Here is a 144,179-nt window from a genome sequence, read left to right as displayed (position 1 = left end):
GATTCTGCAAAAGCCTATGAAATTTTGGTGTCCCATAAATACTTTTGATACCATATGGTAGACACTTGCTGAGCAAAGGACCCCACTGGGATGTTTATCCTCTTGGGCAGCCTCACCCCATCGTTCATATGTCCTCCATATGAGCCTTCATGCTTGGCTACTTATAGGACAGGGTCACTGTATAGCTTCTGAAGAGGATGGCAAGAATTGGACAGGTGTTTAGAACTTCTAGCAAAAATGTTCAAGGCACATGATCCCAGAAAACCAAGTGAGGCACCAACCATTTTCATATAAAAAGAGGCATACTGAGGACAGAACAAGGATTAGAAACCATCCAATCTCACCATCCCTGAGACCAGGAGAGGCAAAAGGTAGATGGGAACACATCTCTTCTAGCTCAGGAGGGAAGGCACCACTTCTTCCAGCATGGGTGTGTTGGCCGAGCTGGGAACTGAGGTAATCCCAGGAGAGCTCTCTGGAGCCTCACACCAGCACCGTTGAAGGTGCCATAAAGGCCAGCTGAGCCCAGGCCGGAGGCTCAGAGGCGGAGCTGAGAGACTTTTCCTTCTAGGCAAGGGCAGATGGTATCCTGTGGCTAGATGTGGAGTAAGGTGCCCATAGACAGCAAGATGTACCCTGCTCTATATCTGCAGCTGTATGTGGTCCTCTTGCAGGCACAAGCCTTGCAGGTTGCCTGACTCCATGGCCTGCAGTACCACCACTGACCCTCTGGCTAATCTGCAGCTGGGCCCACGTGCCTATACCTTCTTGGGTCCCCAGCAATGTTGCCGATGAGCTCAGGCTCTGCGACCAGGAAGATGGGGTGTGTCTCACTTTGGATACATCAGCTCACTTCCCTCTGTTTGAGTTGCTTTCTATCTAAATCACAGGAAAAATTATGTCATTTTCAGAAGATTACATGGCATGATCTATGGAGAACACTTTGACAGAATACCTGACATTTTTTACTCAAAAACATTAATTTGTCATTCAATGTACAGTATATGTATAAATAACTACAGAAAGCAAAAAGATCTCCTCAGAATAGGAAGAGCATCAGTATGCATTCACGCCCCAGGAGCTGCTGGCAGCTTCCCTGGGCTCATTCAGGGGTCCATGCTCTGAGCACTGGAGAGTCAGGTGGGTTCACACCATCTAAAGCAGAGCGCCAGACAAAATATAAACACTGGCCGAGGAGGAGGCACAGGCAGGCTGGAGGTGCTGCGTCTGCTGCATCGTGGGCTTCCTCTTCCAGCCACAAATGAATCTCAGGATGGTGACCTGCAGTCAGGTGAGGGGGCATGCAGCAGGGTGAGGGTCACTCTCTATCAGGAATCTCTCTGCAAGAGGAGGTTGGCAGCACCTGGCTAGATGGGTACACCCACAGGAGCCTGTGCACTCCAAGGGCCCCAAGGCTACTTGCGAGGGAGCGTGGTGCTGTGCAAGCTCACACTCCCATCTGCAGAGTCTTTCCCTCCGCCGTGAGTGTCCCAGGTCCTTGCTGAGTCAGATGAGGATGCATTGCTACTGCCTATGAGTCTGATGTTCAGAACCAGATCACATTTACAGAAAGACACAATGTCACATGGGGCTGTTGAGCAATAAAAACAAGTCATGAATCATAGCTTTTATCTCCACAGTGCCCAGCACTGGGGGAGGTGGATGCAGGGTGAGGTGCAGCATGCTGGGGATGCCCTCCCAACTCTCTCTCTTCTCTCTGTATGGGCACCTAAGACCTAGGTGTGCTGGGATGGAGAAAGGTGGCGTTGCTCCCCTGGCCCCAGGATGACCCCACCTGGGATTCTTCCCTGGTACCGTGGGACAGGCTGGGGTTATTGAGGATGGCTGGGAGGCAGGATTAGTAGGTGGCGTTTCAACCCCCACCCACTCCCCCACCCCATTGGACATGTCTTCATGGAGCACGATGGTCCACAAGGTCTAGGGCACGTGGATATGCAGCCCAGACGTCCACGGACATCTGCTCCAGGAACAAGCAGCATCTTCCTCTTTCCCTCCTTGCTGCCTCATCTGTGCTCCTCGTGTGCTGTCATACGAGTGTACAGTCATGAGGAGAGCAGAGAGGACTTCTTGGTATTTCACAAAATCCTTGACTTCCTTTGCTGTCCTGTGAGAAACTTGGAGCGAGAGGATTGAGAGGTACCAAAGGCTGCCTGTGCTGGGGTTGGTGCAGCCTGCAGTGTGGCCTCCCTGTTCTTCCAGGGTGAGAGCACTCAGAGGGTCCATCACAGAACTCAGACCACCAAGCATCCCCCAGGGCACGTCCCCACGTCCCACCACCCTTCTTCTGAAGTCTGCAGATGGGCGAAGGAGTGACTTTGGTTTGGACGCATGTTTTCAGAGCATGGGCAGCTTGCACACTAATTGCTGAGGTTTCTCTTTTCAGGGCCACACTGTTCCTGGAATGCAGGACAGAGAGTTCAAATGCTTTCTCCACGGTTATGATTAAACAAGAAGGAGAGGAACACAGGAAACGAAAAGGGGTGGGGACCCATTCCGAGTCTGTCCCAGTGAGCAGCCCTGGGCGATCCTTCTCTTTGGAGCTAATGCTTCTCCTCCTTTGAAGAGTGATGGTATCACCTTAGCTTTTGCAAACGTCTGAGAGTTAAAAGCTGCCTCTTGAACCTGCAGTTCTTTAAAATTTACGGAGGAACATGCTACATCAGGCTCCGTGGGGCCAGGCTTGCAAAAGTCAACACTTGTTTAAAGCAAACATGGTCTTCGAATACAAGGTCAAAGTGAAAGAATGCCTCTCCCTCTCTGCTTCCCCAAACACTCATCGTCGCCCTTCAAAGACCTGGGCAGGGAGCTGGCTCCCCATGCAGGTCAAATGCGAGTCACAGCAGACACAGGGGTTAATATTAAACTAAAAATTAATAGATTAGATAACAGTTACATGCTTTTAGTGCCAATTAATTTAATAGCTGTTTTTTATTCCTCCTTTTACAAGGCAGGAAAATAGGGTGCCTGGTTTCCTGCAGAGAGTTCCCAGAGGGACCTTTTGTGGTGGGATTGTGCAGGTTGAGTGGGTGACACACGTGTAATCTCCCCGACTCAGCTCCAGCACAGTGGCGGGCGGGGGTCCATCGAGCAGGGCTATTAAAAAGCACATTAAACATGCTCCTTGTTGGAAGATTTATGCGAGCTTATGCTACAATAACAATGATGCGGTGGTATTTGTTTGAAAATGAAAGGATTATATGGTCTTTGTAAAATGAGGAATTTGGTTCTGGGGAGAGGCAGTGCAATGGTGATTTATTTTTTGTTTATGTTCCTATGAATCCTTTGATATGTCAGCTTCTGTCACTAAGTATTAGGACACTTGTAATTTCTTGAATCAACCAAGATGAAATACATACAGCCTCAAATAATTTGAATCAAAAATCTCAACAGTGTAACCCGAATGCCAGGCTTACTCTGAGACTGGAAAGGGACGGGCTATTCGGGCTGTAAAAATCTGCACTTTACGAAGTGCGGTGGTTGGGAAGATCAGAGGCCGCCACTGTCCTTGTCAAAGTGAAGCGTGTCTCTTCAGTCTGAGGTTTGGACTAGGGAGAAACCATGAGGAGAGCTCTGCCAGAGCTGGGGAAAGCTGGTCTCTCCTTCTCGTCTTCCTCTCTCTGTCTCTTTCTCGCTCCCAACCCCGTAGTGTTGGTATTTAACAATTTGTCTTCAAAGAGCACCTTCACTGCAAGGTTAGAAATGAATGTGCTATGCCACCAGCTAGAGGAGTGAATCCAGTCGAGGATCTTGGGAAGTCCTGGTCCTTCCTAGTGCTTGGAATGACAGAATTACTACAGTGTGCAAGGAAGTGCAGTGTTATTTCCTCACAAGAGGCTCACAAGGTGCCTGGTCTTGGTTTGTGATGATGCTCATGGCAACCACTAAGAGCTGAGCACGCCCAGCTCCTGCAAGGTGGGCTCCACCAGGCCCCTCACCCCGGAGTCTGTTCTGCACAGTGATGAGGCCCAGCATCATTTTTCAGGAGGCATGTCTGGAGGGCATGGCTGGGTGTTTGGGATAGCATTCATCTCTGAGATGGCTATTTTCTCTGGAAAAGAAAATTCATTATTGAGTCATCTGGGAATCAGAAATACCAGAAAATGGATTTCACATTTCCTATTATTAATTATGCATCAGGAGCGTATGGCTTGGGAAGCGGAGACAAGATGATGGGCGAGAAAGCACAGATCTCCTTTCCCAGCCCTGGGAAGGATGACCATGCAACACTACCCATTCCCTGCCTCAGTTTACAGATCTCTAAAATGGAGGATGCAGGGGTGCTAGAGGAAGAGTTAGAGAAGTAGTAAGAAGAGCAAATAAACTCTTCCAAATCTGGAGCTGGGAACCTCATGGGTTTTTTCTCTTTCATTCCATGGACTGCGCTTGCTCTCCTGGCTCCTCCTGTTCCTGTGTCTGTGAGGTGCTGCTCACCGACTGCGTTTTCACCAACCCCTATTCACCCCGCTTGTTTGCAGAGTGGTGCGTTAACACCCAGTCCTGTGGGTCAGCACGGAGGCCAGGTGTCATCCAGAGATGGCCAGACTATAAACAGAGCAAAGTGGTTTCCTCCATCTTCCTCTCCAGTGCACGTACTGTCCCCTACACACACACACACACACACACACACACACACACACACACACACACACAAAACACACAACTGCATGACACAAGTGCATCTGCAGGCAAAGCACACCTTCGCATTTTTGGTGCTGATTCTGAAACCTGCTTTCCCCTGCTGTTTAACTTTCTAGCTGGCCTGACCGTAGACAAAACAAAAGGTTTTTTCTTTGGGGTCCAGGTTACTTTGAGAATGTGAAGTTATAATTTATTTCAAAAAGGAGTTCCTCTGAAAAGCAAAAACAACAAGAGGTGAAGGAAAATCCAAAATGCGGAAGGTGGCTCTCATGGTGCCTGTGGACGCTGGGTCTAAGGGTGGAATCCTGTGTCCCGCGGAAGCCCCTGTAGAAGCTTGCCGCGGTGTCTGGCCTCTTGTCCTTGTGAAAAGAGGGTTCTTTGCTTCTTTGGAATGAGATCATCACAGCACATTTTCAAACCCCTGAGAGGCTGCACTTGATCTTCACAAAGCCTCTGGGCTGGCTGCTCCTCCCCAAACCCTGCTCCCGGGGGAGAGGGCCATCTCCCAAATGCACCCATCTGGCCCACTGCCCACAGAGGCCAGCTTCCTGAGAGCATCCGGCTTCAGACTTCTGCCTGGCTGCTTGTTATCCCAAGTCTGATTGCAGTTCAGATTTTATTCAGAATTTATTGAGAGATTTTATTCAGAATTTATTGAGAGATTCCATTTTAGAATTAGCTATGTAAAGATGGCATTTTCCATTTCTTCCAGTTGAAAAATTGCCCCAAATTGGCAAGAAGAATTGGAATAAAAAATGCAAATCCTGTCTTTACAACAAAATCAGGGGACATCTGTAAGACTGAAACACAATCCAGGAAGGCTGGGTGCCAAGGAGAGAGAAGGTCAGAGAGGCTCAGGAGGTCCAGGAGGATGCCCACAGCTGCAGGTCTGGAAAATGCAGGCGGAACTGCCCTCCCCAGAGTAAGCGACCTGCCCCTGGAGAGAATCAGCAGGCATTTGTCTGGAAAGAGGAAAGATGATTGGGCTGAGCGCAGGTGCTCCCTGGTTGCAGTTTGCCATACCATCTCAAGATAAAGAGAAGCCAGAGATAACTTGAGGAATTCTTCAGAAAGCCTCATTTCTAAAGCCCCAGTGTGTGAGTGAGGCAGGGTGGGGAAATCTCAAATCTCTGCATCAGAACTGCTCCGGTGCCTTCCTGTCTGGCCAGAGCCACACTAATCTAAATGTGTTTGTTTCCATGTACAATGCTGCTTGCTAGAATTTAGCTTTAATTTTATACCATGTGTAGTTTCATCGAATGGCATATAGGAAGAAATTGTCTCATTCAGTGATACATTATAATTTAAAACATTTTTAAGAAAAAATATTAAAGTAACAAGATAAACTGATGACAAATGAAAGACATTATGTGAAAAATAGTGTCAAGAAGCAAACACCAATTATGACCAAACATTTCATCATGAAATTTTAAAATCAAGAAAGCAATTTACCTACATAAAACAAGAGTACAAATGCAAGATAAAAGAGCTCACATAAAAAATGTCTAGTGGCAGATAAAATCAACTATAGGCTGGAAAGATCTGAGTAAGGAAAGATCTGAGTAAAAGCGTAAAACTATTGCAGGAGGGAAGGTCAAGGCAGAAGCCTCAAAAAGATTTTCTCATGAAAATACTTTAAGGAACACAGAGAAGGAGATGAATCAAAAAAATACTAATGGACATTTAAGAGGTAGAAGATCCACATACATATCACAGCATTTCTGAAGCAAAAGCCCACACAATTATTATTGAATTTTTAAAAATATAATTTAAGAAAATTCTAAAATGGAAAGAGTTGAAAAATTAAAAAACAAAAAGGATATTCTGCCACATGGCCTGTAGCGTCACTGCATTGCAGTATAAAGGCAGGCCTCCTGAAGGCCTGAAAACTGCTGTCATCAGCAGAGGGCACAGGGTCTGGGTGGGCTGGGCCTTCTGACTGGGGCAGTGGTCAGTGCTGAGAGTGAGGGGACACTCACAGTCTACTCCAGAAGTGAGCATAGAGCAAAGACTTCCCCAAGCCTGCGCTTTTTTTCATGCATCACTGTAGAAAAATGGCAAATTCTTTGATGTTCTGCCAGCTAAGAGGTCAGGCCTTTTTCTTCTACATTTTTCTTGCCACGGAATCTGGATGGTTGTGGCTGTATCTATGACGGAGTCTGGCAGAGGTGACATTGTCACTCTGGCCATAACACTCACTGCCAGAGCTACGTTCAGCTGCCCTGGCCTGTGGTTTTGGCTGAGCCTGGCCATCAGTTTCCCCAGCCTAGGAGCCAGATTTGCCCCTGGAGGAGCCAGATGTTCCAGCTTGACCACCAGAACAAGCCCAGTGGCCATCCTGGACTGTGTGCCATCTATACTAAGCCTGTCCCAAATTCCTCATATACAGCACTTGTGAGTGTGATCAAGTCGCCTTGAGTTGGTATGGTGAGTGGTTTTGATACAGAGAAGGAGAAAACAGCTAATCTCATGTTAAGGTGCAAAAGGTCATGAGGAAACACTTTGGTGACAGTCACTATCTCAGATTGTATAAGCCGTATTGGTTTTCCTTGAACAAACTCATAGATAACAAATTTTAATCAGAGATGAAGGACACCAAGAAGATGAATGTTAGCAGAGTATACTGAATTCATTTACCTCTAGTAATAAATGATGTGAAACAAAACTGGTCATTATGATCACACAACTAAAAGTAAGTTTGGTAAAACAAACTTTTAGAAACAGGATCCCTACAATACGTGAGGGAAGGCTAGGGATAGAAAGTATTCAAAGTTTTGTGATTTTTAAAAAATGCTTGTATGCAAGGGTCAAAATAAATCATTAAAAGGAAATCAATCAGCTGTTGTGTGCATAGTATCGGTAAAGGTTTAATGATAACATTTACAAGGAACTGTGTGATATACTAACACGGGGTGGAAGGCATTGTCTTAGTTACTTTCTTGTTGCTGAGACACATCTCTCAACACCTGCAACTTGAAGGGGGAGAGGTTTATTTTGGCTTAGTTTGCTAGCTGCAGGGCAGGGCTGCACAGCAGAAAGCGTGGAGGAGGAGAAACAACCATGGCATTATGGCAGGAACCAGAAAGGTCCAGGGAGGAGGGAGAGAGAGAAACCCTTCTGGTCATAGCCAGTAACCACCTCCTCACACCAGGCTCCACCTCCCAACAACACATTTAGTTATAAGCTCATTAGTGGGATAATCCAGTGATAATTACACCTCCCAAAAGCCACCTATGAGCACATAGGCTTCTGGAGGACATCTAGATAGAAACCATAACAGGCAGGCAGGGATGGGGCTAAGGAGAAAGCTACTAGCTTATTCAGGTAGTGCACTATGTCTTGCTGATGTATCAATGCTGAATCTTTACTCTTCAAAGCAATAGTGGACACTGCATCTCACAGATGAGGAAAACAGCTGCCAAGGAATTAGCAAAGCCCCCTGGGGACTCAACTTGCAAGGGTAAGGATGAGGCTTGGAACATTATTACCCTGTGGGGTTCCCATGCGTGGCTTATGGTTGCCGTGTTACCTGAGGCTGAGGTGCAAAAGACAAGATACCACACACGTAGCAGAATTCAAACAAGTGCGATCAACTGAAATCAGTTCCCTGGTTGCAGAAGTCCCAGCTTGAGTGGCAGGTCATCACAGGCCACCTGAGCTACCCCAACATTGGACACTTCCACCAGAACAGAGGCTTGACACGTATACAGTCATGAAAGCCATCACTAGAATGGAATTAAAGACACTTAACATTATAAGAAATCACACTAACATAGAGAGGACAAAGACCAAGAGACCAAAGAAAATAAGGGTTGAAAAAATTACAAACAAAGAATATAACAAAAAACACAGGAGTAGGATAAGTATTAATGGGCTAGATTCATCTATGAAAAAGATTTTCAGATTGTAGCAGAGAACAAAATCCATTTGTAAATGATATGTAAAAGATGAGCCTAAAACAGCATATCTCAATAGTGATTTTTTTTTTTTAACAACGGTGCAAAAGCGTAATAGGTAAAGTTGAATTTAGGGTTAAAGAAAGATGTCAGTGCACCAGTAAGAGACAGTACAGTGCCATGATGGAGTCCTGTTAGGCTTGGTAGGAGGAGCTCTGCCATGGGAGACATTTCCAAGTGTCAAGTGGCTAAAAACAGAGAGACAGTCTGATGGATACACACTGGGCTCTGCACTCTAAAAAGAGGGCATGTCTTCAGGTACTCCAGGGCTATTTTCCCCAAATAGTAAAGTACCAGGCTGCAAGGGATTTCCTGAAATCAGGAATAGCACATTTTTTTTTTTTTTGTGACTGCGATGGAGTGAAACTAAGTAGAAGTGTAGAAAGGGGAAAAAGAATACTACTGCCCCAGTTAAAGATGTCTTTGTTTTGTATCCAAGATGAAATTAAAGAGGATGGTGACCTGGGCAATACATATCATGTGCTAATAAGACAGAGAGGTATTTCCGCATGTGCCGCTGGGCCTGAATTGTGCTCCCTAAGTTTTTTACATGGAAACCCCAGTCCCTATTGTGACCATGCCTGTTCCAGAGACAGGGCCTGGAGGAGGCAGGGATTACAGTTCAGTCAGTTTGCCCATGGGATTAGTGGCCAGGGGAGAGGAAGAGGAGCTCTCCTCTCTGATGGCACAAAGAGAGGTCACATGGGCATGGGGGCTACCTGCGAGCCTCATGAAGAGGCCGCAGGATGATACCTGCCTGTCTGGCAGCTTGATACCGGGCTTTCCAACCTCTAGGGCCATGAGAAAGAGAGTTTTTTTTTAAGAGTTCAGATATCTACTTACATATGATCACTTTGACTTTAAAGGAATAAAGATGCAGAAATGTGAATGTGCTTTGCTATCATTGTGCAAAAGTGAACATATATGCATCTAATTGTATATACACATATTCAGGACAACTTGTCAAGGGATGTATTCCTGTCTGTCCATCTACCTACCCATCTCATAACCTACCTACCTGCCTATCTAATTTATCTGGCTACATTCCTGCAAGGTACCAGCCATGGAACACTCTCTTTCTTGATTGCATTTATTTATTTCACAACTGTTAGATTGCCTATATAGAATGTTTCCTGAATTATTCTCATATAGTTACATAAATTTAAGATAAAGAAAAGTATACTTAAATAAAAATTTTAAAATTATTACAGTAAAAGGTATATTCCCATTAACCTCCTTCAAAAATGCTCCCCTTTGCTTCAAACACATTTATCATATGGTTCTTGTCACCTTCTGCAGCAGCTCTGGAAATCTGCATTCTTAACTGTCTTTTCATGGCTGCCTCCATGTCCCAAATCAATTCAAAATACGCCTGGCAGCATCTGTCCACTTAAAACAGGACCCTGCATCCTCATCTACCTTATTCACTGGACCTGGAACCAAGCAATTTCTGTCTCTTCCCCAAAATTAAAATGACCATGAAACATAAATGCTTTGAAATGATCCAAGACACTGAAGCAGCCACAATGGCACAACTATAGATACCCATGAGAGAGGGCTTCCAGAACTGCTTCAGAAAGTGGTAAGAGCAATGAGACATGTGTGTTCAAAACAAAGGCAGGATTTTGAAGGGGATTCAAGGAAATGTGTCCTATATTGTGATTTAAGAAAAGTAAATATTCCTTGTATTTTCTGTCACATCTAGTGTCTAGTTTACCAGGCTGACTTGGGGATATGCAAGATAAAGCATTGGTGGTGTCGGTCATTTAAGCAAGATGGAAACAGGAGTGGTAGATCTGTAATTGCTGCAGAAGGGAAAGCAGAGCTGAAGTCTAAGTCAGGGGTGGCAAACCTCTGGAGCATGTGCCACAGCAGGCTGTTAGTGTCACTGAAAGCTCTAGAAGGTTCCTGTCACTGCTCCTAGCTACAGGCAAGACAAGGCAGTGCTAGAAGCCCCACCTTCCCACAGCACAGCTCTTGCTCTGCCCCATCAGTGTAGTGCCTTTCATCCCTGTGTGCCCCGGTCTCCTTACCTGCAATGCAGGAAATGCCCAGCATGCGGGTCCCTTGTGGTTGAACTTGCCCAACATAGAGACCAAGGCCTGAGGACTCAGGTAGAACTTGGGGGGACACTCAAGGGGACCAGTGACAGTCAGGACTACTGGCCTGGGTTCAGTACATCTTTCTGTTTGCTCAGGACCTCATGAGTCTGGGGCAGGTGGAAGCTGCAGGGTCACAGGGGAGGGACCCCTGCACATAAAACCAACCCCAAATCCTCAGTGCACCAGCAATGCCCAGGGATGGCTCTGCTGGCAGGGCTGGGTGGTGAACAACTGCATGGGTGTTGTCAAGACACGGGTCTTGTGTTGTGAAGACATGGGAGCAGGGAAACTGGTGGGTCCAGTAGGAAGTGGAATGTTTCAGACAGGGTGGGTCTATTCAGAAAGGGTTTAAAACATGAGGGCAAAAATTCATGCATCACATTAAACTGACTGCTGGGAATCAGGCTTGATGGGACATAACTGTAATCTCAGCCATTTGGGAAGCTGAGGAAGGAGGATCCTGCCCAGTCCAGCTGGAACAACTTAGTGACACTCTGTGTTAAGGTAAAAACCAAAAGATGTGGGGACACAACTTAGTTTGGGTGCTGTGTGTTTGATCCCCATTATCATGCAAGAAAGAAAGAAGGAAGGAAAGGAAGAAAGAAAGAAGGAAGGAGAAAACCTACTTGCAGGGTTTCTGCCAGGAGCCTTGCTGACTGCAGTGGCTGCTGCTGGGAGCCCTCTTTCTTCCTGGGCCTCGGCTCCTTCTGGCTCAGTTGCCTGTAAAGTCACAGAATGATGGTGAAAACAAGTGAGAACAACCAAGCAGGAGTGGCAGCAGTGGTGACTGTATTCCCACACAGCACCCTGTCCTGCCAGGCTTATCACAGGGGTGACCTGTTGAGGGACGTGGGCCTGTGGTTGGTCTCACTGGAGGCATGGGAGTTGCCAGCATGGGAAGGCCCACTCCTGTGTGTGTGCCTCTCACATGCACATGGCTCACAGATGCCCCTTGGGGTGACCTGCTGCTGAACCGTCCAAGCATGTGGCCATAGCTATCGTCGCAGTGCAACAAGCACACATTCATTTTGCAACTACTGCTGAGGAGATGGATATTTTTAATCTGCCTGATAAGGATTCCACATCTGACCCAAGTCTGTGCCCTTTCCCTATCTCCAAGTAATCAAGTGACCTTCAAAGCTCTGAGTGTGGACTCTACCACTTTATGTGGCTTGAATCCCACTCTCGGTGATGACCCTCAATCTCCATCCCTTTCTGGGGTCATTCTACGAACCCTCTTCTTTCCTGCCCACCACACTCCCTGGTTGTTATGGTTTGGATCTAGTGTCCTCCAAGCCTCCTCTGTTCAGAGGTGGCACTTCTGGAAGCTGACTGGATCACAGGGACAATTAACTCATGATGAATCCACAGCCAATTAGCTGTCAGGGGCCTGTTGAAGGTGGTCACTAGGGCATAACTTGGCAGGGTGTAGTCCCCGTGGGTTCTTCCCTCTCTGCTTCCTGACCACTATGATGCAAGCAGCTCTCCTCCACTGTACCCCTCTGCCATGCTCTTCTGCCTTGGAGTTTGTTAAATTTTGAACCAACCTAAGCCCTCTTCCTTAGTATGTATATGTTGGGTGTTTTGTCCCAGGAACAAGCAGGTGACACTGGTTTACTAGGAACCTAAGTACAGGGTCCAAACTGGGTCACTTCCAAATATCCTGCTGTGAGCTCCAGCCACCAAACTTGCTTCTATGATGACATGAACACCTTGCCTGGGTGTGGTGCATTTTGGTTCATAAAAGCACGACGACAATCCAGTTTGTCTCCCAATAATCCCGCTGTGCACATTTTTATCCTCATTTCTAGGCAGAATTGAGAAGCAGGGGTATAGAGCAGAGGGGAGGGCACCTGTTTCTTAGCCTTGGCCCCTTTCCCTGGGCTCTTCAGGGGGACTGTGGGGTGAAACCCTGGTGCAGACCAGCTTTCCCAGGGGTTCCACCCCAAATACAAGAAGCAGGATACATATCTCTCAGATTCCAAAGGGTTCCCTGAGAACCAGGCACCACCCTGGTGGTGAGGCCAACTGGCCTCAGAGCTCTGCAGTACAGGCCCAACTCAAGAAAGACGTGAGGTGGGTCCTTTTCACCCCAGTTTGTGATGCTCAGTTCACTGAAGAGTCCAGAACCCAACACCTTTTGGAGGGATGGTGTAGAGACCAACACACCAGGGGGAGCTGACCTGTGTCTCCCATCCCCCACAGCTCACAGGGCCCCAAGGGCAACCTGCCAATAGAAATGGTTTCTCCACTAGAAATCTTTTCTTTTTCCTTCATGGTCTTCGGGGCAAATTGCATAGAAGACAGTAGGCATCTGATTAAAGATTTGAGGAGTGCTTGCCTCATTAGTAATATAGTCATAAATTCTTTAAAACGTTGACACTGCTTATATGATAGATGCAGGAGACTTGGGTTTCATTTATGAGCTCCTTTCTGGGGTAGCAGTTTGGAGCAGGAGAAATAGGTCAAGGGACAATATGTTGGGACCACCATTGGGAATATTTTTGCCTGTATACTTTCCTTACTTTGGCAGTGGATGCCCATGGGCTTGATGTTTGAAAACCTCTTCATGATTCCTGAACTGACTCAGAAGTGAGACCATGCAGAACAGGTCACACATTCTCTATCTGGCCCCCTCTGAGCAGCCATTCAATGGGTGAAGCCCTGATGCAGTAAGTACCCCCTGAACCAATCACTTTCCAAAAGCCTCAGCTCTGAACACTTGTGCCTGTGGGAGGACAAAATGTGGTTCAAGCTGTAACAAGTGCCCCCTAAAATTGTTTCTGAGAATAACTAATGTCAATATAGCTAGTTTGGGTGCCAGCAGAGGTCCCAGTCTTGCACGGGGTGTGTGTTCTGTATTTCTGACCAAGCAGTCCATCTCAGCAAGGTTAGACTCTTTGAAGATGATCAGAGGATAGTCTCTGCTCACAGGCCAGCTGGGGCACCAAGAGACAACTAGGGATGGAACAGGTCTGAAAGTAGGAGTCTTGGTCAGTGACTACAGAATCAGGGGCTCCAACCCTATGCAGCACCAGGGAGGCCTCATACTCTAGGAATACACAGCTTCCTTTGTGAGTGGTCTTGGGGCATATTTTCAAGGGAGACATCTGAAGTTTTAGGTGTGTCCCCGCCTGCTGACCCTGTGGGACCATGTGACCTGTCCAAGCTTCATGGGAGTGGGGGTTGCAACTTCCCCCCAGGGGAGAGTTGGCCTCCTTTATCCCTGGTCCTCTGTCATCCCTCCGTGTGGGAACTCTGTCTCCCATGGGAGGAAGCCTAGCTAACCTGGCCCTGGCTGGGGAGGAGGGAAAGGGATGGCCAGCCTCGTGACACTTCCCATGGCAGTCATGACCTCAGAGTCCTTTCTGTCTGCTGGGGCTCCTGTGTCCACTGTGCCCTGAGTGTGGCCCCTGAGCAGACAGAGGCCTGCATAGGCTGAACAGCTCATGGGGATAATCTTAGTTTAAATACTGCTTTTTGTCTTAAATGTTGACTTCGTGGAAATGATGTCACCCCAAAGTTTTCCAGAATGAACCCTTCAAAGTCTGTTTCCCCTTGGCCTCTATACTCATCTCAGGCAAGTAACACTTACCCTGGTTTCTGATTGATTTCTACCAGTGTTGGCTACTAAGACATTAAAAGTCTCTGCCTGGCTCCTTTTGAGGAGTCATTAACAAGCTATTCATTCTTGGAAAACTGTGTTTATTTATTTACATATAGTGTTGACGATCAAACTCAGGGCCCTACAGGCCAGGCAAGGGTTCTTCTACCAAGATAAGCCCAGCTCCAGAAAGCCGTTCAGAGAAGCAAATTTGTCCCACATTCCCCGGAGTGGTTGTGAAAAGGGCCCAACACAGGCAGCTTTTCAAATTCTGTTCATTAATAGTGATCAGGTTTTCGCTATGGTCCTCAGCTTAGCTCTGGAGCTGCGGTCAGTAACTTCATGGTGCAGCAGGGCGACTCCTTCATCACAGCTGTCAGCATCCCCAGGTGGTCACCAAGTCCCCATCTGGTAGGCCTGACTCACAGAGTCCCCAGGTCCCCACCTCAGGCTGAGGCATAGCTGAGCATCCCTGCCCTGTGTGTCCTTCCTGGCACATGTGGCCATCTCCTGCCTGCTCCTGAGCCCACCCCCAGGACATAGGGCCCACAGTGCCTGTCCATCTGCCCCTGGAGCTGGTTCCTTCCTAGCACTTCACAGCAGCACCCTGACCCCCAGAGTCTGCTGCCAGGAGGATGTTCTTGGGGAGCCCTCTTCGTAGGGCTCCTGTCTCATCACCACAGCTCAAGCTAAACCTGCTCGCAGCTTCTCCTTGCTGCTCAGTCCTTGGTCCCTGAGGGCCAGTGAGTGGTGCTCCTGTCGCCTCCCACTCCTACAAGTACCATGCCCACCCGCTCCCCTCCTTCCTCCTCCTCCCTCTCTCCTTCTCCTCCTCTTTTTTCTCCCTCCTTCCTCTTTCTCCTAACTTCTCCTTTCCCTTCTCTACCTCCTTTCTCCTTTCTTCTTCTTAATCCTTCTTCTTCTCCCTCCTCTTCCTCCTTGTCTTTCTTTTTTCCTTTCCTCCTTCTTTCTCCCTCCTCTTTCTCCTATGCTCTGGGGGCCCTCTAGACACCCTAAGGTGGGCTCGGTGGGGTGAGACGAAGACCCCACCCTGTTTCCTTCTCAGGAGACTTCTTGCAACAGATGTTGCTGGCCTTGCTTTACTCTCCCAATTCCAATTTTTAAATGAGAGCCCTTGGAGATGGGGTTCGTCTCCCTGAGGTGCTATTTCCTGTGATGTGAACTGGGATGGTGCTATCTAGCTGAAGCCACTACGATCTGTCTTGAGCTGCCCTGTCCAAGTGGTGGGGGTCTCAGCTGTGGGCTTGTGCAAGTCACCTCACTGCTCTGGGCCGTCCATTCTTCCAACTCTTCCCACCTTCGCGATCTGCAGTGTAACCTTCGTGTTAAGTGATAGGCACATCCATTATGATGGCCACCCAGAGCCGCAGACAGCGTGAAACCTCCATTTTCAGATCCTGGAATTGCTTCCCTGCTGGTTATTAAACATGCCTCATCTCAGTGTTGTGACGTGATTAGAGATGCTGAGCCACCTCCTCCAGGACCTCCAGAGAGGAGCCCCAGGCCCAGCAAGCATCACAGGCTGTGGTTTCACCTCCACCTTCTCCCCATCATCCTTGATGGCCTCTGTGCTCCAGCACTGTCCAGGGAGTCGGAAACTCACAAGCAGCACAAGCAGGAAGTCACCTCCTATCCACCAACATGGGGAGGAGAAGAAAAGAGGAAAGGAAGTAGGCTGGAGAGAAACTAGAGGTGCCCTGGAGGACTCCCTGTAAGGACTGCCAAGGCTGGGTCAAGACACTCATCTGTCACAGGACCCCAGGTACACATACACCTCGTAGTTCCTTGGCATGGCCCTGGGAAGCCAGATTTGTGACCCCTGAAAGCTCACTGTAAAAACTGTAAGTGCTGGTGAAGTACTAGGTTGCTGAAACAGTCATGCTTTGACCTCTATTGTTATATTGTTATGTCCTGTTTTATCTCAATCTCCCCCTTATTCTTTTAAAAAAATTAGTCATTTCTTATGTTTGTCTTAATTAAGGGAAAAAATTTAAAAAATTTAGGATATATAAATAGTAACTCTTTTTGATTTCCTGTTAACTTGTTTTGAAGTCCTGTAATACTCCCACGATCTTATTTTGACTGATTAGACTCTGTTCCATTCTGTATGATAGTATCAAGTTTGAGGATATAGGCAACTACTTTGAAGGCAATAAGATTCACTAAGATGCCCATTCTGGTTTGACTATTGTCTTCTTTGGAAGTCCTGTAATGTTTACAATGCCTAAGTTTTATTGGTCTTGTTCTCTACTGTTTTGTCCAACTTTATAATATCTAATGAGATAGACAATTCTTTTTAAGGAAACAAAAGACAACGTTGATAACCATTGTTGATAACCTTGTACTCTGTTCTACACCATGTGCTATGTCTATCCTTGGTTTTGACTGACAGCTTTGTTTTGCCATATTTGACTGTATTCTCTCCCCCCCTCAAAAAAGTAATAAGCACTAAGGAGTAATAAAATCCAAAATGTGTAAAAAAAAAACTGTAAGTGCACATATTTTAATAACAAGTCAGCTCATAGGAAGAGTTCTGCTGTAGAGGTTCAGGCACAAGAGCAGGCTGGCTTGGTTAGGCTGCATTTCCTTTTATCACGGCAACTTTTATCTTCTTTTATTTTCACTTAGTAGTTCTAGCTACTTCTCTTTGGAGGCACTGGGGACATAAGTGTCCCCTCTCTGCTTCTATTCAGCCTTCTTGTTGCTATGGCCACTTTAAAAAGTGGATAGGATTTGCAGTTTGAGGTTAGACTTGGCATGGAGCCACTTTCTGGGTACATGTGATAGGCAATTGACATTTTTGAGGTTCATTGTGAGTCTCTCATTTCTCAACTATAGAACAGGGAAAAAACCCCACCCTGTAGGACTGTTCTGTAGTAAGTAAGGGAAACCCATATGAATACAGCTGCGATACTGCGTTTGGCAACTCTGCATATCTGTTCTCAGATGAATGGACGAATGGACAGAGGGGCTTTGTCTGCCTGTCCTGCTTTATTTCATGGGTTTATATAAAGCCTGACTCTGTGTGTTTTCAGCAGGCTTCTGCGAGGCAGTATACACACGGGCACCTTGAGTTTGTCATTCAACAGAAACCTTAGATCTTTCTTTGAGAAGTTGGAATGAACTAAATTTCTTGAACACAGAACTTGGCAACTCCATGATGAATCCCAGGGCAGGATCCATGTGTTCCTCCAGTGGGGCTCAGGCATGCTCTCAGCACAGCCTTGGCTCTATGTATTTTATTTCTGCCTCTCCTAACTCTGTACGTGTCAACTACAGTTTGATTGAACATATTTTATTTTTAAAAAGTAAGGGCTGGTCCAGCTGAAGTCTTTTCTTCATTAGTGCCAGGGTAGCTCAGCACTTAAGGATTGCAAAGCAAGCATGCCTTCCCTCTAAATGTGCTTTCCATGGGACAATGTGACCTTCCTGCTTAGAGTTTTCTGCAGTCAAGGAGAAGTCTTCTATTTTTTCAACCAGCCAAGTCATAAAAGTATTGACATGGACCATGGGTTAATACAACCTCTGGCCCTGTTTCACCCTCCTTCAGAATACACCAAGTCTTCAGACTTGTTTCTTGTTTAACCACCGGAGACTCCATCGTATCTTGACTGCCCATCCTACATCATCGGTGCAAAAGAGCCCCACTCATGTGGATGCCAGACATCAGCAGTCACGCTGGTTGCCAGTGTTCACTGAAAGGACCATGCTGAGAACTGTCACTAAATTACCAGAAAGAACCTCTATGATTTCCTTTTTACAGATGGGGAAACTGAGACTTAGAGAGGAACTCAGGTGTCCCCTCCAGTTCCAGTCCAGGAAGAGATAGCTGGGTTTCAGCCCAGCCGGCCCAGTTTGAGTGCTCCTGGTATGGACCCCACTTACTTCTGGACTGCTCTGGAATAGCAATAGTTGTCTAATAGCTTTAAATAGTTTCTAATTTTATCATGACAGTGATCAGTTTTCTGCTGGAGACGTTGGAGGAGTAAGAGAGAGAGGCTCTTTTCGTAGGATGGTTTGAGAACATTTTTCCTAAGGATGAGGAAGAGATGAATGTTTCTTTTTTTATTCTAGTCTAAATTTTCACTTTTGTTTCCCTTCCATCCAGCTGAAGTTTACACTTTTAGGTACAGTATTGTCACTAATTATGACTTAGTTTCTTTCTTGTTGCTGGGACAAAATACCTGACACTCGCAACTTAAAGAACTGGAGGTTTATTTTGGCTCACAGTTTACAGGGGATTCAGTCCACACGTGGCTGGCTCCAGGCACTGCAGAGGGACATCACAGAGGAGAAGCAGTCCATGGCAGGGCAGATAGGAGGCTGCAAGCCATCAACGGAGGAGGGCTACGCGCAGTGAAAGGCTTCACCCCCCAACATCACACCCAGCTGTAAACCCATCACTCAACTAATTTGGTACCACACACGCATGATCCTGTGTCACACACTCATGATCCAGTCACCTGCCCAAAGTCTCACGTATGAGTACATGAAACTTTGGGAAGACGTGGAAATATAAGCCATGACAATGACATATTCTCTAAGAAATAGGCAAAAAGAAAAGACAGACAGTGCTGACTGCTTTCCTGGAGTGGTCCTGATCCTAGCCTTGTCCCTGTACTTTACAATTGTCCCCTACAGAGATTCCTATATCCAGGACACAGTGATAGGAAGTGACCACAGAACTTTGACTCTGTATCACGAGTCACACGATAGCATCTTCACCTAGAAAAGTCATTCAGATTCTGTTTGCAAAGCTCTGCTCACTGAGTAGTGGAATGGAACGATAAGGGGGCTTTTCCTGGCAGCTTCTGGTAAACATCATGTTTGGCTGCTTAGAATAATCTCTTCCTCATATTCTCCTTCAGCAGAGGATTTACTGCCCTACTTTAGAGTCCCAGCAATCCAGTTGTCACTTGAACATCTTTGAAAATAAATAAGAAAACGAGCACCTTAGGAAAACCCAATTCATTGGAAAGTATCATTTTGCTATGGCACCATCTCCATTACTATCTTGATTACCCAAATCTTGAGTATTTCAAATTGGATCCTGTTTTGGACCACACATCACATATATTTCAAACCCATCAACAAACTAGTTTTTATCAGAGAGAAGCTCAAGTACTTTCAGTCACTAAGGAGCTGGCATTTTCTTGAAATTCTTCAAATAGTTATAATTGCCCTAGACACAGTCAAACAGCTGGCATATGGAAGCTAGTCCTCCAAACAGGCCAGGCAGAAGGCCAGCAAGGCAGAACAAGGAAGTGGACAGCAGCCTTTGGGCTGGCTGGAGCATGCTGGGGGCTTCCAAGGACACTCTGGTTCCTGCGTCCATCCCTCTGTACCCTTGTCATTCATCAGCAAAGATGCAATTGCTGCTGCTGACACTGTCCTTTCCTGAGCCAAGATGTCCATTTAGTGTGTACTTACAGTGCGTCTCTGTTGCACCTGTGAGCATGTGGGGCTGAGACAGGGAGAGAGAGAGAGACAGAGAGAGAGAGAGAGAGAGAGAGAGAGAGAGAGAGAGAGAGAGCACTTATATTGCAAGCCATGCTACCCAGTCCTCAGCTCATGCTGGGATGGCATCCTGCAAAACAAACCATATTAGTACCCCCCAATGTCAAACACATTAAATAAGGATATGACAATATTTGTTTTTCTTTCAAAGATCTCAGAATACTTGTCCTTGTCCTTGAGTTTATCAAAGCAAGCATGCTTTGACTCACAGCTTTTAAATCTACCGAAATATCTTTAGCCGGTTGAGAACCAAGTAGTAAGGGAAGGCTTTTAATCTATTTTGCATTATAAATGTGGCCCCAGGAAGTGCAGAGGGATCTAGTAAAGCCGATGTGTGGCTCCAAGACCAGCCCTGCTTACCCCAGAGATAGATGCAGTCCTGTCTCTGCCACAGGCCACTAAAGACTGTCCTGACAGAAGAGGAGTATCCAGGTGTGCTGGCTGAAAGGGGAGCTCTTCCAAAAATGTAAGAACAGATAAAAATGCACATGCAGGCATGGCAGGGGAGTTGTGGGACTTCTCCACTCAAAATTGTTAGAAGAAGCTGTTGAATATATACTAACTTGTCACAGAGCAGCCCAGGTTGACACGTTTAGTGAGAGAAAGGTCCCTGAAGTGACTGATTAGCACAAGAGGTCTCAAAGCCTCAGAACTGAAATGGGACAGCACATGAAGAGTGTACCAAGGTTAGTGTACCAAGGTGGAGACCTCTGAATGCAGAAATGCTGGTAGTGTTCGCTTGGGAAAAAGAGACCTTAAAGCACATAATGTCAAGGACTTCATGACTCCAAGCCTACCTCCTCAGGAGTCCACACCTTGCAGTATCATACCCAGCCTGATTGTGTCTTAGCCTAACAAATTATGGGTTATTTCAATTTTCTATGAGCAAGACGATTGATTTGCAGGAGGAAATACAAAGCAATCAGACTAAACACTATCAATAGTAAATCCTAGTTGCGCCTGTCTAGGTTCTAGGCATCGCATAAAGCAGCTGTCACTGCCCCAGCCCTTCTCTCCAACTTTAGTGGAGCTTCCAGCCTGGAGCTGCCTGGCCTGTATCCAGCATTGAACAGAGGCTTTGAGCAGTCAAAGATGGGGCTCAGTGTCACCCCCAGAGCTGGCCCCCTGAACACCAAACACACATAGCTCAAGCATGTGCAGTTACAATCTTTTAAAAAGATTGAATTTAAATACATTGTTGGACACTTTTGGCAAATACAGACGGAAACCACTGCCTAGCTACTCCTAAAGCAGTGGTGGGGAACCTATGGCACATGTGTCCCCACCACTGTTCGTGTCGATGAAATTTCTAAAAGGCTGGCCGTGACCGCCTTAGAGTAAAAGTAGTAATGAGAGTTCTAATTTAATAATAATGACAGTTTAAAAGAGCCAAGTTAAAAAAGAAACTGCCTAGATTTCAAGACTAATCAAGGAAACATTACTGGCGATTCCAACACAGCATCCCTGGTGGTAAGGAAAGGGAGGTCACAGTTCCAGCCACGTCACCGCACAGCGTCTCATGGAACAAATGTGGGGACAGAGAACATGAGGGCGGCTCCCTCGCAGCTGTGATAATGCCAGGAGCAGGTGTGGCCTTGAGCGCCAAGCTCCTGGAAGTGTCACTGAAATTGGTTTCTAGACACCTGTGGGCTCACTCTTGTTGCCTAAGGACGATACGGAATCAAACTGTTAAACCATGGGGAGGGGGAGAGATCTAATTGTTTAAATCTGTGCATCGCTCCACATTTGCTACAGGTCTTACATCTCACAGGTCCTGCCTGATTGTGACACTGGGAGATCTTGAGGAAACCAACTAAAATCAGAGCTGGAGCACTGTGACCTTCAGCCAAGCAGAGGACCCTCCATAGGCAAATCTTCATTACATCTCTCGAGTGCATCTGCAGAAGCTTATTTGCTCAGTTCCTTGAAATAGTTCCTGGGGAAATGTTCCATGAGCTATTTTTTACTTTAGTTCAGATTAGGACAACGTGTGCCATGTGTCAAGCTGCAATATGGTGGGGGTGATGGGGCCACAAGGGACTGATGTCCTGCTGCGGTAGGGGAGGGGAGCTGTGGACATCCAGGAGCACACAAGCCCCACGTAAGCAGTGGATGGCAATGGACAGAAGTGCACACAGCTCTGTGAGGACAGAGGGTGCACTGAGCTTCTCTGGAGACCCAGGAAAGGGTCCCAAGCAAGGTTGTCATGTGATTTCTAAGGGTGCAGGGGCAGAGTGCAGCTGGTGCATTTGTGAGCATGTGTGCACGCGTGTCAGTGTGGTGTGGATAAGACCTGGGGGGACATAAGTGCAGGTGCGCGGACAGCTGAGACAGGTGCCGAGTGCTGAGAATGGAAGCCAGCGAGGGACGAGTGGTCAGGCCGGGGCCTGGGTGACAGGGGTCTTTGGAAGGTGGTTTCCACAGGGAGGGGAGAGACGAGGGCACTGGCTGCAGGTGGGTTGGTAGGGAGGGGCTGAAGATAGAGAGAAGGGAGCAGGAGCTTGTGCATCTGGGAGCAGCCCAGAACAGTGGGGAGGGGATGAAAGAGGAGGAGGAGGGAAAAAGGAAGAAAAGGAGAAAGGGAGGAGGACTTAGAGGGGGGAGGGGAGAGGGCCCCTGTGCAGGGTGAGGTGAGCAGAAGGGCTGGGTGCACAAAACTGCCAGAAGATCAGATGAGGAGAAGGTGGGTTAGGTTGGCTAGATGAGAAAGAAGACTTCACAGAGAATCAGAGTGTTTATTTTCTAGGGGTTGGGTGGCTTTGAATATAGACCCAGTCCTAAAGGCACTTTCTGAAACCCTTAGGTTGGATTTTAACCCTCTCTGAATATCAGCCGTCATTTCTTTGTTCCTGTACCTGTAAAACAAATAACATCTGAGATGCAAACAAGGCTGCTTCCAGGTGGAGAAAAGGGCAGCACCCTGATCCAGTTTCTTAGCCGGACTTCAGCGAGGCTGCCTTTTGTTTCCAAAGATGCACACCACAACTTCTTCACCTTTTTCAAATGGAGAGTGGACAGCTTTAGTGTTGGACTGACCGCAAAGCCTTTGCCCTTTCTCATTATTTTGTCTTGAGGTGGGGTTGCACTAACTCACTAAATTTCCTGGGCGGGTCATGAATTTGCAGTCCTCTTGCCTCAACCTCCCTGAGAGCTGTTGCTAAGGTATCATTTTGGATTTAAGAGCATGCAGCATACAACAAGACGAATGCGGTCAAAGGAGTAGGCGATTGCGGACAGAAGTCGTATTTTAGCTTACTTTTAAAGCAGTGGTTGAAAGGGGTTTGTGCTACATAGAGTAGGTTTCTCCTCGCCTGTTGACATGGCTCTTATCATTACTAAAATGTGTCTTAGACCTGTTTGGTGAAGTCCTCCTTTCTATGCAAGAGGCAGGACTCCAGCTTGCAGGCTTCTCCAGCACAGCTGCCCCTGCCCACTCCGCATACACAAGCCTTGTTTCTGCTGATCACACTCTCTTTGTCTGTGGCTCCTCTTCCTGCTGAAGCTGTTCCTATCTGTCCATTTCACAAAGCTAGCCATTGCTCCAAAGAGCTGAAATGGGCTTCCATTGTAGGAGAGCGATTAGGGGCTGAGGCTGACAGCTCAGGCCTGTGCACTGGACCTGAAGCCAGGCTCCTTCCTTAGACATTGCTCTTGGGGCCCTCCTTGCAAACAGTCCTATGAATGTCCCATTCTGAACTTCTAAATCTGTGCATTAGGTGTTTGCAAAGGGCTGTGCCTCTGCTCTGCCATCACTTCCATTACCACCACCTTCATGACTGTCTTGATGGTGCCATGCAATGCTTACCCCTATCTAGGAAAGTTCCACCCAAGAAATAGGGCTTTTATCGCAAAACTTCTATTTCTGGCACGTTCAGGAGCAGCACATCTGTGAAATGAAGCCTTGTGGTACTCACGACGTGGCCTTGCCTTGGGTGGTGAGACTCGGCCATTGGTTTCGAAAGCCTCACTGTCAGAAAGCTCGCGAGAACAGATGGTGGAACAGAGTCTGGGTCTCAAGGGTCTTTGGCTCCATTTCCTTTGCCAGATTTCTTGGGATGCTGTAATTCAGGAGACACGGAATGCTGCCTTCTTGGTAAAATAACAGAGACACACTGGTCATTCCGTGTCAGTGGCCACTACCTGAGGCTCACTGTTCCCAGGACTGTGGCTTGGCTCCCTGCTGTGAACTTCTAAGTCTCGGACCAGCTTCTGCTTCTGATCGTAGGCCCGGGCCAACTCTGTCCTGTGGAGGAGTGGCTGACAGGGGAACTTGCTGGAGCTCTCCTGCAGTCACACGTATTTACTCATCAATTTCACTTCCATTTATGTTTCCCCAAGCTCTGTTTCATTGCCACTTCAGAGGGTTGTAACCCTCAGTACAAACCCCAGGCCTCTCTTGCCTTTCTACGTAGATGTACAAGCAGATAGGAAAACCCACGCAGAGCTAGTTAAATACAAAGCGATAAATGCCCATGTGTTGGTTTTGCTAATAACCCTGGAAAATACAGAGACCATAAATCCCATCCTTGCTGCAGAATATCTTGCATGTGGGAGGAGAAGGGCAACCATGGGAATCAACCAGGGAGCCCCATGTGGCCCGAGAAAGAATGGAAGGCAAAGTCACCCCAGCCCTGTAAGCCCTGCTCTGCCCTCTGGTAAATCACGTGCAGCTCAGAGCTCGATGTCCTGGGCAGAGGCCTGTGGAGGAAGGCTGGACACCATTCCGTGGCCAGTGCCGCAGACCCTCGGGATCCACACAGCCACACCTGATGTGGGCTAGGTGGGCCTGTCTGGAGAGGGCTCTTATTTGGCAACTAAAGAGCAGAGGAGGCCGCTAGGGTTGTGTGTGTTCCCCAAAGTCCCATCCTCAGAGATGGGAGGTGAGCGGCTTCTGGCCTTGGGAATGGAGTTAAGCTGTTATCACAGGAGCTGGCTCTGATCCACCCCCATCTGTCTCTCTCTGTCTCTCTGTCTCTCTCTCCTCCTCTCTGTCTGTCTCCGTCTATCTCTCTCTCACCGCTCATCTCATGCTCTTTCTGCTTTCTGTCACAGCGATGAACCATGCAAGTCCTCTCCAGGTACAGCCCTTTGACTTTGCCCTTCCCAGGCCCTCAACCCTCTGCTCTCTACCAATTTCCCAATCTATGGAATTCTGGTTACAGAAGCAGAAAAAAGATGAAGCCTGAGGCCATCCTTAAATTCCGTCCCCTGCCAGTGCTTCCTGCCCGCCCCGAGCAGCCCTGGGCCTGGTGAGAGGCTGCCTGTTACCTCATCCTCCATGGAGAAACCTCCACGAGGCCCAGTGGAGCAAGATGTGCCTTGCCTCATGTAATCTCCGGCCAGGACTTTAAAAATTACTTTGTGTCAGCTGTGGCACGTTTAAACACCCTGACTATTTCAGGAGACAGTTAACTGGTGTGTTGTAAAGAAAGATTTAATAAAGACGAGCATGTCAGGGCTTGCTGGGCGGCACCTCTGTCTGCGGCTGGCAGCGTGGGGCGCGGGCCTTTGACTGCGAGCGCGGGGATTTTCTCTGCTTAACTCTCTGCAAGCACAGGTTTAACTCTTCATGAGTCCCTTCCTTTCTCAGACCGCCTTCAAACACTGGCTGTCACATGCAATGTGCATGTGTGTGACTCTGTCTACTTGTCCCCAATGCCACGCTATTTGATCCGGGTTCCTGCCTCACAGAGAGAGTGGCTAGGCTCAGAGACACTGGTTCCACACTGACAAGGTGGGGCACGAAGGCAGGGCATTGCTGCCCTGCACCATCTCAGGGTCCTCGAGCCTCACTAAGGAAATACCCTTTGGTTGTGCAGCAGTTAAGATCTTATCACTGCTTGAAATCATCATTATGGGCGGGAGAGAGAAACAATTTCAGGGAGACTGTTAGCAGGGCCCGACGCAGAATTGCAGCCCATCTTTTACGGGGCCTATCTGCCCTCAGCATCGGGCCCAGCTGCCAATGCTAAATATCATTTTAATAATAATAACACGTTGCTTTCTCCCAACTCCCTTTCATCCGAGGAGCCCAGAGCACTTTACAAACGTTAATTAATTAAGCTCCGTACAGCACCCTTTGAGGTAATGCACCCGGGTGCAGCACAAGATGGTTCAAGTGGTTCTCTCTGGCTCGCCCACTCTCCGGCTTCTGCAGAATGCCCAACAAAGGCCCCCTGCTGCAGGGTTCAAGTGAGTCCAAGATGAAAGGCGAGCATCCCGTGGAGAGCTGGCTGGCCTGAGTGTCACCTGCTTCTCACTCAGGTCTTTTGTGTGAAGTCCTGAGTGCTGAGGAACCAGGCCAGTCCTCTTCCTATCTGCTGGCCAGCACCTCGGGGCAGAGAGACCCATCCAAGGCTAAGAAGGGACGAGGACAGAGCCGAGCATTGCACTCATCAGCCCTGCTGCTGTGAGTTCACAGCAGAGACAAGTCCATTTTCAGTGTCCGGTGGCAGCAGCAGCAGCAACAGCAGCGGCACTAGCCGAGCACCCTGGGCCCCAGGGTTAGAACAAGGCACACCCCACACCCTGGCTGTGACCCTTCCAGCAATGCTCACCACCCGTCTGCCTGGTGCCAGCCCCTAGGAGGCCGGGTGGGAGCCACAGAGAGAGTGGGCTTCTGGCCTCGCATTCCTCTGTCTGATTGGGCAGGGCACCTTATGGGGGTGGTGGTTGTTTCTCACTTGTGCATTTGTCCCACTATGGCACTGTCATGTTGGTCATGTGAAGGAGAAGACGGGAAGGACCCCTCTGAGATCGTAAAGGGAACTGCACCAGGAGCACAGCAAGGCTGCAGGCCAGGTCCTGATGGGGGAAGCCTTGCCCAGGATCCCGGCACCCGTACTCATCTGGGGCTTGAAGAGGGCTGGTGACCCCTCTTCAGGGCCTACAGTATCAGTCAAGTGTTGCAGGGTTGAAATAACCTGGCATTATGGACAGGGAGGGCTTTGATGGGTCTTCCACAGGGAGGGTGTCCACTTTCCAGAAGGACCTAGGGAGCCCAGGGCTGTGATCTGAGGGGTGGTTGTCGAGGGTGCAGGGGCTCCTGTTTGACTGTTCTGGCTCCTTTTGGACTTCTGCCCTCTTTCTCCCGGCTGTGCTAACTGAAATGTAACTTAAATGCAGTCAAATTCACCCCTGAAAGAGTGTGCTCACAAGACTCTTGACAAACGCCCACTACCCTGTAATTACAGTGACCACAGCCCATATAGAAAATACCCCTTGGCACCCCAAATTTATCCATGCCTTTTGCAATAAATTCCCTCTCCCTTCCTGAGGTCCTGGAAACCAAAGAACTCGTGTCCACCCTAACAGTCCCCGTCCTCCGCGTTGTGCAGTTGATGGAGCCCTGTGACACACAGGCCTTCGTGTCTGTCTTCCTCCACTTCCTCACTGCTGTGAGTGCAGCAGTTCTCACATGGGGGCCACTGTGTCTCCCCAGGCACGGAGCTGCGTGTCCATGTGGGATCCAGCGTGTGACGGGACCACAGAGCTGCGGGCTTACACGGACTCTCGCGTCTGTCCCTGCAGCTTCGTGGCCAGGCACAGGTTAGGGGCTCAGTCTGGAACCTTGCTCCCAGGTGACCTGCCCCGCATCTTCACTCAGTCAGCCTTCTGGGCTCTTCTGCAACCGGCGAGTCATTTGTGTGACTGCACATTGCAGCTCCCTCACCCACACTTAGAAGGCTGCTTATCACCACTGCTATCAAATACCAGCACGGAAATACCATGGAAATGTGTGTGATCTCAGTGCCTACCTCATTTTATTTTTATTTATATTCTTCCTACATTTCAAGCTTTCTTACAATGTTCACCTCTTACTCCTGTAAGAAATATTTTTTAAAACATTTGCCAGCTGCAGTGGTACATGATGCAGTCCTAGCACTCAGAAGGCTGAGGCAGGAGGATTGCCACAGAGCTACAGAGCAATACTCTGTCTCAAAGCCGCACAAAACAGACTTTAACGAATATTTATAACAGTGACAAGCTCACAATATAATTCAAAGTGAAAACACACAGGAAGCAAACTTGCACACAGACGCTGAGCCTCTCTTTATTTATATGTGAAAGCACAAATGGAAGGGTGAGTGAACATGGAGCGTGGTTTCTCGGGGCTGAGAGTAGATCTGCGTTTGCCTTTGGATGCATTCAGTGATGGAAACCTCTCCTTGGTGAGCTGTGTTTACAAGGAGAGAGATGCCCTAAGGAAAGCTGTCCTTGCATTTCATAGCTGTGACTGGCTAATACGAGGCAGAAGCTCTGGTGAAGCCCTAAATTTCTGGTCACTCAGGGACACACCTGGAACAGTGAAGAGATTTTCTTTTAAATTAAAAAAAAATGTATCATTCTTATTAGTTGTGCAGAATAATAGGCTTTAGTTTTGGATTTTCACACCTGCAAGTAGCACACTGGTACCATCTCCCAATCTCTGCCCTCCCTCCCTTGCCCCATTTCCCTCCTTGCCTGTGGCCTCCTTGATCCCGTCCTGGGTGCTTTCCACCCACTGTGCTCTTGGCTCCTTCGTCCCCCTCTCTTACCTCAGCTTCTGCAGAGCCCAAGGCCTGTGTGTCCCACTCTTGGCGTGTGCCCTTTCCCCTCCCCATGGTGGGCTTCATCAACCCCCTCCTTGCTACGCTTCCTTCCCAGACCCTGCAGCCCTCTTGTGGCCAACTTCCACGGGCTCTGGTGTGTGTCTGAAGTTTTTCTTCTCTCTCATCTTCTGAGAGTCCAGTGCATGCCCCACTGTCTGGACGAGCATGCTGGAGACTATGCCTGGACACATGCTTTTGCCAGCTCTTAAGTGGCGGAGGCTGCAGCCCTGAGCCGACTCGGAGTCCGGCTGCCTCCCAGGAGATGTGGGTTTTCTGCTGAGAGGAAGCCCCTTCATTTCCTGCATGGCGGAGAGGTTTCCTTGAGCTGAAGAGCAGGAGAACAGCATCGTGCTCCAAGACTGATAGGGTTTAGGGTCCACCTCGGCCATGGGATATCTATGCCAGGCCCCAGAGGGAGGGACAGTGTAACAAATAAATCAACTCACTGACTTGTCTCAGCAGGGACACTGTGCGTTTGGCCTAGGTTGCTCTATCCTGGGTTCAGAAGTGACTCCTAAGACAGGAGGGTGACCTCTTCAGAGGCCCAGCACAGCAAAGGGAGAGGGGACAGGGGACTACCGGTCAAGGAGGGAGCAGAAGGATGTATAGACCAATCTAGACTGAAAGACTGAGCAGTGTTTTGGATACATCACAGAGACACTGGGCAGCATTGCGAGGTTTCATCCAGCTTTGAGAGTGTGGAACACGGAGGACCAAGGTCTTGCTGTCGCACCGTCATGTCCTCTTCACCCTTCTCTGAGTGGGAGATGCCCCCTGCCCAGTTGGATCTAGAAGCCATGTCTCATGGGCATTCTGGGCCCACCTTTCACGGCCTCCTTCCCTGGAAAACACCCCACCTTTGGTGCGGACATTTGGAAACACGGGTATTTGTTTATTCTGCTGCCATTGTAATTCCGCCTTATTTAAAAGCATGCAAAGTGTAAGAGGTGAGTCACGGGGGAAACGATCATATGAAATCCCCAGTTTTACCAACAATAGAATTACTTGTTCTCTTCTTCTTCAGCCAAGAAGAAGCAAGGAGCCACTCAGATTCCTGCTAATTGTTGTGGACGTTTAATAATGGGCCAGCTTGGGAAGCCCACAAATTCTTCCCATAGGGTTTCAATATTCCCCAAATTTGTGCAGCAAACTCAAGCTTTTCGGTTTTGAGAAACCACCAGACTACAAAAGGCTTTTTCTTTGCATCTCAAGCTGGACCTCGAAAGGCCCCATGCAGCCCCCACACCCATCAAAGTGTCTCCGACGATTTCTTCCATTTGCTTTCTGCTTTCCAGACATTAAAGAGCACTTTCAAGTCAAACCTACAGTGAGAGGATGTGAAAAGGAGTCGCCAACGTGCCATCTCGGCGACGTTGACCAAAGGGATTGTGTGGAGAAGCTGCTGTTTTCCTTTTCAGTCTGAAAGGAGCTGGGGGGATCTCTAGCGAGGCACTGGGGTCCCTCCTCAAACCTGCTTTCATTCACGCCCAGCCCCCACTCCTCCCTGTTTGTGTTCTCCCCCAGCCAGGGAGGCCTCTGAATTTTTCTTTAGCTTTTGTTTGCTAAAGGGAGGTTCAGGGCTTATGTAAAAACTGGCACCTAAGTCTGACATAGTTTCTGCAGCCAGGAGCGCCTCTGAGAGTGGAGGTCAGCTTTCAGACTCGGCTTTAACTGCCGTTCTTGTAATCCCAAGATGTTGAATGCTTTTTTAATTGCAGACATAGACCGGGAGAGGAGCCTTTTTACAAACTAAGTGGCGCTAAGCTGCTGTCGAGTGTTTTCATAAGACACCTCCGGGAATGCAGGGCAGAGCTGCGGTGGCCAGAGAGCGCCTTGTGTGGAAGCTCTCGCTTTGTGAAGCCTGCTCTGGGTTGGGGGTAGGGGCTCACAGCCTGGTGGCTGAGGATTAACCTCCCAATAGGGCACTAGCAATTTGGGTGACTCCCAATTTGGGTGACCCCTAGAATGGGGCCTTGCTGCTGATTGTGGTGCAGCAGGCAGGAAGGACAGGGGGTCCCAGTGGGAGGCTTCTGGGGAGTGAGAGCCAGGGCTGAACTCTCACTCGCCAGACAGCAGCCTGGTCAGGGTAGGCACTGATGACTCACATGGGGCTTCTCCTGAGAATCTATGGGCTGTCACAGATCCTGATCAAGACCCCAGCCTCCGGGGAGAAGGTGTCTAGGGTGCCAGTTTTTCAAGGACATTTTTAATTTTTGGATGAGGGAACAGTATGGCCTTGAGCACAAATATGATGGTGAGGGCGTTGGTTCCTGATTGGGTCTGTTGGTGTCCCATGGTGTATGAGTGCCTGATGGTGTCTGAGAGTGCCTGATGGCGTACAAAATGGTGTGTGAGGGTTTCTGAAGGGTCTGTGGAGTCTGTTGCTTGGTATCTGATGCATCTGTTGGAATGCAGAATCTACTAGCATTTACTGGCATTGGTATCTGATGCATCCGTTGGAATGCAGAATCTACTAGCATTTACTGGCATTGGTGGCATCTGTTAGCAATTCCTGATGCCTGCTGGGGCCCATGGAGTTGACTGGCACTGGGATGCAGGACATGGTGCATGGGAAGGAAGCTGTGACTGCAGACATCTCTGAGGAAGGTTCTGGAAGCCCTGTACCCCTATGTAGGCCAACCCCAGTGTCTGATGTGATTGGAGCTGTGGATGGAATTATGTACAGCTACTGAATAGGGAGTGAAGGGATCTTGAGTACAGAAAGCATCAGGAAGTTTCAAGCTCCACAACCAGGTCCGGGGTCAAATGCTGGCTTTGGCATGTTCCTAGTTATTTGATCATGAAAAAAAATCCTTTGGTGCAATTTTAAAAAAGTTTTTGCAACTTGTACTTTTTAAACTCCTTGGTACTTGCTGGGAGAAACAAAAATTGAGAAGATATCTTTCTGCAGAAACTCCAGGACTAATGGGAACCCAAACTGTAAACTGCTACTTGGCAGTAAAGTAGAGTAACGGACGTGCGGTGATGAAACCACACAGTTACTGGCAATGATGGCTCGCACCATCCAGGCTGGTAAGCGTGTGGGGCTTTCAGAATAAGAGTGACGGATTCTTACCACAAGGATTGCCGAAGGCTCACAAGGGAGCCCCGTCTGACCTGGGCCTTGAGTGAATTGCTCAAAAGAGGGGCCCAGGGCTAAAGAAAGGGCATAGGGGCTGCACTTTGTTTCTCAGAGTGAGCATCCATCCCCTACCTAGTGCCAAGCACCAAGTGCCAACCACTAAGCTCCAAGCACCAAGCTCCAAGCTCCAAGCTCCAAGCTCTAAGCTCCAAGCTCTAAGCTCTAAGCTCCAAGCTCCAAGTTCCAAGCTCCAAGCACCAAGCTCCAAGCTCCAAGCTCCAAACTCTAAGCACCAAGCTCCAAGCTCCAAGCTCTGTGCTCCAACTCTAAGCTCCAAGCTCCAAGCGCCAAGCTGGACAGCAGCTCCTCTTCCCATATGGAGGAATGCACAGGTAGTACAGATCTCAGGGAAGCTGTGAGGCTAAGTCAAATACTGCTTTGCATGGGGAATGGTGACCACCCACTGCTACAGCAGTGTTCTGGGTCTAGCTCATCAAACCTGAAGGTCCACAGAAGTCTCTGGGATGTGGCCTTTTTATCTGCTTGTGGATCCACCCTGGAATAACATACCACTCTGGATAATTTATTTTAAAATAAAAATATAATAAATTTATAATCTGTTGTAAAATAAAAATACTTTTCAAGTATATAATAGGCACTTGAAAATGCAGCAGTTTGCTTTGTACTTCACTGAGGCTCTAGTTTTCACAAAGTCACAAAAACAGTCACACAATCCTGGAGACCAAGACAGACCTCCTTCAGGTCCCAGTACATTTTCCTAGATTTACTGCAAGGTCCTGAATTTGGAAACCTGAGTCCCCATCTCAAGCTCTTTTGTTAAATTGCAGTGGATGCTCATCAGCACAGGAATTTGAGATTTTTGGATGTGTTCTTTGAAATTTCTTTTTACTTGATATCAGTTATTGGGAGCTTTTGACAACAAAGCCTCCAAACACTGTAATCAGGTTAGAGAAGTTCTCAAATACTACACTGGAACATTTGGTCAAGTGGATTCCTATTGTTTCCTTGCGTTACTTCAGTTCAAACACACAAAAGATAGGATCTCAGGCTCCAGAGGAAGCTTGTCATATTCTATGAGAGATGTTAATGAATCCTCATGGAGAGAGTGGAGGACCTACCTGTTGCAGGAGTGGAAAGTCATGTAAGGTCCTGTGACTCAGGAAAAATGGGAGCAAGGTGGAGAAATGTGCTGGTCCAGTGCCATGCTGACCATGGGTAAGGTTTGGACCTCACCATTCACAACACACTGCAGAATAAACCCTCAGAACACTGCTTGGGACTCAGTGACATCTGCTTCTCAGAAGAGCACAGTGTGGGTGACTTTCTCAGAGGAGCATGGTCAGCACAGGGTGAGGAGGAGGTTAGCCTACCCCCACCTCTACCTGCAGCATCTTCTTGCCCCCATCACCTGGTGCTCCCAGCAGGATGCTCCTCCTCCAGGAGAGTCTGAAGGCCCTGTATATCCCTCCACTGTTGACCTCAGCAGTGCTGGGAGCCCAGCTGAAGGTCTTGCATATTCCAGGAATCTTCCCACCTGGTCTATGAGAGGAAAACTATTTTCATGAAAATACTGAAGCTGGCCTGGTGACCCACACTTACAGCCCAGCACTCTGGGAAGCTGAAACAGGAGGATCACAAGTTTGAGGCCAGTCTGGGCAACCTAGTGACTTATTGAGAGGCCATGTCAAAAAAATAAAAAAGAGACAGGGATAGTAACATAGCTCAGTGCGAAGGCATTGGGGTTGATCCCCAGGACTACAGGCAAAGCAAAGCAAAACAAAACACAGCACAACAAAACCCATGCTGAGAGAGTATTTGTGTTTCTCACCATGTAAAAGCTTGCATGGATGCTAAAGAAGCCACGCTAGGTAGAAATACTGGTGCCTGCACCGCTCAACAGCAGGGCATAGAGCTGTATCGACAGTGATTGTGACCATCACCACCACACACATCTGGCCAGACACCAGTAAAAACACCAGCTCCTCTTAAGACCACTTCTGACTAGTGCCCCGCTCCATCCCAGGGCGACAGTCACTGTGGAAAGTGCTTGCGGCAGTGCTGTGGGCTGGGGTCGCCTTTAGCCTGGGGCTTCCCGTGCTTTATAGGAACTGCTAACAATGACACACAACCTCTGGTCATTCTGGCCTCACACTCAGTGTGTCTGGCAATTGGTTTTTAAAGGACAGAGTCATCTGGTCGCTGCAGGAAATCAGTGTTGCCAATAATAAAATGCAAGCTTCCAAATGAAAGCTAGAATTTTGGGAAATAGTGGCAAATCACTGCCACTACGAACCTGACCAACTGCCCATTGCTAAACCTAAAAACTTTCTTTCTTTCTCTTTTAAATAAAGACTAATTTTTTTTTGGTACCAGGGATTGAACTCACAACATTGTGCTTGCCAGTCAGGTGCTTATGTCACTGAGCTAAATCCCCAGCCTCTTTTTTTCTTTCTTTTTTGCTTTCTTGCCTTTCTCTCCTCTTTCTTTAACTCATTTCTAACGTGATCAGGGAAGATACTAAGTACTGTGATTTCTTGGTGTTATCTAATAAGGTGAGTCACTGCTGCATGATAATTTCTTGGTATTGTATAATATCTGTCAACTCAGCAAATAGACACAAAAGCACCAGGCCACAAAGTTCTGGGTATATCAGTGACCACGTGGGAGACCGTAGGCCAACAGGGACAGAGTCATCCTTGCCACTGTCTTGGAGAGATAACTGCTTGTTAGGCTCTGGTGGCAGGCGGGAGAGGAGAACATACGATGGTCTAACACTCCTGCCTCCCCAGCTCCGGAGCTCCACAACTCAGAGGGCTGTGCCCTGAGAAACATCTGTGAGTTGAAAACATCCTAAGAAAGCAGGCAGTGCTTACAACAATGTTGATGACACCTTGTCTACCTGACACCGAAGGCAAGCAGTGTGCGCCCAGCAGGGCATCCTTGTGGAAGAGCTGGCACTTGTGGCTGTGGCCCTGTGTGGCAGATAATGTCACCAGCCCACGAAAAGGTCAAAGCGCAAATCTCTGCATACAGTTTCCACTGAACAGAATTCTTTTCTCAGCATCGTAAGATGCAGCAAGGCAACCTTCAGTGGAGCCATGGTTAAGCTGGGGCCTGTGTGCCCACGGCTGTTAAAGCTGGACTGCCCTATTTCACTCACAGGTCCCCAGCACTGCGGCAGGGATGCCAGTGTCACGAAGAGGAACCTTTTGTTTTCCATCTGCTCAGACATAAGATTTGTGAGAACACAAAACAAGGCTACACTCCTCAGACACTGAAATTTTATTTGGGGAGACGTTAACTGTTATCCAAAAGAATATGCTATTTCAAAATATGTGCAAATATTTTCTGGCTGGGGTTATAGCTCAGTGAGATGGTGCCTACCCGGCAAGCTCGAGGTCCTGAGTTCGATTCCCAGTTCCAAAACAAACAAACAAACAAACAAACAAAACCTTCCCATGCCATTCTTATGAGAATCAATCAACTCTCTTTTATTCTTAGTGTGCAAACAGAGGGACAGCAACCATTTCAGCCCTGTGAGTGAACACTTGGAAAGTCACAAAATTATTACTTTGAATGAAGAGGATTTCTGAAAAATAGAGTGGGAGCCCAGTTACGACTGTTGTCATGGGCTCTTACCAGGGACTTCTTTCTCTGCATTTTCTAAATCTCTTCAGCTTTCCCATGTAAAATGTATTCAGGGAAGTAAATGTATGTGTAAATAAAATATTGATAAAAGGAAACAGGGGCCACTGTGTGGAGAGGGCACCTGGCCGTAGGTGTTGGTGGGGGGCGCGGGTCTGTGTTGTCCATATCCTGCGACCCTTTCTCCTTTTCTTTAAGTTTTTTATCAGTCCACGTCTGGAGCACATGATGTTCCCATTCGTGGTGGGTAGCTGGTGCACTGACATAACGCATCTCAATTCTTCTCTCCCCTCCTCCCTCCCTCAGCCCCTGGGTCACCTTCCCATTGCCAAGGGCTACCTTCCTGTTTCCTGTGCGCATCTGTCACTTTTTAAAAAATTACTTATGCCTTGGGTTCCCTCCTGTAAGGGAAGTTACGCCGTATTGAGTTCATGCCTGATCTATTTCCAATATTAAGGTCTCCACATTCACTTCCCACAGATGATCCAAGTTTATCCTGTCTTCTCTCTTAGTGGAAATAGTTCAAGGTGTCAGAGTGAAGCTGGGACAAACGATGTGGACAGCCTAGTATAATGCTGTCCCTCGCCGAAGCAATTCTAGAGAAGGCTGTGCCCTCTCCACTGCTCCTTCGCCGACCTAGCTCACTGTTGCGGTGCCGTGGGACAGCCTTGGGTGTGGCCGTGGCACCGGGGCAGATGTGCATTTGTATTTCAGCTCAAGCTTCCAAATTTCTGTGACCTCTGCCTGTTTGTCACAGCTCCTTCCTGGAGTGTGAGAACAGAACCGGTCCTGTGCAGCACAAGTCTAATTCCCTGGGCTTTTGCCCTTTCAGGGGTATTCTGTGGACTATCAGGAGCTCGATGAGGTCTGCGTTACACAGAAACCTCCCTTACTTTCAGAACAATGCTGGGGGGGGGGGAGGCTCTCTGTGACACAGACGTGTACTTTGTCTCTGACACTTTTAAAAGGGTCTGTGAGATCAAAGATCCTCACACCACACCTGTTCCAACACCATTGTCCCTGGCCATGGACCCATTGTTGGAGACTTTTATTTAGTACAGGTGCCTTTTCTCCTGTGAGATTATGGCATTAGGTTGAACAAAACCCAGGGCGTGTGTGTCCGTGTGGAGCTCTGTGTGCGCGCACACACAGGCACATAGCTTTTGTGGTAAATTTCCAGAAATCTCAGAGTTAAATCCCGGCTGCTACCATGCTGGGTTATAAATGCTCTTTTGATAATCTTTTATTAACAGTAAACGGAATAACTGAGGGATTAATGCAGAAAAGGAAACAAATATATGAAGAAACGTCTGCCTGGTGTGAACGTGCACCTGGGCGGTGACCGCGGGCCCTGCTTCAGGTTTCTTTTCTTGTTTGGTCAAAGAAAAAGCAAGGTGTTCGTCTTTTTTTAAACTTTTAAATCTATTTTTACTTTTAAGTGATGTACAAAAACATAAAATTATTCATGTTAATGAGGCATGTGTGGTTTTCCCGTCTATCTTAAGCCAGTTTAAACGCATCTCCCTCCCCAAACAGCAACGATTTCTCTGCGGTGCAGACGCGAAGACCATTCTTTTAATGTCTGCGGATTTGAACGTGTTATTGTGACTTGCAGCCACGCCGGGGCTGCCTGCTCCCGCTAACTGGACCTTGGTGCCCTTTCCCCACCCTGCCTCTGGCTCCTCTCCCCACTCAGTCACTCTGGGTACCACCGTTCTCCCCCTAGCTTCCATGTGAGCAGCTGGTGGATTGATTCCCCACGTGAATGTGATCATGCAGTGTTTGTCTTTCTGGGCCTGGTTTGTTTCCCATAGCACAGTGGCCTCTGCTCCATCATACTGAAACGATAGTGTTTTACTCTTTCTCGTGGCTGGATGGCACTCTGTGGTGTATGTGTGCATCAGTTTCTTTATCCCTGCAGCAGTTGATGAACACTTTGGGCTGTTTGTTTCTTAGCAATTGTGAGCAGTGCTGCCCCGAATGAGGGGGACAGGTATGTCTTTGACATGCCAGCTTCATTTTCCTTAGATATATGCACAGGAGTAGCATTGCTGGTCTTATGATAGTTCTGGTTTTAACTTGTTTACTAATCCTCTGGGAGATGCAAATTCAAACTAGAAAGAGATAACATTCTTCCCCATAAGAATAGCTGCTACCAAAACACAAAAGATAATAAGTCCTGGTAAAGATATGGAGAAAAGGAGACCTTTGAACACTGTTGCTGGAAATGTACAGGTATCGTGGACTACAGAGCAGAGAGAGAGAGAGAGAGAGAGAGAGAGAGAGAGAGAGAGAGAGAGAGAGAGAGAGAGAGAGAGAGAGAAAGATACAGAGAGAGAGACAGAGAGAACCAAATAGAAATCCTGGAGCTGAAGAACAAACTAAAATGAATGAAAAATGCAGTATGGAGATTCAAAAGCAGACTTCAAAAAGAAATAATCTGTAAATTTTAAGGTAGGTTATTTAAAATTATCCAGAAGAGAAAAAAAAATCAAGAGTGAAAAAAGCTGTGGACTTTATAGGATTCCATCAAGCAAATCAATACATGCGCTGTAGGGGTTACAGAAGGAAGAGAGAGAGAAGAGGACAGCATGGAGGTTACTAAAAGAAATAATGACCTAAAGCTTCCCCCAAGTATCAGGAACAATGTAAATATCTACGTATATAAAGCTCAAAGGTTCTGCAAGAGGGTTAACTCAGAGAGGAAGACACCTAGACACATTGTAATCAAATCACTAAAATTCAAAAGCAAAGAGAGAATTAGGAACGCAGGAAGAGAAAAGAGAATTTTCACATACAGGGAAACTTCCGTGAGATGACTGGCAGATTTCAACAGAAATCTTTTTAACTTTGCTTGGTAAAGGTGTTCTTCAGAAATGAAGGAAAGATAAGGACTTTTCCAGACAAACAGACCAATAAACAATAAGTATATTAATAAGTAATCAAAGCAGACCAATAACCAATAAGGAGACTAAATAAGTAATTAAACTCCTCCTCAACAACAAGAAGAAGAAGTTCAGAATTATGTAGCTCATAGGCCAAGTATGCCAAGCATTTAAAGAAGAGTTAAGCTAATGATCCTCAAACTGTACTGGACATCCACATACAGAAGGATGAAATTATCTTTCCATTATATGCAAAAATCATCTCCAAGGGACCAAAGATGTAAACGTAAGACCTAAATTGTAAAACAGCTGGAAGAAAACAAAGGAAAACGTCTACTTCACCTCTATCCTGGGCTGGGGCTTTTCTTTATGTGACTCCAAGAGCACAGAAAACAAAAGCAAAAATTGATAAGCAGGATTTTATAGAACTAAAAGTCTCAGGCAAAGGAGACAAAGAACAGAGTGAAGACATAGCCCATGAAACGGGAGAAAATTTTGCAAGCCATCTATCTGGCAAGGAGTTAGTATCCAAAATGCGTAAGGAATTCAGGCAGATCAGTAGCAAACATCAGACAAATAATTAAAGTATGGGCAAAGGACTTGAGCAGAGATTTCTCCAAAGAATATGCATGGAGGCTTAACAGGTCCAAGGAAAGGTCCTCTGATCCTAAGGGAGATGGAAATCAAAGGCACAGAGAGAGAGAGAGAGAGAGAGAGAGAGAGAGAGAGAGAGAGAGAGAGAGACAGAGACAGAGACAGACAGAGAGAGACAGAGGAAGAACATAGGCTGATATTTCTCTCTCTTGGAATGACTGTGATAAAAAAAAAGACAAAAGACATCAGCTGTGGGACAGGTGGGACAGGACGGGAATGGAGCATCCATATACTGTTGTGGGCGTGTGTTTGCTACAGCATTATGGAAAGTGGTGCAAAGTCTCTTAAAAGAAGTGAGCAGATTGTATGTCTGTATAGATATTCATATACATGTGTGTATATAACAGCAGTATCGTTATGTACTATATACATGCACACACAAGAGAGGCAACTACATTACTAATCTCTGTGAGTTCATCGAAAAAAGTTTGCTTTCATTGTTTGATTTTTTCATGCCTCTGTCTTGTAATCTGACAACTACTTTGAAGATAACAATACGTAATTAACACTAGTTAATCTATTATTTTGTTTTGAAATTCTATCTCACTGTTTTTATTCCTTTTTTGTTTTAGTAAAAAACTCTACACAAGCAAATCTATAAAAAGAAAAATAGAGTTCGTGCAGGCTTCACAATCTCACTTCCTAGTGTAAATCTAGAGGACACGAAGTTTGTATTTATTTCAAAGAGAAATTTCACAAAGCCTGTCTGGCAAGGGCAGGGTCATGAGTTTTAATTCTTGATGCCAAAAAAAAAAAAAAAAAAAAAATCCCAAAAACAAAAAAGCAAAGAGACATCTATATTTTCATGTCCTTTGCAACTTCCACAATAGCCTGGATGCTGAAGCAGAATGAAAGGACTGATGAAGAAAATGTGCCATGTGCATACAGTGGAGTACTATGCAGCCTTTCGAATGAAGGTGGTCTTCTACCGTGAAATCAAGGATGCACTTGGAGGACAGAGAGCCAGACACAGAGACAGCTGCTGCCTGATCTCACACATGCATGGAATTCAGCACAAGGAGCAGAGCAGAGCAGAGCTGTGGCTTCCCGGATCAAGGTGAGAAGAGAGGGGGAGATGCAGCTCAGAGAACCCAAGCCCCAGTTACCATGCCACGGATATATTTTGAAATATATTTTTATCAGCGTCTATTGACACTACAAAACACTGGGTTTCAGCATGGTGTTTGCGTGCAGGCATCTTATCCGTCCCCACAGTACCCTCTTTCAGGCCTCCCTTCCTCTGCTCCCCGCCTCTTAAACACTCACAATGTTTAGCTGTGAATTACACCTCCGTCAGGCTGGGGGATGCGCTGTTTTGGAATGCAGTCTCATCCTGGTGCCTGAAAGAAGTGATGGAACACTAGCAGCCAGGATGGCCTGGCGAGATCCTGGTCACTGTCACCTGCCTGCACAATGCTGCCAGCACAGCAGCACGGGGGACAGGCGCTTTTATCTCTGTGGGACACAGGACTTCTGTCCCTCCTTGAACCATACAGTGCGGGCACTGCCAGGGCCAGTGACGGGCTGACACTGCAGTAGGCACTGCGGGGTCCTGCCTGCTTAGCGTCTGTGCTGAGAGGGCAATGAGCAGGAGACTCTGGTGTCCACTGCGACTATGGGCAGCTGGCATTGATGACAGGGCTCCAACAGGTTGCTGGGCCCTATGGTTCCTTTGCAGCCCATAGACTTCTTATCCAGCCCACCCCAGACAGCAAAGGCCTTGCCCGGAGAGGACAGCGTGTCCACTCTTTCTCTTCCCTTTCCCCTCATACGTGGGAGAATGCTGGGAAGGGTCGGCCGCGCCCCATCAGGCTGGGCTGGGTGCTGCCTCTCTGGGACTGGCCCCAGCGGGAGGGACCGAGGCCGGAAGCAGAGGTGTCCTCATCCTGCAGTAGTAGAGGAAAGGGCAGGAAAACGTGAAGAACAAAGAGTGATTCTACTCTCACAACAAAATGAGGCAGCTTTGGGAAGGGGCTGGGCCACGGACCCTCGATCAGGACTCCTGATTTCACAGGCCTGACAGATAATCAAGGCCTCATTATGCTGGGTGTCGGGAAGAGGGTAATATTTTCAGAGGGCAACTGCTTAAAAAACAATTTCTGTCACACGGCCTGCCCACGCGTCAGGCGTGCCTGCCCCGCGCCTCTCCACTGATTGGGAGATAAATTATGTTGATTGCTTCTGATATGAGGGGATCCATCACCAGCCCCATGAATGCACCGGCCACCCTGTAATTGTCCTGGGCCCTTCTCCAGGGAGCTGCTGTTCCTCGGGGTGTTAATGAGACACAGCCCCCACCCTCTCCTGGACCTGCACTGGACCCCATGGGGGTGCAGGAACCCCTGGAGTCCCAGGACCAAATCCTCAGCTACTGACATATTCTCCTGCTTGTTGTGTGATTACTGGAGACTGGCTTCTTTCCTGAAGTTCCTAATCTGCCTGAAGATTATGGACTGACTGTCTCTGCTCTAGCTGGCCGGGAGAAGGCAAGGCAGCTTTCAGTTAGCACATTTATTGTTCCAAAAACTTTCTATCATCAGCAGCGCTGAGATGAAGATTCTAAATTAATTCCCACATCTTTTTCCTTCAAGCCTGATGTGTGGATTATAAACATGCAGCTCGCCATTTTGACAATCCAAGAGTCTCTGTGTGTCCAAATCTCGGGGCAGTCAGTACCCTCCTTTACATTTTTGAGACCTTGAATTTGGGTGAAATTTGAGGCCTCAACTTGATAAGTATGTTTATTCTACTTGAAGACAAGAGCTAGATAAAAATAATAGAAGTGAATGCATGTTGAAAAACGGGAAGTTCTAAATGAATGTATTTTAGAGATTCTCCAGGAGAGTGGATGCAGCATTGTGTGCAGGCGTGCACAGGGGAGGCCCCTGGGGAGAAGGCTCACAGCACTCATCAGACCCTCAAGTGGCCCGTGACCACTGAATGGTTAACGAGGGCCTGAGCGGTGGTAAATAAAAACAAATCGCTGAGAATCACAGATGCGTGGTGTCACTACTGGGCTGCTGGCGGAAAGTGCCGCCAATCTGGTGCAAATTCAAATGTGTTCTGATGATTTTTTCCTGAGTTTCCTGATGAGATGGAGGTAAGCTGGGGATCAGATCTAGTCCACCTCTCTGTCCTGGTGTCTTCCTGTGATCTTGTGGAGACCAAACCTTAACATCCTGCCTCTTCCTCCCAGTCCTGTGCTTTCCAACCCCAGGCTGCTTCTGCACAGAGGCTCAGAGCACTGTGTAGTGTTAGAAAGCAGACCAGGCTTGAGCTCTGTGCATTCAGAGCGAGAGGGCAGCCTGGCTCTGGCCCTGGGCCCACAGCCCCTCTGGCTAATGTCCTTGGCCTTGTTGGCTCCCATCACCCTCTGGACTTGCTCTTTTATTGGACAGTGTGGCACCAGGGTTGAGAAATTTCTTTTAAAATTTGTATATAATCCTTGTACTGGAGCCAGCATTAATAGTAAGGACTGTTTGAAATAGCCTTAGTTGGGAACCATCTGGCTAGTTAGGCGTATGCATGTAGTTAGGTGAGAGTTTTCTGCCATAAATGCCCTAACTTTGTCTGCTGTAGGGACAGGCCAGGGATACAATGGCCACCAAGACCTCTTGGGGCCAAAGAGTCAAGATGTACCTTCAAAATGATGATGGGACATGCTGGCAAGACACCAGCACCACTGTGCATGGCCAATGAACACAATTTGTGACCTTTGATATCTAGGCAGGAATAATTGGGAGATGCTCTCAGAATTTTTAGCAGAATCACCAAGTGACCAAAATGATACACAACTCCGTGTGCTCTGAATGTGAAATGTGATGAATTTGCACGCATCTGTGAAACCATCATGCAAGCAAGAGAAGCACAGAACCTGTGCTCTGGATGTGTCCCAGCTTCCCAGGGAGCCCCTCTACCTCCTAGCTGGTGAAGTCACTGGTCTGTGTTCTCTCACTGGAGATTCATTCGCGGGCTCTGGAAACACGTAAATGGAAATATAAGATGTGTTTTCCTCTTTCTGATTTCTTTCTGTGCATAATTATTCTGAGACCTGCTTGTTCTGTAGTCACTTCAAATAGGGCTCTGCTGTATCTGCATACTGTACTGTACAGACTCAGTCACCTGTTCCTGGAAACTTGAGTGTTTACAATTTATGACTATTGCAATGAGATGCCACCAACTGCTCCCAAGGAGAGCTCTGTCTGGTGCATGGTTGCAGTTTTCTTGGGGAATCCATCGGAATGCAATGACTGAGTCACAACGCAGGGACATGTTTAACATTTTACAAGATATTCTCCAGAAGTACTTGTACCATTTTATACACTAAACAAAAGGGATGCGACTTCTTGGGGCCCCAGGCTGGACACCAAAGGGTGGAGTCAACCTTCCATCTTCATTTGAGCACTTCCTGAAGGTACCAGGGCTCCTGCCATCTAACTTTGTGTTTCCATGGTGACTGATGGCACTGTGTGTCCTTCCAGGTGCCCGTTTGTCAGCAAGCTTCCTCTTTGCTCAAACGTCCATCATAACCTCTGGCCATTTTGGTTGGATTTTTATTATTGAGTTGTGAGGGTTAGCACACACTGTAATTCCTTTATCAGAAGTTATTTCCCATGCTTTTTCTAGTCTGCAGCTTGTATTTCATTCTTTTAACTATCTTCTGAAGAGCTGAATTTTAAGTTTGGATGGAGCCCAATCGATCGGTATATATCTTTATGGATTAGCTTTCTCAGAGAACTTTGGGTTCGTTCTGTTTCAGTTGTTTGGCTGTTCTAGGTCTTTTGCATTCCATATGAGTTTTAGTATCAGCTTTTTACATTCTACAAAAAAGAAAACAAGAAAGCCTGTGGGGTTTTTGATGGGCTCACATCCAACGTGTAGATCAACTTGTAGAGCGCTGATTTTTTAGCGATACCAAGTCTTGTGAAATCTAGTCTCATTTGTTTAATTCTTCTATATTTTTTCTCAGCATATTTTATAGTTTTTCCCCACCTGTCATATGCATCCCTCTGCATCTCATCCCACAGTTTGATTTTTGTAACTGTTCTTGCCTTCTTGGGTAACTTCACTTTCTGATTTTTCAGTGGAAGGGTAGAGAAAGTCTGCTGCTTTGTGTAAATTTTGATTAGCTTGCTAGCACTTGTAACAAACACCACACAGAAGGTTACTTAGGCACCAGAGACAGAGTCTGTCATCCCCTGATTCTGGGGAACCCCAGAAGTTGCAACAGGGCTGATTCCTCCCAGGCTTGAGGACACTCTGCCTGTACCTTTCTTTCTTCACTGCACACCAGCACCCAAGCTGCAACTGGGTCAAAGTAGATTCAGTCCCATTCTGCAGGCTTTATTTTAACTTAGTCGTTGGTTGAAAGTCTTTATTTCCACATGTGGTGTATTTGGAGGTAGTGGAGGTTGGGATGTCAGTGTAGAAATTTTGAGGTGATATAATCATCCCCTGACAATATCAATCTCATATTCTGAGATCATACCAACTCACTTCTAGCAGTATTCTTAGATTCTAGAGGGTTTTCTGGATAGGGGAGCATGCCCTCTGATAATAGGGGCAGCTTAACTCCCAATTCGCAAACCTGGAATTTATTTTTCCTTTTTCTTTTCCTTTCTTACTGCACTGGCTAGGACAGTAGGCAGTATAAATAGAGAGTAGCAACAGAAACTCTCACCCCGTTGATCAATTTAGGGCAGATACTTAATCTGTTGTCACTAGTAAATCTGATGTTACTTGCAGGTTCCTTAGAAATGTCTTCATTCAGGTTGAGGAGATGCCTTTTTTAAAATCTTAGTTTGATGAGCCTGTTTTTTAAAAATCGTGGTAATTGTTAGTTTTTTGTTTTTTTTTTTTTATCGGTACCGGGGATCGAACTCACGACCGACTGCTTGCAAGGCAGGAGCTTATGCCGCTGAGCTATATCCCCAGCCCCAAATTGTTAGCTTTTATTAAAAACATTCCTGTGAGCCATATAGCTTGGTATCTAGTGGATGGATTGATTACATGAACTGATTTTTTAATGCTAGGAAAACATTGCATTTGTGGGATAAACTGCATTTATTCATCATGTATTTGTCTTTTTGTAATGTTCAGTTTGCTAAGTTTTCGATAAAAACATTTGCACTTCCCAAAGAGGAGTTAACTGCAGCCGTGAGCTCTTTGATTTTGACTTGGGAGTAACAGTGAACCCACTGAGGGGATTAAGAAGTGCATCCTTGTCTTGGATTCTTTGGAAGGTTGAATGGAGTCCTTAATGGTTTTCCTTAGTTATCTAAAGAATTTACAAGTGAAACCTTCTGAGCTTGGAAGATTTCAAGAGCAGATTGTATTGCTTTGATCAATTTCAAGGCATTCAAATTATCTATTTTTTCTTTAGCAAAATCCGATACTATCTTTCAAGAAATGTATCCATTTCACCTAAATTGTCAAATGCATTCTGGCAAATAGTGATTCTCATTTGTTTCTTTTTGTGTTTGTAGGATCTTCAGTAATATCTGCTTGTCATGCTGATATTGGTGATTCACACCTACTCCTTCCTGCCCTTTTTAAAAAAATTAGTCTTTCATAGACTTGACAATTTTACTGATTTTATCACGGAACTGGTTTTGCCTTTGTTGTTTTTCTATATTACATTTCTGTTACCTACTTACATAGGTTTCCACTTTAATTTTTATTGTTTATTTTTGTTGCACACTTTGGTTTCTATTGTTCCTTTTTCTACTTTCATAAGCAGAAACTGAGCTTATTATTAAACAAAAACCTTGGTTTTTGAGTAGAGATAGTTTGTATCATGAATTTCCTTGTAAGTACTGGTTACACAGCATCTCACAAATTTTTAACAAGATGGATTTTTATTTTCGTTAAGTTCAAAAATATTTTTCTTTTGATTTTATCCCTGGATATGATTGTTTTTAGAGGTATATTATTTAGTTTCTAAAAATTTTGGAGTTTTCTGGATATTCTTCTGTTATTCATGTCAAATTAGACTTTGGGGTTAGAGAATGTGCTTTGTATGACTTGAATTTTTGTGTAGTTATTGAGACCTGTTTTATGGCACAACATCTGGCTTTGGTAAACGTTGTAGGTCCTCTTACCAAGAATGGATGCTTCTAAATATTGTGTATGTGGTTAATGGTCACAGAGACTGAGCGTATTATTATGTTTTGTGTCCACACTGACTTTCTGTTTACTTTCTCTGAGCTACTGAAAGGCATCAAAATATCAAACTATTGATGCAGGTATTTCTATAGCTTCTTGTAGTTCTATCAGGTGCTCCTTTTATGTTTTGAGGTTCTGCTCACTGTTCTGTGTCATGATCACTGTGCCTTCTTTATGGAAGTTTCATTTGTCATAGTGAAATGGCCATATGCTTCCTGATATGGTAGACTTTTTTGTCAAGGTCCCCCCGATTCCTGCCTGTGACCTTGTCACTTAACTACAGGGAGGACCTATGACTTGGTTTCACTAGTTGCATGTGGCAAAGGGGATGACATGGGTTTGGTTATATGATGATAACTATAACTTTGTTCCAAAAGATTAAAGCACTACTATTGCTTTAGTCTTTTCCTGCCATCCTGTCTGTGATGAACATTAGTGTGTAAATGTCTGAGTCCCTGCTTTGACTTTTTCTGGTATATAACCGGAAGCAGATTTGCAGGGTGCTAGGTAATTCTGAGTTAACTTTCTAAGGGACTGCTATGTTGTTCACAGTGGTGGCACCATTTTATGTTCCCACTCACAATTTCATCTGCATCTTTGTCAACAGTTATCATTGATCCATAGTGGTCATCCCGATGCCTGTGAAGTAGATCTCATGTGGTTTAGACTCGCATTTCCTTAATGACTAGTGATGTGTTTATTGGCCTTTTGTTATCTTTTAGAGAAATGTCTACTCAAGTCCCTCGTTCACTTTAAAAATTGGATTATTTGCTTTATATTTTTATTAAATTGTAAGAATTTTGTTTACTATGGATATTAGCCTCTTATGACATATATGACTTGCAAATATTTTCTCTGATTTGGGGGAGAGTACTTTGATATGGAAAAGTATTTCATTTTGATAAGTGTCAATTTATCTATTTGTTTATTTTCTGCATTTTTGGTGTCATAGTTAAAAAATTAGCAACAGATCCAATGTCATGTTTGCTCCTGTTTTCTTTTGTAGTTTTAGCTCTTACATCCAAGCACTTGTCTAATTTCAGGAATTTTTTGTATATTTACAAGGCAAGGCTTGAGTTTAATTTGTTTGCATGAGAGGACCCAGCTTTTCCAGCATTATTTGCTGAAGATTGTCTTTTTCTCATTGAATTGTCTCGGTACTTGTATCAAAAGTCAGTTCCTCTCCTAGGTGAGGGTTTATTTCCAGTCTCTAGTCCATCCTATTGTGGACCCTTTATATTTAATGTTATTATTATCATTGTGAGTTTGGAGGTTTCTGTTTGTCTTATTTCATCTCAGGTCACTGTTCATGCTTGCTTTCTTTTCTGTCTTCTTTGGATTAATTTGTTATATTTTATTTCCTTTGTTTTTTTTTTTTTTTTGCCGGCCTTTGTTGTATTGTTCTATTGGTGGCTCTAGAGTTTGCATATCACAGTCTGTTTCCAGTTGTGACATGGTGAATGGAGTATGAATTAGACCTTTCAGCCCAGTTCCTTTATTTGCCTGTTGGACTCTGTGCCCTTACTGCCATTCATTTCCCTTCTATGCATGTTGTGCCTTCTTTAATACATCGTCTTTTAATGGGATTCAAATAATAAGAAAAATACTTTTTAATGTTTACCCATGTGGTGATTGTTTCTGGTGCTAGTCATTCTTTTGTATAGAGCTAGGCTTTTATCTTCTTTCTTTTTCTACCTTCTCAAAGAACATCTGTTACTGTTCTTTGTAGTGTAGGTCTCTGGTGATGAATTGGGTGGCTTTCGTGTGTCTGAAGAACTGGCCTATATTTCACACAGTCGTGGTCACCCTTGTGAGGCTGCCACCTCCCTGATGTGTCATCTTCTCTCCCCCTACCTCCTCCCTCTCCTCCCTTTTATCATTGCACTGGGACCACCCCCAAATCCAGAACAATCTCCCTCCTTTCTGGTCCTCTGATCAGCAACCTTTGTTCCTTCTGCTACTTTTGCTCCCCTTAACACATACACAGACTTGAGAACCTACAATTCAAGCGTTGTGACACACATTTGTCTTTGCAGAGGGGAGCTTTTCCTGGATCTTACAATGGTGGACATGCAGCCCTGAGGTCAGGTAAGTTAAATACCAAGAACTTCCACTAAATCAAGGCAGAGAGCAATGGAGGAAGTCACAAAGAAATGGGTTGGAGGAATAGTGGAAGAAAAAGTGGAAAAATCAGTTCTAGAATGAATCTTTTGGGGCATGTACTGGTGTAGAAAGATAAAGAGTTCCCCCATAATACACTGCTCATGTTGGAGACATGGTAGAATGTGGTAGAAATGAAAGAAATTCAGATGCCAGGTTTAAGATGGTATATGCTTTGATTAAATGTCTGAAATTGGGCCAGTGATTTAGCTCAGTGACTTAAACACCTGCCTGGTAAGTGCAAAGTTGTGAATTCAATTACTGGCCAAAAAAAAAAGATGTCTGAAATCTTTAAAGTTCTAGGACTTCGGCATGGAAATGTCAGCCTTGTCTCTAGGACTGGCCTTCAAGAGCACACGAGTCAGGACCCTGGAAGCACTTTGTGGGATGTAATGTTTCAAACAGGCATGCGATATTATTTCTAGTGCTCCTGCCCAGCTTCCTGTTGCCCTGCACCAGAACACGAGGACTTTCTGATACTTTGGCTCACACTGAGTAAAAGCAAGAGTTGACTGACAGTATCTGCTCAGCACTTCTAACTCAGTGCTTTCAAGTACACTTCCCTGAGGAAGCAGCCATAGTACAAAGATGTAAATGCTTTTCCCTTCCTAATAGTCAAGAGTCCTGCCCTGTACTGCTTTCTCCTTAGGAAGTACCATGATCTCCATTATCAAAGAATTCAACTCTCAGCTTCTTCTGAACTTAACCCTGAGTCCGTTGCAAGGCTCATCCAGCCTGGAGTGTGGCAGCCCCGTGGTTCCTACTCAGCTGCTGCGAAGTCCCATCATTATGTGGCAGCTCTTTCTCTTCCTCCACAGCCCCCAGCTGTAGCTTCCCGTTCCTCACACCTGAGTGTTTGTGGGTTGACACAATTGGGAAATCTATTACCATTCTTTACACTGATGATGACTGGAGACCTTCCTTTGGCCTGTGCCCCTCTACCTCCAGCCCTGGGAGCAGGAGAGCATTGAAAGCCCGTCTCCCTCACATCTATGTCATCTGGGACACTGGGTGCCATGTTGTTCAGATCATGGCTCAGAAGTTTCTTTCCAAATAGGATGACTACTGACATGGAACTGATGTTGTTTTAAACATACAGCACAGAGTTTTGGTTGCACATGGTGAATGATTAGATGTTTAGATGAAAATGCGTTATTGGGAGCCAGGCCTAAAATAAGTTCACAAAGCATTAAAAAAAACCTGGTGATTTTGGTAAAAAAATTTTCTAGGATTAAGACTGTTGACTGGCTATGGGACTGAGGACAATGGAATAGGGTGAACAAAAGAATTACTGCTAGCAAACTTCTACTTGAAAGCATACTCACAGGGCATTTGCATTTTTTTGTGGTAATAGTAGAAAGAGTAGTGTTTCAGCCCTTTCTTGCAAGAAGCTTCTATTTCTGAGTATAGTTTTGAAGCTAAAAAGGTGACCTTTGAGTGACAGCATACTCAGCTGAGCTAATCATAATTCTGGATGCGTTCTTCATTTTTGAGCAGAATCACAGGATGTTATTAAACACACTGTAATGGGATGGGCACCTGATAAAGGGAAAATCATTTAGAGATATAAATAGGACCAGGAAGAGCAGGCTGCCAGGGAGGCTGGGGAGCACCAAAGCATTTGGCCACATTTCCTTTGCCCTTTTAATCAGACCTTGACCAATGTGACATAAATAAAAGTCAAGTTGCTCCTCTTATCTTCCAAACAGCCAATACTAAGTCCCTGACTTTCTGGGCTTCATGTTCTCATCTACAAACCTTCCAAGGGCAGAGACTGTGGCAAACTTCAGCCCAGAATTTGACATATGGAATGATTCCTTCCCTGGTAATTTCTTTGGCCTTAGGGAACAGAGAACACAAGAGGGGGGAAAATGTAGACAGAGAAGGAACTAAATGAGGGGGATATAATTGTCCCTCTCATTTTAAGAATTCCACCTAGTTTATACTTCCCAGGAGCATAGAATAAGTAGTTTTTATCTTTATTTAAAAAAAGAATTAATCTGATTTTTCTAATTGGAACACTTTTTGCCTGCTGATTGCCAGTTGGAGTTGGGATCATGAATAAAAATTTAGAATTACAATTTGAGGGAATCATGTCACAAGATAATTAAGTGATCTATAAAGGAGAAGAAGCAAGTCTGGGTCAGATGGAGGAAAAGTGGGAGTTGCTGAGCTTTTCACCAGAGTGATATGGGGTGTAACAAAGGGCATGTGACGGGAGGTCAGAGTGTCATCTGAGGTGGGTGATCAGGGGCACATGTGAGTAATCAGGCCTGAGAGAATCAGGACTGACCAACAGCAGGGTAGAATATGTGTCTTCATGGGCCCTAATTCTTCTCTACCTTGCTCCAAGTGGGTCATTTCCAGCCCTGGACTGTTTGCTAAGGACCACATGCTAAGAGTAATCAGTGCCCACCAGAGGACAGTGCTGGGAACTGATGGTGGACACGCATTGGACAGGGAAATGATCCGATGGTGGTTTGCCCTGTGGTCTCCCCAACTCCTCGCATATGCAAGGCAGGTGTAAAGACTGGGAAGAGGCATGTCTGGAGTGGATTAGAAGGATCAGGGAGTGATGGCACTAGGTGACCTTGGGCACCCTCCTCTGAGACTCTCTGTCCAGGAACCTGAGAAGCTCAGAGATATCTGCCATGGTTAGATGATGACAGTGTTCCAGAGAAGGAGACTGAGCTCACAGGGAAAAATGCCAGGCACAAGAGAAACTCGAGCACCACGGAAACACAGCAGTCAGAGTGATTCACATCAGAGGAAGCAGGAAGAGCGAGGAAAGTTATTTGGCACACATGGAATTGTCAGTGAGGCACCAGGGAAGCTAAAGAGAAGAAAACATTGGGTCTGTCAGTTTTCATTGCTGTAACAAACTACCTGGGAGAGATGATTTAAAAGGAGAAGAAGTTTGTTTTAGCTCCTGGTTTTATGAGTTTCAGTTTATGGCTCCTTGGTTCTGTTTTTTCTGGGTCTGGGTGAGGCAGAGAATCATACTGGGGAAGGAGCAGTGGAACAGAGATGCTCACTGCACGATGGCTAAGAGTAAGTAGAAAGAGGGTGCGGGATCTGGGACAAGGACATGTCCACCCCAAAAGTTCCACCACTTTTCACCCTAAGGCTCTGAATCTATCTGTGGATTAACCTATCAACCACGTCACAGTCCTTGATAGCCAATCACCTCAGCAATCCCTACTCTGAGCACCACTGAATTAGGGATCAAACTTTTGATGTAGATTTTGGAAGATATTTCAGGTGCATAACAAACTATGAGTAAAAATCCTGTGGATTATACTGTGGCCAAAATGAAATAACAGGGATGAGATGTAGTCTCCTTCCTGAAACTGCAGCGGGAAAAAAACAACAAGAAAGAAGAAAGATGAATAAAAACCAAAATTTTACTCGACAACAGATTATGACAGACAGTGATTCTTTTTTCTTTTCTTTTCTTTTTTTTTATTGGTACCAGAGATCGAACTCACGACTGCCTGCTTACAAAGCAGGCGCTTATGTCGCTGAGCTAAATCCCCAGCCCCCATAGACAGTAATTCTTGAGAGAGAGAAAAAAGAATGCAGACCCTGGGATCATCTGATGTTCGTGGACAAAGCTCTTCAGGAGTGGTTTGAGCAGAAGGGACCTGAACCAGAGTTCAGACAGCTGCCTGAGTTAAGAAAAAGTTAGGGTTAAGGAGTGTGGGGTTGGCAGAGTTCACAGGACAGAGTCAAAGCAGAAAGCTGAATAGAGAAGATTCCAGAGACTCTTCAGTAGCATATTGGTTAACCCTGCATGCTTAGAAAGCACTTGATCCCAGAGAGAGGCCCACAGGAAAGGGGTGGAGAAAGCAGTACTCGAGGCTCACACAGGTCCCAGGACAATACTGTTCTTGTAAGCCAAGCTGGAAAGGTCAATCATTCCAAGGAAATTGGGCAGAGTGTTCAGAAGGACTTCCACTCAGTAAATAAAAATAGTTACCCTACACTGAGATCTACCCCAGAATCACTCAAAGGTGTAAATTATTTAAGCCATATGACTCAAATAATTTACAAGTAACATAACTTCATTTCAGAATTAAGTTTAAGACAGAGAAATACAAAAATATATAGCACCCAACAAGGCAAGATTCAATATTTGGATTCGGTCAAAATTATCAGAAATGGGAAATAAAGATGTCTAGACACAAAATGGAGAGAATAATTATCAGCTCTAGTCTAGGGCAGACAAAGCATTTATAGAGTGGGGAAGATTTAAGCAATAATTATAATTATATTACACATACTCTAACAGTGAGGAAGTGGAGATAGAAAAATACTTAAGCAAGACTCCTGAAGATGGAAACTATAGTATCAGAAATGAAAAATACACAGATGGACTCAGCAGAGACTAGACATGGAAGAGGAAAGATTCATGTTCCCAACGGCACAATGGCATAAGCTGCACAGGAGGAAACAGAGATAAGAAGCTTTCAAAATTTGAAAAGCAGCAATGGCTGGGTACTGGACTCAAGCAGTTTAACACAGAGACCCCAACAGGAGGTAGAAAGGATATTCTAATAAATAAAAGCAAAAATCTAAATTTGAGGAACTAGAACCCCCCAGATTCAAGGAGCCAAAAAAGAGTTATCAATCATACAAAGGAGCAGGAAGATACAATCTACAACGTGAAGAAAAAGAAATCAAGCCAAGAATTTAGCTCAGAGATACAAGTCCTTGCCTGGTAAGTGTGAAGTTGTGAGTTCAATCCCTGGTACAAAAAAAGGAAAAAAAGAAAAGAAAAATCAATTGGAATGGACCAATAACTGACATAAATATTAGAAGTAATACATGAAGAACATTAAAATACTTATTAAAGCTGTATTCAACATGCTTAGAAAGTTAAGCAGAAGATATGAAAGAAAACCCAAATTAAATATATAGAACAAAAACTGCTCTGGAAAGGATTATGGCAGGTTAAAAAATCATGAAAAGAAAGAGTAGAGAACTTGAAGACATGGAAAGAGGAAATGAAGTGCAGAGAATAAAGGACCTTTAAAGACATGAACAGAGCATTTGGGAACTGACAGTCTTATTTTATTTATTTTTATTTAGAGAAAAAAGCAAAACAGAAAAAAGGGTAGAAATAATACAGATTTTCAAAAAACAGCAAGAAATCACTAGTTGATAAATTACATGTTGAGAGCTTAGAAGTTGTCCAAGTTACAAAATCAAAGCATAAAATGTGGACAATCAAACAATGACAGTACAAACCATTCTGTTTGATGAACTAACACAAACTCAGTAGTATGGTTATCTATCTTGCATACTTAAGCATACAGTTGTGTCCTTTAGAGTGCTTTCTTTCCTTTTCATTATTTCAGTATCTATTATACATTTGGATCTTATTACTCTTTCAATTTTTGTTATTATTTTTATACTAGAGAGACAATATTTACAAATGTGAGTCTGATTTTTTTTACTTATGAGGATAGTCTCAAGTTGCTTCAATTTACCTAAAAAAGCCTCAAAATCCTTTTTATAGCTGAGTAATATTATATTATATAAAATATCACATCTTTCTCATCCACTCTGCAGTTGATGGGCATTTTGGTTGTTTCCAAAATTTAGCTATTACAAATTGTGCTGCTATGAACATGGGTGCATATATATCACTGTGACATGACCTTTTCAATTTTTCTGGGCAAATACCCAGGAGGGGAATAGCTAGATTGAATGGAATTTTCAATCCTAGATTTTGAGGAATCTCCGTACTGATTTCCACAGTGGTTGTGCCACTCTGCTCTCCCACCAACAGTGGAGCAGTGTTTCTTTTTCCCCTGCAGCCTCACCAACATTTGTTATCAGTTGATTTCTTGATGGCAGCCATTCTTTCTGGAATGAGATAAAATCTCAATACTGTTTTAATTTACATTTCTTGAATGACCAGTGATGTTGAACATTTTTCATGTATTTATTTACCATTCATATATCTTCATCTGAGAAATGTGTGTTCATCTCAGATGCCCATTTTTGGAGATGGTCTTTGATTTTGGGGAGTTTGATGCTTTTCAATTATTTATATATCTGGATATAAGTCCTTTGTCTGAGGGACTGTTGGCTAAAATTCTTTCTGTGGGTTTTCTTTTCACTTTATTGATGAGTTATTTTGAAGTGCAAAAAACTTTTTAATAATATGAGATCCCAGTTGTTGATTCTTTGAAATATTTCCCATATGGTTTGTGTTTTCTTCATGAATTCTTTGCCTACCAGCAGATTTAGTGTTTTTGTTTTAATATTTAGATCTTGATCCATTTTGACTTTAGTTTAGTACATGGTGATAGACATGGATCTATTTTCAGTCTTTGGCATGTGGAAAGCCAATTTTACAACACCATTTATTAAAGAGGCTATCCTTCTTCTAGTGAACATGTATAGCCCCTTTGTCAAATATAGGGTGGTTAAGTGTCTGTAGTTTTGTTTGCATCTTCTAATCTATTCCATTGATCTTCAGATGTATTTCTTTGCCAGTACTATGCTGATTTTATCACTGTAGCTTTGCAATATAATTTCAAGTCAGGAATTGAGATATCTCCTGCCTTGCTTTTATTGCCCAGAACTGCCTTTGCTATTCTAGGTTTCTTCTGTTTCCAAATGAATTTTAGGAGTGTTTTCTCTAGATCTGTGCGATATGTTAATGGTATTTAGATTGGGATTGCATTAAATCTGTATAACAATTTTGGGAGTATGGCCATTTTCACAGCATTGGTTCTTCCTAACCAAAAGCAAAGAATATCCTTCCATTATCTTCAATACCCTTTCTAATTCATCTTCAATCTCCTTCAATCATCTTCTAATATCATCTTCAATCTCCTTTTTTAGAGCAGTATAATTTTCAGCATATAAGTCTTTTACATCCTTGATTAGATTGATTTCTAAGTATTTCATTTTTGAGATGCTATTGTAAAAGGTGTTATTTCCATAATTTCTCTCTCAGTGAGTTTGTCATTTGTGTATAAGAATACTATTGATTTTTGAATGCTGACTTTGTATCCAGCTACACTGCTGAATTTATTTATTATCTTTAGTGGTCTTTTAATAGAGTTTTTGGGGTCTTCTATATAAAGTATCATGTCATCTGCAAATAGTGATAATTTAACTTCTTTTTTTCCTATCTTTTTTCCTTTTATTTCTCTCTCTTGTCTGATTGCTGTGGCTAATATTTCCAGAACTATATTGAATAGTTATTGAATAGTAATGGTAATAGTGGACATCCTTGCCTGTTCCTGATTTTACAGTGAAAGCTTTCAGTTTTTGTCCATTTAGTATAATGTTGCCTGTTGATTTGTAATAAATGGCCTTTATCAGATTGAGGTAGATACCATCTAATCTGAGTTTCTGTAGCTTTTTTTTTATCATGAACAAGTGTTGGACTTTATCAAAAGCTTTTTCTGCATTTTGGAGATGATCATGTGGTTTTTGGTTTTGGCTCTGTTGATGTGGTATATTACATTTACTGATTTGCATATAGTAAACCATCCCTGCATTCCTGGGATAAACCCACTTGGTCATGGTACAATCTACTTGACTATTTGCTGCATTCTGTTTGGTGGTATTCTACTGAGAATCTTTACATCAATGTTCATTAGTGAGATTGACCTATAGTTCTCCTTTTTGGTTGGGTCTTTTTCTGGTTTGGTAATACTTGCCTCCCAGAATGAGTTAGGGAAGATTGCTTCCCTTTCAATTTCATTGAATAGTTTGAGGAGTGTTGGCATTTAATCTTCTCTAAATTTCTTATAGAATTCAGCTGTGAATCTATCAGGACCTGGGCTTTTTTTTAATTGGTAAATTTTAATCACATTTTCAATTTCAATAGCTGATATTGGGTTATTTAAAATTGTCATATCTTCTTGATTGAGCTTTGGTAGATCATGTGTTTCTAGAAATCTGTCCATTATCTCTGTGTTTTCTACTCTAGAGATTTTCAAAGTAGGTATTCATAATCTTTTGAATTTTCATGAGATCTGTAGTAATTTCTTTCCTTTCAGTCCTCATTGTGTGAATTTGAGTTTTTTTCTTTCTTTTTCTTTCTAAGGTTGGATAGGGGTTTATCAATTTTGTTTATTCTCTCAAAAAACTACTCTTTGATTCATTAATTCTTTGTATTGTTTTTTAGTCTCAACTGCATTAATTTTTGCTCTCATGTGTATAATTTCCTCTCTTCTATGAGATTTAGATTTTATTTGTTCTTTTTCTAGAAGCTTGAGATGTAGCAGTAGGTTGTTTATTTGTGCTTGTTCTGTTTTCTTGATATGACAATTTATTACTGTATATTTTCGTCTCAGGACTGCTTTCATTATGTCCCACAGATTTTGGTATGTTGTATCTGTATTTTCACTGAATTGTAGGTATTGCTTTATTCCTTCTTTAAGTTCACCTGTAACCCATTGATTGTTCAGGAAGTTGTTATTTAATTTCCATGTATTTATGCAGGTTTTGCAATTTCTTTTGCCATTAATTTCTAATTTAAATGCACTATGGTCTGGTAATATGCATGGGATAATTTCAATCTCTTTACATTTACTTAAGAATGTTTTATGGGCTAATATATCATCTGTTTTGGAGAATATACCATGCGCAGCTAAGAATAATGTGTATTCTGATGCTATTGGGTGGAAAACTCTGTAAACATCTACTAAGTCCATTTGCTCACAGGTTTGATTCAGTTCTGCTATTTCTTTGCAGACTTTTTGTCTAGTTGATCTATCTCTTTGTGACAATGGGGTATCAAGGTCCTGTCTTATAATTGTGTTGTTGCTTATTTGGTTTTTCATATTTATTAGTATTTGTCTTATATAGTTGAGTGTTCCTGTATTTGAGCATGTATGTTTACGACTGCTAGCACTTTTTCTTGAATTTTTCCCTTGACAAGTATGTGGTGAACTTTTTATCTCTTTTAATCGTTTTTGGTTTGAAGTTCAAATTATCTGCAAATAGAATAGCTACTCCTTCTTTTTTCTGGGTTCCTGTGCATGGAATATTGTTTTCCTTCCTTTGACTTTTAATCTATGAGTTTCCTTTTGAGGCAGATGTGTTTCTTGTATACAACGTATTGTGGGATCCTGTTTCTTGATCCATTCTGTAACCTATTTCTTTTAATAGGTGAGTTGAGGCCATTTACATTGATGGATATAAGTGATATGTACTGGCTCAACTTTGTCATGTTATTTTCATGCTGTTGGTTTTCTGCTTTCCCCCCTTATTTAACTGCTTGTCCTGTCTGGTGGTTTCTTTCTGTTGTTGTTCTGGAAATTGTTGTCATTTTTATCTCTATCTAGTATGTCTTTCAGTATTATTTCTAGGGTTAGTTTGGTGGGCATGAATTTCTTCAGTTCTTTTTCATGAAAGTATCTTATTTCTCCATTAAATTTCAGAGAAAGTTTTATAGAGTACATCAATCTGGGTTGAAAGTTGTTTTCTTTCAGGGCTTAAATACTTTACTCCAAGCTTGTCTTAACTTGAGGGATTGTGTTGGAAAGTCTGCCTTGATTCTAATGGGCTTTCTTTGATAGGTGAGTTGTGTCTTTTCTCTGACAGCTTTTACTATTCTGTTTTTATGTGGTATGTCGGTTGTGGTTGTTTGGCATTCTATATGCCTCACTTATCTGCATATCAGATTTTCCCCATGTTTGGGAAATTTTTTGCTATCACTTTTGTGAACAGTTTAGTTATTTAGTAACTAAACTATATTTAGTCATTTACATTGACTCCTGCATCTTCACTGATGCCTAGTCTTGTATTGTTTCTCTTGGCATCATCTCGAAGCTGTTGGGTTGTCATTTCATGCTGCTTTGTTATTTTTAAAAGTTCTATCTTTTCATGATCACTAGCTGTGATCCTGTCCTTAAGGTCCAAAATTTATTTTCAGCTTCATTTAAATGGTTTTTCCAGCTTTCAACAGAATTTTTTATTTCTTGGATATATCTTTGGATTTGTTTCATGTATTCTACTTATTTTCTATATTGTTCATTCAAGGTTTCAATCAGTTTTCCATGCTCCTGTACTTTTTAATCTAGGTCTTCTATGACCTTCTATGCTGAGCAGCTCAATTATTAAGGTTGTCATTTCTGTTTTTACATGAGAAACTATTTCTAATTTGATCTCCTCTATAGCTTCATGGATTTGTTTCTTTATTTCACTCACTATCTTTTCAGAGATCTCAGGTGTATGACTTTTGAAGTCCTCTATTTCAGTGTCTCCTGTACTTGCTCCTGATGGACTAGATGTTTGACATTGCTTTTTTGTTTTGTTATTTTTAACCTTTCAGGCTAATACTTAGTCTTTCAATCCTAATAGTCTCAACTGTCAGTAGTGCCTATCTTAGGGTCCTACTGTGTGGTTGATATTTGTCCCATTACTGGGTACCACAATGAAGAGAGGGCTTGCCACCTGAATTCCTCCTGCAGGGCCTGTTTGGTGAGTCCTACATTCTTCCTGGGCTGACTAGCTTAGGAATATTGATGTAAGTCAACCCTTAGTTCCTGCTATTACTATGTCTTCAGGTTGTTCCAGGCCACCAGATCTCCCTGTCTATAGTGTTTGTCTTGCCTGGGACTCTACTGTGTCATGGGGTGTCTCATAAGTCCTTTTAATTTTATTAAGATTGGGAGAGGCCTTATTGGAACTCCCCTCAACCTGCCTGGTATTCTTTGTGTGGAGGAAGGACTCACCTGCACTCTTGTCAAGCTTGCCAAGGTCTTACAGCTGGAAGGAGCTTTGCTACTGCTCCTGTTTACCCATTAAAGACCTCTGTTTTAGGGAAAAGCTCACCACACTGATGGAAGCCTGCTGAGGTCCTCTGTTTGGATGAGGTGTTACTGAGTCTTCCATTACCAAGCAAGGTTAATCCACTGTTGTCCAAGGTTCTGGGAGGAGGAGGGGTAGCTGAAGGTCAACAGCAATACTAGGACCATGAGGGGATCCCCTAGGGTGGGAGGGCAGGTGTGAAAGAGGCCATCCTTCAAGTTGGAGGTCTGGGGTCCAAGGGTGGGAGGGCCTGAACTGAGAATTTTAGATGTGCGTGCACACACACACACACACACACACACACACACACATTCACCAAAGGGATGGAGGAATGGAAGAGAAAATAGATTTTAAAAAATAATGGAAAAAACTTTCCAAATTTGATTAAAATTATAAGCCTACACATCCAAGGTGTGAATTCCAAGCACAAGGAAAATGAGGAAATTAGCACAGAACCACACAATAGTCCAACTACTCAAGTGCAAAGAGCAATCATAAATTTTTCCAGCAAACTGAACAATATTAAATCAGACAGAGAAAAATGACCAGGTGACATACAGAGAAGGAAAATGTAGGGATGTCAGCAGATTACTTTCAGGAAACCATGCAGCAGAGAAAACAGTGGAATCTCATCTTTAAAATACTGTAAGAAAAATCTGTTAACTTAGAAGTCTGTATCTTCTGAAAACATCTTTAAAGAACAATGATGAAGGAAAAATCTATTATATGCACACAAAATAATAGTTAAAAGTAAGTCTGATAACATAAAAAAGAAAGGCACAGAAAAAGGACAGCTTGAGGGTGGAGTGGAGAGATACAGAGGTGTGTGACAAAAGCTTCTCATTTTGTAGGTGACATGGTGTGTCACCTGAAACAGACTGTGGTAAGTTAAAGATGTGCCTAAAGTCACCCCAACACTTGGCCCTAAGATGAATAATTAAACTAATAAACCAGGAAGAAAATCTAAATGATTCATAGGTGTGCATGGAAAAGTTCACAGCAAATTTGAGGGTTTTAATTAAAGCAAGGACTATAGAAACCCACAAAACCTTCAGTTAGTGATTTAGTCTCCTTTGACTTCTACAGGTGTGCATCTTATTAGCAGCATAGGACAGGATATTAAGCCAACCTTCAAGAGTCTCTGAATTTAAGTAGAAATTCTAGCCTCATTTTTGACAGCTCCATACTGCTACATGTTCATTTAGTGAAATCAGAGGTCTTTCACTCAGAAGAACTAAATCAGGAAGAGGCTGTGCCTTATGAGGGTCCCAGCTGCTGTAGCTCTCCCCTCCTGGCTGATGTCTCTGAGGTCCTTCAGTGGAGCTCCTTGACTTTCCCAGTGCTGTGACATCTCTACCTCCCTGCTATGGCAGTGTGTTGGAGCCTGTGAACCAGACAGACCTACATGAGCACGAGTCACTTGTAGGCCATACACTGCAAAAACATTCACAACGCTCTCAGCAAAATCTGCTTCTGCTTCTCTGTGACCTCACATCCCTCAGATGTGAGACCCAGACAGGCTGCTATTGGAGTCCATTGGCATGAGGACATGTTGGTGGGGTTCTAACATTCCTCTTATTAGGCCAATAGGGTGAAAAGGAATGCAAAATATGAGCCTTGTCTTTTGAGTGTGAACACCTTCTTCATAGTTATAATTCAACAGGATTTATGGACACGTGATAAGTGGACCCTGAAGACCAACATGACATTCAGGTGGGCAAGTGAGTTTTGTTCAGATGCTAGGCATATCAGGAAGACAGACATGTTTTTCATTGATATTTGGAATTTGGTGATGTTTCTTTTAAACTTAAGCCACCCAGAGACATTTTCACAGAGGATCCTCCAATTGCTAAGTAGTCTCATAGAGGATTTTGCCAAGAATCCTGCATTTCATACCATGGGTATTCTTGAAAGGTGCACCCTGCCTGCTGCAGTGGACTGGGTGATGAAATAATTAGAGATTTGGTGCTGAGCATCTATGGAATGGCAGGCCCCATCAAGTTACGTGTCTGAAGATGTTTAGGTCAGGGTCTGTTGGGATTTCTTAGGACCAGTCATTTATATTCCAGAAGACGCACACCGTTTATTTTCATTATACACTTGATCTTAGCCAAAAGGCTGAGAAGCGATATTTTATTTTCATTATAGAACCTACTTAGAGACAGCAACTGGGACATGTGATTGGACCCCAAGGTTTTTCTGTGGGGAAACCATGCCCTGCTGGCTGGTAATGGTAAATGAACATCACATGCCATTGCTAACCTCACGGTCTGCCGAAGCCCAGGGCAGGGCTGGTACAGTGCTCATACTGCTGCAGGAAAACACTTGTGGGGAGTCTCAGGTCAGCACTAGTTCATGCTAGGTGGGAACACTGACTAGAAATGTAGCTCAGTGCAGAAATCCTAGATTCAACCCTAAGTATCACAAAGAAAGCATCATGTGGAGCAAATGTGTTGACCCTAATCCATTGAATAAACTTAAAATCAGTGATAATAGAATAACTAAGGGAACTAAGGCAAAATCATACATCTGAGAATTAAGAAGTAAGTTCTCTAAATAACTTACCGTTCAAAGGGAAAGTCATGGTGGAAATCAGAAAACATTTTGAAGCGAGTGTTTAAAAATGTGTCAGTGTCTCAGGATTCAGCTTTGTAAACTGCAGATATGATAAGAATGCAACGCTTCTGTCCACACAAAATCAGACACCAGTCTTAGCATGAATACCAACAAATTCCCACTTGGCCTCTTGTCTTTACCTGTTTCCTAACAAGGAGGCAGTGATGAGCCAAACATTAGAACTGTTTCCAATCTATATATGTGACTCCAATCCTCGTCGTAGTTGCAAAGGCAACCTCTTATTTGCCTGAAAATGTTGGCCTGTGACAGCTGTAGAAAGAACCCAGGTATTCCTGTACGCAGAGAAAGCATTGCCATCAACCTTAGCACTGGTCCAAAATGTGACACAATAAAGACAGCAAATAAGAAAAATTTACAGGTAGGCACTGGATTCGCTTTGTGGGCCTCAATGTTATAACCAGCAGATCATAAAGACTTCACTTTCAGACCTGTGCCCAGGACTTGAAATTGATTCCCAGGTCAGCTTCAAGCGGGGCCTTGTGAGTCCTATATTTTTTCTTTCATTGAGTGAAAAATATCTTTTCTGTTATATATCTTTAGGTGTGGGCTCTGGCTCCTGGTCTTCTGAGTAGTTAAGTTATTGAGCATGGTCATTATTCTTGGGGAGAGAGCGTCTGGTATCCGAATTGATATTCTGTTTCCTTACATGCTGTATATCCTAGAGGTGTGGGTGACAGGCTTGAATGAAAATAGGTCCACATTACTTAAGATAAGTAATACTTTAATCAATTTAAGATAATTTCTGGTGGCTGGTGCATAATGGTAATATACTACTTTTAAATTTTCCTTTTAAAGTGGTGTAGACATTTAAAAAATTCCATTGTATAAGTTGCTTTTCAAAGATACAATCACCCATTTTATCCCTCGTCCACAGATGTCTACTAAAATAGCCTAAAGAATAGTTTTTATATTTATCATAATTTTTGTTGTGCTAGGAGCACCTTGTGAGTTGTGTGCCCTGGATATTAAGAAGGACCTGCTGTTCCCATGGACCTTGTATTCCTGAAGCAGGAGCTGGCAGGGTGGCCGATCATTTTCACGCCCATAAATTCCCTGTTTAAACTTGTACCATTTTTCTCCATGACTCTATGATGCAAAGGGGGACTTTTCCTGAGGAGAAAAGAGAAAAACCCAAGACTTAAAATATAACTGAAATGTCACACAATTCTGCATAATGTGACTCCTAAGACGATCATTTGAATTAAATGTGTCAGGTAGTGTGAGGCAAGGGGCAGAAAGGGTTGGCCTGGGAAGAGGTTAGAGTAGGTCAGGGTTTAATGGCTTATCTTTTCCAGCACAGTGGCTACCGGGGCCCAATGTCCCAGATACACCGTGGTCAGGACCCAAGGAAATTTCAGCAGAAGAGACCTGACTATATGCTGTCCTGGATGAGGTTCCCTCTCACCGTCCCTGAAAGACTGACTTGAATGCAGTGCTGACAACTTTAGGACAACAGAGGACTCATCTGACAGGCCAGCACTGTCTGTCCCGGCTCAGGGATAAGGTGTGGGCCTCGGGCACCTCACAGGTTCCTCCTTCCAGGGTTGATGAGGACACACTGGGCACATCCCAAGATGGATGCCTAAGATTCTCAGTGGGTACCAGCTCTCTTGTCCCTGCTTCTTAGTCCTGCTGAGCACCCGTGCTATGTCCTTCATCCAGAGCCCAGGTATCTTGGTTTAAACGTGGTTGTAAATTTTCAGCTGTACTAATTTTAGTGGAGGGCAAGTTCACGTTTTATTTTTCATCTTTCCGTCATTCCTGTCACAGTGTTCCTGAATGCAGATCCTCCTTGTGGTAAGAAGTAGCCATTCTTGTGAACCCAACAGTTAGTTTGTTGAAGACATTAATCACCACCAGGTGAACATATTACCTTTGAAGAAAGATCAGTGGGCTGATCTTACTTCAAATAAATAAAATATAAACTAAAGGCTACATACACAGGCTTGGTAATTGTTTCTCTTATTCTAGATGTTAAAATAGGCATGAGTTTTAACCACAACATCTATAATCTTTCATTTTCTGAAATATTATCTGTCAAGAAATTAAAAGCATGTGTCTCTGAGAAATGTGGTCCTCAGGTAAGAGGAGAGATGCTAAGATACTCACTGGAGCCTACTTATTGTGACAAAAACCGGAAGCCACTTAAAAGTTGTCTACTAAAAGCAAAAGCAAATGAATTGTAACATATTCAGATTGTAGAAGTCTACATGATGGTTAAAATGACAACTGGAATTCTGTTTGTGAGCATAAATAAATGCAAACAGTTTTTTTCCCACCAAGCTGTAAAAATTTATCCACAGCATTTGGAGGTTTGCAGAAGCTAAATTCCCCTTGCCTGCTCCTCTCCAGCAGTTACTGAGGACCAGCTGCCAGGGACTCAGTAACTATGGACATCAGGCATCTCACGGCCAACCAGCCACTCTGTGGAAGCCATCACCATTGATATCTTTCTCCTTGGAGGCCACCATGCCCAAGACCACCTCAAGGAAAATGAGCCCAAATATATAAGATCCAGCAGGTGTCATTTACATCTTTGGGTTCTCTTAGCAGTAGAAACATGAGTAGCTTTGGCATGGCTTATGATTCCTTGGACTTTACAGAGGAACATGGACCCAAATGTAGTCTTTCAAGACATGGCCTGTGTGAGCAGAATAAACGTCCTAAGGAAAGAGTAAAAGGAACCAAGACATCAGGGAGGCCACCAAGGCCAGTAGTGGTGCCTCAGAAAGCCAGCCCAAGATCAGCCAAGAGCAGAGCTGCCCGGGCAGATTCTCCAAAGATGGAGGAAACAGAAGAGCTTAAGGAACCTCTGGAAGATGTACCCAGGGGCATCTGTAGAGCACAAAGTGCAGTGGGAGCACAGACCCTGAGGAGTGGCAATGCAAGTTGTGTGTCTGCTCCTGGTCAGGGAAGAGGAGGACACTTGGCCTGTGTTGCTTTTGTAGATGCAGACACCTGAGGGCCATGTGACACCCAGACCCCTCAGTGGATGTGTTCGCCTCCATAGCATGTTTCTTTATTTGGGTCTTATTTATTTACATTGACATTTAAATCTAAAAATGAGGAGAAAGAGTTCCAAATGCAAAATGCATTAGTTCGCCCAAAAAATCTTAAGGGCTTTCCGGCTGATAGAGAAAGCATATTGTCAAACACAGACTGGCATTTTCCTGGGGTTTAGAGTTCCCCGGCTCCCTCTCAGTATCACATACCTATGGCAACCTGCACTTTGTAGCTCAGGGGAGACCTTTATGTGGATGATGGTCACATTTCATCATCAGCAAGAAGTAGCTGTCCCTCCCTTTGTGCTTCAGCCCACAGACCTGTGTGGATCCACGTGGGGAGAAAGGGTCAGCCACGCAGCTGGGTGGGTGGGTGCAGTGAAGGGCACTTTGCCCTGTGATGATTGCTGATGGCCCATTAAGTTGGTGCCCTGCACAGATCATTGAAAACTCTACATGGCACAGCTCCACTCTTCCCTTGGGCACCTCCTGGTCCCAGGACTCAGCAGTATACCTGACATTTGTCACCTTGGTGTCCTTGGAGTTCTCCACCAAATGAAGTCCTGCTCTGTACCCCCAGCTCTGTGACCCCCACCTTGGGCTCCCCATCAACAACATGAGCTCTGTTTCTGAAGCTAGATCCATTTGCCCTTAACTGGGTCCTCTGTTCTTGGGGAGAGCCCTCTTCCTCCTGGGTCACGGGGATGTGGGAGCCCAAGTGTGTGGAACTTCATGTGTCTCCTAAGGTTCACTCATGGCCTCCAGTCAGCTATGTCTTTGGCAGGGATGGACACCTAACGCTTCCCTCCCTGTCATGTCCAGGACCCAGACCCTTCCACTTCCCTCCCTGTGATGTCCAGTACCCAGACCTTTCCACTGCCTCCTACCATCCACGGATCCTATCATCCCAGTGCACATCCGATTTCATAGTCTTGGTTTCCGCTGCCCTCTGGAGAACCTTGTCTCTCTCAGTCCCTTCCCATCCCCCTCCCCTGAATGTAAGCATTTCCTTTTTCATTTAGATGATAAGCTGCATACCACAGCTTTTCCAAGTGCAGATTTCTCTCTCTGAGTCATGAGTTTGTAAAAGTTGAACGTGATTTCTTTTTAATTTTTTTGTTTCCTCAATAAACACAGGCTGTTCATCTTTTAAGTGTTCAAAAGTATCTGAATGAAAACATTTTATGCCTCTGAAAAAAATCTCATTTCAATAATGTAAGTAATAATATCAAAAAGTCTGGTCACTTCGCTTTCAAAATTCGCTTTCTGGTCACTTCAAAATTTATTTTTCTTTATTGCATCAATGCTTGATAATATTGGGTTGGGGTAGGAAATTGAGCCTACTTTCTGGGTGTGCTGGGGAAGCAAGCTCAGAAATAAATGGGTTATTTGCGTTATTAAAGACAGATGTGAAGCCAACTATAGAAAAATAAAACTGTTGAATAATGAAATGGTCATCAGTCAGTGATGCTCCATGCCGGCTTCTAGGTCTCTGAAACAGCTTTTAGCAAAGTGAATTCAGGGATCCTTGTTGTGGTTGTGTTTGTGTGTGTCTTCATGGGCATTATTGTCAGCCAACACATTGACCCCAAAACAGTGAATTTATGTATAGTTATCTCCCCAAAATTCTTGTGATCAGCAAAGCTACTAAGTATTAAAATATTCTCATTAGTCTACATTTGTTCTGTATAATTTATGTGATAGGTTTTATAGTAATTGTGATAAAAGCTTACACTTAAGCATGACAGTGCATGAATATAATGCTAGTACTCTAGGAGGCAGATGCAGGAAGATCACAAGTTCCAACCTTGCCTGGGTATCTTAGTGATTCAGCAAGGCTCTGCCTCAAAAATATATATATAAGTTTACAAAGGGCCGGGACATAGCTCATTGTGATGGCTCTGGGTTTAATCCCCAGTAACAAGCAGACACACATACACACACTCCCCCCAACCAACCAACCAACCAACAAAATCCCTTAAATTTAGTGTTAATACAGAAAAGCCTAAAGGCAGGCCATTCTCTTAATATTCTCCACTTAATTCACACTCTGAGGATGGGATTCACAGATTGTGGGGTGCTCCAGCCTGCAGTCTGCCTGGTCCAGCCCACCTGGTAGCCTCCTGGAACCTGGTGTCTGTGTGTCTTCTGCAAAGTTCTTAGCCGAGTGCTAACGTGATGTACAGGACAACAAAGGGACCTGGAGAATCTTTAATTTCATATTCTAACTCATTAGCCCTATTTGTTTGCTTTGAATCCCTGTCTTCAATAAGGTGAAAACTTGTGTTAATCCTCTATTCAGCAGCTGCCTGGGTGCGTGTGAAATGGATCATGTGGGCAAAATAAACCCCGGCTAGAGGCAACCTGCCATTGTCCCTAAGCTGCTTCAAGGGGACTCTTCACAGGTACCAAGAAGCCATTCGGGCCACTTCACATGTTTTTGAAGACCCTCTCTCTCTCTCTTTTTTTCTGCTTCGCACATTACTCAGGCACAGAAAAAAGCCAAAAGCAGGCATCAGATGAAGGGGAAGAAGAAGTAGCTGGAGCTCATTTTCCACACACAGAGATAATTGGCACCGCAGTGATTCTGGAGGGCTGAATTAAATGAATAAACTGTGACATGGGAAAAACTGAAAAGGACAACAGGTTCCTGGCTCACATGAATCCTCGCCTTGGTTAGGCATTTTTCTTGAAGACCAATTGAGAAAACGGGACAAAAATGTTTTTCCCCGTTAATTGCTTTCAAACACTGTCCTATTAAGCACCTAATTAGAAGGGAGAAGTGTGGTGCTCTGTTTGCTCCTAATGACCACCATGAGAGGCTGGACGGATGGAGAGAAGGATGGGAGAGGGAGAAAGAAAATAATGGAAGTGTCCAGCATTTTCTTTTATAGGTTGCAGAATAAAAAGATCAATGGAAAGGGTTTACACGTCTCCAGCCCACAAGAGCCTGCTGAAAGGCCGGAGCTGCAGACACACAGAAGCCACATAACTCTCCCGAAAGGAAGTCGTTCTTTGCATGGTCGCACTGTTGCATGGATGCATCTCAAGGCACTGCACATGTCACCACATCCTTGCCTCAGTGTATAAGAAAAGCCAGCTCCAGGTTGGGCGCGCATGGAGTGATTTCAAACTGTGATATTCTAAACCCTGGGTAAATCAGAGGTATAAAAGTCAAAATAACAAGATAGGAAGAGCTGGCTGTGTTTGGAACCCAGTAGCACTTCTAAGCTAGGGCAGGACCAAGTGGAGATTTTAACGCTGTGACTGATGCCTGGTGTACAGAGGGAAGAGGCGGGGTGTCCTGAGCTGGCTTCTACCTGCCTCCCCACCCCCATGGCCTTGCTCTCTCTTTGTGCTTCTCACCTGAGTCCTGGTTCTCCGCTGGTCTTCCAGCCTGTGGAATTTGTTAAGTACAGATGATCTGTAGGACTCTGGGCTCTATGTGACATGAAATCATTTGGAGATGGGGGAATATGGAGGTCATTTTCAGAATATACACCTGCTCTATTTCTATGTTCTCTTGTTTAGGATTCAGAAAACTGGTCAGAAAAAAATCAAGAACAACTATCTTATTTAAAGATATTATTTGGGGTTGGAGCACAGCTCCGTGGCACAGTGCTTGTTGAACATGCATGAGACCCTGCATTCTACCCTCTGAGCTGCCTAAAACACTTACTATTTGCAGATAGAGCACAGGTACCCAGCAGAAGCAAGGCTGGGAGTTGACCAGTGGACAAAGTACACTCAGAACCAACGAAGTTCACATTTGACCCGTTTGGCCCAATGTAATGCAGTGTTGCTAGGGCTTTTGTACTTTGATTTAGCTAATAGATAATAATGATCATGAAAACCACTAAGGCTTCTCGAGTGTCTATTGTATGCCAGGATTGTTTAAAGCATTTTTCATTTGCAAGTTCATTGGTTTAAGCAAAAATCCACGAGTTAAGTTTTTTCATCCTCATTTTATAGGCGGAGCACCCAAGGAACCTTGCTAATGCATTCATGTATGCTCTGCTGAGAAGCTCTTAAGTTACAATGTGCGTCAATCCGGAGCTCCATTCTTAGCCAAAAGTATGTGCACGATGGAACCAGGTCATTGATTTACTCCTCAGACATCTAGCCAATGATGTCTTCTAAAATGGTGTGGTCACAAACAAATACGTTAATCCAGCGGCAGGTGGGAAATGGGAGGGCATGGTGAGCAGGGTGGAGAGAACGTGATGAGCACGGTCCCCCTTACTGAAGGGACTTTTCCTTAACGGATACCCTGCTGACTCCTGTGAGTTCTCAAAGTCAAAACAAGAAGACAACACTTTCTGCTGGGATTTAATTGTGCATGTAATACAAGACGCAAACACAGTACTATTCACGGAATGGGACAGCTGGTGACAATGACTTTTATTGGATCAACAGGACTCTTGGGGATAAGATGAGCCGTTGCCCTGTGAGTCAGGGCAAGGTGAAGAGTTTTGACTATTAACTGTGCAGTGGTGTGGCTTTTCTCTTACTGTCCCCACTGCTCACACAGAGGTGGATGCCAGAAGTACACATCAAGACAGTCCCATGAGGATGCAGCCACCTTTGCCCAAGGGAAGGCTGTAGCCAAGGAGAATGCTCCAGGGCCAACCACCTTGTAACACTGGCCCAAATTACAGGTCTTTCCATAGCTTTGGATTTTTGTTAGTTTTCTGTTGGGGAGCATTGAAGCTGAATATACGTGCAGGACTATGGTGTGGCCTGGGCATGGTTGAGCTGAGAAGGAGGAGACGCCCAGGTGGCAAGATAGGCCACAACTGAGGCCACCTAGAGATTTTTCTGGATAGTTTACCTTAATTAGCATCGTCTGTTACTCTGGGAGGTCCTTAAACGCCTCCCGAGATCTTGCTCAGATTTCTTCCATTGTCCACACAACTCCTTGCTTGCTTATTCTGATTAAATCCAGGCTGCCCAGCATCAGTCGGTAGGCCGGCTAGCAGAGGTATGAGCTCTGCTGAGGATTTCCCTTCTTTTGCAGCCCTGAAGACCATGCCGCATGTCTCATTCCTTTGCGCCTTCGCCGTGTACCCATTCGGGGGATTGGGGAGTCTAGGCACAGACCCCAACAGTTTTCCTTCCAAAATGTCCTGAGGTACAAAATGGACCCTTTGTTTCAAAAAGCTAATGATGCAACAAAGCTGCAAGCAAACTGGTGTAGCATCTGCACTGCCCCAAATTGGAGGAAAGAAATAGCACAATATTTAGCTGCTAAGGGCAAAGGAGAGCAGAGGTGACGCAGACTGAGAGAATTCAGTCTGGTCTTTTTCTTTCTTTGAGTTTTAGGGGGCAAAGTCTACACAGGGCATATACCCTGTCGTATATTGTGGAGCCAGAGGGAAACTGGGGCCCTGAGTCGACAGGAGTGACAAGCTTACAGAGCACCTGTGGCACTGGGGACAGCCTGTAAAAAGAAGGCACGTGGCTGATGTCCTCATTGTCCTGGGGCTGAAGCCAATGTGTTCCTTTCCTGTCCTGGGCTATCTTCCAGGGCGATGTAAATTTACAGCTTATGGAGTATTTGGATTCTCGCTGGGGAAGACAGTCACAGAATAGAAACTAATGTTTAAATGAGAGATTATTAAGTCTCAAGTCTCTACTAAGTAGTTTCATTACTTTCCCAATTATTTCCCAAGAAATGTTTGACCTTTCATTAAATTACCTTTAAATTACCTGAAATCGATGTCACATTTGAAATAAATCGTAAGCGCAAGGTTATCAACAATACTTGCATTTTTAAAAGACCTCATTAAAATAACTGTTTATGAAAGTCCATAGTTCAGAAATAAATTTAGGATCTAAATTAACAAGTAAAGAAGAGTGAGAGGAAGGGCTAATTACCACAATAGGCTGGAGAAAGTATTATTTAATTAACTATAATAGTAAGAATTATGTGTTCTTCTACATTCCCCATTTCTTAGCTGTTTAGTTTGCCACAAAACATTAGAGAGGAAATGAAGGAGGAACAAAGCACATACTTGTGTGTAGAGCAGTGTACTGAGCACGGTGTCTCATGCCTATCATCAGTTTGACCCACGTTGGAATCCACTGTGCCAGTGCCAATTCCACAGGCTTTAAGTGTACATGCAGCTCGCACCATTAACCCCAAAGTGGTGCATGTTGGACAGGAATGTTTGGAAGGTAGCACGAGGGGATGCAAGGAGGCCAGACCGAGAGGACCTTCTAAATTCCCTGGAGCTCCCGCCACTCCCACACACTCCCTGGGGCCAGTTTTGGGGAAAACAATCTCTGCTCTGTTCTTGCCTCTTCGGCTTCTTGAGAGTCAAATTCACTTTGTATCCTCTTCTTCTGCTCTGCTGAGGAATCACTGGCTGAGCTCTAAGTGCCAGGTGAGGCAATAGACCATCAGATGGATGTGTTATTATTTATAAGCCATTGGCTAAAGGATACGTGAATGCTTTCTTACTGTATACCAATGTTTGTATAAGCAAGAAATCCCTATTCAAATGGGTCTTCATTTTAACATTTTATTTGTGATTCAATTACTTTAATCCAAATACATTTTCCCATAAAAACAGTGTTGTAAATTGAGATGGACTGCAAGGCGAGTGAGCCTGCAGGGCATCTTGAGACCCAAATGGCTGCTGGGAAGGAGAATGGAGATCACAACGTTGATGCCATTAATTTAAAAAAGAGTCCTCCTGGCTTCAAGATTAATGCCGTCACTTTTTATTCAGTTGTAGCCTAAAAATAAGTTGGGTTTGTGGAAGAAAGGAGATAGATATACTCCTTGGAAAGGGGGTTTCTGAACTTTTCAAATCTTTTAGAGAGAGAAGGCACTGATTCTTTGTTCTGAATGAAGGTATGCATTATGTATGGAATCCTTTATTATGTATAATTTAATTTTAAAAACTTGGAGCTCTTTTCCCTTTATTTGAGCACATTTCAATCATTACTAAGCACTATTTGTCAAAGAGTTCTTGTCGGTCCAAGGATGGCATTCTGTGCTCTCGCTTGAGCTCTCCTTGGAGACTGGCATCAGTTACTTCGGTCTGACAAACCTTGGACTTCTCCCTGTTGAGAGCTGCAACCGGGGTGTCAGAAGTCACCCTTAGACCTCTATTTGCAGCTTGACCAGAGCCAGCTGGCTGCAAGAAGGAACAACTGTGATTCCCCTGACAAATGCACAGTGTACCCAGATGCCCTGGCTCCTTCCTCCAGTCCGTGACACCCAGCTCTGAATCCGGTCTCAGTTGTGCTGGGAAATAGCACTTTCAGAAGCATTTCCTCATTTTTTCTGGGACCTCTCATTCTTTGTCAGTGTTTGTCTTCAAACTGGCTCCATGCAGCAGGGATTGTCCAGCAGTTCCTGCCACTCAGGTCTGCAATGCAAACCTTCCTGGGTAGACTCAGTGTTCGAGCTCTCTAGTGCTCTTGGTGGGATTAGGGAAGCAGGAGTGGCAGGCACATTCCTGCTGAGCCATCTCTGAGTTCTCAGTTTCTCTCTGTGTCATCTTTTCTCAGCACCGGTCATCCTTGAGACTCCCTCCTATGGTCTCATCCTATGATCATTCTCATCACCACCAATAGGTTTGCATGGAGAATGACACATGGTGTGGCCTCAGAGGTGTTGCACTGACCTCAGCCTCCTGGCCTGTACCATAGCTCCTGAGATTCTGAGCTGAGGATTTTATTTGGCACCAAGTGCAATGTCTATCAGGATCTTCAGGGACCATCAGCTCTTTCTCTTTTGTCAGGTTGAAAACTACTGATGTATTCCAAGACTGTCTGCTCTTTAAGTTTCAAATGCAGCGATTTCTTTATTTTTTTTTTCTATCGGGGCCTGGGGAAGGACAATAAACACATTGGAAATCTTGACCAGGAAGCCCTTTAGATGTTCACTATATTCGTAATTATACAAAATTCCCCACTTTGGGTTAGTTTTTAATGTCCACAGCTATTCCCCCGGAATATTAACAAAGAACCATGTGTGGACTGGTGGCAGCATGCCACCCAGAAAGCTCCAATAGTGTTTCTTCAGAGCAAACCAAGTGTGTAGCTGCCAGGCCACCACACTGAGCTGTGTCCCTGAAGAGCTACTTGTAGGCAGGCCCTGGCTGCCAGCACCTAGAACTGGACCAGTCGGCAGTAGGGGTGCTGCTGTAGTGACTCATGAAGATTAGGTCACATGGGCGGGTGGGTCTTGGTCCCCACTAGAGGGAAACATGGACACACACTCAGCATGGCCGGCTGTGGGCTGGAGACAGAGCCTGTTGTGAAGCCATTCTGGGCCTCAGGCATACGACGGGGGCTTTGTGGCATTCTAGAGCCTCCCTTTCTTCCCTGCTCGGCCAGTACGACAGCAGCCTTTAGAAGAGTTTTAGGAGTCAGGTCTGGGACTGATGGAAATTGATTTCTTTCTTAAAGAAAAGCACACTCTAAGTCTCTAGATGACGTGCAGCTCTGGCTCCCCCTTGGCGTGCATTGGTCTTTCTCCTCAGTGCTCCCATGCTGGCTTCCATGGCCAGCTTGCCTTGTGTACCAGTGGCTGCCTGAGCTCCATCGTTGTATTTGACTTGCAAACCACAAAAAGGATCAAAGCATTAACACCTAAGTTGCTCTTTCTCTAGCTGGGTAGGTTCCCTGTAATCTGTTTCTGCAAGTTTCATTCAACATTTCTCTGCCATCTCATTTGCCATCTCTGCCTAGCTCTCGAGGAGGCCGAGGAGAGTAATCTTTGTCCTAGGTAGCCATTTGTCTTGCTAAAATGAGAGATTGTTAGGAGAATGGGAGGTGTCCAGCAACCTAAGCTTCAACTACAAAACACTTTTCATTCCCATGCGGTAATTTTCTGTAGAACCAACAACCTCCTGAGCAGGTTGGGCTACCCCACTGGATGCCAGGTCCCTGTGATCTAGCTTGGGTTCCCCTTGGTGAATTGATGGGTCTTTTATCTGTTCGAACTACTATCAGGCAGTGATTCAACAGAAATAACTCCTGTAACAAGTTTTGATAAATGGAACCTTTCAGAATGCTCCTGTCAGCCATCACTGTGGCCCAGTGAATTCATGCATTTATACATCCACTCTCCTTTCCCAGGGAGCAGACGAAAAACACTTGGAATAACTGATTAGTGATACCTGGCCCCATCTTCTGAGTGTCACAGCCTGTTGCCTTATTTTCTCTGGTTTAATAGTTTCCTGTCTTCTCAGAAACAGGTCTGGTGGATTGCTGTTTGGTGCATCTAAGAGTCTCCCGGCAGCACCCTGTGGTTATAGGCGAGATCTGTGGAGGAGGATTGAACTGCTGGGGCTGAAAAGGGACCAGGAGGAAGGGCCTGGCTCGAAGAGGCGGTCACTGTGGGTGCGTCCTGGAAGAGTTTGTCTTTCTGCTTCCTGCCCGCCATGTCTTGAGCGGCTTTTCTTCCCCTTGTCCCTGCCATGCTGCTCTGCCTTGGAGCTGGCTGGATATGGACTGAAATGTGAACCACAGACTTCTCCTCCTGTAAACTTTAAAATACATCATTATTTAAGCCTGTGACAGCACCTGGAAGGTTACTCATTTTCTATTGTTAACCATGTCCAAGTTTTCAGTATTAAAATGTGTATTTTAATATGATTTATATTTACTTTATATTCCAATCAGAAAATATAATCAAATGTTTTAAAATCTATGTGTATCAATAGATCTAATTGATTTACACATTTCATCTCAGGTCGTGATGAGGAATACAAGCAATGATGTCTCAAAGAGGTCATTGGTGGGCTACAGTGGCAGTAGCTACTTTTGAGTATGAAAATGTCCCATATATATGTTGCAGTCTTAACCTTTGGTGCTTCCAGTTGTAGTGCTGTTTGGAAATAGAGTCGCTGCAAATGCAAATTATATTGAAACAGGGCTGTTAGTGATCCTGCATGATGATGTCCTTATATGAGAGGAGACAGTCTTGTCACCAGGAAAGGAGCCCTCAAGTGACATTTTATGAGCCATAGAGTGCCAAAGACTGAACAGATCCCCTGTGACGCTCTGAGGGAGCCAGCCCTGCAGCACCCAGGAATGGGCCTTCAGCCTCCAGAGCTGTGTGGCCACCCAGGCTGTGGCACCACTCCTGGGGGCCATAATGCCTTTGTGTTGCTACACACCATCAGTGCTGGCCTCCTGGGCAAGACCCTGGGCATGGGCAGTTTTTCTGGTTGTGCCTTGCTGAACCCCTGCATGCCCACCACCCTTCTTCTCTTTCCCCTTTTCCAGATAGCCCACTTGTGTCTGGCCAGTGAAACTCAGTGGAAACACCCACATCTTGGAGGCACTTTCAGAGTGTCCCCAGCTTCCTGCCTCTGGCACCGCCTCTCCATCTAGCACATTCGTAATTTGCTGTCTCTGTGGCCCCTGCAGCACCTGCTACCTCGTTGCTGCTAACTTTGCCTGCACTCTGCACACCTGTCTCTTCCATGGGCCCCAGGAGCTGTCTTATGCCCATTTCTCGGTGACTGACTCCTATCCCGGGTCCGCACTTGATACTTTTCTGTGACCTGGTCAAATTGGATTTTGGATTTCTCTAGACCTGAACTTTCATCTGCTATATTTTAAAGTTCTGTACGACCCTATTTCCAGCGCACTGGAGCTCCCTCTACCAGGACAATGTGCACCCAGGTGGGGAGAAGCTCTGTGGGCCTGCAAGCCTGTAGTTAGAATTTGTGCCAAAGTGCAGTGGCCCTGGTCAGCAGTGTGAGTGTGAATAGCAGCCTGAACCAGCGCAGACCTTCCTCCTCTACACTGTAACAGCACAGTGGTCCAAACCTGGGACCTGGGCTCTCAAAGGGCAAAGTACAAAAGAACCACCAGTGACAGAGCACAGGGGCACTAGCCATAAAGTGTATGAAGGAGCCATCTGGAGCCTGTTGGAGAGTCGCTGGCTATGACCTTGTAGCCTGGCTTGGGGAACCCCCACCGCTCTGCATCTGCCTACAGACTGAGGCAATACGGGCTGAGTGGGGGCCTGCCCACACCTGCAGGATCCCTTCACCTGATGTAGGGGCAACCTAACATCAGGAAGGGGAGCTGCACAGGTGTGCATCCTGGGGAGGGAACCGTGGGTGCTCTGGGGTTCCCCAGCATGCCCATCTTGGGGTCAAGCCCTGGGATTGATTGCTGTGTGCATCAGCACGGCAGTCTCCCTACTTGCTTCTCAGTATTCCCCTCTCCAATGCGGAGCTAAGGATAAAAGACCCTTCTTGTTCTGCTTGAGACCCCACTCATTGTCACCTTCCCTCCACCTTCCTGGGCTTCCCTAGAAGCCTCATAATGGAGGCTGATCCCACCCAAACAGACACTGGTACATGTGAAGCCAATCTCCATTCTCCTGGGCCATACCTGGGCCTCCAGGCAAAGTCTCCATCATTGTCTTGGAGAACCCTCCCAGGCACCTGTTCATCAATCCAGGCTGAGCACACATCGGGCTGGGGCTCACCTCAGACAGGAGGGGCCTGGTGTGGATTCCTGATTAGCACTCTCAACAGGAGGATGGAAGGGCCTTGCTTCTGTAGTGCTCAGTTAAGCCCTGAATGTGCTGCGAGCAGACGGACAGAGTCTTGCCCATACTACTGAGGAGTTCCTGGCTCTGTGTACATCACTGCTTTGGGTGCATGGGGAGTTCTGAAGAGTGGGATATCTCCGATGGCAGCATGACCTCCCCGTGAGGACAGGCCCTCTGCCTGGCAGGTGGCATAATGTAGGGGAGGCCTTCAGTACGGGGTGGAGGTGGGTGCAGCGCGTCGGTGCACTCCCTTGATGATGTAACCCCAGAGACACAGGTGTTCTGAGCCTCGGTCATCTTACATTCATTTTATTTTTCCAAGACCTGTGAGCACTGGTTATATTGGTTCCAGAGGCCTCGGGGAAAGAAGCAGCTATAGAGGCTCCTTCTATAAGGAAGCCAAGTGGGTCCTTGAAAAATGAGATTGATCTGAGCTACCTCCTCTGCTGAGAGTGTGAGGTACAGGATGGAGTGCACTGTATCAGGGAGGCCTCCTTTGTAGGATTCTGAGTGTTTCCTTTACCGTGAGGAATAGTATTACAAGTCCCTGCACAGAGGCAAAAGCTCCGGTTGCTATGGCAATAGCCAATCTGAGGAAGCTGTGACCTAAATCATGGTTGAGAAAAATAGTACCTAGTCTATGTCATCGCAGTCACCCTGCCTGGGATCAGGCGAGGCGGCACTTGTCACCTGGAATGAACCCTCTCACTCCAAGAAGCAGAGGCCACCCTCTTCTCACTCCCTACAGAAACTTTCGGGGTGCAAGGGCTGTGCTGGGCTGCAGGGGGATAAACATCACCCACACACACCACACACTGCACACACCTCCACTACACATCTACCCCACGTACACGTACCCTCACCCACACAGCATCACACACCACACGCCCTGCATGCATCACTATACTTCATACACAATCACACACCACACAAACAACATGCACACACCATGCAACACACACAGCACTCACACCACACATACTGTGCACAAACCACACATCACCACATATGTGCATACCACCCACATGGTATGCATACCAGGCACAGCAAACAGCAAGTTCATGCAGATATTATACACCATGTGCTCCACGTACTCACCACACACACACACACTGTGTACCCACAACATATACTACAAACCACACACGTGCATATGCAACATACACCAAGCATGTGCACCATGCAGACACTGTGCACAGATGATGCAAACACCATCCATTATACACAATGCACACACAAATGCACAGACTACATCCCATGCATATGTAACACAGCTGCACATCATGTACATACCGTACATGTGTGCATGAGACACATGTGTACACAACACCATGCCATACACATGCCACATACAACACCCGTGCCACACCTCATGCATATGCAGCACATATCACTCACACTTCACACGTATAACATGCCACACACTGTGTGCACACAGAAATTACACCACGGACACCGTCCAGTACATAACACAGACCACGTACACTTGTTTACATACAAAGCCATTTCTTGACTGACATTTCAGCATTACAGTGCTAGAGAGTTGTGTCTCCATCAGAGCCACTGAAATCTCCGTAGAAGGGTGAGATAGGGTTAACACTGTCTGATTCAGCTGAGAGCACAGCCGGTGACACACCTAGTGCAGTGAGCTGTGGGAGCAGCTCTCACCTGGTGTGGCTGGGCAACCTGAGGCCCGGTGGAAACTATAGTTTCCTGGGGTCCCATGTCATCTTGCCAGTGTTAGCTCTCCCCTCTTCCAAATGGCCATGGGCCCAGAAACCTGCCAGAGCGCCTCCTCTGTCCTTCCCTCTCGTCCTCCCCAGGCGTCTAGGGCCTAAGGACAACTGAGGACGCAGGAAAATCAAGGCTACTGTCTGTTGCTGTCAGGTGTGAAGCAGCAGCTTGGCCTCTGAGAGGCGATGCTGAAATGCCTGGCCTCTGGAGGCCACCTGGGCCCTGTGACATCTGCCTGGAGTCTGGCTCTGAGACTCTGGTGGCTCTGTGGCAATTGGTATCACACAGCACATGGCTTCCAGTCTTTTCTGCATGACACAGCTCTGCAGAAGGTGACACCCGAGGCTCTGCACCGAGACTCTGCAACTTTGAAGTCTTAAAAGGACAAATGTTGCACTTGAAACTTGCATCCTTGTCCTGCAGGCTCCAGCCAAAGTGTCTGCCATGATGATGGTGGGGAAGGTGGCTGAAGTCCATCCCGAGCCAGCTCAGTGCCCAGCTCTCCTGGTCTATTCCTTTCCGCAAAGGGCAGGCCAGGATGCTTGGGATTTGTTCTAAAAATAGAAACTCCAGCTTCATTTTTTTTATTACTCCCAAAATCCAATGAGATTTTCTCACCTGGGGAGCTCGAATATGAACCACCCATTGTCAGCTGTCATCTCCCTGAGCTGCCTCTGCCCAGTATCTGCTCCCGGCTGGGGCAGCCCAGAGCCCATGGGAAATGGGGTCCTTATCAGCCCCTTGGAATCTCTGTCTATAGGTGTCCACATTGATCCTGGTTCCATGGGTCACCCTGACAATGCTGCATGTGCTTCTCTGTGCTGTCTGGAACATGAACATGCAGAGTCGTCTCAGGTACCAGGACCAAGGCACAAAGAAGGCAGAGTGAGGAGCGAGTTGGGTGGGAAGGGGAGGTGCATTCCATGCTGGTCTTCTCTGTGGTGTCTGGGCCCTAGGGTCTCAAAGAGAGTCATGCTCCCTGCTCTTCCTTGCTTACCACCAGCCCCTAGGGTCCCACCAAATGGAACTGGATGGTCAGCAGGGTCCTAAGTGACCATTTGTCTGGTGCATTTGTGCATCAAGTTAGGAAAAAATGCAGTATGGAAAACTAGGGAAAATCTAACCTGTTCATTTCTGCTAGGAAGAATTTCAATTCTGGTTTCTTTTTCCCCTTTTATTTTTCAGCTTCTCAAAGTTGCAAATATACATTGACACAATTAGGTTGACTTAGTGCAAAAAGGCACCAAAGAAGCATCCACTTAGAGTGGGGTCTCCAGACTGAGCCCAGCAGGCTGGCCTAGTGTTTCCAGCCAGCACCGGCAGGGTGGCTGGGCAGGAGTTCTGGTGTATCCAGGGCTCCACCTGCAGTTTGACCTCTTGCAGGTGACAGGCCCTGACCTCTGAGACTCAGGGGGACACCTGGGGACCTGGCCGATGGACCCCCGCTGAGATGTTCAGCCTCCCAGATCTTGTGCATGTATGAAATGGGTCAGTCACATAGCACGACTGCAGTTATGGCCCTAAAGGTTGGTTTTCTTGAAAGACACACAAAACAGTGTGTAAGACACAGCAAGAACTTTGCCAATGTTAGCATCAGCATTGCACTGTTACTACCACTGATCTCTGAGATCAATGGCAGTGTTACTGTGGATGCCGGAAGGGCTATGACTTGCAGTCTCAGCATTGCTCTGGGGTCAGGGTGGCATGGGGTTAATGTGTGCTCTTGTCAGCGTGAGCACAGTGGGTGATGGACATTCTACTGGTCCTAGTGTGATGGCTGGCCTCGGCATTGCTGTAGTGTCTGCATCCCATGGTACCTGCTGCCATGGAGTCATGATGAGCCCATTTCAGTGTGCTGGAGCTGCAGGACCTTGTTCTGAGTCATCAGATGAGGGTAGATGAGAGGACAGAGACCTATAGTAAGCAGCATGATTCCAAACCCAGCTTCTTGTCTCATTCTTACCAGGAGTGTTGGCTGCCATGACACAGCCTCTGCTTGTCTGTCTCTTTTGCTGTATGCACTTCTAGCCCAGAATCTTCTCCTGGTAGCAGAGCATCCAACTTCTTCCCGGAGCCCCTGAAGAACCCTCTCAGTCCTTGTGGTGCTTGCACCTGCTCTGGTGGTGGTCCCAGGCACACTGGCCCAGGCTCAGCCTTGAATACATACCTGCTTCATGTGGCCTAAGACTCCCAGCACCACGAGCTCTGTGATGTATCCATTTTTGAGCCTCAAGTGCAGCTCTGCTGCCATCCCACTTATTTTCCTCCAGATGCTCTGTGGCTGCGATCCCACTCCCCATGTATCCCCAGGTCATTGGCATTCTGATGTCGTCTGCAATCAACGCGGAGATCCTCTCATCACTGGCTCTTGAAGGGATTCTCCAGACTCAGCAAGAAGCACGCATCATCTGATGACAGCCTGGGCCCTCCTGCTCCTCTGAAGCTTTGCGTCAGGGACAGGAGCTGGCATTTGGATGCCTGGGCTAGCAGCAACCCTGCCACATTCCTCGCTAGCTTCTTCTCCTCACCTGAATCACCAGGCACCTGTGCACACCCTGGGTATCTAGGATGGCTGATGGGGTATGGGGTATCTTGGCTCCCAGATCTGACCTTATCCCCGGAGCTGTAATTGGAGGACAGGACTGGGAAGAGGAGAGAATATTCTATGTATTAAGTAACTGTAATGCCACAAGTTCCTGAAAATGACACACCACAATTCAACTGAAAAATTAAAAATACATAGAATTTGTGTGTGTGTGGTGTGCATTTAGGCAAGAAGAAACCATCAGAGCTATAAGGTTAGAACAAGGCAGCACACAAAGACCTGGGCCAACTGCCTTCGCATTTAAGATGGAGCGGCAGAGCGGGTCCTGGCTGCGCTCACAAAGGAACAGAACGAGCATAAGAGGGGTGAATTCTGCAGAGCTGACCCCTGTCGCTGAAGGGACTGTGGGGCGCATCATACTGTCATCGGTGCAGGCGTTAGGGCTCTCACATGACCGGTTCTGGAACCAGGGACATCGTACAGGAATGCTGTGCGAGGGGAAGGGAAGGGAAGGGACAGCCTTTCATGGTCCCGGCTTAGTGGGAGATGCAGAGCATCCAGAGGGACAGATGGGGTGCACACCTTGACCTATATGCTGTCAATCAGAGGCCCAGTTTGTTCCCTGATGGTCCCCAGAGCCCTGCAGTGACCCCGCGTGTCCCCTGCTCATGCCAAAGTCCACACTCACAGTTTCTTACAGTTTCTGGTTCTTAGCTTCAGTTTGAGGTGATGTCCTGAGCCCACGCACCAGGACTGTCACCACAGCTCTCTGTCCACGACAGGAAAAAACTAGCATCATCCATATTTCACGGGCTATTTTTGAGTAACATGAGCTTATGGACAAAAGTCAGGGTTGTGGAAATAGAGCACAAAAGGAGTGGCCCTTCCTGCCCGTCTGACTGACGTCTGGGCACTTGTAGGACTGCTCCAGACACAAACATCCCGCTCACACTCAGCTCAGCACACGGCCAGCTCTCACACACGCAAACCACTCTTTCCTCCCAAGTAGAGCGCTCTGTGTGCCCTGTGGATTTTCTCAGATGGCTGCTTTGAGGAAAAAATTGGAGCTCTTGCTCCTTTTAACACTTGCATAGTACTCCATGGTTCATCTGACCCGTCTCCTACATGGTCAAGAAGGCAACCAGTTTCAGTGTTAGTAGCTGTCACCAGGTCTGCTTCCCTCCAACCTGGATACGCTCACACTGTCACTGTGTGGCACAGCAGGTTCCTGGCTCTTACCGATAAGAGATATTGCCATGCTCTCTTGTCTATGTCTAATTGACACTTAAAAATTACTATTCTGTATTTTTAATTTGTATTCCTCTGAGTGAAAATTAAACTGGGTGCCAGTTTTTTGGTACAGATATAAGCCTTGCTTGGTTGTCCTTTCCTGTGGACTCTACGGTTCAAACAAAATTGGCCATTTTTTATGTTGCATTATTGTTTATTCTTGTTGATTTGTAAAAGCCCCTTACAGTTAAAATTACATATTTTCTATGATTTGTTCTGAGAATATTTTCCATTTTACTGCTTTGCATCGTCTTTTGATTATAATGTTCTTCCTTACAAAGAAAAGGTGTTTCTTGTTATCAAGTGAAGCATCCATTTTTAAGGCTTCTGAGTTTTGTCTTATGCTTTAAAAGATCTTTCATATCCTGAGATTTTTTAAAAGTCCTTTTTTTCTTATTCTGTACTATATTTCACTTTCATTCTTAAGCGATGTTTTAATTTTGAGTTGACACGTTTGTACTTATTTATGATTGGAGTGTGGCAGCTTGACGTAATTATAAAAGGAGGCCATTAGTACTTCTGTCTCCACAAACCTTTACCATTTCTGTGTGTCATGGAACCTCCGACTCTTCTTTTCTGGTTATTTTGAAATGGATCATAGATTGGTACAAACCATAGTCTGTGCTGTGGAACACGACAGCAAATTTTATCATGTTCTTAAAGGTTGGGGCTTGTGAATAAAATTTCATTGTTCTAGAATTTACATTTGTGTATGAAACGAGCAGTGTTATGACTTAATTTTTTTCCCCAATGACAGCACAACTGTCTATGGAACTGAAGTTTCCCTTATTCTACTTGAAATTCTACATGAAATTGGTTCCATTAAGGGACTTTCTTTTTGTTGCCTTGGTGTATTTATCTATAACTGTCCCAGTATCACTCTGCTTAAGAATGATAGCTTCCTGGTATATGAAAGCATCAGTTCTTCATTCCTCCTCTACAGGACTGTCCTGGAAATTTTGGAAGGTTTTGTTCATTTTTTTTTAAAGTGGAGTAAATCTGCTTGGTGTTTTTCTGGGCATCCTTTTACTTCTGTGGTTTCGGGGTGCTTCCTAAAGACTGTTTGGTTGCCACAACATGATATTGCACCTTGCCCTCTATCTGCATTTCTTAACCAATGGATGTCTAGTTATTGTCTGACTCACATATTCTGTATTACAGTGGCCAACATGCATGTCCCTCCAAAACCCTCATGGTGAACTCTAAACCCCAGGTATTGATATTCTGGTGTGGCCCCTTGGGCGGCAATTAGGTGACAAGGACAGAACCTTGTGAATGGCATGAGTAGCCCCACCAAAGAGGTCTGTGAGAGCTCGCTTGTCCTGTGGGTCCTTCTACCCCTAGAGACACAAGACATCCACGTGGTGCTGCAGCCACTGCTGTGAGGGTGGCGGGTGGCGCGCCAGATGTGCTGGGGCCTGGATCCAGACTCCCAGCCTCTGTCCAGACCCCTTAACGTGTGTGGTTCCCTTTGTCTTGTGACCCATCCTGGTCAGCATGGTATTTGCTATGGTCTTGTGCCCTTTAAGTCTGTGGATTTATTTTTCTTGCTGGAGTGGTGTTTTTAATTTCATCATGAAATATATCTATGCATGGTGATTTCTGTTCTCCTTGGAGACACCAGCATGTGAACATCGAGAGGTTTCTTTGTGTCTCTGTGCAGCCTGACCTCCAGTCTTGGACTCTGATGCTCTGAGAGTGGCTTATCCATGGTCTTCTCCTCCGTGTTGCTGCTGGGTCCTTGGGTTCTTCCTGCATGGCTTCTGGTCTGTGGTGACTTTTCTTGGAGCTCATCTCAAGAACTGCACAGCCTGACCCTCGACCTGGGGTATGATTACGCATCTGTGACCAGTGGCTTCAAGTGCTGCTCAGAAATCTAACTGGCATTCCTTAACATGTTCCCTCTTCACTTAGGCTCCCACGGGGCCCTTTCTTCCTTCTCTGCAAACCTTCCGCACATGCAGTCTACCAGCCAAGAAGTGAGTGTGTATGGCCCGGTTCACCTTCTTCCTGGGCTCTGGTGACCTGCCTTGGCTCCATCATGGATCACTTCTTTCATGTACCTTTCTGTCCCCTGCTCCAAGGCAAGGCCACTGCCCCATTTCTCTTCTCCATGAATATCTTACTTCTCCCATTCCTTGCTCCCTCCTTTTCACTCCCCCCTCCTTCTTCCTCTACTTCTTCATTTCCTCCTCTTCCACCTCCATTTCCTCCTCCTCTTTTTCCTCCTCTCATTCTCTTTTTCCTCTTCTTCCTCCTCTTCCACCGCCTCTTCCTCTTTTACCTACTCCAGTGCCTCCCTAGCTGCTGCCCTTCCATCCTTCTCCTGGACCAGGGACTTTGCTGTGGACCCAAGTTTAAAGAGAGAATCACTTTCCCAAGGCCTTGGCAGGCCAGCCCTGATGGGTCCATGAAGCAGGCTGCTTCTCTTTGGTACCTTCACCTGCCATCTCTGTCTTGCTCTTTCCTCTGTCCCTGGCTCTATAGAGGATGCCTCGGTTACCTTTGTCCTATCTATCAGCCCTGTCTTCCTGATCAGTGTCCCACAGGAGCCACTGAGCTTTTGTCAGAACCTGGGAGACCTATCTTTGATGTTGGTGCTACTGACAAGAGAAGTATCCTGCCTGCAGGTGCTCAGTAAGATGAGGCATCCCAAGAATGGAATGGTCCATAGCCAGTGCATCTGGGGGGACCTACTGATCGTGCCCAAAAGAGGACACCCTGCTTTCCCAGCCCACCTGCTCCTCTTCCACAGCTCGCAGCACAAGGGAACTCAATGCCTACTACTGAACACACAGTTCCCCTGCCTAGAGCTCCTTGTTAAGAAGAATAATTGATCTGAAATAGATTTGTTCCAGTGGGAAACTTTGGTAGCAGGTCAGAGTGGACTTTTACCTATGATGTCACAGCAGATGGTGACAGACAGTGACCATGGCATGGAGCTCCAGCCACTCTGTTGTCTAGGCCTAGAATAGGGCACAGTGTCCTAGGGTCTTTGTCTGAGTCCCCCATGGCTGCCATTATGTGCCGTTGAGGCTCTGCTGGGGAAGACTGGCCACCAGATTCCTCCACGGGATCTTTCATGATGCTGTTCCCTCCTGAGTGCCCACCAGAACAGCCCTCAGCTCTTGGCCATGAAGTTACCTTCAGTGTGGCAGCTTCTTTGTCCAGCCTGCTGGCCATCATGTCTGTAGAGGGCACTGCTCCAAGGACATAGTCATTCCTGGGCCGATGGCAGAAGGGACTGTCCACTGATTTTGCCAATTTGTCAGAAAGTCACAGGTGTGGGGAGGAAGTGTCATGGGAGGTTTCCCTGCAGGTCACCTTGGATGACAGGGTACCTAGTGTCCTCATTCTGCAGAAGCTGCTCTGGTCCTGGCATGGGCAGGCAGGCAGCATCCGTCCCCCTCAATGGTTGGGAGGAAGCAGGGGCCCAGGAAGGCCCACAGCCTCAGGACAGCCCCGCAGCACCAGTCATAGTTGGAGACAGGCTCTGAGTGTTAGAGACAGGGGTGCCGGTCCTCCAGTCATCTCCACCCAGTCCTGCATCTTTAATTACCCAGCCCACAGAAGACCTTAATGGGTGATTAGCGGGAGATAATTAATGACTCCTGTTCAGGCAGACCTGTTCATTTGCCAGCGGGAAGTCCCGGCAGAGGTTCCTGGTGCTGGGCCGACTGGAGTCTCCACCTCTGTCCCCTCCCCACGCTGCCTAGGACCTAAGCAACGCTGTGGTGCTGTGCAGGTCTCCTTAGGAAAGCCACCATGCAGGCTGCCACAGTCACTGCTCAGCAGTGGTGGGTGATGGAACCAGAGGCCAGGGCAAGGGTTCTGGGCCTGTGAGGTCCCAGCAGGCAAAGAATAGGCTGGCTCATTGGAGAGCCTATCCCACCCATGCTGGACAAACACCAGGAAGAAGGACTTTCCTGCTCAGGAGCTCAGCTTTAGACTCTGGGAGTGTGCTTCCCTGTGAAAAGCTTAGGCTGCTTTTCATCCAGTGGAAACAACTGTGTGTGTGTGGGGGGGGGGGTGGACATGGGAGGAAGTGGCTGTTGCCAGCCTGTGCCATCCTGTCTCAGTGTGCAGCAGGGCACCCCCCCTCAATGACTGCCCCCCAGACTAACCAGGTTGCTCATGGAACAGCAAGCACCCTGCCCCTGCACACACCGTGAAGACACGGAAGGCAGATGTATCCTGGTCTATGGCGAAGCTGCTGGGACTGTACCCATCACTGTTGCCCTCAGTGGAGCACCCTAGCACAAGGCGGCTGGGAAGGACCCAAGGTCTCACCAAAAGTGAAATGGCAGTGTCAGTGTCATCTGTTCCCTGGCTGCAAAGGTCCTGGCCACGTTCTGTGACACTCACCAAGAAGGAGTCGCTGGCTGTCAGCGATCTGTAGTGACATCATCAAGGCACCCTTGGCTAGGTTTCTGCACCGCCTCACCCTGGCCTGGAAAGTCAGTAGCAGTTGGTTACCACCCTCCTGCAGATGAGCCTGGCCCCAGGGTCACTCCCTCATGGGGTAAGCACACCTGGGCCTCATAGTTCCCAAGGTCACTGCTGCCCTTTCACAGGCCTGGGTCTGGCTTCTTTACTGCTCATTCTCAGGTTGTGCACCATCAGAAAGGTTTGCCCTCCTCAACAGGGCCCCAAGTTCTCTTCATATTTGAAGAAAAGAAGCACATAGTGGGGTGACAACATTGTATCCTCCCTCTGTGCCCCATGTCAACACTGAGTCCTGCAGATCAAGACGGGCCCTGGCCACAGGAATGACTTAGGGCCAGCCAGGCAGGTTAGGGGACACATGTGAGTCTGGGCAGTGAGGCGGTGCTAGCACGGCTGCAGATGAGAGGTGGAGTGTGTCCACCCTGGCAACACAGTGACACCCCAGCACCAAGTATGTGCAAGATACGGCCTCTCATGGCTGGAGACAGGAAGCCTCTGCCCCAAGATACTACCGGTCCATATCATTGAGCAGGGGCAGCTGCTTTCTGGGATGAGCAGAGGGTCTACCTTGACCAAATCCTACAGACAGGACAGGTTCAGACGACAGAGATCTCTCCTGTGCAGTCCTGGGGTCTGGAAGCCCGAGGCCAGGGGCTCCTAGGCCAGCTCCTCCTGAGTCCTCTCTCCTGGGTCCCCCCATGGCTGTCCCTCTAGGTGTGTCTGGGTCTTGATCAGTGTGGTTTGATCAGAGGCCTCAGTGACCCCATTTTCCCTTAGTCCCCTCTGTACAGACCTCCGCACATTCAGTCCTTTGGAGTCCTTGGACTCCAACCTGGAAATCTGGAGGGATTGTGGGATCTGACTGTGCCCAGCAGGCGTTTTCCTGACAGGCAGGCTCTTGCAGGCAAGGAGAAGCAGTGTTTGGGGAAGCACAGGTAACAGGAACAATGCACGGCAGGCATCCCAAAGGGCCGGGCACTGGTGGGAGGTCAGCCGCTCAAGCCCCATGCCCTGCCTGAACTGTGTGAGCCATGCTTGTTCTGATAAGGAAGAAAGGTTTTCTTTTGCAACCAAGGCATCTTTCAGAGGAAAGCCTTAATAAATAGGTTCAACTTGTTTGATACCCTTTATAAGATACTAAAACAAAAATTAAAGGTAAAACATTTATTATACCAACATATAATCTGTTTGCTGTGTAGACTAATGACAGCCTTGAAACCTGTCATTTTTAGGCCGAAGTCAATACCAACATGAAAGAAGGGAGAATGATCAATCCAGGCATTTCCTCGGACCGCACAATCTCAGAAGTACGGGTCCAGCACCTCAAGTAGTTTGCAGATACCTGACCGTGGCCTCTGTGTGTGCCAGAAAGACTGAGCTGCCGGAAGAACTCCACAGTCAGGACAGGAACTCTTTCACACACTCAGTGTTCCCTGCTCCTGCCAGGGTCCTTCCCATCCTACCCTCCTCTAAAACATCTGTGTGGAAAGAGTGTTCGGCTGCCAGAGTTCACAAGGCATGACTGAAAAGTACAGCAACCGTTCACATTTAAAAAATTATTAGGGTGGAAGGCACATTGCCATGGATCCCCCTCGAGACCTCCCCTCACTTTGAACGTACTGTTCCCATCAGCCCGGCCACTTCTGCAGCAGCTCTGAAGACCTGAACTTCCCTGGCTGCCTCCATGTCCTGGATCGATTCAAAATTTTTACCTTTTATGGTCATTTTGACTTTGGGGAAGAGCCACAAGTTACACAAAGCCAGATTCAGTGAATAAACTGGGTGAAGACATGGCATCATGCTTTTATGAGCCTGCTTTTCAATTGGATGGAGCTTGGCAGCAGCAGTCACTATTTTTGATCACACCTCTTAAAGACACTCAGGAAAAGAACTTCCAGAGCTGTTACAGAAAGTGCCAAGAATAATGGGATGAGTGTGTGCAAAACCAGGGCCAGGATTTTGATGGGTTTAATGGAAAAGTGGCTTCTAATACAACACTTTCTAAGTGTAGGCACAATTGTGTGTTTTTGATTGCCTGATCTGTGCCTTTGGGTGTAATGTAAAATGTACTCTTATGCAGCCCTGGGAGTAGCCTTACCAGGAGGGAGCCATCCAAACCGCCTGTCTGGGGCCTGTCCTAGTTTCCACAGCAGCCTTCTCTCTGCATTGGAACTCTGGGCTTGCTGGCCACAGGGTTGTCATGCACACCAGAAGTGTGTGTACTGTGCGCTCTCTCTTTCTCTCTCTCTCTCTCTCTCTCTCTCTCTCTCTCTCTCTCTCTCTCTCTCTCACACACACACACACACACACACACACGGATGTGCATGTCTCTGGGCCCAGGTTTTCTTGGCCTCATTTCTCCAGCAGATGAAGCTGCCAAGATTAAAATGTCACAGTTCAACTGGGAGGAGCTACTCCCTGTGCGCACATCATGCCTGTTTTGATGCCACTTGCTGTTAATAGTGATTAATGGGAGGCCCCCAGGAGGAGCAGTGGTTCTCCTCTTCTCTGCAGCAGAGAACCCAACACCCCAACGTTTCTGTGCCCAGCTCCAGAAGTCTCCCTGACCCTAGTGCTGGTGATGTGTGAGCCTGAGCTGTGGCAGAGGACCAGGAACCTGCATGGGCCCTGGCCCCAGGATGGAGGCAGAGGTTGAAAAGCTGGCTCTGGAGATGGGGGTGCAGGTTCTCCCGCAGGAGCAGAAACTGAGATCAGGGTAGGAAGGCAGCGCCCGAGCAGGAGAACACATTCTGCCCTGTCCCTGTGTGCATCCCAGAAGCACAGAGCTGTTTCCACCTGCTGTCCTGGCCACACTTGCAGCAGCTATTGGTTTTCCCAGGTGCTCTCTGGAAAGAGCATGTGGTGGGGACAGTCTGCACTTCTCTCCATCCCCTCCTTGTGTACCCATTATTGCCCCAGGCTGTCTGCATGAAAGGCCAGGAAGGAGTCCCAGGCCAGTGAGGACAGCATTCCTCTGGTCCTTGGCCTTCCCTGACCCCAGAGCAGCACTAAATTGGGGACGGCATTAGTTTCAGTGGCTACTGTCAGAGTCCAGCCAAGTGAGGGACTGGGAAGGGTCCTCAGGGGTGTAGAGGCCAGTAACAGGAGAACTTCAATTGAGGTTACAAGGAAACTGTTTGGAGCAACAGCCAGAGCTGGGCACAGCGACACACACCTGTAATGCCGGCACTCTGGGAAGCTGTGGCAGGAAGATCGCAGGTTTCAGCCCAACCTGGGCAAATTAATGGCTTCAGAAGATCCCGTCTCAAAACAAAAGCTAAAAAAGGGCTGGGGATTAGCTCAGGGAACAGCCAAACCTTCCTCCAGTTTCTCTGAGGGTGACAGTCATTGAAGGCAGCTGCTGTCATTCACTGTCCCCAAGCCTCACTGGCATGGGATGATCCGGGAGCTCTGAGGACGGTGGAGCTTCAAGAGGTCCCTGTGCTCCAGGGAGCATGAGGAGAGGAGGCAGTGGGCTAGAGTCACATTGGGGGAAGGTGGCCTCTGGCTGTGCTCCACAGGGACAGAGCAAGGACCCTGGAACAAAGCTTCACTGGCTCACAGTCTACGCGGGCAGTATACAAAGGCACCCATGTCTGGGAGGGCAGCCTGAGTCATGTGCCTAGAAGCCTCCTCTGTGTGCAAACTGGTCAGGGTGGAGGGGCTGTGCCTGCACTGGGGGCTCACACAGGACATGCTGAAGGACAGATAACACCGACAACAGTTGGCCTGCTACTGTCAGCAGCCACACAGGGGCCACCATGAGGAACTTGAAGTGGGTCCAGAGACTTGTGGGGCCTGGGTGAGCTCTCCAGACACAGGGCCACCTCTTACAGATGCGTGAGCAAGCCTGGAGCATAGGGCCCTCAGTGTGGAGATGGGGGCCCACTCATGGGAGCTCCCTGTCTCTACCTAAGCAGGGTCCAGCCTTCTGCCATCCCCAGCGTGGCTGGGAGCTCATATTGAGGTGCTGCGGGGAGATAACACCTCACCCTGGCTCCAGGCATGGTTACTGTAATTTGAAGATAAAAGAGAAAAAAATCCTGATAAAATTATAAAATCAGACCCTACTGATTTTCTTCAAGACCCTGCCTTCTGAACACTTAGCTTAAATTTAAGAATATTTATCAAAATGTAAATGATACCAAATTAACATGTTGCATATTTAAGCCAATTTCAACAAGATGGTAAGTGCTTTAAAGGCAATCGTGTCTTTATGCATGAATTCTACTTTAAATACTTTCTAGCGAGAAGATAATCAGGGAGGCATAAAATGATTCTTGAGCCAGATTAATAAGTACTACATGAAGAATAAAAATAATCTATACATCCTATGTTAATGGCATGGTTAAATAAACAGACATATGTTTCTAAAACTAAGCAATAATGTTCATTGTAACAAGGATATTTAATGACACGAGAGAGATGCAGTACCTTATCACATAAATATGTTGTGCGTGCATCTGGTCCATGTTCCATGCAATTATGCTGGACAGAGAGAGAAAAGGAGAAACACGAGCTGCTGAGACAGCTGCCTCCAGGTGAGCTGTTAAGGACTTCTATTTCCTCGGTGAGGCTTTCGTCTACTTTTTAAATTTCCTATTAGAATCAGGATATATCATCAATTGAAATATCATCAATCCATAGCAGTGATTGAACTGTTAAAAAAGAAATGAAATATGCTCTCATGTACTCTGCAGCTGGCCCAAGAAGATTAGTTCTGAGGAAGAGAAGGAGATAGGAGAGGGAGATGGTAGGAGAAAGAGAAAGGAGGTGAGAGGAGAGAGAGAGGAGGAAGGAGGAGGGAGGAGAAGGAGGACAGGGAGGCAGAGGAAGAGTACGGGGATGCTGGTTTTAAAAATTATCATGTAAGAAATTTTCTTTCAGCTGTCTATGACTTTACTAACATTGCCCATGAGGCAAGTACTATCTGATCTCCAGGATTCACCTTGCAGGGCCAAGATGTCCCGAGCATGAAGCTCTGATCTGCCCGGCTACTCTGTCCTGAGAGCAGCACTCACATGTAGGACCTCGGTGAGAGAGGCCAGGCTGCAGTGGGCTCTGGGGTTTGTCCCTTGGGAGGTGTACACCAAGAGGATGACCTTTAAGGGCAAGGAACCTGCCTTTCTGGAGGTGAAAGGCCGTGCAGTGCTTGCCAGTGTGGGTGCTGGGGCTACAGGAGCCCAGGAGGCAGCAGGTGCTGGTCCTCCAAAGATCCAGGTGCGGATCTGCTGCGAGGGTGTGCAGTGATCTCCGGCTCCTTCCTTCTTGTGTCCACACCACAGGCGGGGCTGGGCTGTACTGCACACCTGCACACTTTCCCCAGGTGCCCGGCTAGACAGGAGCCAAGCTGGGCCGGGGGGCACACTCAGACATCCTCTCCTCCCAATCAGTGGGCACCAAGTTCAGCTAAAAGGAAACAAGGAGGTGGCTCTTCCGAAAATGGGAAGTGGACCAAGAGCTGGAGGGGAGAGTGGGAAAGGTGAAGGGGGTGGATAAAGGGTTAAGATGCATTGTGCGCAGGCACCAAGGACATGCAGGGAAGGGATCCATTTGGTACCACAAACGCGTACCAATGAGAAAAGAAAGAAAGAAAGAAACCACTGTTCTATGGTAAACAGCCCACAAAGAATTGATTGAAAACTTGTTCGGTAAATAAGTACAACAAATAATATGAAAATATATATTCTTCTTTTGCAGTCAACAAAACATGCTTTAATGGTGATCATGCACCGATGTCCACAGTAAGTGAACTAATGGCATTCTCCTCCTGATGAGGTGGTGGTGCAGCCTGACGAAATAGCCTGGTTTCATATTTGAATTTCATAATACCATCAAAATGTCCAAAAAAAGAAAAAGAAAACTGGGAGTATCACCCATTTTCCCAAGAGACTATCCAAATGTCACATTCAAGCCACTCTCTGTTGAGTACGTGCTTCATTGGTGTGTCTTCCCTTCCCTCTGCTGTTCATAGGCCCAACTCTGCTCCCATGCTTAGGGTATGGACAGCCCCCCCACCCCTTGCCTCTCATTCCAGTGCCCCCCTTGTGGTCATCTTGTCACACTGTCATATTGCCTTGGAGCAGACTCCATCGCCTTTGCTGTCTTCCTGGATGTTTGCAGCCTCGAACCCCAGTAACCAACCTTGGGAGTAGAAAGTTGATTTTATAAGCATCCGGTTCAAGAGTCAACACAGCCTCACTGTGCTCCCCCAAGGGACCATTTCCTCTCTTCCCCAGAGAGACACTGGATGGCAGGAGCAGGTGCCCAGCCAGCCTCTTCTCAGTGCTGGGGATTCAGAGGAGGAAGTGTATCGAGGCAAAGTCTCCTGTGAGGAGGGGACTCTGGCTCAGGGGCAGGGTAGCTAGAGTGTTAGCACCTGGCTCTGGGTGGTTCTGACACAAGTGTCAACACTAGAGGATTTGTATCAATCTAGTGGGTCAGTCCTCTCTAAACTTCCATGTCCAAATGCAAGTGGGGCCCTCCCTCCAAGAGGCTGTGAGCTCCCCAGTGCTGTGCATTACTCCTTGTTTCCTGAGGCAGGCCTTGATGGAAGGGAGACAGGACTCAGACCAGCAGGATGGGGTGGGAGGAATGGTGTGAGCCTCCATGGGAATTGGACAGGTCTCAGCCGACTTGGCAAGGCACTGTGGGGAAAGACTGCGGCTGGAGGCGGTGGCTGGTGTGGAGAGCTGGTTCTGCTGGGAGTCTGTGCCCCTGTGCCCCTGGAATGTGAGGAAAAGGAAAGGGGGACCCACAGGTGGAGGTGAGGATATGGGGTACACCCTGTAGCCAGTCCCTCAGGCCTGACACCCAGTCATGCCTGGGCCACCAAGCACAGTTACCTGCTCTAGTTCTGGGCCAGCAGCAGTGTCCCTGTGCTCTGTTAAGGCCCCTGCCATGGAGAGCTCTGCAGATCTCTGCCACACTGCCCCGGGAACCAGGGACTGAGCCAGAGAACAGAGGCCGAAGCGGCTACTCACGCTCCTCTTCTGCATCACTCTGGGCCTCTGGGTCCAGGTGTGGGCCCCAAAGTGACAGTCTCCTCAATGTTACTGGAGGTCAACATGAGGCCTGGTGGAGCCCAGAGTCCCTGTGGGCCTTGTCCCAGCAGGCTTAGTGGGGATAGGGTGTGGGGCTGGGCAGGGCTGGGCCACTTCCCAAAACCAGTGATGGTTCATAATGAGACAAAGAAACCCAGCGAAGTCCATTATGACCAAAGCCAGCACCAATCATTAAGTGGTGATTTGCAAATGCTAAATCATTAATGATTTTCAGTCTACTTTGGCTAGCATGTGAAGCAGACAGGATCAAGGCAAGGTTCTGGAATGGGACAGACAGTGCTGAAGTTCAAAGGTACGTGGCGGCAGCAGCAGAAGTGTGAATCTTTGTGCCCCTTATTTCTGTCTTTTATTGGAGGGAGGGTATGGGGAATGGAACTCAGGATCTCATGCTTGCCAGGCAGGTGCTATGCCCCCACTGAGCTTAATCCCCAGGCCTTATTTCTGTCTTTATTCAGTGGAACACCACCTCCCCCATTTTCCTCTCACTACACTTTCCCCTGGGCAGTATGTGCTTCCTGGTGGGGAATACTATGTGAACTGTGAACAGAGGTGCATGCGATGTGATTCTCAGCTCCTGCACCTCTCTGAGCCATGTCTCTGACTGTAAACACCCACTCCTCATGAGATGCTGTCTCACAACTGCAGGAGAAGCCTAGAATCATACAGAACTCTGCATATACTGTGGGCCTGCCGCTGTATGAGAAAGCCTGACATACAAACTGGGCGTAGTAAAAGCTGGACCACAGTAACTAATAACACAGTGGAAGGACGGCAATGACAGCCTGTCTCAGAGCGAGGAGATGTGATCTCCATGGTCTCAAACAATATCTTCTCTGATGATGTAAAATGAAACAGGGCCTGGGGCCACATAAAATAAGGACCATGGGCCAGGGTGGGTGGAGACCGTGGACAGAGAGTCCTCAGTTGAGGACAGACAGCAGGGCTGTGATGGCCAGGAGCTGGGACAAAGATGCCCCTGCAAAGGAAGCTTGCAAGGCCGACACAGTGCCCATGGTGTGGCATTTCGTGGCTACAGTAACAGGTCTAGAGTCTGCTTGAGAACTTAGTTTTGAGGCCTAGCCATGAAAATCCTAGCCATGCACCAAAGCTATGTCAGAGATACACTTGAGGGCTGGATGCCTGGGCACAGTCCCATGTACCTGGGCAGTGCAGGCTGAGGACACTTTCAGCCACCTCCTCCCCATGCCAGGTGAGGTGGTGACGGTAGCCAGGATCAGGAAGGCTGGCTCCTGTGCCCTGTCTGCAGGGAGCATGCTAGGCCTTCACTAACCAGAGCCAAGCAGGGGGCCTTTTAGAGACTTGTAAGTGGCAATACTGATGACTGTATAAGGAAAGCATTACATTTAGCAAAAGCTCCTGTATTGTGCTCAGTTCCCGGTCCGTGTGACCTGGGCTCAGTCATGCACACAGAACATTCGAATGATTAAGACACGAATACTAGAGATTTCCTATGGTCAGATGCTATTCACCCAGCTTTGATTAAAATTCTTTCTTCATTATAAATATTACATCATCGCTCCCACTAAAAAAATCTTGTTCAACTTCTGCTCCAGTGCTGAGCTGTCCACATGGGCTCAGGGAAGCTTTCTGTGAATTCTTCTCATAGGGCACGGAGGGCCCAGGAAGCTATCATCCTTGTTCCCGGGGCACAGACAGCAGTGCTTCCCAGAGAAAGGAGCCGAAGGAAGTCGTAACACCCTCTGAGACATCCTGGTTACTCACGAGTTAACTGACAGGTCCCATAAATAAATTATGGGTACATTTTTAGAGCACTTTGCTAAGAACAAGAATGGCAGAAAATATCACAAGACTGTCAAGTCACATTAAAGCCCAGCTCCTTGCCACGCTCTGTGGGGAAAACAGACAAACTCAACTTTTGTCCTGTATTAAAGGCTATTTTACTGATTTGGCTGCTTGGAAACGAAATTTATCCACACAGAATCCTCTGTCCTGCAGCTAGGCTCTCCCTGGGCCGTATTCTTCATATTCTATGAATGTTTTGGTCAGGAACATATTTCACAGACATAAATATCATCCATTAGGGCCTTTAAAAGTCAAGATAATATCATTTTTAATGTGGATTCCATTATGGAAAAAGCTGCCCAGGATGGGGGTTCTGTCTCTGCACCATCTGCTCATCCTGGCTGGGTCCTCGGCGATGCTCCCAGTGCGGACGCCCCGCCTCTCAGAGCCCCAAGCTTCAGGTCCTCACTGTGGGAGTCAGGCTACGTGTTTGAGGAAGCACAAAGGAAGTGATTTAGGGCATCACAGGCCAAGAAGAGAAAGAAAAAATCAATACCCATCACCATCAGATGGAACTCTTGTCACCACGGCTGTGAACTGGACCGTGTCCCCCTGGCCTCCAGCCTCCCTACTGTGATCCCGACAGAAGAAACCTCTGTTTCTCCCCCAGGGTGCACCCCAGTCCCGAGGCAGCTGTATCTCAGAGGAGCACAGATCCCCAAGTCTACCCCAAAGCCTCGTCTCCTTCTGCATCCAGTTCTCTTAGGCACTTGGGCATGTGACAAACATCTCCAGGCTGCAGCAGTATTGTCCCCTAAGCCTTCCTCTATCAATCACTCATCCATAGCCTCTGTTCCTCGGCTCTCTCATGCATCACCTGGATGTCATAGCAACGAGTTGTTAAAGACGTTTTTAAAGAGATAAAATGTCAGGTATTTGACAAGGTCTCCAGTCCATTCCTTCATCCACATTTATGGGGTCTCAGACTTCTCAAAGCCTTTCTGAAGTTCATGAGTGGAGAGAGGAGGAAATGGCTGCAGGGACAATAGGGTCATTTAGAACACAGGGCTCTATGGGGTAGGCTTGGGGAGACAAGGGGTGAAGGCCCAGGGTCAGCTTCTGTGAGCACAGGTGTGGAAAGTCTGGGCAGGGTTAAGGAGTTCCAGAGTCTGAAGTAGGCTGGGTATGTGAGGCCCCTCTCTCTCCTGTCCCTGGGCTACAGGAGCAATGCCCTGGGTCAGACGACAGATAGAGAAGCAGGGGTCAGAGGCCCCGATCCAGGATTCCGAGGATACCAAGCCAGGCCTGAAGTCTGGGAATAAACAGAGAAATTCCTCAGAGCCTTGAGCAGCAGGATCTAGGAGCCCAGCAACTGAACCCAGGTGGTGACCCCAGGACCACACCCAGTCGGGTGATAGGATAGCTTCTCATTCATCTTCTGTGTTTCTTTCTCACTTCTGTTTTGAGACAAGACTCCTGTCTGTCTTTTTCTCAGAATGTGAATTCACCCCAGTTCACCTTAATCACTTGCATGGCCTAGTGGAGACCCTGAGCTGAAATTTGTGCACCTTGGAAGAAAATCCCTCTCTGGGATACTAAGCTCTCAGGAAATGACAGCTCATAACTGCAGAGCCAAGAAGAAAACCCCTGAGCAAATTTAAGCATGAGATAGAAGAGACTCCTTCCTTGCATGTGGCTCATGTCACCAAGACAAGGCTGTGGGGAGGAGGGGAAGGGTGTGGGGCGGAGGGAGGCATGTGTGGAGGGCGTCCCCAGATACAGTGGTCCCATTATGTCCAGCCTTCCTCTTGCAAGTCCAGTTCTCCACACCCTTCATGGAGTCTTGTCAAGGAGGAGAAGCCTGAGGGATTGGAGGACAGGAGTCTGTGTCTCTGGACAGAGATGTGACTCCTTTCCAGGAGGTCCAAGGACAGCAGAGATGCCTTGTCCACTAAGCCCACAGTGGGATCTCACACAGTGACACCCTTGGTGGGGACCTGGAAAGAACAACTTCTGAGAACATCAGGCCCATGCCCAGGGGCTCAAAAGCTGGCCTGAAGCAAAACCAAAGAACTGGGAAAGTCTGCCAGGGTCTGCATAATTCATCCTCTTCCCCTTCATCAGGGAAAGAATTTGTGATCAAACTTTGACTTCTTAGACAATAAGGTACTGTAGTTGTCTGTGTGTTCACACTCATGTGGAGTGTCCTGTCTCTGATACTTCTCTAATTACTGGGGGCAACAAAACTAAATAGAAAAGTTTGTTCTCAACTAAAGAAACTGCAGATGGCTTTGACCTGAAGGAGACGGATTGGGAAAGCATACCATAAGGACCACACCACCAGGCCTTCACACTGAGTGCATTCTTGGCCCTGCTTAGTTTTATTTTGAGACAGGGTCTTGCTAAATTGCCCAGATGAAATTCAAACTTTCAATCTTCTTGCTTCAACCTCTCAAAGTGCTGTGATTGTTAAGTGTGTGTCACCATGTCTGGCTATGGGATAGGGAACCCTTAAAAACACTTGAGAGGAGCCTGGCACTGCTAATGTTATGCTGGTAGCACATGTTGGGTAAAGTTAAGTTCACTGAGAGAAATGAAAAGTAATCAGTGCACAATATCAAAGGTTGACTTCCATTGTTTTCTTGCTGTTGAATTTCATAGAAACCTAACTCCTACAACTAGCTGAACTAGCTGAATCATAGACCAGCTTCTACAAAGAAATTTGGAAACTGATTTGCATGGGAATAAACCTAATTAAATATCCTCTCTCTCTCTCTCTCTCTCTCTCTCTCTCTCTCTCTCTCTCTCTCTCTCTCCTTTTATGCTCCTATGGAGGTATTCTGACCATCTCTCCCTACACTGCATCTAAAGCAAGTTCTGCATGTGCCTTCTTGTCCTCAAAAGAAACAGGCAACTTATTTCCTGACCCACATATGTCTGGGCGGGGTAGAACATACCCAAGAACATTAAGTGGGAAGGTGGTAACACTGAAAACTAAGATCTCTGAAGTTTGTTGCAAACTTCCTTAGTGTCACCTTCTTCTTTCTCTGCAGTCTGTCCTTCCATGACCCTGAAACTTCTTTACCAGATATTCCCTAGGCTCAGTGGAAGAAATCAGAGCCATAACTGACAGTTGATAAGGTTGAGAACCAAGGATCAGCCCTGGCATCCTTTTACCCGGACTTGGATAAAAAGAGAGATACTGTGTGTGTATGCAGATTACTCCCTTTCACAACTTGGATGATGTCAACACTCCTAATCCTGGGGCTCCAGGGATTGCCCAGATATCTGTCCACAGGTCTCCTGTGGTCAGCCAGTCATTCCACTCTAATGTATTCACTCATTCAATGATTCAATAAATATATATTGTATGTTTTGGTCCTGGATTTTGCAAGTTGCTTTTGTCATAAAGATGTGTTTGCACCTGGCTGGCTCTCATCAGTGGTCCCACTGCTTCCCTGTACTAAACATTTTGGATCTCTCTGTTTATAAAAATTAATGTTGGCAAAAGTCAGATTGCCACAAGTTCCCTCAAAACTGTTCCCCTCGTGGCAAACACATTTTATCCATCATTCATGCCACTTTCGGAAGTGGTTCTGGAACTCCTCTGTCCTGAGTGCCTTCAGTTGTGCCATCCTAGCTTCCTCATGCCCTGAATTGATTTAAAATTCAGATCCCTCATGGCCACTTTGACTTTGGGGAAGAGGCAGAAATCACACAGTGCCGTAGCTGCATCAGTAAGTGGCAAGCGTGATGGGACAAGTGAGCAAAGTGAGGGGGAGTCCTCGAAAGGGTTTCACGCTGCTCTGGCTTTTAATCTAACAAATTGTTCTAATTTAAAATTGTCTGTAGTTTGTGATCATTCTTTATATGTGTTCTGGGCCATGTAGAGGCCGGGTTGGGGCAGTGAGTGAGGTGCAGTATTCAGGGGGGCAGAAAGCAGCACAGTTCTTGTACCAGTCACCCCAAAAGTCCTCAGGCCCTCAGGGTCTCTGTGCTTCTACCTTAACTGAAACACTCACTTTGCACTTTGGAAATGAGAGCTAAGGAAAAAACTAAGACTCGATATGAAGAGTGACAAAGCCAAGTGTTAAGCAACAAAGACTCCTCTCCTCATTTGTTAAGGGAGAGAAGTCTTAGACTGACCACCAGAAATGGACGAATGGACCAGATCACGTTGCCCGCCCATGCCCGTTATCTGCTTGTATACAATTTCGTAGTTTGATGTAACGGATGATTGGAGTGAAAATTATTTTATGTTTTTCATTTTTCACCAAAGCAGCCATCATTAAGGGCCTTTGAGAATTTAGGCATAACTTAAATTTGAGCTAAAGCACTGGATCAGCGGGTCCGTACCCAGGGCAGCCCACATTTGTGTAAATAATCCCAATCCCTGTGGAATTCAACTCTGAGTGAGTTTCCCAGAGAATGAGTCGTGTACGGTAACTACCTGGTCTGTCAGTTCAGATTACCTTCTTTCCCTGTCAGAACTCTTTCCCTGCATTTCTAAGCAGGGTCTGTAAACAGAACGTTCCCTGCTTGCTGTGATTCCCCAAAGTCACCCAAACCTATTATTGGTGCCTCTGGAAGCCCCTGTCAACTGTCCCCTTTTTTCCTTTTAGAACTCCTGTGGCTTTCCATTAGTTTTAATCTGTGTATATTTTAAAGTTTGGAGGCAGTTTAAAACATATTCTAGGTCCAGCTGCATGCAGGTGACTTGTGTGTGTGTCCTACTGTGGAGGAAGAGTGTCCTGCTCTATGTTGATCTCTGTCTTTTTTTTTTTTTTTTTTATCGGTACCAGGGATCGAACTCACGACCGCCTGCTTGTAAGGCAGGCGCTTAAGCCACTGAGCTAAATCCCCAGCCCCTCCTGCTCTATGTTTAATGCCCTGGCAGGACAGGGTAGGAGCTGGAAGAGCAGCACTGGTTAGCATGGTGCCCAGGCCAGGAAAGGCTCAGGCCCCTGACATGGAGGAACAGTAGCCCCATGCCTGGCCAGTGATGAGCCCTGCAGATGGGTTATGGTTGGTGACCTAAATGTCCCCTGAGTTAGTCATGCTATTCACTGATTTACGTGTTTTCTGTCTATCATGTTTTCTGTGTTTCTACTGTTTCTGCAGATGAAGTCCTTTCTGTAGGTCAAGCTTTAGAAAAGAATATATTTGTTTGCTTCTAAAAACACAGTTACCCTGAGCTCCATGAGGAGATGAATGTGGGTGAGTGGAGACCCCAGCAGGATATGGAAGGGCTGGAATGAAATTTAGCACGTGAGCAGGAGAACCCTCCCCACGTGCTCCCCAGAGGTACCCCTTTCAGGGACAACCAGCTTCACCTGGGCTCTTCTGTGTCTAAGAGTGGGAGCAGCCCAAGAGTGGCTCAGTTAATCACCAAGAATCCTCTGCTGGTCAGCTTGCCCCTGAGCTGGGAGAAGGTCCTCTGCTTCCCATAGCCGCTCAGCCTCGCTAGGCACCAAGCCCAGTGACCATCAAGGGCAGATATTTATTTCCACCCTAGCCTGGGCTTGCCTTGCTTACTCTCCCCTTGGTCCAGAGCAGAAGCTGATTTTTCTGTTTCTTATTCCTAGAGATAACACACTGGTCCAAAAAGCTCAAGGACATGACTGTCCTAGGACTTGTTCATCCCCAACGTGTTCCTCTGGGGCATTTTGTACCCCTTTCCAGGCCCTAGAGGCCCAAGAACTCAAGGAAATTCTCCCTCCTGACCTCCAAGGCCCAAACCTCAGAAAGAAGCTTCCCACAGCTGATCATGCTGGTCTCCAGTGCTGAGCATAGCCTTAAATCCCAGGGATCAGCGGGGAGACGAATTAAGTGGCATCTTCCCGCATGGTGTGAAGTCTCCCAACGATATTTCACTTTCATCTTGGGGATCACTGATGTTGTGCATTTCCCTGCCTTCCAGGGTTCACAGGGGAAAACGCAGAAACAATTACAGACAGGAATAATCCTGGTAAACAATTATTTGATAAAATTATGAATATACATAGGTTGTTAATTCACTGTCATAAGACATTAATGCATTGGAGTTTTGAATAGCGAAATAGACAATGGGCGATATTCAGATGATCAGGTAAATAAAAACAATCATTTTTCTTTACAAGGGCAAATAATTCAGTAAATACAATGGGAGCAATGAGTCTCTCCCCTGGAAAACACTAATTATGGAGATTCTGGCAGGCTGGGTGCAGGTGAGGCAGAGCACAGAGGCGAACCTGTCCCCCACACGGCTCTCTCTTCTTTGAAGACAAATTCCCACGTCAGGCAGCAGAGGCCCATGAGATGTGGATGTGGGTGTCGCGAGTCCTTGCCAGGTTCTGGCAGAGAGCAGAGAAAGGAGGAACTCAGAGATGGCTAAGAGCTCCAGATGGGTGGTGGCTGGGCAGGGGACAGGGCTTGGTGACATGGCGTGTGCAGCCTCTGACTTCCACAGCACAGAATCAGAGCCAGCTCCTCCCAGGCACTGTGCCTGGAGGAGAGAGATATTCTGTTTCCTGGTTTGTTTTTTCTTTTGTTTTTCTCCTACCTCGTCCAAGGGATGTCCTTCTCAGATCCAGCCTTTGACTCTTTGAAACCCCTTTTGGGCTCAAATCTGATTGCTGTTTTTGAGCAGAGGAGCCAGTGGACAGCTCCTGGCTGTCCATCATTTCTCTGTGCTTAGCATGAGAAGGCTACTTACAGGCCATGCGAAGGGGTAGGGATGCTTTGCAGCACCAACCGACTTCATTCTGAACCTGGAACCTACCAGTGGCTCGCAAACATCCATGGTAGCCAGGCATTTTGGCGCGCGCACGCTTGTGTGTGTGTGTGAGTGATGCCGTGATGGAACCCAGGCCTTCACACTGATTTACATTCCGAGCTCTTCTCATTTTCTGAGACAGTCGATAAATCCCTGGGATTTGAGCTTACGACCTTCCTACTTCAGCGTCCCAGGAAAGTTACAGGTTGCTTATGCTGACTCTGTAACATGACATTCTAGTCAATCAGAACTACCCCTGAGAATATGCCCATCACATATCTTGCAAGCCAGTAAGTTTTGTCTTAAAGCTAGCTGTCCCATGAAAGTCATTGAGTCTTCTCTTTTGCGCAGCTGGGCAAGCTATTCATAAATTCACTGCCCACACCCCATGATGCTTCCATGTTCTCCTCCTGCTTTCTTTTGTGCAAAGCCCTGTATGTTTTGTGGAGTCCCAGGCCAGCTCAGCTCATGGTTCTCAGCAGGCACACAGGAAGCTGCCCCTCTTTGGAGCCCAGGTACAGCAGGAGGCAAGGCCTTGCTCAGGAGAGGGTCCCTGGAGCCTCCTGGTGGTTCTGTTAGAGGGTGAACATGTTGCCTACCCACCCAGTGACAAGGTCACCTTGATTTTTCTACCACAGCATGGACCCTGTGCATGGAATTGGCCTATGACTCCCTGAGGTTAACATCTAGGAGCGTCTACACCACGCAATGCACACAGGCCACGATGAGGCTGTTGCCCCATGGGAGAGCTGGCTCCTGGCACCCTACACAGATGCCACGATGGCGTGGAGCAGCACTGGAAAGTGGTCTCCTGTACGTGCTGCTGGGAACTCCGCAGCAGCCTGCCATGTTTAGAGAGGCTTGGTTGGATCTGGGCAGCTTCCCTGTAAACACAAGTTGGTAATGACAGGCCTGGCTCCTTTCTTAGAGATCAGGACTCTCTAAGCCCCTTCCTGAAGGTGTTAACTTCAGAATGAGCTGGGAGGGAGGGCACAGCCTTTCATCTCCCTCTGAGAATTAATATGGCTCTGTTTGTTTTTGCTCTTTGGCCTCAAATGCATGACAAACACTTTCAAGAGACAGTCCCAGTCCCATAGGAAGGGATTTAGGGCACCGCTTGTTTTAGAACCGGTGGCTCTCAAGGACAAATAGGTACCTTGTTGGGATACATTCTTTGAAAATTCTTGGGGCTTCTTAACATCCTCTGGCCAGATCCAGTTAATGAAAGCCAAATAATTCTGATCCCTCTCCCTGAATCATCTGGGTTCTTCAAACAGACACGCTGCTTTGATCTCAAGGATAGAGATTTGAGTCCCTGGTCTTGTTGGGACTTAGCAGGCACAGGTTGATCTCAGATCCTTCTCCCATCAGTGCCGCTCTCACACACTGTTCTAGATTGGCTTCCTGGGCGACTAAACCTCTCTAAAAGCTGTACTTGGCCCCCAGAGATTTGCTGTCTTGTTTTGGATACTTCTGGAAAGTTTAAGGGAATTCTCCTAACTGTTTTGGGTTGGTTAAAGGAAAAAGTACCACAGTTTTCTATTTATAACTCTGCCACTCACTCATCTATCAAAATATGCCTGAACAAATACACATGACCGTGAGACCCAGCGCCACCCTCAGAACGGAGCCACCGTAGGGCTGAAGAGGCACCACAGTCCCACTCAGCCTGGGCAAAGTACACTGCCTGTGCCTAGCGGACACATCCACACTGTCCTCAGCTCCACAGGGAGCCAGGCTGGAAGCTGCAGACACCCCTACTAGTCACTGAGGAGAACTCAAAGGGGCTTTAACACACGAGGAATATTCGCCATCTGACATCACAGAAGCATGCCATGTGTGAGTGAGACAGAGCCGGGTTTCTGCCCAGGCCAGAGGGAGGCCACTGAGGATGGACTCTGCCCACACAATGCCGCAGGCACCACAATCTACTGTCAAAGCTAAGATGCCAAGGATGGGAGTCATAGAGGTAAGGCTGACACACCCACTTATATGGGAAACTGGGAAGCCAGAGGAAACCACTGCAGGCAGATGGGGCTGGAAGATGCAGAGATGGCCCGTTGGGATCCTCTCAACTCAGTTCAACAAGGTGGACAAAATGAAGGAACAGGCCTACGGTGCCTGGGGATGGTTAGGTGGATATGGCAGTTCTTGCTCATGAGCTGTGCTGTGGGACAGGGTGGTGAACAACAGAGACAGGGACCCTGCATGCAACTCCCACAGTCACATCATGGGCCCTGGACGATTTATTGGGCCTATGACATCACTCAGTTTTGTAAGTCACTTGACATCCATTACCAGCTTCAGGATGCCATCCACGTGCCACCACATAGATTAAAGCATCCCTGTGCATGACATCAGCTCCCTGCCATCCTCTGAGAAAGGGAGAAGAGAGCAACACCAGCAAGAAGGCTCAGCAGTGTGCGTTGTGGGGACAGGAAGGTGCACTCCCAAACCTGGTTATTTGGGCTTTGTTCGTGCTAAAAGGAGCAGGTGGAGATGCAGGGCCTCCCTGGGATGAGCTGCAGGGAGGCAGTTGGAACTCAGTGTCTCACACAGTCTCACATAGTTTCGGTGACAGGCCCGTGGTATCCGGTCCTCCACCTTCTTCATTTGGCCTTCTTCACAGTGGTTCTCAAATTGCATTCACAGGAAGGTCACCCAAGTGCTTCTCAAAGGCACAGATGCTGGGGAAACTTTTGAAGAATGTGGCCTAGAAGGTCCCAATGACCTGACAGTCCCTGCTGCTGCTGTCCCTGGTGATTTCAGTGACCTCACAGAGTCAGGCATCCTGGAACACAGGGGATATGGGATATGGGTGGGCTGGGGTGCTAGGGTGGAGATGGTAGTCTGGGTGGACTGGCCCATGTAGGAAGAGCAGAGAGCAGTAGGGGAAGGCGGCTGCCCACCAGGCCCCGTCTTTTTCTCTCTGGAACAGCAGTATAGGGGACAACAGCTTCTGGAGGAGGTGAGGCCTTCAGCCAGGCCAAATTTTCCTCATTCAACAAAGTCCCACTGCACTGACTCTAGGCACCACTGAGGATCTGGACCTTCATCCCTGGGACTCTGGGTGATGCGCTCAGAGTCAGAGTGCTTGCCTCCATTTCCCCATGTGCCCAGTGACCTCTCTCTTCCCTTCCTTCCTCCATTCCTCCCTTCTTTTCTTCTTTTGTTCCCTCTCTCCCTTCCCCTGTATTTCTCTAGACTCACATTGCCTTAATTTAAAGCAATCCTGAACCTCTTCACACAGCCTCTCTTTGTCTTCTTTTAAGTGACTACAGATAAGCACTGTGCATCTCCAGGGATGTCCTGAGACAGACATGTCAATCACTGATCTCCTGTTGCTCAACATTGCAAGGATTTCTGTGTCCCATAGGGTTCTCTAGTAAGAGACTTACTGTCACTAGGGTCCTGCACTAGGAGATTTAGAGTCTAGTCCCTTTAAGCAGAAGCCAAGAATAGTTACTTCCCTGAAAAGTTGTAGGTCTTGGCTGGCTGGGAACTTCCACCCCTATGCAGAAAGTGAGCAGGGGACACTTGTGAACATTCGTCTGGCCCTAGCAGCCGGGAGACAAAGTGGTCCCTCGTTTAACAAGCCCTTGGTGGTGAATGTGGCATGCGCCTGGGATGGAAGCAGTGCAATGAGGTGTGTGTGGATTCAATTAAAATAGGACCCTGGTGGGCACACACAGCAGGCTGAGAAGTCATAAATCATAGGCACGCGGCGGCGAGGAAAACAGGAGCCAAGAACAGATTAGAGCAATCATCGGTGCCAGAAGGACGCCTCCTCCAGCTCCTCGCAGCATGCACTGAGGCACCTCAGGACCAGCTGTCCCAACCCACATCCCGCCGAACTCAGCACTGGAGCAAAAGCCACATGTGGTTGCTGCTTGGGGCACTGAAAGCCCAGGGTAAGCAGAAAGGCAGAAAGGAGTCAGCCCGACCCAGTCCAGGACGGGAGCTGGAGGTGGTTTTCAGGGAGTCCCAGGCCTCAGTGCTGGCAGAGCTCTGATGGCCCTGCTCAGGGGTCAGTGTCACCAAGGCCACAGCTGTAGATTTGCTTAAACTCTGAGCATCTTGGAGACAGGGCACATGTGGTCTACAGAGGAAGAAAAAGTCTCTGGCCCTTAAGGGACTGTCACAGGGCACAATTCTTCCACAGTGGGGCCAGGACAGATGTCATGATATGTATGTTCCCACATCTTCTGTTCCCTCTGCTTAAATAATGGAAATACCTGTGCCCTCAAGTGTGAGGGAAGTGGATCATTCCTGCGGGCCACAGCGGACTAGATGAAATTCAAGTTCACTTTGTATCACCCTGGGTGGGATCAGCATTTGTATTTTTACATCACTATTTCTCTTGAGAGATTTGTTCTGAGTCCTAAGCAATATTCTCAGCCTAAAGGGGTGGAAACCTAATGTTTGGATCCCAACTCAGGTCAGCACCTTATAAAGAGTGGACAACAATGCCCACATGACATAATAACCAGAAGCCAGCGGGACCAGCTGGGCTTGGACTCAGCTTGCACAGATTTGCAGTGCTGTCCACAGCCATAAGACTTGTGGAACAAGCCAGCAACCACCCATGGACAAGTACCAGCCCCGAATGCAGACAGCCAGGAGAAGTGAGTGCCACTCATCACTGGCCACTGTAAGGCAGTGGGTGTGTGTTGTTGTAAGCCACGAGGCATGTGGCAGCTTGTCACTGCAACTGAAGGACACTTGTGTGCCTGTCAGCACCAAACCAGAAGGGATTTGTATTCATGAGGACATTTTCAGTGTTCTTGGGGATCCCCGGTTTCTTTAAGAAGTAGATGAAAGGCAGGAAAGAAAACCAAGAGAAAAGCCTAGCAGGAGAGAGGAGATAAAGGGATGGCAGAGGGCCTGGGATCAGTGTGAAACAGTGAGAAAGAAAGGCCCTGCTCTTAGGCTCTGGCCCCAGGCTTCGGCATGAGAGTGCGGCCCAGGTCACACTGCATGGTGGCAGTAAGCATGGTCCCCAGCTCTAGATCAGGTGTTTGGACTGACCCCAAAGGCCTCAATTTTCTCCTCTATACAGTGGGATAATAGGAATGCATAGTGATGCATGTCTATAATCCCAGTTTTCTGGGACACTGAGGCAGTAAGATTTCCAGTTTAAACCCAACCTGGATGACTTAGGGATTTAATGAGACCTTGACTCCAATAAAAGAGTTTTTAAAAATATGGCTGGGGAGAGAGACCCAGCCAGATCTGCCTCCACCTGCCTGCCACCCTCAGAAGCCTTTCTTCCGGTGGACAGCTAAGTGTGAGCAGGGACGTGCAGCCAGGCAAGCCCCATGCATCTGCAGGCCACCACTGGTGACCCTTGTTTCCTTCAGGCAGCCAGCACCCACTGTGAGAACCAGACAAAGACACCTCTTTGTGCCTGCCACCATCGTGGGAGCCCCATTATAGATCCCCTGGATCAGAGAAACAGCCCCACTACCACCACATACCCCTGACCACTGGGGAAGCCCCAGTGTAGCTGCACAGGTTTGCAGAAGCCCACCTCATGCCCTGCTACCTCCCTGGGAACTTGGGGTCCAAAAAACCCAGGTGCCTGTTCCATTCCCCTACATCATGGAGGGGCAGCAAATGTGGGAAGTGCCAGGCACCCATAACTACTTTGTTGGGAGGAACCCAGGAGAATGTCAAGATGAAGGAGCAAAAGGCAATCTCAGATCTCTAGCCACGCAGGACATACAGTCATGGAAGAAAATGGAAGTCACACCCCTGATATCTCCAAGAAGACAGCAAATAAAGTAAAGAAACAACTTCATGAGACTGTAAAAGTAATCAGATCAGAAATAATGTCTCAGGTAAAAGAAGAAACCACAAACATAATGAAAGAATTGCTGAGCATATTTAAAGAAGTCATAGATGGAAAAGAGGAGCATAGGAAAATGATGTAAACCTAGATTGAACAATATCAAAAGGAATAACAGTGCATGAAACAGATTCAAAGAGATATTCAGGAAATTGAAAACTTGATTTAAAAAAACACCTGGCAAAACTACTTAATAGAGACTAAAGATAGACTTTCAGACCTTGAAGACAGGATTGCAGCTAGCGATTATGAAAGGAAAGATCTCTTAAAAATAACAAGGAACCAGGAAATAACAATTCAATGGCTGTAAGCTGACACAAAGAAAAATAACTTAAGAGTGATAGGTATCAGTGAAGAAGCAGTAGTCAATAAAAATGAAATAAAAAGGCAGAAAACTTCCCAAACATAGGAAAAGGGTCTGGTATGCAGATATGCGAGGCATGTAGGACTCCAACACTCCGACTAGCAATAACCAAAGTAAATCTACACCCACACATATAATAACCAAGATCCCAGAAATTCAGCACAACAACAGAATGTTAGAGAAAAGAAACAGATCATCTATAAAGGAAAACCAATCAGAATCATGGAAGACTTGTCCACCCAAACCATCAAGTTAAGAAGAGTTTGGAGTGAAGTGTTTCAAATCCTGGAAGAAAGCAACTTCCAACCCAGATTGATGTATCTTGAAAAGCAACCTTTCAAAATGGATGGAAAAATAAGACACTTCCATGATAAAGAACAATTGAAGGAATTCATGACCCAAAAACCAATCCTACAGAGAATGCTGAAGGATATTCTAGAGAGAGATAAAGATGACCGTGGTTCCAGGAACAGCAGCAGAGGAGGATTGCCAAACGAGACAGGCAATTGAATGAAGGGGAAAAGTGAAGGGCCAACAGGAGGAGGACAGCATGGCAGAGACAAACTAATGTATGCTGGGTGTAGCCATTAATGTAGATGGCCTCAGCGCAGCAATAAAAAGAAACACAGGGAGAATGGATCAAGAAACAATATCCATCAATATGCTGTATACAAAAAGCACTTTTAGCTTGGAAGGACAATCATAGACTGAAAATCAAAGGAGAGAAAACAATTGTTCCACATGACAAGAGACCAGAAAAAGCAAAGGTAACTTACCCATCAATCACAGAATGGATAAGAAAGATATGGTATTTTCAACAATGGAAAGCTCCCCAGCTGTAAAGTGAGATAATGTTGAGGCTTTTGTAGGTAAATGGATGCAACTGGAGATCATGCTCATGGGTGAAATGGTTTGATCTCATACAGGTGAATCCTAGCATAAAAAACAGAAGGAATTAGTGGGATTGAAAAAGCACTAAATATTATTAAAGTGATAGAGGAGGCAATACCTAACAGGGGAAGATGGTAACTGCTGTAAATTTTTTATTGTCTTGCCTTGAACTCTTGTATCATTTTCATAATTTTGTTAGGTTTGGTTTTGTTCGGTCTTGTTTTTTTAGATTTTACTGTGTCTGATGATGTGAGCAGCTGTTTTGAAGATAATGGGATGTATTATGGTAGTCATGGCTGATTTCCTATTATCTTGTTTTCCTATACATCCTATAATGATTCTTTTGCTCAATTGATTTTATTCTGTTTTATTTTCTTTGATTTTATTATGTGTGAACAACTATTTTGGAGAAAACAAGAGACATTATGGTAGCCACTGTTGATTTTGTATTGTCTTGTTTTGAAGTCTTGTGTTATTTGCACTGTTCTGTTCTGATTTGCTTTGTCCTGTTTTGTTTTATTCTCTTAAAAAAAAAAAAAAAACAGGGCTGAGGATGTAGCCCCATGCAAAGGCCCTGGTTTCAGTCCTCAGTACTGTAATAAACAAATGAAACAAAGAAAAATGGGCTGGGAATCATATGTACCTTTTGGGTTTGCTGTACACAGTCAGCAATCAGTTTGTGGAAAGATGTGTGGGCATCTGTCATTAAGATCATGATCTCTGAGCCCCAGACCACTGGGGAGCTCCCATACAGGCCAACCCTGTACCCAGTTGCCTCCCTTCAGCATGGAGGGAAAAAACTGTCAAACAAACAGGAGACGGGCACTCATTCTGGCTAGGGGGGCCCTGCTTATGTCACACCATTTGAACAGGTTTCAAATGAAAAGAAGCAAAAGTGACAAGGACTGTGTCCAGGCTCAGGCTGCTGCTCATCACATGCCCGCCTATGTGGGCTTCCCAGGTGCCGGCAGCAAAACCCAAGTACAGTGTGTGGTCTGGGTTTCCGCAATGGCCCAGCTCACAACACAGCTTCCCGTCCTGTGATGCATGTTGGCTGCAAGATAACAGAGAAGGTTAAGTTCACAGAGATCCATATTTACAGCAAACCTAGACTTTCAAGCCAAAGTAACAAGATTAATGCCTTTTTGACAGAATTTAATAATATGGTTTTATAATATTTAATTTTGTTCAGAAAATAACTCTCAGTAGGAAGCCCCCTTTCCCCTTGACTTACCTAAACATTATTGCTTTAAAACAATTTAATTCCTATTTCCTGGCACAAAGAATTTATTATGTAGACTTGTTGTGGTCTGATGCTTATGGGCTTGTGTGGCACGGATTAACTTCAAGTTAATTTGGACATTCAACCCACTCTGAGAGGCAGAGTCCTCAGCCTCCTGCAAGGAAAGGCAGTTAGATCTGCCATATCTTAACTTAAGGGTAACTGACGGAGAGAAATGTTGCTTCTATGCTGACAGCAAGGGTCCTTCCTTTTCTGATACCCATGAATCAGGGGTGATGAACAGCCATGCTGTCTCCCCTGTGGGTTTCCCAGTATGATTTTCACCTGCAGTTCCCTACAGCAATAACCCAATTACCTTCTCTAACATCCAAATAGCGACCTACCATCCTTTGAGAAAGTCCTAGTGGGGTCTTTTGTTAATATACTGGTGATAAAAGCTAGTGAAAATCGGATCCACCTTGAGATCATAAAGTTAAGTGAAATAAACCAGACACACCAGTGTTGGTATCACATGGTCTCTCTTATTTAAGAAACCCAAAGTATAAATAAGTGAAAAAGCAAAATAAAAGATAATAAGAAACAGAGATATATGTCTTTTGCAAAAGGGAAGGGGACTAGGAGATGGAGAAGAAGAGAAGGGGACGTAAAAGAATTAAGATTTGTTAAGTACACGTATCAACTTCCCCAAGCAACGTGATCATTATGTCGGCGAACATGGACTAAAAGAAAAGCTAGTGAAAATAAAGAGGTTCTATGGGATCTCTTCTGATGAGGCTGAAGCTACTTGTATAGCGAAAAGAGGAAAAGGCTTCAACTTTCCCAGCAGGCCACCCTACCTCTGCTCCTACATGAAGTCTTGTTGGGATTGTGCAAGCCTCTGAATGGCAAGTGTCCCAGACATCTCTCTCCATCCTGCCCTGTCCCTTCTCCATCACTCCCTGCCAACAGCATTTCTTCAGGCTTCCCAGTATTTCATAGAAAAAGAGATATGGGGGCACGTGATGGCTGGGTCAGGTTGGAGTTTAGAAGTGCTTGAGAATCTGGCCAATGCTCTGAACTGGAAGTTTCAAAAGCTGATATACTGGTGAGACCTACTTCTGATTTTTCCATGCATGCCCATCTTTGCTTCCACATTCTTTTCCATCTTTTCCAGATCCAGACCTCCACAGGGGCCCCATGCAATCATTTCAGAAGGGAACTTCTGCAGGGAGATCAGAGCTGGGGAAGAAGCTAGGAAAGCCACCAATAGCATTTGGAGTGACACAATCCCAGGATACTCCTTAACTTCTACAGAAGTGCTCAGGACAGAGTCATTCAATGCAGGTGTCCAGGACTGAGACAGCAGACCACAAGGCTGCTGTCCTCGGGCCAGGCACTGTCTAGGATTGTAGCTCTACTCATTCGTCCATAACACCTACATGATTTAGACTGTTCTCCACAGTTAATAGCAGAGATTAAGGAAGATCACACAAGAATGGTAGAGGAAGGAACACTGTGTCTCGCCATCTGTCTTTGAATACCTACCTTCAGAGAGGCTGCCAAGATGTGGTGGGAGTGCCATGGAGTTTCTGAGGGCCTCTCATCACATGACACTCATCAATCCTGCAAGAGTATTGGGTCCTGAAAGCTCAACTTTCCTTCCAGGAATCTCCTCCTGGCAAGAGTGGACCAAGGCAAGGGTGGCTTCCTTGGAATACACACTCACCGACTGATACGGGGGAAAGAGGAACAGCTGCATGGATAAGCTTTTGAGCCATTGTAGAGTTGAAAAATCATACTTTGGACCAAGTTAAACTGGTGACCTTCTGTAGCTGCATTGATCCAAATCCTCCTTCTGCAAAGTCCCAATTTCTACGCAAAGATTCCTTCAACCATCATGGCCCACAGAGACATCTCCTAGAAATTCCTAAAATTTAAGATCACCATGGACTAGCCTGAGTTAGATATCTAAATACCTACTAGGAGGAAATTTCAGAACTTCTAAGAGGGATTTTCACTTCTGGGTGTGTTGGAAGAGGTGCTTTGAGGCTACTGCCATACTTAACACAGTTAAAAATGTGCACATGAAATGTCCGTGTGCAAAGGATGGGGCAGTGAAGGAAGAGAAGACCAAAGAGTCAGAGCTTCAAAGAAGCAACCTGAATTGGGAGAAGCCCCATTTCCAGCACTGTTTCTCACAAACTTGCTGGTTTTCATCACCAAATACGAACACTGTGTTAGTGAGGCTCTCCAGGAAGCAAGGACTAAAATTAAGAGTTTAAGCATTTTTTAGGTTGAACCTCATGAAACATGAAGGGAACAGAAGTGAAATAGGGCCACGGTACATATTCAAATCATGTAAAAGAAAAGGAAAGGAAAGAGGAAGAGGATTTGGATTTGGAGAGCCATGGTTCCTCTACAAGCTGAACACAGTCTCTACCAACCCTAGAGGGAACATTAAAGCAGCTGGCCCAGGGCAGGAAGCCTACACTAGGCAAGGCTGTTCAGTTATCATTGGATATCTGCCAAGGATGGGCTGCTGGTGGACTGCAGATCTAGATGGATCCAGTGGCACGGAGCTGTGGAATGTCAGCTTCGTGTACTCATTGAGGTGAAAGCTAAGCCATTTTATGGAGGAAGAAATGAGCAGCACACCTCCATGGTTGCCAGATTCTTGAAGCCTGAAAGATTTTATCCGAAAAAACACGAAGACAACAATCCTAGGTTAGTCATAGTTAAATTGCTTTTAAAATTGGGGCAAAATAAATTTAGCCAAAGGCAGAGAAAATAAACATTACCTTCAAGCAGGTAACATGGAGAGAATAACCAACTTTCCAATGGAAATTCTGGGATCTGGAGATCATTAGATCCTGGGGTAATTACACAGATCTGTAAACAAATGCCCCGGATATTTAGAATTGTGTGCTTTTGTGTAAAGACAGGGTACTTCAATAAAGCTCTCTAAAACAAACAATAAACAATGTGAACATACACGATGAGAAAACATGAAAAATATGACCTGATTTACAGTTTCAGAAATGATTCCAAGTCCTGTGCAGAAAATGGCTTATGAAAGAGAAAACATAAAGTTGGGACCTCTGTAGGAGTCAATGGACTGGACTACGGTAGAATACAAAAGAAGGGAGGTGGAATGATACTAACCAATAAATTTCCCAGGACTGCAAGCCCATGGGACTTGGGGTGTGAGGAGATTGTGAAATTAGGGATAATTCCTGCAGTTTTGGCTTCAGCCACTGGATGGATAATAGTGCCATTTACTAAGACGGGGAAAACTTTGAGGATGTGTTTGCACGGACAATAAAAGATTCCATTTTGACATATTTTACTTCAAGCAGGTAGCTATTAAAAATCCAAGTGGAGAAGGAACATCAGCTTAGATTTTGTCATTACTTTGATAACTTTTATGTTTAATTTCTGCTTGTATATGAATGCATATATATAATATATAAATACAAAAATGTGAGTTGCTGTACAGATCCTTTTCTTTATTATTGACTTCCTTTTCCATTTTCTTAAACCTTGACTCCTCACTTACGTGATGATCATCACACTTCATTACCCTTCGGTATCTGTGCAGCAGCCAAGTGGATGCCCAAAGGTCCCCCACTCTGTCTTCTGATTACTGCGCAAGGCAGGTGATCGACATTTGTTCTGAAAAGATCAGATTCTGTTATAGAAACTCTGCATTGCTCAGCAACTCAATCCCACTGCCTGGCCTTGTGTAGCTCTAGTTGGTCATGTTTAACAGCTGCTTCATATTCCATGGGGTGGACAATGTCATTAATTTACCAATTCCCCTACCGCCAGGTATTCTTTTTGTTTCTAGATTTCTTTCTATTGTGAACAACTCTGCAGCAAACAATCTCAAATAAATGTATTTACATGCCAGAAGTTTTACTCTCTGAGAGATTCTTGGGAAAGAATTTCCAGGTCTAGGGCAAACGTATTTTTAAGTTTAATATATCTTCTTGGACCTTCACTCCTAACCTCCCCACCTGATAACACTATAATTCCTCTAACTGAGTATTCTTCTACCCACATCACTGCTAATTGTTACTTTTAAATATTTAAGTTTTAAAAAATTTTAAAACAAAAGACAATAAAAATAATAATATGGAATTTCAAAACAAAATAATAGGAGACTAACAATGGTAAAGTATTGTGAAATATTTAAGATTTTAAAAGTTTATTAGTAGAGGGAAATATTTATTGTCATTTTAATTAGCATTTTCTCACCTTTAATGAATTTAGGGGGAGTTCACTAAGATCTTTTCCCAGTTTGTGGGTTTTCTTTTCACTATGCTGGCGATTTCTTTTGAAATGCAGAAACTTTTTAATAAGAGGTGATCCCTGTTATTGATTCTGGGAAGTATTTCCTGTGCGGTTTGAGTCCTGTTCCTGAATTCTCTACCTACACCTATGTCTTCAAGATTTCTACCCAATTTGTCTTCCAATAGATTTAGTGTTTCTGTTTTAATATTAAGATCTTTGATCTATTTAGATTTTAATTTAGTACATGGTGATAGGCATGGGTCTAGTTTTAGTTTTTGGCAAATGGAGAGCCAGTTTTTCCAACACCATGTATTAAAGAGACTGTCATTCTTCCAGTGAAACCTGTTTGGCTCCTTTATCAAAGATAAGGTGGTTGAGTGTGTTTGTAGTTGTAGTTGATCTTCTAATCTATTCCATTGATATTCAGCTCTGTTTTGATTCCAGTACCATGTTGATTTTACTACTGTTGCTTTATAGTATAACTTCAAGTCAGGGATTGTGATGCCTCCTGCCTTGCCTTTGTTGCTTAGAACTATCTTTGCTATTCTAAGTCTCTTCTCACTCCAGATGAATTTTAGGAATGATTTCTCGAGATCTTTGAGGTATGTTGATGATATTTTTATTGGGATTGCATTGAATCTGTATAAGAGTTTTGGGAGAATGCCATTTTCACAATATTTTTTCTTCCTATCCATGAGCAAGGGATGTCTTTCCATTTTCTGAGATCATTTTCAACTTCTTTTTCAGTGTATTTTCCCTGTATAGGTCTTTCACTTCTTTCGTGAGAGTAATTCCTAAATATTTCATTTTTTTGGTTGCTAGTGTGAAGGGTGTGGCTTCTCTTATTTCTCTCTCTGTGATTTTGTTGTTAGTGTATAGGAATGCTATTGATTTTTGAGTATTGATTTTGTATCCAGCTACATTACTGAATTTATTTATTATATCTAAAGAGTCTTTCAATGGAGTCTACTTTTCTATGTAGAGTATCATGTCATCTGCAAACAATGATAATTTAATTTCTTCTTTTCCTATCTTTACCCCTTTTATTTTTCTCTCTTATCTAATTGCTCTGGCTAGTATTTCCAGCACTATATTAAATAGGAGTGGTGATAAAGGACATCCTTGTCTTGTGCCTGATTTTAAAGTAAAGGCCTTCAATTTTTGGCCATTTAGTGTGATACTGGCTGTTGGTTTGTTGTAGATGGCCTTTATTGTATTGAGGTAAAGACCATCTATTCCAATTTTCTGTAAAGTTCTTATTGTGAATGAATGTTGGGCCTTATCAAAACTTTTTCTGCATCTATAGAAATGATCATGTGATTCTTACTTTTGGCTTTATTGATATGGTGGATTACATTTATTGATTTACGTATGTTGAACCATCCCTGCATGCGTGGGATGAATCCCACTTTGTCATGGTGTATGATTTGCTGTATCCTATTTGCCAATATTTTATTGAGGATTTTTGCATCTGTGTTCATTAGGGAGATTGGACTATAGTTCTCTTTCTTAGTTGGGTCTTTCTCAAGTTTTGGTACTAGAGTAGTATTTGCTTCCAGGAATGACTTAGGAAGGATTGCTTCCCTTTCAATTTCATTGAAGAGTTTGAGGAGTGTCAGCATTAAGTCTTCTTTGTATTTCTTGTAGAATTCTGCAGTGAATCTGTCTGGGCCTGGGCTCTTCTTTGTAGGTAAGGACTTAATTACATTTTCAACTTCATTAATAGAAATTGGGTTATTCAGCAGTTTTACATCTTCTTGACCTAGCTTTGGTACTTCATATGTTTCTAGGAATCTGTCTATTTCTTCTGTGTTATCAAACCTTTGAGAGTAGAGGTTTTCAAAATAGGTGTTGATGATCTTCTGTATTTCTATAGAGTTTGTAGTGATTTCACCTTTTTCATTTCTTGTTGCATGAATTTGAGCTTTTTCTTCCCTTTTTAAAATAAGGTTGGCTAGGGGCTTATCAATTTTATTTATTTTTTCAAAGAACCAACTCTTTGATTCATTGATTCTTTGGATTGTTTTCTTAGTCTCTATTACATTGATTTCTGCTCTGATTTTTATAATTTCCTCTCTTCTTTTGGCTTTGGGCTTGACTTGCTCTTCTTTTTCTAGATGTTTGAGGTGTAACATCAGGTTATTTATTTGTATTCATTCTGTTTTCCTTATGTGAGAACTCAGTGCAATAAATTTTCCTCTGAGGATGGCTTTCATTGCATCCCACAGATTCCGGTAAGTTGTATTTGTATTTTCATTTGCTTGTAGGTGTTGTTTAATTTCTTCTTTAATTTCCCCTGTGACCCACTGATTACCCAAGAGTGTGTTATTCAGTTTCCATGTGTTTGTGGGATTTTTGGAATGTCTTTTATCATTAATTTCTAATTTCAAAGCACTATGATCTGATAACATGCAAGGGATAATTTCAACTCTTTTACATTTATTTAAATATGTTCTGTGAGCTAATATATGGTCTATTTTAGAGAATGACCCATGTACTGCTGAGAAGAATGTGTATTCTGATGTTGTTGGATGGAACACTCTGTATATGTCTATCAAGTCCATTTGTTCACATGTGTGATTCAGTTCTGTTATTTCTTTGCTGATTTTCTGTCTGGTTGATCTGCCCCTTGGTGTCAATGGTGTGTGAAGGTCTCCTGTTACAATTGTGTTACTGATAATTTGATTTTTCATTTCTTGTTAATACTTGTTTTATATAACTGTGTGCTCTGGAATTTGGTACATATATATTTAAGATAGTTATCTCTTCCTCTTGAAGTTTTCCCCTAACAAGTATGTAGTGACCTTCTTTATCTCTTCTGATCATTATTGGTTTAAAGTTCACATTGTCTGCAAACAGAATGGCTACTCTCACTTTTTGGGGGGTTCCTATTGGGTGAAGTATTGTTTTCCATCCTTTGACTTTCAGTCTGTGAGTGTCCTTTTGGGTTAGATGGGTTTCTTGTAGACAGCATATGGTTGGATTTTGTTTCTTGATCCATTCTGCCAGTCTGTTTCTTTTAATTGGTGCATTGAGACCATTTACATTAATGGTTATAACTGTTATATGTTGGTTTATTGTTGACATGTTATCTTTCTGCTGTTGCATCTTTATCTTTCTGTTCTGTTTAATTGTCTGCTTTGCTTAGTGGTTTTTTCCTAAGTGTATCTAAACTGTCTTTCAATATTTTTTGCAGGGTTGGCTTGGTGATCATGAAGTTCTTCAGCTGTTCTCTGTCATGGAAGTATCTTATTTCACCATTGACTTTTGAAGGACAGTTTTGCAGGGTACATTAGTCTAGGTTGGAAATCATTTTCCTTTAGGATCTGGAATACTTCACTCCATGCTCTTCTTGACTTTATTGTTTGTGATGAGAAGTCTTCTGTGATTCTGATAGGTTTTCCTTTATAAGTGAGCTGTCTTTTCTCTCTGACAGCTTTTAATATTCTATTCTTATGTTGGATTTCTGGGATGGTGATTATTATATGTCTGAGTGTAGTTTTATTTTGGTTATGACTATTTGAAATTCTATATGCTTCACTGATCCTGATGTCAGTTTCTGATCTCATGTTTGGGAAATTTTCAGTTATTACTTCTCTAAATATCCTCTTCACGTCCTTTATGTTATCCCCTTCTTTTTCACTAATCCCCTCAATCTTATGTTGTTTTTCTTTGTGTCATCTTGCAGTTGTTGAATTGTTATTTCCTGATTCCTTGTTATTTTTAAAAGATCTTTCCTTTCCTGCTCATTAGCTGCAATCTTGTCTTCAAGGTCTGAAATTCTATCTTCACTTTCATTGAGGTGGTTTTTACAGCTTTCAATGGAATTTTTGATTTCCTGTATATCTCTGTGCATCTGCTTTATGTATTCTGTTTGTTTCTTATATTGCTCATCCAGGGATTCTATCTTTTTGTTTACTTCCTCCAATTTTTTAATTGTGACTTCTTTAGATATATGCAGCATCTCTCATTTCTTGTATCATTTCTTCTTTTACCTGGGAGATTATTTCTAGTTTGAATTCCTTTAAAGCTTCCCAGAGTTGCTTCTTTATTTCAGTTGTTATTATGTCTGATATTTCAGGTGTATGGCATATGTTTTCTTCTATGTACATCACTCCTAAAGTTTCTTTGGATGGGCTGGAGGTTCAAGATTGTAATTTGGTCTTTTGTTTTGTCATTTTCCTATATTCCTGTGTTTCAAGTGTTTTGAGTGTTATTCTAAGGCTTCCCTAGTGTCTGTTGGAAATCCTCTTCTATGTCCTCAACTCCTTGGACTCTGGCACCCAGTTCCCCGGATTGATAGAGGGTCACTGGGGGTGGCACAGGCCGGCTCAAGCCCAGCCTCTGGAACTGATGGCACCCACTTGCTTGCTTAGAACTCCAGAGTCTGCCAAGCACAGCGGGGAGCTGGGAGGCCCACACATGCTCTCAGGACTCGCCATGCTGCTCCAGTGCACCTGGAAGCTGAGAAGTTCCCTGGCCAGGGCCTAGCGAGAGTCCCAAACTAGCTGGACTTGGGGGAAAGTTCATGGGGCACTTACACCAGGCCTCTGGAACCAATGGTGCCTGCCTGCTTACTTAGAACTCCACAGTCTGCCAAGCACAGCAGGGAGCGAGGAGGCTGATCTATTGCTGTAATTTCAAAAACTTTCAAAGTATCTATTGGGGTAATTGATTTGTGAAGTAATGGATTATATTGATAACTCTTTTATACTGATCTATTCTTGCCTTCTGCCTGGTCATGATGTGATATCAATGCTATATTTTATTTATTATAATTTTTGCACATATTTGAAAGTGACATAGGTCTATATGTTTTTACATTGTCTTTGTTGAGGTTCTGTAGTTTTAAAAACCCATAAAATGGAATGCTGCTACCTAATGTGGCTCCTGAGGTTCCTGGGATTAAGACCCTTGAGAAGATGAGAAAAATAAAGAAGAGACAAACCTTGGGTCAGGTGGAACCCTTATCCCCTTGATGGGAGGAAAGGAACTGCTCACCCAGTGCAGCATGTTTATTTATACCCTCCAGGAAGAATATCAATTTTAGCCCCTCTGCCTAGCAACTTGTTTGCCTGGCTGACCTGGGCCCTTTGCCTTCTTGGTGCTGGAACAGTTTGTTTACATAGCTAGTTTTGGTCTCTGTTTTTTTCTGGGCTGACCTTGCTTCAGTCCCACATATGTGATCCATCTCCAGCTTCAATGGCTCCCTACAATGGAATTCTTGTTTTTTGGTCCCGAAGTAGATTTTTGCTTTTTTGGTTTTTGGTTTTCATTTTTTAAAGATAAGACAGTTTGTTGGAGAAAATAAATGGAGCATAGGAATGGAGTGTAGCAATAGCTCCTGAGAGACAAGAGGGATTCCGAGCACATTGCCTTGAAGTAGTTGAAATAAAATGAATATCACACATTTGTCAAATCTTTGTTCAATTCCTAATTTGTTATTACTTCCAGTTTTCTGATAAATATATGACCTAGACTAAGTCAAGATGAGTTGGCTGTGATGTGCTTATTCATATCACTAGTTTTCTACTGGTTGATCACTGTTTTTTATTTTATTTTTAAAATTATTTAACTATCATAATTCACTCTATATTATGCACATTCATCCATTGTCATTTGAGATGCAAACGTATTTGTATATATTGAGCGCCCAGCACCAGGAAGACAGGTAGCTTGCTGTCCTCTGCTGTGAAGGTGGTCTAGGTTTGCAGCAGGAGACTTTATAGAAGGAATACTCTGCTGTCCTTGTAGGCTGTTTCTCCAGGCTCTGTGCTTGTCTGTGGGTGGGGGGTTGATCAGGAGGATGTAGGGAGGTGGAAGTGACAGGCTGGTTCCAAGTACCAAGCTCATCTAGGCCTGTGACCTCTGGCCTGGGTCTCTAGAGCTGCCAAAGGAATAAAATGCTACCTGAGATCCTACCTCAGGGCCAAAGCAGTGAGAGTGCAAGTAACAGTCCCTGCCTTTACACCCTTGTGTGAGTGGCTCCACACACTCCATGCCATGCCCACTCGAGTCTGGGGAAAGCACTTTCTCCTTGCCTGCCTGCCTCTCCAAAGTCACGCTGAGGCTGGATCATGTCTGTAGACACAGAGTCCTCTTCCTCTCTTCCCGGAGCCGGATGCTGTGGAAGTATTGCTGATGGTGATTGCAAGAGACAGGCGGGAAGGGAGGAAGCCATGGCACAGACCTCCTTTTTATGTCTGGTATCTGTGTTTTTAAAGGTGATTTTAAATTTGAAGGTCAGCTCCATAGTAAGGGTCTTAATAAAATGCCCGGCTACCTATTTTAATCAAGGCAATTACTGCATTAGCCATTCATTGCAATTCACTGCCACACAGTCTGAAAGCAAAATTACAGTTTCAGTTGTGCCTGCCACATACCTCAATCACACCTCCTCGGGCCATGTTCCCACTAATGACACTCTGCTCCCACTAATGACACTCTCCCAGTTCTCTCCACCTGACTCCCACCCACCCTATTCATGGCTAGTGTTCAGAAAATGACTCAGCCAGGCCCAGCTTGGGTGTTTCTGCTGGGTGTCTGCAGCTGTGGAAGGGGAAGAGCTCGCTGCCATGGTGATGATCAACTATCCTTGGAGATAGGGCCCTTGGCAGGGAACTGAAGGAGCTGCCAAGGGTCAGGCTTCAACTTTCTCTTGTGAGGGCAGAGGAGGGAGGCTGTGGACGTGGGGAGAGGAAGGGAAGGAGGTATGACCTGGCCACTGGGCGGGGCCTTCATGATGCTTTCCTGACTGACCACGGCCAGGAAGTGGAGGTCTGGGAGCACCTGTCTGTGCCTGCTGTCACAAACGCAGGCTTCTCTGAGCCAGGGCCTTCCAGCCAGCCCTGAAGCTGAGGTGCAATCTTGCGATGGGCTGGAAGGAAGAAGGTAGAGAAGCAAGAGATGTGAGTCCCCTCTGTCCTCCTGCCTCTCCTGACCCTCAGGGAATCTGATCATCAACAACAACTCCGACACGCACTCTGTGTGTCACAGCCTCTGCCCTTGTTCACCCCAGGGGCCTGGAGGAAGCTCTACTGATGACCACGAAGACACACCGGCTGGTCTTCTCAACTGGACAACAGCTTCGTAAGAGATTGCTGTCATAGTTTTCCAGTTTAAGGAGCTGGAGGGCTGTTGCCACGTAACTTCTGAAAGCACCGTCCCTGGCTGACCTTCTGTCCTTCTGGGGTATCCTGTCCCTCCCTGCTGACCTGCTGGCTGTTTGGGATCAGGTACAGGCAGGAGCTGGGATTCTATTCAGTTCCTATAGATGTTCAGCCATTGGGCAGAACTGCGCCCACCAGAGTCAAGAGACGCCTTCCAGAGTTCATAAGAGATGGGAGAGAAACTGCGTTGTTGGAATCAGCAACCCTGTGCCTGGCCAGTTGTTTCCACCAGAATCTGTGACTCTGAGACAGGCTCTGCTAGAATGCATGGGTGGCCAGAGCCACACCCGCAGCTTTCCTTCGGAGAACTCAGCTTCTCGGGCACTCATCTCCCTATGCTCTTCTCCTCTCTGCCTGTATCTACGCCTGCCTCTACGCCTGCCTCTCCTCCCTCACCAGTTCCTGCTCTGCTTCCTTGTGCCTGGCTCATGACGTCCCACTGTGGACCATGAAAGGGTGAAGCTGCACACTTTCTCTGGGCTTGAGCACCCTGTATAGCCCTACTCTACCATCCCAGTGTCAGGCGGGCTGCTGGGGGCCCTTGGAGGTGTCTTTGGAAAGGCTGATCCTGCTCTCACAGAATGTAAGCATTTCCTGTGTGCACCAGCGCGTTTGAGAATTTTGCCCTCCTCCATATCCCATCTCCACTTCTTTCTCTTTTGCCTTCCTTTCTTTTCCCCCTTGCTTCTCTCATTTTTCCCAGCCCCCTCTTTTTTTGTCTCCCCACCTTAATAACCAAACTAAACCCAAATGGGTCAGAGCAAAGCTGCAGTGCTCTTTCCGGATGAAGGTACATCTGAATGCCCCATCTCCAACAAAGAGAAAGGTAGCAGAGGGTGTGAGGCTTCCAGGAAACCTGGCCGCTCGCCGCCATCCTGCCTTAGAATTAGGGACCATAGACATCTAGACAAAAACAGCGAATCCGGCTCTGTCCCTGAAATACACGCTGCGTAATTGCTAGTGTTTCCTTTCTGACAACTAAAAAGACTGCGCACATTAAATAAAAGGCGATTTAATTTCTAGTTTAAATACAGCTGCTGTGATTCTGGCGCACCACACAGCTGGCTCACGGCTGGCACCAGGCCACGGCGCGGAGCTCCGTCCCAACCATCGCATTGTCTTCCCGACACGCACACAGACCGTCGCAGGGGTCTGGGCAGGGCCCCTGTTCATCTTCAGGTCCACACTGCCCTGCTGAGGCTCGGCATGCAGCCTTGCACCTCTGAGATCTTCACATCCATCAAGCCATGTTCCCCTTCTCCCCCAGGTACAGTTTTTCTGTAGAGAAAAAATAATTCATTTTACTATTTCTTTTCCAACTCTGGGCAGGGACAGATCCATCAAGCCATGTTCCCCTTCTCCCCCAGGTACAGTTTTTCTGTAGAGAAAAAATAATTCATTTTACTATTTCTTTTCCAACTCTGGGCAGGGACAGAACCAATCGTATACCATACTTTCTGGTCTTTCTTAACAAAATGTTTTTTTTTAAAGGAAAAAGCATGGACCGCATGTTTTGATTTTGAAAACCACAGGAGTAAAATTGGGGGCTGGAGTATTAAAGAGACGTTGTCCATCCGGCCTGTGACTTGTGGCAATGAGAGGAGGGAGTTGCCGCCAACCGGGGTGTCCTTCTCGATTCAGCTCAGAATGGAAGTAATCTGAGGAAATGCTGGGGGAAATTAGAAGGATTAAAGTCCTCAAGGACATTCTGACCACTTACTTTAATTTAATAGCACTCTTCCAGATACTTCCTGTTTGCAGCCAACAAAGGAATTGTTGCTCGGGATTGCCGAGAACCAGCTCTCCGCAGATCTCGGAGCCTGATGCTGGACCACTGTGGTCCTATGAAGACATAACCTCAGAAGGCCTGGCAGCCGTATCTGTACCCACCCTGCGCATTCCTAGCACTCTGAAGGGTAGAGACGTCCCAGCCCCGAACCTCCCTTTTGCCCTCTGCCTGCCAACATCTTTCAGTGTCCTCCATACAGCCTCGGACCTCAGTCTTCTGTCTCTGACCCCGTGTCCCTGCACACCCTAGTGTGGAGCAGACTTGGGGAAGAGGCATGGTGAGCATCCCTTTGGAGTGGACCTGAAACCTTGTCCTCACTTTCTCTTAGCAGTATCACCCAGAAAGCTAGTCACAGCCTGCAAGCAACACGTCTCTTTGGGACACTCCGGCATTGCTCCATAGGCTGGTGCAACTGGGTTGCCATGGTTCCAGAAACCTTAGGTCACAGCTTGCTCAGTTCCTCCTCAGCCCCTGTCTCCAAACAGTTCCATTCTGAGGCCCTGGTTTCCAGGTTTCCTAGAAATTTGAGAACACAATTGAGCCTCAACACAGCAACTCCTGGAAGGAGTTGGGCACCTCACTGAGCCTCCAGCCAGAGCACAGGTGCTATACCCCGAGGGTGACAAGGATATCCTTGGCCCAGGTCCCTGGCACTCAAGGTTCACTGCAGATGTGACCCCCTCTCCCTACTGTGCCGGTTTAACCAACAGGAGAGGGGAAAGAATAAATGGCTCAGAGATCCCCAGCTGAGTCTACGGCCAGCCCACCCTGAGCAAGCCTGCTCTTGTCTGATCTTAGACGCTAAGCAGGGCCCGGTCTGGTTAGTAGCTGGATTGGAGAAATCCCTGGATGGGGACTTGTGTTCAGTTTATTCACTCACAGATTCCTCTGCTGCCTTGGAGAAAGCAATTTTGCCTCTCTGTGGAGGGAAGGGGTAAGGTTGAGTAGCTTCAGCATTCCTGACAGGACCTGGTGTTCAGGAACACTGACCATTGAAGCAGGCCTCCTGGGCACAGGAAGGAGGCTTAGCAGAGCATTCCTGATGCCCCCAAGAGGGTCCTGTGCTGTTATCCTCAGGCTCTGACAGCCCTGCAGGAACTTTGGCTACCCTGGACCGTGGAGGACACCTCATTTCCACAAATCCTCCCAGACACCTACAGGTCATGCTCCTGAGTGCTGTGGACAGAGTTGATGGTGAGGACGGGATATCTGCCTCCCAAGCACATGTGCAGACACACTCATGGACACATTGCAGTGAGTGACACAGATAGAGCAGGCAGAGTCCAAGGAATAGAAGGCTGTGAGTCCCTGTGCAGAGCACAGCCACACTGACCCTGGTCAGAGCTGTGCTGCAGGCACAGACACGAGTGGTTTGTTCAGCACACCACCTACAGGGTTCATCTGGGCAGGGGCAGTGAGGACAGATGGGAGGAGGAGCAGTGGGAGATGGCAATGAAGACATGAGAAGTCACTTGACAAGCTCATGCCAGCTCTGACGGCTCTTCCCGGTTCACTTTCCATTCTTTCTCCTCTCCCCAAAATGTGACAAAGAAAATCTATTTCTGTGCTAATCCTGGGCAGTCTTTTCAGAGGCCCATGATGGAATCGCCTGGGGAGAAAGGGAGCTGCGGCAAAGTCACCTCAGGGTGCAGCCAGTGATGGCTCATCCCTGCCCCTTTTTTTCTGTGACTGTCTCCTTCTGATATCTGCATGTCTTCAGGATATGAGATGGGCCCTCGCACCTCAGCGAGCTGCTCCTAGAGACACATTGAGACACAACAGCAGGCAGTATGGTGTCTTTAGAATTTGGGGTCTTTCTATTTTGGGGGGGTCTTGATAGCATAAATCTTTCTTTCTAAAACACCTGAAGCCTCCAGACAGCAATCAAATGCAGCAAGTTCAGGTGTCACTGAGGAAGATCTGTGTATTTTGACAAACATTATCAAAGAGTTTAGGTCAAAATAATGTTCACAGAATGAGAGTGTCAACAACATTTATGACCTTGAGTAGCAGATTTACTCATGATTTGGGAAGTACAAAAGTGGCAGGAGTCACAGGTTCCCCGTGACGCTATCTTGCTGATGTGAGTTTACAGATGCGTTCTGATATCTCAGATGCAACCCACAATTTACAAACCAACCTGACACCTGCTCTGCAGGCCAGTTCAGAGTGTCTGACTTTGAAATTCCCTCAGGAGACTAGAAAATTTGTGTCTTTAAGTCTTAAAGTGTTGTGGAGCTGAGGTGCATACTGGCTGCTTCCACATCTGCTCTGGTGGGTTTGCCTCTGTGGGAGCTTCCAGGAAGCACCTTAAGCCTACCACGGAGCAGTTGGGGTCTCTGAACTCAGCAATAGCCCATGGGTAGGTGAGAGGCAAGCCCCTGGTGGGTCCATGCAGAGCAGGGATCTCAGCTGCTCCTCCTGTCCCAAAGTATCCTGTGCATTCACAGCTGGCTGGCCTGGCCGTGGATGGCAGCTTGGGCATCTCAAGAACCTAAGTAACTTGTCCCAGGCATAACAGGGATGGATTCTCCTTCCTGGAGCTCAGTGCAGGTCCTGCAGAGCAGATATAAACATGGACCTGATGTGTACTTGAATTTTAATAACGCCTTTGAAAAATCAGCATCAGAAAGTAAAATATCTGAAGTGGCATAAATTGCTGCAGTTCATGAAAATGTATAACCACGTACTTAATGAGCAGCCATCACCTGTGAGACATGCAGAGGGTTCCCTGGACCCATTCCCCACCCAGGACTGTCCAGTCTGGAATTGCCCCCTTCCCTCCCTCCCTACCTGGCCCCACACCGTGAGATCACCAGGAGCCCTCTCCCCACACCCCGTGCCACTGATGAGTGGAGAATATATTTCATCACTGCCGCATTTGTAGAGCGACTGAGAGCCAACGCCTGGGCTGATGGCCTCGGTCCCTCCCTCAGAACTGCTACTAAGTCCCTGAAAGTGACAGCTCATCCAAGGGCAGCTTCTATATGGATATTTGGGCCTTTTCACTTAGAAAACCCAGCAATTCCAGAGCCAGGACAGTGATGAACTACAGGTCCATGCGGCTGTCCTCATACCTCCATCTGGCTTGTGGGAGCTGAGGGCAGGAACACTGTCTGTGGCTGTGTCCTGTCCCTTCCCTGTCACTCACCCAGCTATCTGCCATCTGCCTGTCCAGCAGGAATGGACCGTTCTCAGTCATTCTCAGATGCAGCAGGCTGACCACATAAAAACAGGTCAGACAGCAACAGCCTCTAGTTTTGGAATCAGCCTTGGTGACACAGGCTGCTGGTGGTGGCCCTGGCAGCTGCTCACAAAGGGGAAACAGGTTCTGTCCATGAGGCTCAGTGGCTGGCCTTGCCTTCCCAGGTGTCCCTGAAGATGTAGATCCCAGGTTGGGGTGGGCACCCAGTATGGAGCTCAGGGCTCTTCCTGGCAATATAGACTGGAAACCAGGGACCCCAGGTGGCAGAGCAGGCTGCCCATGTGTGCCCAGGTTGTATGTACAGGTGCTGCTGTTTGTCCATCAAAGCCTCCCCAAAACATGGTGCTCCGACATCAGCCACTGTCAGTTTGCCTCCTTCCATACTCCCCATGGTAAGAACCCTGCTCTCAGCCAGAGAGCCCACTGTGAAGCACCATATACAGCCCTGGACACCCGTGCACACAATCACTGGGCTGTGTCCCTAGCAGGGTGTGTAGCCACGGCTCAATACCAAGGCCATGGAGACAGAGCAGTGGACCAGGGCCTGCGTCAGGGTAGAGGAAAGGCAGTTGGATGTGCCCTGGGGCGGCAGTCAGACAGGCGGCCAGTTTGACTGCAGGCTGTTTCACTGACCTGTCTATTGTGGTGTGCTGCACCCACGCGTCTCCCTGGTGCCTGCTCACCCGCTGTGGCCAGGACACTACGTCCGGTGATAAAGGACAATAGACTGCAGCGCGGTGTTCTGTCTGGAGCTGGGGCAGGAGATTCAGCCAGGGGCCCAGTGGTGCCTAAGTCTCTGAACTGAAGCCACTGTATCCTATGACAGAACAGAAATATCCTTCTGCCAAGCTGTGGGTGAACTCAGCCTCCATCAGTCAGGACAGAACAGCAGTGAACCACCAGGCAGAGGCTACAAAAACCAGGCCCCAAGAGCAGGAGAGTGGCAAGGAGGGACATAGGAACGCAGGCAGAGGACAGAGGTGGGCGCTGCTGGGACAGCAGGGAGCAGTGGGGGGCAGGGAGGTGAGCCAACTCTGAGCTCCGCTCCCCCAGGTGGTTGGGTGCCTGAAGCCTTGAGCAAATTGCTAGCAGTCAGGACAAATTAGAGACCTATTGTGCTCTGCTCTCGAGAAATCAGTTGATTTCCCTGTCTCAATCAGAGATCTGCATGGCAATCTGAGTCTCTCCAGGAGCCCAGGCTGGCCTCTGTAATCATCATCTGCACCCCAGTCCACACTCTGCATCCCAGGAGGCAGCGCTCACTGAGTGGCTGTTCATCTCCTGGTGATTCTGCAAGAAAAGCTACTTCCAGCTCCTTTGGTCCCCTGCAGCAAGGCTGTGTGGGGCTGGAGGACAAAGACAATGGGGGGCAGTGGGGACAGACACCTCTGGCCTCTGCAAACACAAGCGTCACAGAGCTTCCTCCTCAGGGAGGACACAGGCTGCTGCTCAGTCCCACGTCACCCAAGCCCAGCTCCATCCTGCCCTGTGCCCACTCTTGCCCTGTGCTTGGTCTCTCTGTGCTGTGTTTTATAGAGAACAGCTCACCATCCTGGGAGAGCCTACCATCTCCCTGGGAATACTAAAATTAAGATGGCAACTCTGTTGCTCAGATTCTTTTTTATGATCCATATACTAAATATGATTTCATGGTTTAAATGGTTGGAAAAATCAAAAAAGGATAATGTTTTATAACATAGGAAAATCAAATTCCACAGCCCATAATTGCAGTCTGTTTTGGACCACAGCTGTACTTGTTTATTTCCTGACATGCCTGGTTGCTTTGGTGCCTCTATGGCAGAGCCCAGCCGTGGGACAGAGATCACACGTGCCACAGAGTCTGAAACATTTGCTACCTGGTCCTTCACAGGAAGTTTGTCAACTGCTGATCCAGACTACTAAACTGATTAAGGCAGGACTGTGGTTGTGTTCTGCCAACATCATTTCCCTACAGCTTCCAAGGACTTGGCACAATGTTCATCATAAACATGTTTGTGGAATGCATGGATGGATAGATGAAGGATATATGAAGAATAGGTAGAAGGAAGGGTGGATGGATAAAACATAAATGGATGATGGATGGGTGGACAGATACATGACTGAATGGATGGATGGAAGGATGGTTGGATAGATGAGTGGATGAATGAATGGAAGAACAGACAGATGAATGAGTGGATGGATGGATGGATGACAAACAGATAAAGGGATGATGAAAGGGTGAATGGATAGATGGACAGATGGGTGAATGAGTGGATGGATGGACAGGCAGAATGATGTGTATCAAAGCTCTTAAATGAACAAGGCTTAAACTTTCACTGATATCTTTCTCTAGAGCAGAGACTAAATAGAGAGGATTCTTGCAGGCTGTTTGCACAATTATTTTTACTTACGTGTTGTAGAAATATGTCTCATTGGTGGTGGGATGACTGGAAGCTCCGAGACATCCTTCCCTCCAGGATGCTGTCACTGAGTTGCATTTGACCTGCCTGGCCCCTTGCCCTACATTCTGGCCCATCCTTGGGTTCTGGGGTCTCCCACACTTGTCATTATTGAACCCCAGTGGGTCAGACACTCTCCCAATATCTGGCTGGATCAGTGGTTTCCAGAAAATGTCCTTTCTATGATACCCTGTCTTAGTTACTTTTCTCATTGTTGACACAAAGAACCCAACACCCAAGTAAAAGAAGGAAAGGCTTATTCAGCTCACTTTGTAGAGATTTCAGTCCATAATCATCTGGTTCTGAGGCAGGATGGTGTGGCAGAGGGACAACAGTGCATGGCAACAGAAGACAGCAAAAGCACCAAGAGCAGAAAGGGGAGGAGCAAGCCTTTCTTTCCTTTATATTGTATGTGGGCTATCCAACCTAGGGTGGGTGTGGCTCTCACACCTCCAGTCCTAGCACTAGACAATGAACCTGTCACAAACTCTAGATTCAGCCACCTCTGAAAATCTGGCCCCTCATGACCACATGAGGCTTTGGGGTGATATCCAGACACAAATTATAACACACCCTCATCCTGCCATTTCTTGTCCCTCTTGGAATACCTTTGCTGGTATGATATAGCTTCCTCTGGGCTCTCCTTCCTGCTCCTTTGAGGGACCCTCAGGGCCTGGCACCCACAGCTGTGTCCAGATGTGCTTGTCTCAGGAAGGAACTGAGACTTTGGAGTGCAGAGAAGTTCCTGCATAGCCAGGAGCCACTTCTAAGAGGCTTTAAAGATCCTGCCATCTGGTGCTAGCCTTTTACCTGTTGGTTGCTTCCATGTCCTCTGGTGAGGATTCCCCATGGCAGGGGCGTCTCAGAGACCTGGCAGCAGATGGTGAGGTGACAGGATGGCTGCCCTGCTCATGGTGCATGTGACATGCACACACATGAAGCCTGCCTGTTGCTGTGACACAGGGTGGGGCCCCAGCAAGAGTGGGTGCCTGTGTTGGCTCTGTGTTCCCATGAGGGCTTCTCTGTGGACTCTAGAGAGAGCCCAGAGCTAGCTAGTCACCTGCTCCCTGGGGTCTCGTGTCTGGCTCCAGAGTCAGCAACAGGACTAGGTGCAGAGCAGCCTGCTGAGTGTCTCAGGTGTGGTGGCCGACTCCCAGCCATGTGGCACATGTGTTGCCCTGTGGCCCTCAGAGATGATACACTGGTGCTTTACCAAGATCTGCTGAAAATGAGCTCTGATAGGAGACAGGCATTGCTAGCTTTTGTTATACAAATAGATAGCATCCAGTTAGATTTGCAGCTTTCATCAGGAAGTAATAATTCCATCTAAGTATCTGCTGTGTGATGTTACAGACACACTTGTACCAAAACGTGCTCCTTTTGACCATTTCTAATTTACCTGAACACCCTCTGTTTACCCTGCAACCTGGGCAGCAGAAGCTTCAGGCCGCATCTGCGGGTGCAAGGGAGAGACTGCAGAACAGCCTGTGTGTTTTTCTGCAGTGTGTGATTCATTGCTCTTCCTGGGTGCAGGCCTCAGCTTGCCAACTTAGACCGCGACTGGGAAGATGCAGGCCACACCTGGGGTTAAAGAAGGGCCGACCTTCCGGAGCATGCGCCTGTCAGGAACCAGGAAGGGCCTGTGACTGTTTCTCCAGGCATTTGGAGGAAACAAGAACTAACTTCTAGGTGTGGCTTTTCTTGCTAGGATATGAGGCATCTTATCAGTGTGATACTCATAGTTCTTCTGCAGGTCTGATACAATCTGGTCCCAAGTGTAGAAATGCATTCTCTAAGCTCCTGTAGGTAAAAATTACAGTCTGCTTTCCCTGGAATCATGCTGTGAACAACCCTTTCCAAACCTTATCAAAAAACATCATCTTTCCTATTCTCATGATGGTTTTGAAGGCTTCCTGACCATGGGCAAATATTGGTGGTTGTTACTAATGTCTTGCTGCTTATTATTTCCACACTGTCCCCTGTGCCACAGAAATGGATGAATAGGCTGAGCCGCCTGCAGAATTCCTTCTGGGTAATAAGTTACCCATTACACACACTGAAGCTATGCTTGTCATAAAACGTATGTCAACATGATCTCACATACTTTGTACAAAGCACTAGTAGTAAGACATTAAAAATGACAAAAATGTCTTTAATCTATAAAAAAATGTAATCACCTGAGATATCATTTTTGCCTCACAATAAAATAATTATTTCCCTGGCCAGTCTCCCTGGCTGAGATGGCAGGGAAGCAGGGGCAAAGAGTCCCCAGAAACCCCAGTGCTCCTTGCTGTTTCTTCTCCACTGCTAGAGATAACCCCTTTCATGAGTCACATGGGGAAGATGCGATGGCAGGTCTCCTTATTCAGGAAAAGTGAACCAATGCACCATGGTTTACAAGTGGAAGTGTATCCACTGCCAGTCAATGATTTCTGCCTTACAAACCCACAAATAGATAGATGGACAAAGAGAGGGACAGACAGGACAGGATGTTTTGCAAGTGCAATGTCCAAGCAGTTCATGTAGCCACTGTCCCATAGGTGAGTGCTGAAGGACAGAGAACACAGACCCTGGTGGTGGTGGCAGGTGGAGGCACAAGAAGTCCCTGGTGGTCAAGAGCCTAGCGGTTGCCAACAGGAGACGAAGCGAAGGTCAGTGCTGGCCAGGGAAATAATTATTTTATTTGGAGTTTCAGGCATGCTGGAAAGGTAAAACAGGAGTCACTGGAGTGTCCAGTTCAGTTTGCTGGCCAGTACAGTGCAGTCCAGGAAGATGTGTGGATAATGTGTGATTCCAGGTGAATCACATTCCAACTTATTATGTGGAATTTTTAGGGCCTATGTGTTGGACCCTCCTTCTGTTCCACAACAGCTGATACAAAGCATACCTCTCAAGCATTGCAGTGGCTCATGTCACTGATTTTTTAAAAAATATATACTTTTGTGGTTAAAGAAGAAGCTATACAATTTACCATCTAAGCCAGGCATGGTGGTACACACTTCTATCTCCAGGCCTGGGAGGCTGAGGCAGTATTACAGGTTTGAGCCCAGTTTGTGCCACTTAGCAAGGCTGTAATTTAAAGAGGGCTGGGGATCCAGCTCAATGCAAATATCCCGAGTCCAGTCCTCAGTGTTGCCAAAAGAAGCTACCACTTCAACCCTTCTCACCGTAGACTTCGGCGGTGTTTATTACAGTCATGTTGTTGTACAGCAAATCTCCAAACTGCTTCCCTTCACAGACCTGAAACTCTGTGCCATTAAACAACACTGTGCTCCTCCCCAGCTGCACAGAACTTTAGTGAGATTCACTCTCGGGCCATGGGCAGGGGTGAGAGCCTCTGTCATCTAAAGATACTTGGCTGGACAGCCCAAGATGCCCCCTGGAAGACACCTCTAACCTCTAGCCTCCCCACCTGGGATCTGAAGATGAATCCAGCTGGGATCTTATCTGCAGATGAGCCCATGGAACAGAACAGGAGCCTGAGGTGAGTGGAGACTGCAGTCTCCTGCTGTACGGACAGTAGAGATTGGGCTCTGCTGAACCGCAGCAACAGGACTGAGAGAGCCGTGCCATACATGCCGAATCTCATTTTCCTCACTGCAGGAAGAGTAGAACAAGTTTATTTATAAGCCATTTTGCATGCAGCATGACTCCTGTTAGGTGCTCAACTGTTCTCCCTGCCCCACCGCATGAAACTGTGTCCAGGAATTTGAAAGTGACCAACTTGTGTCATCCAACTGCAATTGAAAGACATGACTGAGATCAGAGGAGGACATGGGACTCCCTTCAGCACCTCTAGTTTGATGGTTTTAAATTTTATTCCTGTTTGCATGTTGAATCCACTTGAGAAACTCTGTAAGTCACCTCAACCAGAATGAGTAGACACGGGAGGTGGCAGGACTGAGCAGTTTCAGAAGTTCCCTGGATCTCGGATACTGTGAACCCAAAGTTGAGAATCATGGATTATTGGAACAAAGAGAAGCATAAGGTAAAGTCACAAAGAAGAGGTTTTCGTTCCAAAAGAGAAATTTTGTTTTCTTCATGGAATTTTAGGGTGCCCTTGAGAGAAAAATTTGGTACTGTGAAATCATTGGAAAGTGGTGCAGATCAGGAGAATTCAAAACTGGGGACTCTTCAGAGAAAGGGGACATCAGACACAACACAGGCACAGGGTTCAACTGATTTGACAAGATCTAGAGAAAGGAGCTGTCATCTTTGGGGTGCCCTTTTTGGGGCTGTTTCTTCGATCTTGGCGAGTCTGGCCTTGGCTCTATTTCATACATTTTACCAGCTGAGGAAACAGCTTTATGCCAGTGAGTCAGACTAGCAGGCCACATGCAGCTGACCCCTTCAATGAGCCGCCTGAGGCATTTCTCACTCTCACATTGGAACTTGAGGATTGAAAAACATGCATGAAAAAGAACTGCAAGTTGCAAAACCTACGTCAAATGGAATTATACAAGGTGTTATCAAGATAAAGAGTAAATGTTTAGATTGTAAACTTTATTGCCATGAATCCTCCTCAGAATACTCCCTTGCTTCAAATGTATTGGTCCCATCATTCCTGCTACTTTCCAAAGCAGCTCTGGTGTCCTCTTTCTTGAGTGTCTTTATGAATTTGATAAGACTATGATGGACGCCTCTGCCACACCCTGACATGGAGACAGGCTCTCACACAGGACTCTGTGTCTTCACCCACTGTATTCCCAGAATCTGGCACCGTAGGACTTCTGGCTCTTCCCCAAAGTCCAAATGACCATGAAAGGGAAATATTTTGAATCTACTCAGAACATGGAGGCAGCCAAGAAAAGACACTCAGGAAAGAGGACTTCCAGAACTGCTGCAGTGTGGTGAGTACAATGGGATTGGTATGCTCCAATGGAGGGAGAGGGATTAATGACAATGTGTCTTTTACTGTAGTTAACTGGGAAAAAAAAAATCAACATCACCATATTTTTTGATCACTCCTTGTGTTTCAGACCATGGGTTCTCCATGTGAGACCTGAGGCTGAGGCAGGGGGCAGGCTTGCGTGCCTTGACCTGATGCCCAGTGTATGGAGTGTCCTGGGAGAGGACAGAGAAGGGCCCTGAAGATACTCCCTCAAACGCAGTGCCGCATTTCTATCAAAGCCAACCCCACAGATATTCTGCTGCCCTCTACCTATTGGGAGCTAAGATTAGCCCCAGTTAGTGAGCACCAGTCCACCAGAAGTCTCCGGGGTCTGGGCTGGAGGAGCGGCCATATGGAGCCTGACAGGAAGTCGGCATCTGAAGGGGTTGGGCAGGGCCAGTTACCAGCAGTGGTGCAGGATGTGAATCACTGGCACTGTCCTGAGCCCTGCATGTCCCTACAGCTTTACTAGGGCCCATTTCCAGGTCATCGTCCCTTGTTGCACTGTGTAACTCCCAGTCACCAACCTTTCCTTCCTGGGAACATTAAATTCTAATTCCTTCCAAATCTTCTTTCATAAAAATGGGATTCTGTTCCCAGTTGTAATGATATTATTACCTTCCTGGGGTTTTAAATTGTAGTAGGACAGTTTGAAGATAAAGGAATAAGGTTTTGAAAATGGCAGTTCAGGCACAGCAAGCAGGCAGGGGCATGGCCTCGGGGTGGGGTCTGTTCCATGACCCCCACGGTGGGACAGCTGGTGTGACCAGGCACCGTGTGCCATCCATAGGGAAGCGGGGCCCATGTAGGCCTTATCAGGTAGAATGTTGAGAGGACCTCATGTCTGTGTGGCCTTGTGCCCTGCCCTGAGTCCCTGTGACCCTGTATACCGTGTAACCCTGGCATGCTGTCTCCACTGGGTGCTCCGGGGTAGATGCCTATGTCAGAGCTGTCCAGCCACCTGTCTACTGGGCATGGGGCATGTGGTAGGCCGTGACCCCTGGCTTTCACTTCAGACAGCTCTGCTCCCAGAAGCCCTGAGAGCAGCTGATCTGTGGAACCCAGGTCAACTATAAAGGTTGGGGCTGGCAGAATTCCAGGTTGCTCCACTTCAGATAAAACTCTGCAAAATATGTGAATTCTCTTTCTTTTTGCCTCTGTTTCAAAATAACTTAGTAACAAAAAAATCCAACAGCTTGCACCATTTTAAAACCTTAATATTTGACAATCTTTGCCCACAAAAATGATTGTTTCTTCTGATTCTTCCGAATAGTTTCTATTATCAAGGACTCTACACTCCTTCAGGCTACTATTTACCCTTTCAGCTTTCAGTGTACATGTCAAGGAAGAGCTGACTTTGTACGAGGATCTAGAAGGTTGGTGAGGGGCACAGAGTCTCAGGTAGTCATAGAGGGCAAAGAAGGTGGCCTTGGGGACCCAGCACCCCACTGCCTACAGCAATGTCTCATGCACAGCCCACCTGGGGTCAGACAGTAGGGAGGGGCAGAGCCCATCCTGAGACCACAGTTTTCATGAACAAGTCTTGTGGTCAAGAAAGGCTGCCTGGGACACAGCCTGGTGACACTCTGAAGAACTGGAAAGGATGCCCGAGGGGAGGTGGGTACATTTAAGGACAGCAGGTGACAGAAGAGAGCTGGTGCCATGGGGTTGATGGGAAGAATTGTGGAATGGCCCTTCCTCTAGCCAGACCCGGGGCCCCAAGGGTGGCAGCCCAGAGCTGCAAACTCTGGAAACCATCCAGCTTTCATTTTCTGGACACGGATTTGTCCCCATTTGCATTGCTGGAAAACACTGGCGTTGCACTTGGAGCAGTAGAAGCTAAGTGTTGGAAAAAAGCTGATCATGAAATGATTCTGCTAGGAATGCACAAGATACCACTTCACAGGTGGGCTCGGAGGTGACATTCCATAGAGTGCATTTATTCTATTAATAAACTTGTTCTTGGGCTGGATAAATTGATTTAGTTCATTTGTTAAATGCAGTGAATGACCATCAGGGGGATATTTCCTCTCTATCAGTACTCTCCGAACTCCTCCAAGTTCAGAAAATGATTATTTTGAATACAAGCTTAAAAACAAAAATTTATCCCATCATTCCCAATGCAGAACATGCATTTAGATTAAAAGCAAGATGTGTCCAGGATGTCAAGAGCTTTGCTGAGTAGTCAAGGTCTGCTCTAGAATTCTGCTACACTTTTAATAGGACTTTTGTTTTAGTTGAGTTTCTTAAGCTGATTAGTAAAGAGGACAGGATTTTAATTGGGGTCCCCATTTTCTTTAGTCTTTGGAAGACACGGGAATTTTTTCAACTCACATAATTAATCAGTCACAAAAATCTTCCCAGGAACAGTTTTGTTCATACTTGTTCATGGAGAGAATTATCCCATCCTGGTCAAGACAGGTTAGCATTTTGTACAAAAGATATCTTAATGATGTCAAAATAAAGCACGCGTTTCTCACCTTCAGGCCAGAGAGAGTGGAAAAATATATTTTTTTCTCCTAAGTAGCCAATCTGTCCCAAGCATTCAGCCCTGAGTCCATTATGCGTTGGCCTCATACAAATCCGCACAAGTGCGGGGTCTTTGAGAGCTTCCTGCCGGGGCCCCAGAGCAGCAGTGGGAATGGACCCTCCATCGCCCCAGGAATGCATTTATGATCATGCATCGCTTAAGTCTGTTTTTATTTCTCGTTTTATGGAAAATGTAGCAGTAATCCCTTTAGAATTCCCCTCAGCTTAAACCTCAGAGCGCGTTCTCGGCCGCCTCTCCACATCTCAAGAGCCCTCCACGTAGTGTAAGCCCACATTCAGCAGGTAAAGCCACTTTGTTCTATAGAGATGGCTGGAAATAATGTGAAATTAAAGATTTAATCTTCTGGGGCAACGCAGGCCTTCCTTAGTCTGTCACAAAGGGACTCAGAAGTCCAGCACCTCTTTAGGAAGCAGAAAAGTCTTTGATTGGCAGGGCCTGTTGCATTGATCCCTAAAACTATGCTGCTAAAATTTTTATTAATACAATTAGGCAGAGAGACCACAGCACAGCCTTAAATGTTGGGAGAGATTTCAGTTCATGATGAAGTTTGCTTCTATTATTAACCTAATTGACAGAATTTATGTGCAGGGGAGAAAAGGAATCAAGCTTTGGTGACAAATTAAGTACCTTTTTCCTACTCACAGGAAGCCCCTGACCCTATCAACACAAATTTAGAGGTGATCGTCAGAGTTGCAATGATACAGGAAGGCACGGAGATCTCAGGACGCTGAATGAACTCTTTGTTGGTTTCATTGCTGTGTGATTTCTTGAACTGTTAAATAGAATAATCTTTATCTGGCCCATACTTTGAATCAGTTTCGCATACTGCACATTTTGGGGAACTTTGATAGGGAAGCATCAGGGAACATCTGCTACTTGATTTCTGAAATCCCAGCCTGCAAACACACTTTATAGCATTTTATCCTAATGTTATGACACCTGAGGACAGGAAGGTCCCAGAAAAAGCCATTTCCTGGAGTCACCCTGCTATAATTTTGACATTCCCAGGAATAAGGGTTCCTGTCTCTTGGCAGAAGAATTTAAGGATGAGAGAGATTAGCGTGAGAGACACTCAGGGACAGGGTCTCTGAGGCCCTCTGAGCAGCCCTTTGCAGGGCTGCACCTTGTCTCTAGCCCAGTGGAAGCCCCAGGAAGGCTTCTCACCCAGAATCTCACTCTGTGGATGAAGGGGAGGCGTCAGGCCTATGCTGGAGGGGAGAGGAGGCTTGAAGGGCTCCTGCTCCGGAGTCCACCTATGTGATAACGGCCAGGTGTGAAAAATATTATACATACTCTGTGTAAGACCTCCAGCCTGCATTGTCACTTCCCCTCTGGCCACATGCTATCACCTATGTTCTTGTGAGTCCCCAGCTCAAGCAGCCCTGGCCACCCCAAGCCTCATTTGTGAATGCAATTGGATGGCAGCCTGTCTTGTGCAACCAAGCTTGTGAAAACTTGAAAGACCTGAGCAGGCGACAGTTGAGAGTAAAAGGCCATGGTGCTGGAAGACATCCATGAGTCCAGAGAGCCGAGGGAAACAGCACATGTACATGAAGATACCAGAAGATCAGGGCAGCGACACTGCGTGGCTTCCTGTGCCTCCGTAGGGTCATGTGACCTCAGAATTGAGCCAGTGCCATTTCTGGGCTCCAGAATGCTGACTCTGATAAATCACCAAGGAAAACCTAGCTGGTGTCTATGTGTGCTCCTGTCCCACACACTGCAAGGGTGAGTGGGAAGTCAGATGCTCAGTAGGACCTTCCCCCATGCAGCAGGCACTGAAACGTGAGTTCCTTCTCTTCTCCTGTCCACATCCACAGACTTGTCCCTCGCTGCTGTCTCCTTCCTGGAGCTCAGTGTAGATACATCCCTTCTGGCCAGGTCCTGAAGAGGAGCCCATGGACAGAACTCAGGGATACTCATGTATTTTGCACCATAAGCTCTGTGGACAAAGGATAGCTGGGACTTTGACATTTGCCTGCTGAAGTGGCCATTTCACAGCATGAAATGAGAGGGGACCAAGAGGCTGAAACCCGGGGACAGAAGGAGCCACCAGCCCAACCCAGCCCTCATACTGCAGGAGGGAGTTAAAGAATGGAGAGGTTCTTAGACATTTACTTGCAGCAGGAAACTTTCCCAGTTAATAAAATGCTGCACTGTTTTTCTCTTGCAAAATGCTTTTCCTGCTTGTTTAAGAATACAGGAAGTGTGTGATTCCTGCTCTCCCCTTCACTTCCACGGCTTCCTACTCAATCCCTCTGAACCATGCACCTCCTGCTATCTCCAGGCCCCTGGGTCAGGACCTCCCTCATTCTAAATCCCCACCCAGTATATCTGGAAGCTGGGGATAAAACGTCTGCCTCCAGCAGGGTAGTTGACCCACAAAGGCTCAGGACCTTGTGTTTGCCAGGTAGGCACTTGTGCCATTGAACTATATCCCCAGCTCCCTGTTATTCCTCTTGGTCTTACATTTTATACCCTTACCATCTCATTATATCCTTGAACATGAAGTATGTTAACTAACTTTTACTGAGCTTTATTATGTGTCAGCACTGGATCACACTGTACTGGGTACCCCACAGACACTCATGCTGTCCCCAGTGTTCCCACGGGGTGGGCACAGCTGAGGTGCTCAAGCCAGAGCTCAGGCAGAGCTTTGGGGCTTGCTAAGCATAGTGTTTAGAAGCAGAGATGCTGGAAAACAAGTCTGATCATGTGTTTTTAAGTTCATGCTACTGAACCTCTTGAGTGAACACATCTCAATTAAGAAGTTATAAGCCATGCACATAGGCGAAGGGCCTCATCTCTTACCCAAATACATGCCAGCGTTGAATTAGACTCATTTCTTGTCTGTCTCCGTTTCTGTTTTTCCAAAAGCAGACATCAAGAGCAGGGCTTCTGAGAAAATCTTTATTTGGACCTGGAGCCCAGCAAACGCTGGCAGGAGTGACAGGAGACATGGGAGGCAAGGCTGTCAGGGAAGGGTTTGTCCTGGAGCAGATGTTCCTGTGGGTGAGTCGGGTTGGCTCTGGCTCTGTAGGGCTCTGGGAAGGAGCTCATACCTCAGGTTGACCCACCAAGAATGAGGAAGCTGGAGGTAGTGCTTCAACCTCTGCTAGGTGTCAGCAGAAAACCACTTTGGGCATGTTGCTACCCTGGGACTGCCAGCTGGTCACGTGCTCTTGTGGCAGGGAGGGGACTACCATATGAGCAGGTGTGGATGGGTCACCCAGAGCATGCCCATGTCCATAGTTTTTAAAAGCTGAATACTGTAGCCATCACTGCAGGTGACTTTCTAAGCTCACTTCTGAGAACCCTGCTCTGCTTCACAGGTATAACAGTAACAGATAAAGTACAAAGAGGAAATTTCAAAGGTAGGCATAACATGGAACAGGAAAGCACAGCTCCATATAAATCTAACTTGAAATATTGTCAATAGGATATGTAAAATGTTACACACTGTGACCAGTGGTATTTGCCTGAGGAATGCAAGGATGGTTCAAAATTTGAACATCAGTCCATGTAATCCACCATGCTGGCAGGTTAGAGAAAGGGGTGGACTCCATATCACATGAACAGGTTTGCTGGTCAGTTTTCCATCACTGTGACAAAATACCTGGGATAATTCACTTACCTGAGGAAATGTTTATTGTAACTGAGGATTTCAAAGGTTTTAAGCCGTGATCACTTGGCCCAGTTACTGCTGGCCCTGTAAGAGGCCTCACATCACTGCAGAAGCCCATGATGGCAGCATGGGCTGTTTATCTCATAATGACCACAAAGTGAAAAGAAAAGGAGGATGGATCACTGTCCCAATGTCTCTTTCAAGAACCTGAGCTCATCCTAGTAGGCCCGACACCCTAAAAGTTCCACCACCTGCCCATAATGCATCACGATGGCAATTATGGCTTTAGCATGCACCCCTTGGGGATATTTGAGACCTAAACCATGTCCTTTTTTCCCTACATGGTATCCACCCCTGCCTATCACCATGCCCTGGCACAGCAAGCTCTTATCACATGCAGCCCTTGACCTTGAACTCCCAGCCTCTGACCCTACCATCTAAATCTGTGTCCTTTAAATAAATCCTGGTTATTCCTTCTCACAGAACAAAATGGACAAAGATGCTGGGAGGCTTGTCATGTGCCTGGACAGGAAGACTCAATATGGTGAAGATATCAGTTCTCCTCAAAATTAAAAGAGGGTTTTACACAATTCCTATCACAATTTCAGCAGGTTTTTTTGTAGACACAAGTAAGATTATTCAAAAACTTAAATAGCAATGTAAATGAGATAGAATAGCTGAAAGAATTTTCAAGACTGAAATGGTAAGTCAGGCTACTGATGTCAAGAGTCACTACAGTAATTTAACTTGCGATGATCTGGGCACAGAGAGACACAGAGCTTCACTAAACTGGACAGAGAACCATAGGTGAACCTGCCAAAGCCTCCAACAAAGATGCTCAGGCAGCTGGGTGAGGAAGGCTGAGCTTGTCAGGATATGTGCCAGAGCAATCATAAATCCAGCAGCAAAAAGTGTACTTCTACCTAATCCTAACACTACTCAAGTTGAATCATGGACCTCAATGTTAACCAAAACTATAAAACTTTAGAAAAAAACGCAAGAGGATATCTTCAGACGCTAGGCCACGACACGTGTTCTTGGGCTTAACACCCAAAGCACAATTCATCAAAGACAATCATGAATAAACCCTTTCGGGAAAATGAGCAAATTTTACTCTTTAAAAGACCCTGAAAAGAAAAGCAAGCTACTGACGGCAGAAAATATTTGCAAACATTATCTGACGAAGAACTGGTATCCAGAAAATAAATGCACATCTATGTGTACTGTTAATATGCAGTGGTGAGTAGAAAACAGACAGACAAAGGCTATGAAGAGGAATTTCACTAGACAGGTATGGTCCTGGCTCGCAGGTCTGTGAAAAGGTGTCCAACATCACTGGTCATGAGGAGGATATGAGTTAAAAGCCACAACATGCCCCTTGCTGTGGCTATAATAAAGTCTATGGAGAGGCTGGATCTCTCTTTTTTTTTTTAATTTTATTTAAAAGGAAAAAGAGAAAAACACAGAACAAAACAAAGCGGTGTAAGGGTACACATAATACAGAACTACAAAAAAAAAAAAAAAAGACAGTAAGAAATCACCAGTTAATAGATTACATATTATCATCTTAGAGATAGTTGCTCAAATCACAGTATCAAAGAATACAAAGTGGACATTCAAACAGTGAGACTGCAAATAGTTGTGTTCAATGATCCAACCAAAAACATTAATATGGTCAGCTATTTAACACCCCTAAACACACTTGCTGTTGTATCCTTTAGAGCTCTTTTTTTCCCTCTCTTTTTTACAACAAAATTTACACATTTTGGGTTTTATTACTCCTTATTCTTATTACTTTTTTGGGGGGGAGAGAATAAAGTCAAATATGGCAAAACTAAGCTGTCAGTCAAAACCAAGGATAGACATAGCACATGATGTAAAACAGAGTACAAGGTTATCAACAATGGTTATCAACGATGTCTCTTGTTTCCTTAAAAAGAATTGTCTATCTCATTAGATATTATAAAGTTGAACAAAACAGTAGAGAACAAAACCAATAAAACTTAGGCATTGTAAACATTATAGGAGACAATAGTCAAACCAGCAGAGTAGAAAACAGACAGACAAAGGCTATGTCCAAAGGAGACAATAGTCAAACCAGCATGGGCATCTTAGTGAATCTTATTGCCTTCAAAGTAGTTGCATATACCCTCAAACTTGATACTATCATACAGAATGGAACAGAGTCTAATCAGTCAAAACCAGATCGTGGGAGTATTACAGGACTTCAAAACAAGTTAATAGGAAATCAAAAAAAGTTACTATTATACCTCCTGCTAATTTTTTTAAATTTTTCCCCTTAATTAAAACTAACATAAGAAATAACTAAATAATTTTTTTTAAAGAATAAGGGAGAGATTGAGATAAAACAGGACATAACAATATAACAATACGGGTCAAAGCATGACTGTTTCAGCAACCTAGTGCTTCACCACCAAATAACCCGACTTAATAGTAGTTACCATAGTGTCTGTCTTTTTCCTTGAAATATTTGAATAAAACTTCATATACTATAGCTTCAAATATTTCCATATCAAGAAGCCCAGAATAAAGACTTTCCAATTAATAAGTGAAAACTTTATAAGGCTTCAAGGCCACATAATGGGGAATCATGATTACCACATATTTTTATATATTTGAATCATTACTTACATTAGGGAAACTATTCGGTATTCACACATGCGAGATTGATTTATTTGAGGCTGGATCTCTTATGCATTGCTGTGGGGAGTGAAAAGAGCCCAGCTCTAGAGGACGGGAGTTTCATATAAAACAAGTCTCCCACTGACCATGAGACCCAGCATTTGCACTCCTGGACAGTTACCACAGGGGAATGAAGAAGCATAAAAACCTGCACATGAATATTTATGACAGCTTGACTCGTTATAACCCCAAACTGGAAACAACTCAAGTGACTTTCAGGGGCAAATAGTTTAGAAACTGTGGGATATCCTTACCATGATGAATTCAGAAGTAAAAGGAACAGATACACAGTACACTTAAAGTAAGTGACCATCGGAGAACTGTGCTAAGTGAAAAACACCCACCCCAGCAGCTCACAGAGCTACACAGTGGGTGGCTCTGTTTCTATAAAGTTGTTTTTTATACCGGGGATCAAACTCATGATATTGCACTTCCCAGGTGGGCACTTATGTCCCTGAGCTAAATCCCCAGCTCTATAAACTTCTTACAGGGCCAACATCCAGCACTGGGAACAGAGAGGCCCAGCAGCTGTGGGGATTAAGGAGAGGACGGGGTAGGAGGATGTGGCTTAGGGTGAAAGGTCCACCCAGTGGTCCCCACAGTGTAACTGTTCGGAATTCTGATCTTGTCAAAGTCACTATCTTGGTTGTGACATTGTGCTCAGGTTCTGATCCATGTTTTCATGGGGAAAACTGGATGAAGCATATGTGGGGTTATTTTGCTATTTCTGTCCATGAATCTGAAGTAATTGCAAACAAAAATTTCTTTAGAATGAAGACATCGTAGCACAGTGATGGGATGAGTGTTCCAAGATCTGAGGTTTAGAATCAGCAGAGGCACATGTCACTGAAGGCCTAAGAAGTGGCAGGTTTAAGCCCAGATGTCACTGTGGTCCAGATCTAAGTTTACCGCTAAGCACCATGCATTCTGGAACGAGGGGCTTAACCAAGCCTCAGCCCTACACTGCACATGCAATGTCATTCTAGCTTTGATGTTCTGGGATATCCCCAAAGTACCACAAGATAGGAGCCCTCAGTCACCCTCCATGAGCCAGTCTGAGCCAGAAACCTGGGAGGCTGAGTGGAAGCAAACAGAACGTACAAGACAGGAGTGGTGGGCACAGAGGTCATCTCACTGCCCATGAGACTGCAGACAAAACCGCAGAGCTTGAAGACAGGAAGACGAGCAGGAGCAGATGGTGCCAGGCCTTGGAGCACAAATTCACTGAAAGAAGGGAAGTGGCAGAAAAATTTCAGAAAGTCTTGGGGACATGTTAAGCAATAACAGGCTGACATGAAATAAAACATAGACTTGGAACATAGACTTTCTTTGGAAAAAAAAAGCAGGGAGAAATCTTGGAAATTAATATTACAGCAACCAAAAAAAGAAACTGCATGGGGTGTACTGTAAACTAGGTACAAAGAGGGAATTAGAGACGTGGGCTCTTCCATCAGAAAGTGAGACTCCACCCAGACCTGGAGCAGAGACCCAACATGCTGGATGAGCACAGGGAAGAAGGTTTAGGCTCAAAAATGCCAGTTTAGGTCACAGAGCACAGGTGGTAAAGAGGCAATA

The sequence above is a fragment of the Cavia porcellus genome, unplaced genomic scaffold (assembly GCF_034190915.1).
Source record: "Cavia porcellus strain 051 isolate PalLab524CR breed Dunkin Hartley unplaced genomic scaffold, mCavPor4.1 scaffold_6, whole genome shotgun sequence".
NCBI lineage: Eukaryota > Metazoa > Chordata > Mammalia > Rodentia > Caviidae > Cavia > Cavia porcellus.
Note: the sequence above shows the minus strand (reverse complement) of the source record.